Genomic DNA, 144,179 nt, shown 5'->3' with positions numbered 1-144,179 from the left:
ATTAAAATTTCATCAAAAGCACAAAGGCAAAAGAACTCTGAATTAACTGAACCTTTGCCTCCTGCTGCATATCTAGCTGTTGTTAGAGTTGCTAACCTTGATTAGTGTTGACACCAAAGGCTATATGTTATTGTAAATCAACTTGCACAATTACTGCTGCCATCTCTAATCTAGCTTTTTAAGCAGAAAAAGGTATAAGAGTCTAGAAGCAGGAGCTAGATAAATGCAGGACTGAAGTGATGTGCCCATTTTTAACAAGAAGAGTAAATTAACCACTGTAAAAATTTCCTAGAGACCCAGTGGTTTTTCCTTCACTTGAAGTCTTTGTATTAAGACTAGATATCTTTTTAAAAGAGGTTCTGTAGATCAAACAAAAACAATGGGTTTGATGCAGAAATTAATGGTTCTTTTGCCTACGTTACCCAGGAGATCAAATGCAATAATCATAATAGCCTATTTTGGTTGCAACGTCTAGTGTTTCAGTGAGTGAATTATGTATTCAGCAAAAATAGCTATAGACAAATCAATACTGAGATATTTGGCCTTCATTTACTTGCTATTTATATGAGAGATACTATCTCCATCGTTACGTGTGAAGAAAAGCAGTTAGATTTAAAAGAATGAGATTGACAATTTAACGATTGAGATGTAATGTTTCACCTACTTTATTTCAGTAAATAGGAAGGTTTCATGATTATGTTACTATGTGAAGTTTTCCTTAACAAAAAATCTCCCAATTGTAATAAATTATATTACATTATCAAGATTTTCTAACTTCTAAGAACTACCTTAAAATGAGTTCATACTCATAGTGAGATATTTCATTTCCCATTTCACTAGGACAGCTTAACAGGGTGGTTTTATTAATCGACAGATGCAGAATTTGAAAAGAGTATATACACTGAGTGTAAGGGTTTTTTCTTTTGGTTAATTTATTTTTTTTAAGCAGTAAATACAATGACTTAAGTCAATTTGCTTAACAAAGCAGGCTGGGACTTGGTGACTGGAACTCACCTTAATGGGTTTCTGAGATGACTTTTTAATTCATTGCAGTTCTTAAGCTATTGAAAGTAAAAAAAAAAAAAAAAGAATAAATTATGTCTTTTAAAAACACTAACAACAAACTTATGTCTAATGACTTCATGGAATGATTTCAAAGTAACATTACCCCTGGTGGAAAAATGGGAGCTGCCTGCTTTCCAAATGGGCTGCACCTGTGCAGCTCTCATAGAGGTTAAAAACATATCAAAGAGTTTCATCTGTGCAGGGCCTTCTGGGACTCACTAAATGGATTCAGAAGTTGGAGGAGGATCAGCACTCCTGGCATCGTGTGCTGTGTTACTGTTGGTCTTTGTTTCCTGTTAATTGCGATACTGCCAGGGAAAGACTTTTTTTTTTCCGGTCTCATATAAATAAATTTAAAAAAAAAAAAGAGTCTGCCTGCAGGCATGGGATCTGATGCCTTTTCTAGCTGCAGAGATGCAGTCATCTGGTTTTAGTGCTCAACATCTAATAGCTGGCATATGGACAGAGCACAGCATTCTGTGCTGCTCCCCCGGCTTCTCATAATCAGCCGTTGAGATCCATTACTTCAGCAGGTGCACTAATATCTGTGAGCATGCCTGCCTCACTCTGAGAAACTGAGGATGTGTGGCTGTGGCCTCTCACATAAAAATTTCAATAAAATTATTATTGCACAGAACAGGTTACATTCCCATTCTACAAAATGACCAGTGTCCTTGGGGAAACACACGGGGTGAGGATCTATTCTGCAATGTTGTAAAACTAATCAAAGAATGATAAAATTAATGATAAAACCCAAATTATTTAAGTATTACACATGTGTATGCTTTTAAGGACATGTTTGTCTTCAGGACTGCAGCTGTATGCTGAATGCATGTGGCCTTTTCCTAGATTTGTACTTCCTATCATTATCCCATGTGCTCAAATTAACTTAATTGGTAGAAATCAGACATTAGTATTGGCCAGGTTTGTTCGGATTTCTCTTAAAAAATACATTCAGCAAAGGGAAGCTCAGGTACAGCTCCCATCATGTTCCACCTCTACCATTAATAGCAAAGTTTGGACAGGATGTGTCAGAAAAAAGACGTTGGAACTAAAAGATGCTGACAGCAGCAGGAGGCTGGTAACATCCCATGACATAACTATTATGAAAGTGCACATATATTTAAAGATGTATTTAAATTTCAGAGTAGTTCCTTCCCCTACAAACAAGAAATTCCAGTAGTGCATTTAGCACCATTGTCATCACCAGCTGCCATATTTTTAATTAGGAAATCAGAAGAAGCATTTATCTTTGTATATATGTTTTCCTGTCCCAAAACTATGTATCATATGGTATCCAGGGAGGCTGAGTTAGTAACGCCTGTAGAAACTTTAATATTTTTAATTGTATTTCTTTATTTTTAGACAGACCTACTCTTGTTTCATTCTTTGCAATTCTCTTCAAGAGGAAGAGCCTTTCAGTTGTCTAGTTACAGAAGAATACAAGTCTATTTTATGACAGTGTTGGTATGTAATGTTCCTTGCTAGAAGCATGGTCTTATTCGCTGGAAATGGAATAAACCTCCACAGGATGGCTTCATCTTGCAAGGTTAATGAGACTGGGGGCTGGAGAGAATGGAGAACGACCACCTAGACAAGGCTCTCTTTGAGTGGAGACATTTTCCTGCTGTGCTTCTTAAATCTGTAATATCTGAATTGCGATGGCTCTGATGCATGGTTCAGACAGACAAACAGCCAGGCCCCAAAGTACATAATCCTGAAAAGTCCAACTAAAATTAAGGGGCATTAAACACTGCATTCATGACAAATGAATAATCTTGAGCTCAGGGTCAATACTTATTTCAACTAGAAAGTTCACTATGGTTGCTATGTGCTTAAAGAATTTGAATCTCCAATGCATTGTAGATGTTATTGTCTCACCTGGCTTATAAAAACTTTTCACTACCCTCGATATCTTTACCCCTTGTTTATCTACTCCTGTGTCAACTTTCTTCTCAAAAAGAATTAATATAAAGGATTTGTATATAATTTTAGTCTCTTGCTAAGATCACCATTTAAGTCTTTAGATGGGGGGAGGTGTTTCAATTAAAAAGCAAATGCTTGTGCAGGCAGAAAGTTTTTTTTCTAAAAGAGCAGTAATGCTTACTAAAATAGTCAGTCAAATCAACCAGAAATAAAGTAGAAAAATCTTTCTTGTTTTGAGTCCAACTCAGATTTTGATGTTTGCCTAGAAAGAACACAACACATTTATCAGCACCTGGTCAGCAAGATTTTGAAAACTGTTTCTACCTCTGTCTCTCTCTCTGTATTGCCCTAAAATATATTTTGTAGTATTCTGCACACAGACCTATGTGTTAGCCCAACACTTTGTATTGATACACACAATTGTCATGCTGGTAGAACAGTAGTTCTACCAGTAGTACAGGAAGGTGTATGATATAACTAATGACTTTGTGGGATTCACCCTGAAAGGTAAGACATTCCTTATAGAAGAGATGAAATTTTTAAGTCTCCAAGACAGTATATTTCAAAACAACTGGAGCTTTCATGGCCTAAAGTCTTGTTCTCCATTGGAGTAGTATCCTTTATGAAGGAGCTTGAGAAGTGGATGTACTGTGCCTTCTGTAAAAGGATTTTTTTGCAATTTCTGAATATATGCAGCTCAGACAAATTCCCAGTTAACTGCTGGCCATTGATCTAATCTGCAACATCAGGTACATTAAAAAAGTGCCACCCATGATGGATCAGGCAGGGGGACTGAGCTTGAAATCCCATTCCTGAACAGCTTACTTCATTTGTTAAACTTATTTTTATTATTGAAACATGTTCAAAAATTGGCCTTTATAAGGCAAGCTTGTGCAGTGCTGGACAAATTCACAGTTACATTAGCATTTAGAAAGGGATGTAGAGTAAACCCCTCCATTTCTCTTTTTCTTGGCTTTTGTCTTTGGTCCTGAGGATGTGATGTTTCACGCTCCTCCACAGACTCAAACAGGATAAAAAAGAGATTGTTGTTTGGACAAATTCAGGGAAAAAAAGAATATCTAAAATAGCTATATGAAATACTATGGTCCTTATTTTAATAGTGTTTCTTAACTAACATTGTCATACAACAATCATGTACTATCTAGCTTATGAAAAAAATGTGTATTGTGATGCTTCCTCAAGGCACTCGTTTGGCATTAAGACCCTGCTCCTTTTTATCCATCGTTCTTGCCTTTTACAGTCAGCGTGCCACTAGACATGCTGAGATATGTAAAGCATATTTGCACTGTATTTGAACTCTGACTTGGGTGTTTAGAGACTAACTTAAGCTTTGTTCTTCTCACTTCTTACAGAGCTTAAACTGCAGTATGTGATGTTTTAAATATGGTCCCTGAGCCAAGTTGTTTCCTCCCTAGAACATGCGTTAGGCATCAGCTCTCGCCCGTCATTTGCTGGGATTGATAATGTGCCAAGTCTTGAAGTCTTAACTCAGTTCTTACTCCGACAAGACTCCCATGGAAATCAATGGAAGTTTTGCCTGATTAAATACTTCTGGATTCCTCCCCAAAATGCTTGGCTTATTTATATCAGGAATGATTGGAAATATCCAATGTTTTAGCCCCTGTAAAGTAGGATTATCAAAATCTTAACTGATGGAGAACATTCTGAAGGCAAAATACCCAGGGGCCTGTTTTCTGATAGTAGAGCACTGCCTATGTTTGAAAACCAAAGCCAATACATGGTCCAAAAAGCAGTTAAATTTATCTGGATTCAAACTTATAAACTGCATAAGTTAAACTTATAAACTTATCCATTCACACACAGACAGTATGAGCTGACAGTCACTTCTTTCACTGTAAGGTGACTGATTGATGATTTGTGTCATTCAGAGTTGCTTCAAACAATAACCTATGAGACATTCTATATAAAATTTTAATTCATTTTTTGAAAATTAAGAAAATAACCTTGTGATAGATTCATACAGAAAGATGTACTGTAGTTTAGTAAACATTTCATTGCAATCAGTTTCAATGTATACCACAAAGCCACTTCAGGATTAACATAATTACCAGAAATAAACAAAAATTAGCTTTAATGATCAACTTTTAATGTATGATTATCATCCAACTCTTATTTTTTAAACATGCTTAGGTTTTCATGAAACTTGGCATGCTTTATGTCATACAATACGTTTGCTTTGAAAACAATATGTGTTTTGCATCTGGAAAAAGAAGCCATCTGGAGGGTATAGGAAAAAGTATCATCTATACCTTCTCCATCATTCTACCATGGAGTGAATCTAGTTATTTTGAGACACATGCAACTTTCATTTCTTAGTGAAAGCAAAGGAAGTAAAACACAGTGTTCGGACAGAGCGAGAAGTAAGATCATGTGAACCAAAATAAAATGTAATTTTTTTAGTTATTCTATTAAATCTGTGCCACGCTGTGGAGCATGAGAATTCTGTTCTGTATCCCTCAGTCCTGGTGGTACGAGCATCCCAATCAGGCCCTGCAGTTCCATAGGATGGTATGCCTCTGTTGTGTCTTCACTTGGAGCCCGAGTGCATCTTTGTGAGGTGTGTCCTGATCCCACTGCAGAGTGCACTTGTCCTGCCATGTAGACATGGTATATCTACAATAGCTCTGACTATGAGAACCAAGATCAGGTCATGATTCTTTCCATTGTCTGGAGAGATGTGTCAAAGGAGTAAGGCCTTGACTTTTGGAAAGAAAGCACATCATATTTCTCTCCAAAGTCTTTCTCCAGCTGTCCAGGAACTGCACGGTGAGATTGTGGGATTATGTCTACACTGTGACATGAAGTCAGTTGTTAAAGCCTTCTGAACCCTATGACTCTTGCTTTCTTTCCCAGTGACTATTAGCCCAGCTGCACTTTTGACTTAGAGCATTCACATAGTCAGGAAGAGCTGGCTTGTGTTCTCTCTTGGCAGACAGTTTTGTAGCATGCATGGCTTGCGTGTGTCTGGCCCATCCAGACTTATGAACAAGAGCTTGGGCCCACATTAAAATACCAGGCATGCTTCAGCACCTATAAGGCACTGTTTCTTGCTCCAATACCTGCCTTTTATTTTCCTCTCTTTTAATATCAGACAAAGCTTATGATCTTAAAACTGATTTACTGTTGCCGTGTAACCTGCACAGATGTTACTTTTTCTTGTGCCTCTCAAAAGTACAGAGTTTGAGCTGAGACAGATTCTTAACATGGGCATGAGATTTTTCACTATGAACTGGGGGCTGACCAAGTCCTGAAAATGCATCTAAAAAGCAAGGCAGCAAATCTGACTTTTTGGCCATGTGCTGTGACAGAGCATATGAAGAATAAAAGCAAGAAGCTGAGGGGGCAGGGACAGCATTCTTTAGGGTGGGAGCTGCTGAGTTCAAGATGCAACAGGGCTTAGGCTGAAGCCCAACTTGCTGTCTGCAGAATGTTGTTCCCTGTCCCTACAAGAGCAAGTTGAGAGGGAAACTATCTTCAGTCACCTCACAGCTGCACTTGGAACTAGATTGCAGTGCAAGTTACGAATGCTTCTTACTTTAGTTGCTGTATGGTCAATTAGCAAGGGGAAGAGGTATGTCAGAAGGACAGATGCAACAGTAACAATAACTAAATCTAGGAAGTTGTTCTCTGTTCAGCTGTTCTCTAGGCTGTTAACTTTTCTGGACAAAGAGAGTGGTCCTGAGGTCTCTAAAAACATGGCTGTGATTGCACCGTGCGACACAAACAAAGCAACCTTCTTTGAAGTAGTGTGCCATATTTTAATTTTTTTTTCACCTTCCTTTGTCTTTTTACTTTCCTATCTGATACCTCTGTAAATCTTCCTGCTTTCACAGGGCCTATGGATGCTCAGCACAACTTAGCATCACTCTCTTCTAAAACAGAAAAAGTTAAAAAGCTTTATGCTACTTTCATTCTCTGAATCTCTTGGAGTGAGTCTATTTTATCTTCTCTGCCTTTCAGTTTGTATGCTCTTTTGGCAGAAACTGTTGGCCTGATTCTGATCTTATCTGAAGTGTGTAAACCAGAACAAAGCCCAGTGCTTTTGAGTGAAACACGGGAGCAAGCACCCTGGTATGGTGTATGGCATGTGCTGCCAAGAATTCCATTCAGATTCACAGCAAAAGGGAATTCTTAACTAGGTTCAATTTATACAAAGGGCAGTTTGCTACTACAAAGGGAGTCAAATAAAATAACTCAACACTGAAACAAAAGTGGAGGTAGGGATCACAGTAGCGAGTTTTAAAGGCATTTATTGAAAAGTCTACAGAAGGAAAAACTGAAAAAGCAGCTAAGAGACAGTTCAGCACCAGCATGAAAAGTCTGTATAGACTCTTCTCTTCTGGAACATACTAAGCTGGTAAGACACCTGGTATTTCAACCAAAGTCTAAATATTCTTTCACTTGCTGTTCACTATATTCTTTCACTATACTTAAACTCTTGGAAAGGAATGGACAGATGGTGGCATCAGACTGAAAGGAGGGCAACCTTGGTAATTAAAGTCAGCATAAGTAAAAGCATAATTTTAAGGTGAGTGTTTTTCAGTTTTAAGGTTCAGTGTTCTGGTCAACACTGTTTTAGACATAAGTATAGAAGAAACCACAGAGGATTTTTAAAGTGACTAGTGGTGACACCACAGTATTTAATTTTTAGTTTGGGACTGACACAACTATGTTTCTCTTGATAATATCTTTGTAATTTGCCTTTGATCTTAAAAGTGGGTGAGAAGTTGTCTTTGAAGGGAGAAAAATAAAATTCTGTTTCCAAATTTGTTTGCCTTACTGCAGCCAGTCCTTACGTACATGTATAGATTTACCAGTCAATCTATAATATACTAGGATAGCTATATTGCTGTAAATTCTGGGTGAACTGGCCTGTTTTGAATGTCTTCACATGAGAAATTACATTTCCTAGAAGTCTAATGGGAAAGCTTCATTACGATAGTCCTGATGGTAAACTTTATTATGCAGAGAAATTCTCAGAGGGTGTTAACATTTGCTATCTCAACAGTTTCCCTGCACTGTAAAGTTTGAAAACATTCTTGAGATCCATTGTCGCCGAAGTTGCATAAATCATCTAGTGAAGTCGTGCATCTTAGTCTCACTGGCTTCCAATAAAATATTGCTAAAACTGGGAGAGCTCAATTTTTTTCATTTAAAGTAAAGGAAGCCCTTTTTCTTCATTTATAGGTCAACTACAGCACTTACCACCACAGAATTTTGTGGAAACAAAACAGATTCCAGAAAGAGTCAAACCTATGTCTAATTAAGCACCACCACTGGTGGTGTTTAACTCAAGGTGTTCCTAAATTGTCACTTGTTGGAATCAGAAAGGGTGATGGAGTTAATCTGTGCATAACTTGTTCTTCCCTTAACAACTTTTAGTGCTTAGAAATATGATACTGAATCATTAACTTGAAAAAGTGTGGCAGACACTACACTTTCAATACTCATGAGACTCTTCCTGAAGATGCACAGTGAAAGGTTGAGAAGAAGTGGCCACAGGTTGCACCAAGGGAAATTCTGAACAGGGATTTGAGATACAGGAATTTGGATTAGATGACCTCCAGAGTCCCTTCCAATCTAGATTATTATAAAATCGCGTGATTATCAAATAGGAAGGAATGCTGTAGTATGTCCAGATCACTGCTATTGCAGAAACTATCCCCTTTCTGTCTCTTCAGTATCTTTCACAAGTTGATCAGATTCCCTCTTCAAAATAGTTGTTAGGGTAAGTGGAAAAAAGTATCTTGGGAGCTTTCAAGCTTCAGCGTCTGTGCAGTGCTCTGCTCCTCTTCGGGGTTTGATCCAGTCCTCGTAACTGAGATGGTGGTTACATCTCCCTGTCTTCCTCTTTGCACAGGACTAAGGACCAGATAGCATCAATCTAGACAGAGCCTGTGTCATGTGACTCACACATCTGGGGATTCCCTGACTGAGGAGACCTCTCTTCCTTCCAGTAATTTACGAGTAATAACTGTTTATGACAGTGTGTAAACTGAGAGATTTCTAACTGCCTTTATCCACCAAAATTAGACTTCAGAAAGCCTACCAGAAAGGGATTAGGACCTTTTCATTAGTTCCCTTGCTTTGTCTCTTCTTAAATATTGGAAATAAATTCTTTTTCCATTCACTATGCCTTCTGTTCCCCAACTACCAAACTGAGGATCCTGTCCTGCCTACAAATCCTGTCACAGAACTCACTCTTACCTCATTAGACAGCTGGATGAACTCTGCTCTGCTTTGCTGAGAGAGAAGCCCTAAACTACTCAAGGCAAAAGTGCAGACACCAAAACATTAGGGAAAAAAAAAATCAAGTAAACAGTATTTTTTTTTTTTCATTTTTATTCTTAAACCTGGACTATGGTTTGCAAAATCCAAGATGTTCCCTTAGTGTTGTTCACCCCTGAAATATTTTACTTTGGAAAGTTGTTGTTGTTTTGTTTCGTTTTTTTAAACTGTCATTATTCAAGCGTGTATAATCTGGGATTATTATAGACGTGTTTACTTGAAAAGTAAAAGGTTTTTTTTCCTTTTACCTGGCTCATCACCTTCTCGTAGTTCCCAAAATACAGAAATATATTTGTACTACTCTAGTTCATAAACTTTTCATTTTGAAAATCTTAGATACTGCGACCCGTACTTCAAGTCACAGGAACAACACCGTCAGTCTTAACTTTTTACATCTGCCCAGTTCCCCTCTTGCTGATTTCTGATTGATTTAATTCTCATCCAGATGAGCAATTGATCCCTTTGTCTGGTCTCTCTGTTCCTCCATGAAAAGAAGTGACTGTACTAATCCCACCCTCCCTGCAGCCCAGCTCCCTGACTGTGCAAGCAGCACTTCCCTCTCACAGCAATTTGCCTTCACAGGAATTTCTTTCATAACCAAGACTGGTTGCAAGAGAACAGACTGTGGCTCTCCCCTGTGGTTATGGAGCCACTAGTTTTGTTTTGATTTGTTGTTTGGGGTTTTTTTGTGTGTCTGTGTTCTACATATTTGGCCTTGTCAACTATGTTTACTTTAGAGTAGAAAAAGAGAAGCTGGTCAGAAAACAACGTGGAGTTGGGCAGTTGTTGAACTGATGGTTGTATTATTCCTTAACTGGGTTATCAGCTCACAGTCAGAGAGCTGAACCCGATATTGCTGCTTTAGAGACACAAGGAGGGCTTTTGATTTGAAGTGTACGTCTCCATATCTAACTATTTCTTTGTGATATTCATCTTGAGATTTGAAGAGGAAGGTTTTATTTTACAAAGTGTTAGGTTTTACGTGTGCTCTACACACTCACCACGGCATGAGCCTCTCCTGTACCAGGGAAGTTCCAGTTCTCACTGCTCCCTGTCAGAGTGTCCTAGCATTTCTGCCTTCTTTGCCTCTTTGAAGTGTAGAAGTTAGTAACCCAGAGGAAGCCGCCAGAGACTGGGGGACATCAGAATGGAAAAAATACTGCTCTGAAAATATCATCTTAATGTTGTGTCCTAGTGTTAAAATTCATGTAAGTAGCTGTCAGTGTGTGCAAACCCAGAGCTAAAGCTGTTTGTGTGCGGTGTAACATAGCAGGGGAGCCTTTTGATTTACTGAGCAGCTTTGTCTAGATCCATAGCTGCTTCTTTGCATGCTTAATATTATCTTCACAGTTCTAAGAACAGATAAGCTGTTCTGACCCTCAACAGGATAATCAGATAGATCTTCTTAGCAGCTATTATACTGATTATTTTTTAAAATAGGAAATGCAATCCCAATTCTGCTTTAACATTGGGATTATTTTCAAGATACAAACAACCTCAGAAGAGCCTTCAGAGTGAGTAGAGCTATTTTCCAATTTCTTTAACCTAATATCATCAAATATAATCTGGCAATGAGTTTATCTGTTCTGATCATCCTCTCAACATCAGTTATTATCCCCCCCATAGTCTTGGGCTGTCATTGGCTGGGTACACTAGAACTCATCTGGAGTGCTTGGTGGGTTATCAGCATTTTGCATATTTGCTGCATTGCTTTCAAGCTTGGTAAGTGTCCAACAATGATAACTGGATAATTTGTGGTTTTATGAAAACATTTGTATGGTTAACACTTTAGGTAAGCATGACTAACTTATTTCCAATTACCTGTTCAGTGACTTATTTGAGGAGTCAATTCTCTCATATTCTATAGATCTCTTTCTGCTATGAGCTAATATTTTCCATTTGTTCAATAGTCCTACTTTAACATGTGACTCTAATGATAAATATCTGGATTCTAATCAGCATTGCTGCTGTGCATCTTCTCATGTGTTTCAGTCCATGCATGAACCTGAACGCGTTAGTGTCCTAGAAGTGTTCGTTCTAGAATTGGGACTAGCAAATCAGGCACATTTCTACTCCATGCTTCTTTGGAAGTTGGAGGTTCAGAATTGAAATCTGTTCTCCTTTGTGAAAGGACAATGTATCTTATTTTACTGCAGGTCTATCTTTGTTTGGTAGTCACATAATAGGATGAGCAAGCAGCTTCAAAAAAAGATTGCATGACATAATCATTATTGGTCATTTCGAAAACTCATGATCAGGGTTGTCTAAACTAATAGGTGATATGGATGTTTGTCAGCTTGCCAGCTTCACCAGACTCATAACAGCAACAGCTTTAGCCAGAGTATTTCTGTCTCTTAAAAGGCCCAGTAGTAACTTGCACATAGTTCCACACCCTGCACCTTGATTTCAATTTCAAATACCAGGATTTCCTTCTGTGATGGAAAAAGCATTAAGCACGATTATCTGAAGAACTGCATATTGGAGTGCTTCATTCACCATATGATTTCACTGTGGCATTCTGCTCCAACACGACATCCCTCTTAGGTAAGTATTTTAGCACCTTGTATGCTTTTATTGAAAGAACAAATCCATTGTTCCAGTCAATGAAGTGAAAAGTTTTTCAGTTGCGTAAATTCTGGGTGTACTCATGCTTTTTGATGACCCAGTTCATTCAGGTATATTAACAGTAGTTAACAGAGGCCCAAGGAGCCATCTGGTTTTTGTCTTGGGTAGTTCTGTTTGGATGTTTTTGCCTGGTAATTGCTCTGGTTGGGATAGTATTTGTTGCTAATTTTTCAACGTAATAATAATGGACAGAACATTATTGCCATCCTTTTATGTGAACCTGTTTGTGGTTTAAACCTATAAAGCTATAGCAGCAGTATATGGTTTATCCAGATCATAAATCTGTTCTTCTGAGAATTCAAGTAGAAATGCTCTACTGACCTGAAATCTGTTGTCAGGAGGTACAGTACTATGGAACATAAACATTACCTCTTCCAAAACACCACTCTTATTTCATTCACTCTCCAGCACTGGACTCTGGGTTCAATCTGTAAAAACTTGACTCACAGGTAGATAGAAAAGAAACAGTCCTTGTGTGTGCATTTGTATGTATGTGTGCATGGAAGGGATGAATGAACTCTTAAAATTGCCCAGTCACAGTTTGCTGACCACTAAAAGGGTTCCTCTTCCTCATCCAACCTGTGCTGAAGTTTCTACATTATGGAAAACTCACAAATCAACCTCCTATACTCTTCAGACCTATGTGTATCTATGATCATCTGAGGACTTGGCCAGATCTTTTCAGGGGAAATTCTGTCATGCTAGAACATTTAATGACTTAATTTAATGTCTCAGTTGTTCCCATTTGCTCTTTTTTTCCTACCAACAGAAACACCTCAAAATCCCTCAGACTTCTGCTTTCCCAGGATCAGACTCTGAATTGTGCTGTCTCAGCTCACAGCAATCAGTTGGCAGCTCTTTCAGCTCCAGTTGTCTTCCTGTGAAGTGTGCTGCTGAGAAGAAAAGGGAAAGGTTCAAGTTCTATTGGCAAATCCACAATATCTTGGAATGACTGTTGCTTCTTTTCTAGCCTGATCTTGATCTGCAAGTCCAGATGCATCTGAGTGTGTATAAACTGGTTCCTCGCCTGTTTATCCTGGAAGATGTTACAAGAACTTGAATATGCCAGAGATATAATTTTCCTCAAGTCTTTTGGCAGTTCAGGTAGGGTCTCTTCCTTCCCTCCTGACTTTTACATCTTAGTCATGCTGTGGCCATTTATACCCTGAGCTGGCTGGTTCAAGCATATCAAGGGCTGGTCCTGGATTGGAACAATTCCATTTTTTGGAGGCGAAAAATTTTTGGACCATTGTTGCTGCTAGATGAGACTAAGTGACTGCTGAAAAACCTCCTGCCCTTCTGACCAGCTTGTGAGCCATTCGAGTTTGACATTGAATTGAATTGAAAAAATGCTAGAGCTTGCACTTTGGCTGAGCAGGAATAGCAACTGGAAATTTCTGTGCTTATACTTCAGACCTCATTGCTAACACCACTAATCTCTTTTTGACCTAAGGGGCTAGCCAATTTTAACTTGTTTCTTTTAGGATGAGAAGTTGACTAGGGAGTGAAGTGCTTCTCTGGAACAAATCTGTACATCTACAAAGAGTATGCACCAAGTCCTGTTCTCCTGAGCACAGCTGGGATTAAATACAGGATTCACAGATCCAGGCCTTTGTCCACACAGCCTTCTAATCTAAAACTCTTTTTCTTATCTCTTCTCAGATCTTATCACCTCTGTTTGTCTTGGATTTCTTCTTACTGCCTTCATTTGTTCTTTCACTGCTTCTTTCGTGTGCTCAAAAATGCAGTACAAAAATTCAATGCAAACCCCACTGTGACTGCATTTTTTAATTGAACTCAATTCAATTTTTGCCTGCAAGGATCATTCCATTCCAGATTTTTTCCAGGACTTCTTTTCTTTCAGCTGTCATTTAATCAAAGGGAAACTAATGGAAATTATTTCACATTTAGGAGAATTACTTGTTTGTTTTGTGCCAACAGGAGTATTTTGAAACAAGAATTATCTGTTGATGTTCACTAGAGAAAAGAGACAACAAAGTGAGTCACATTTTTGTGGGCATACCGTGGAGGTTGGTGTGTTCACAGAAGCATATCCATTCAGAAATTAACTGTGATTTCAGTCTTACTGTGACAAAAAATTATAGATGAATTTAAGGGGGTGGAAGTAGTATGAATGCATTGCCTTTGTTCATCTACCAGGAGAGAACTTGCCTCACAAATGCACGCCCATGACACCAAGCTGGGAGTGGTTTACCCTTGACTGTATATTTCTTGACTGTCTTTGGGGAAGAAGGTGGAGGAAGATGTTCTTGACAGAGGATGTTGTGCCAAAGACTAAGTCCTGCTTTTTTGTATCAACTGCATTGCAAGTGCAAAGTGAAGATGGGCGATGGATTTTTCAGCTGTAGTGATAACCTCTGAAAAGGGGTAGAAAAGAAAGTCCTATGATTGTTCAGCCTACAAGTTCTGGTCATCTTTAGCTAACTTGCAAACTAATCAAAATGCTTGGTCTGTCTTTATTAATAATTTAAAACAATTTGTGATGGTTTCATCCCAGAGAAAATAGCAGATTATACAGAAGTAGTGGCATTAAGAGCACATAGTATATTAAGAAGTATTTTTAAAAGGTTCTACTGAGAAGGAAAGAATCTGTAGAGATACAATCAGGAAAGTTTCTACGGCACAATACAAATGTACCATTTTAGTGGTTATGATTGTATTTCTTTTGACTCCTCAGTGTGAGCAGTGCTTGTCTTTTCCCCAGTGCAGGGCTGGAAGCTATCAGGTGGCATCTTTGTATCTGACCAAACATAGGCTGTCTCACAATCAAATATTAAATTTTTATTTCATCATATATAACTGGGCCCATTATAAATGCTCTTCCTGGAGAGCTGATAGGAAAGCCAAAATTCTGCTCATGGCAATTTGGAAGTGTTGAGGCCCTTAGTAATTATTAATATAAAAAAAGAGTACTCTAGAAAGGAATATGTTTCATGATCAAAAGAGACAATGAAGGGTCTAACTGTAGAGACAATCAAGAAATAGATTTTTGATCCTCAAATAAAATCGATGGAAGGTGAAAAGTGAAAGAATTCTCAGACAAAATTCCACCTTTTCCAGTTTTGTGCTGGCATTATTTTCTAAGTTCTTGACATTACTATACCACAAAAATTTTATTTCCATTGAAATGTTTTTGGTTTTTACCCCTCAAAAAGATGATTTTTTTCACTAAAAATGTTAATAACAAATTTCACCCAGTCTCATTTAGTATTTTACATACATAGCTGTGACCTAGGTTGGTCAGGTGTTCAGAATACATGATGTTTCTGATGCAACCCTAGAGTTTTCAAGGATGTTAAATTACTCATTAAAAAAAAAAAAAAAAAAAATTAAATCTATTTTCTCCCAGGTATTTTGTTGCTACTTAAAAATCGAGAAGCAGCACATACATTACTTGGGAAGAAGGGAATCTTTCAAATAGTTCAGGGTTTGGAATAGGTTTGCCGTGATGTGCCAAAGAGGTGCTATCTGAAAGTACTATGAATAAAAGTTTTTGTTGGTCCCTATGATTATTACTTTTTGTCTGAACTCTTAGTTCCATTTGTCTCTCAGCACTACTTCCCCCGGACTTTTATGTTCTTGGTAAACATAAAGCCAGCCCTGTTTTGGATAGCAGTCATTGTTCTAAAAAATCTGTCAAATTGGTTGAAGAAAGCCCTTATTTAAATTTAAAATTTGTGGGGCACCTATTAAATGCTTGGTCTGTCCGGTAAGACCAATATACACAACTTTAACCAAGTACTGCTTGGGATGCTTTGAATGAGAATATTCAGATTCCAAATTATAATGAGGCTCATCGTCTTTCACCTTGTCAGTAAAGTGATTTGAATCTACATGAGTAAATAAAAAAAACTACAAGGCAAATATGTTCAAGAACACAATCCTGTCATCTAGAATTCATGTGTCATCCAAACATCAGAAGTACCCATCCCCCTGCTACTCCTGAGAGACAATTCAGACTTTATCACTATTTCAGACCTTCGTGAAAACAACCATAAATACATGCATTTGGGTGACTATCATAAATATGTGAAATGTAGTGCCTACTTTGAAGTCTGTAGTTCAGTCCCTGCGAAAAAAAAAAAAGTTACGTATAAAGAGTATATAGAAATGTAAGAGCAAGGGAAGGAATTTGTGCTGAAAGCAAAATCTCCAACTCTGTAAATGTCTGACCATTTAAAACTAGGGGAATCACTGTAAGTGCTTCTTGCTCCCTAACACATCCATTCTCATATTGGATGGTTTCTGTAGCCCTTTATACCCATTGTGGCGAATTGCCAGAAAAAGGCATACTTTAGCTGCTCCTTATTAAGAAAAGCATCTGAGGAAAATTTCTGAGAACTAGATTTTCAGGTATATTTCTTCTACATTTTCATGTTCTTAAAAAAGATTTTTTGTTGCTACCAAAGGAGCTTCAGCACAAATATCTCCAGGTTTGAAAGCAAGAATGGAAAGCATTGTTTACTGATAATTTGTAAAGTTTTGTATAAATTTTAGAGCATATTTTATGTATAGAGGATGTGCACATCTGCCAGCAGAATAAGGGCTCGTGTCTGAACTGCCAACAGCAATATACTGCGCATGTATCAGGAAGGGTTTGTCAACTGCTCCCTTCTTTTAATTTGCACGGTTAGTGCTGTGAGGTTTATGCAAGGCGGCTCTCAGGGGAGGGGACTGAAAGTTCTTTGAAGTCCTTTGTGGTGGCTGTCTAATCTGGAGAAGAGGATTACTTTCTTTCTGCCAGAAGCACATGACAGTTTGGTAATTAATGAGCATCATAAAGTTCTCTTTTTCTATTAGATACCCATTAGTAAACCTGGGATGGTTGTCATTTTGGACAAAACCATGCATATCCTCATTTTATCCCAACATCAAAGGGGATCTCCTACTGTCTGATGCTGAATGCTCTAATTGTGTTTGCGTTTGGTGGAGTTGGTGCAGAATGCATCTGAAACAAGCCTTGGCATAAACTGTAGGTCCTGTGATTGGACACACAGCCTGAGCCTTCCCAGAGCTAACAGCTTAAATGAGTGGTGGGTTTCTCTATTATTTTAAACATACTGCTCTCTTCCTCTTCTGTCTGTCTGTTTATGCTATTTGTTTTCCTTTGAGAATACAGAAATTAACATACTTTCCACATCCATATCATGCTGGAAAAAGGAAAGCACTGTGTTGGGCTATTTCCCTTTCCCCTTTTGATATAGTATTACAAAAAGTCTTTCTTTAGGATTTAAGAGCATTTCAGGTATTAAAGCTCTCTTGGGTTGTCTTTTTCACATTATTCTGAAAGTACAGAATGGTTTCCTGCTCTTTATATTTGGCTCTTTTATATTGAAACAGTTGAAAAGTCCTAGTCTGTGGACTTTTTCTTTTTGAGAAAATGTCACCCTTTCTTCCAAAGGTTCCAGTTTCTGAATGCAGTGTAGTTTCTTCAACTGCATTTAATCTCCTTTAGAAATAAGAAGAATGGCTAAGCAGCCCATTTTATATATTCTGAATTTAAGATTTTTTTGAAGGTCAGATGCTCATCCTACACTCAAAATCTGTGCCAAATACAGGCAGCAAAGAACTCAAGGATGCAAGAGCCTTTTCTATACATGAGGTTGGACCAGAAAGCTCCACTGTAATGAAATGTGATGGCTTCAGAGGGACTGTTCAGTTGTGAATCCTAAAGAGGAATATACATACTTAAGATTCCTTTTAGGTTTTTTTCCTCTTATATTATTTTATCTTTTTAATAGGATTATGTCTGTACTATTTTGAGTATCTGATGGGCACAGAGTTCTTGTTCAGGGTTAGTCTGGATGCTATATGTTGTGACTGTTAACTCAGTATTAGCAAACAAAATATTATTAATTTTTGCATCTCATCGGTGAAAAAGCCCTGGTGTTCTAACAAAGCAACTGTACAAGTCTTCAGTATAAAAATAAACAAAATAAAGCTAACTGGCTTTAGCTAGCCAAAGTGTTTAACATAATCAGAGGCACCTTGCAGTTTGGGTGGGAGGAAAACTGGAAAAAATAAGATGTTCTTCCTTTATAGTTGAGCTGGAATAGACAGACTGAAATGCTTATAAAATGAAAGTATACCTTCCTCACTAAAATTCCCGGAAAGATGAATTTAGGTAAATAAAGAATCAGATTAAACAGAATTGGAAACTATTTTTTCAGATGATATGTTAAATCTTTAAAATAAGATAAAATAATAAATATAATTATTATATTTGTTATATCTAGGGCCTGAACTTTCAATCATGATTTCTGAGTCATCTTTGCCCTTAAGAGATGAAAGGGATGAGTAATACTATTGAAGATACAAAACCGCGTGTAAATATAATCCCTGTATTCTCTCATGTTTCAAATTGGAACTGGTCAGAAAATTTATTGTGGGACAGCTCTTCACTGCAAAATGGTAAGCCATATAAATGCTACACTTTTGACAATTTTCTATGTATTAAAATAATGGAGCAGAATATTTAAGTAGACTTGAAACAGAAACTATTTTTATTTTTGGAATAGAATATTTTTACCTTGTAAAGTAGCTTTTTAAACCCACTGTTTAAAATTAGGAAGACAAACTGTTTTGTAATAGAAAAAACTAAAAATCAGAAAAATCAGTTTCAACTCAAAAAAAATGAAAAAATTATGAAAATGTGAAGTGTTTTTTCCTCTTTTAGAACAATAAAAAAATCTGTGAAATTTCCTACAAAGCAGAAAATCTACTTTCTGCACAGCTCAGATCCCAGCTGTAAACTTGACAAAGGCTTGGACCATTGCAGCAGTTTTTAAATTCTTATATTTACTTGTAATACTTACTTCGCATTCATTTACTTTAAATGAATGCAGGCAGTCACATCTGGATTATTTTAATTGCTAAAGTGAAAACTATGGATGTCCGGGATATTATGTGGTCCTTGCAAAATCAGTCTCCTGCCAGTTTGTACACAAAAGACTTCTCAGGTTTGTACATTGAGTTTGTAATAGAGTCTGGACACAGCCTTCAGGTGTGTTCCACAGTGTAGACTCCAGCAACCCTTATCAATGTGGGGGTGGGTTGGAAAAGCCAAAGCCCACTTGGACTCAAATTGAGCAAAGAATGGGAGGAGCAACAAGAAGGGCTTCTGCAAGTTTATCAGCAGGTAGAAATGTGGATCTGCTACAAAATGAGGTGTTGGGCTCTTTGACAAAAGACACAGAGAAGGCCAGGGTACTCAGTGACCTCTTCGGTTCTTCCTCTACTGGTAAGACCAACCTTCAGCAATCCCAGGTTCCTGAGTCCCATGAGAAAGTCTGAAGCAATGAAGACTTGCCTTCAGTGGAATAATGTCAGGTTCCCCCAGTGGAATAACATCAGCTTAGGAAGTGTTTAAAGAAGCTGGATGTACACGAGTGAGTGGGAACTGAGGGGATGCACTCACGAGGGAGCTGCCTGATGTCATTGTGATATCTCAATTCTCCTTGAAAGGTCATGGCTATTGGGGGAGGTTTCTGAGGACTGAAGCAAAGCAAATGTGACACATAACTTCATGGAGGGCAAAAAGGAGAATCTGAGAATTACAGGCCAGTCAACTTCACCTTGATCTCAGGGAAGGCTATGGAGAAAATTCTCCTGGAAGCTATTTTCAAGTATGCTAAGGACAGAAGGTGACTGGGAGTACTTGGCATTGATTATGAAGTGGGGAAGTAATCCCTGGGAAACCTGGTAGCCTTCTATAATGAAATGTGGATGTTGCAGTGGATATTGTTTATCTTGACTTTAGTAAAACTTTTGATAGTCTAACATAGTAACATCCTTGCTGACTAACTGATGAATTGTGATCTAGATGAGTGGACAGGGAGCTGAACTGAAACCTGGCTGAACTGCTGGGTTCAGAGTCTTGTGATCAGCAGTATGAAGTCCATCTGGAGGCAACAGCAGTGCTGTGCCCACAGAACCAATACAGGAGCCAAATAATGTTAAAACTCTTTGTCAATGACCAGGAGGAGGTTATGTAATCTTTTAGGTTGTTAGTCCCGTTTGACCTGATTTAAGACTGATAAATTTAAACTCCTAAACTGTTTGCCAGGGGGCCATAATTCTGAGTACATTTCCATTGTGTGAAAGATGAGCTATTAAAATATGAGACTTTATAGTAAAGAGAATATAGAATTTATAAACAAAAGTTCCATTATCCGTCTCATTGGTTTGTGCTACAGAAAAGAATTTGTGGAGAACCATAGGGTATTCAACAATAATCCAACAGCGGGGAAGAGCTGAAGTATATTCTCTTTCCATAGAGATTTATGCTGATTTGTAGAATTTTAAATCCAGTTTTATTAATGCCTTCCCACTCTCAGTAGGAAATACTCAGAACATACGAGGAAACTGTCTTATGAAACAAGATTTTATTTTAATAATGTGGATATTATTGTACAGCTACTCAGACACAAAGAGAATGAATTGTACCTCATGGGTCTCTTGAAATCAGTATGGAGCCTCCAGACCAGCTCAGTGGCTTAGCTGAACTCAGTGCAAGAATTTTCTTCCTCTCTTCCATGGCGACAATACTAATTGAACTTCAATTGGTCTGAAACACTCATGATCCACTTTATGTTTTTGTGGGAGGTAGATTATGAATTGCTGAACCAGGGCAATGATCTCTAACAGTGACCAAAAGCAGATGCCTGGGGAAGAATATAATAGGGTTAATATATCCTGATACTTCCACTCAATCATCTCAGTCTCTCACAAGTTGTTATTCAGGGAATTCTTGAGTTTGAAATGGCTTCTACATATTTAGAAAGTGTCAGTGGATTTCCTTTATGTTGGTTTGCCCATGTTTTCTTGAGCCTATTGTGTAAGGTAGGGTACTCCTACTCTTTAGCTGGTTAGGAACATCAGAGGACTAAAGTTTGCACGGTTCTTTCCTGTGTTTTCTCGGCTTGAGGTTGATGGGAGTGACTGGGCTGGTCACTGGACAGTATCTGTCTGCACAAGGAGGCTGATTAGAGCAGGCCCTGAGACCAGAGCAGTTAGAAACTTTTCATGATGACATTCTTGCTCCTTGCAGAAACAGAAAATACCCCTTGAAACATTCCACAACAGCCACAACTATACATACAGAAATTGGCTTAACACGCATTAACTGTCTTAACTGTCTTAACTTTACACATTGTCTGTCTTCTGTATGGTGACAAAGGTGTGATCTCTCAGGCTTTTGTACATGCTGACTTCAGCCTTGTTCAGTAGCCTAGTAGCAATTTATTCCTTCTGATCTCCTAAATATTTTGCAGTACATATCATCAGGAGAATTATTTTTGTGTTAAAAAAAAATCATCTCTCCCTTCAAGACCAGAGGGAAAAGGAACCTTAAAGTCTTACTCCATGTGCAAAATGGAATGCATCTCACCCAGCTTTAGCTACCTCCAGTATCCTCACTTGATCTAGTTACCTACTCTCAAGCATAGCCAAGTGAGGGGAATAGCCTGTTCATCTGACCTATTTTAAATGTCTATATTAAGAGGAGACAAATCATATCCTAATAGGTACTTTTAGAAGATGATTCACCTCAACTTCATAAAGACATATGAAATAGGTCACATGAATCACCCATTTCTCTCCATTTACTGTAGAGGGAGATGAATTCTACCTAGTGTATTCTCAGGAGTTTGTTTGTATGTTTTAAAATCTACATTTGGTTGAATAAATAATAGACTATTTCTGATCTATTACTGTGTGAAGGCAGTATTAGCCTCAGTGATCCAGCCCACAGTCCTGTATCTGCCTCACAATACTGAAGGAGTCTTACAGGGAAGGATTCTCTTAAGACATTGCAAGAAGCTTCAAAGAGTGAGGGCAGTAGGTAATACTGTGAGGAAGTACAAGGTGTGTGGTTAATGTGCCTGAGGTCTTTCACTTGTCTGACCTTTGGCTGATGGAAGAGAGGTAAAAGGCAAAGCCTGCTAGGATGCACCCTGCCTTTGCAGGATGCTGGCAGAAATGCTGCCCTGGTCAGACGTGGTCTGGCACCAGTTCAAAACCACCATGGCAAAGTTATGAGTGCCAGGAGAAGAATTGAGAGCTTGTTAGTTTTATGCAAATTGCAGAATTCCTGTAGCTTCTGTCATGTATTTGAAAATACACAATGCAAAAGGACACAGAGTGTGGAATAGAGCAGCAAAGTGGATCTCCATGGGTTATCTTCATTCAAACTAGTGCAGCCTGTCTGAATGCAATGATCATGGCATTAATGACATAAGAAAATGTTGCTGTTGTGCAGTGAAGAGACCAGCACACAGATTAATGTGTAATGGATTAGGCAGATGCAAAGTCTTGTAACACTGACAGTTAATGGTAAAAGAAAAGCTGAAAAGTATAAATTAAATGTTGAAAGAGTTTACTTGGTCAGTTCGTATCTGACCATCTGCCGGAAGTTTCCTTGTAAAATTGAAGAAGTCTTTTGTTTTAAGCTCATTTGAGATAGTGTCTTGTCTGCATAAGACAGTGTTGTGGTTCCATTGGATGCATCTTGTAAGAAAAAAATATTGTCAAAAATATTTTGACAACAAAGCTGTTTTTCACAGCAAAGTTTAGAGCATATATGTGAACAGCAAAGATACTTTAGAGCAAGGTGTTTGTGCTGTGCTGGTTGCCTCAATATAGTTGAACTGCATTAGTGGTTTCTGCTTTTCTCGCAAGGAATTCAGTGCACACGGCGTTCTGTCTGTGTCTCATCACCTGGAGTGTGTGTGTGCTGTGCTGGGCAGTGCTAACACGCTCTTCACTTCTGCTCTGTGCCTCCACCTCCCTGGGTCTATACCTGAAACGAGTCTATTGCTGATTCAACAGCTTTGGTAAGCTGCACAAATGCTGAGCACTGAGCCAGGACCACACCTTCTGTGCCCCTTCCATGCAGAATCTGTAGTCAACGGTTGGGATCTTTCTTGTCCTAGTCTTGTGTAATTCATTCCCAGGACTGTCTGTGGGCTACAGGCAGCCCAGATCTGCTCAGTGCCACAGAGTAGAAGCACACACAGTGAAATGGAGAAGGTCTGCTCTCTGTGCCTCTGCTCCTCACCTCTATCACCTGCTGCATCACAGGCTTTGCATCAACACCACTCCTTAATGTGCACAGCATACCTGTGGGGAAAATCGGTAGTAAGCAAAAATTCCACGTGAAAACAGCTTGAAAATAAACCTGAATGTTTATTCTGCTCTATCTCAATGTTCAAAAGAAGGCATTCTTTTATAGGCGAGTTTATTTTAGAATGACAAAATATTTGTGGCAAGTTACTGGTGCCAGATTTGTACAGTAAAATGGTGGTCTAGGCACAGTTTTTAGAGTAAAGTTTTCTTTCCCAGTATGATATGGTTATGAGTGTTTTTGAAAACACTTTGGAATTGTTCTAATTCCTACAGAGCTTAAAAGGTAGTTTTACTAACATTTTTCATCCTTTTCAGATACCTATTAAGTTCAACACTTCTTACACTTACTTATTTGTAAGCACAGCACCAACCCTGTTTACTATAGCAACAGAACTTCAATAAACTTTATGCTTATTTTTAAAAAAACAAGCAAAACTAACATAGAAGTGCTGTGCTGAACCAACACACATTGAATTCAAGCCTTTCACATTTCATGAGAGTTTTGCAAATGCTATCATATTGAAAATCATGCCTGAGTGTCTGTCAAACTCTGTAGTTTCAAATCTGTTGGTTACAGAGGTGGTGCCTAAATACAAAACATAGGTGCAGATCCTGAATGTTACATTTTCTTTCTAAAGTTAGCGAATTTGTCAATATGGGACAATACAAGTAAATGTATAAGACTTTACCAGGCCATAGTTGTAAATAATAGGACAGTGATCAAGTGACTTTCTCCTTCCTCCACCCCTTCCTGTGGGTTGCCACTTTGTCAGAAGTGACTTTGCACTAGCAGTGTGCTCCCTGTGTAAGGTCTGACTGGTCTTACTCTGTTCCCATGCCAATTATTTTTCTAGCAATAATTTTTCCTTTTTAGAAAGAAAAGCCTCAGTGAGTCACAAAATGAAAAATTAAAACACAAATCCAGCGTCTTGTAGATTGAAAAAACCCCAACAGCATTGATCAAGCAGCAGCAGAGTGGAGGAGCTCAGCTGGCTTATCTGACAGGAGCCATTTGCTTTAACGCAAGACACGTTTCTTTTGTCCTTGTGCAGTGAGTATCCTCTAGAATGGCTATGAAAAGTAATAGGGAATTGTATGATTTAATGGTGACCCTCAGTGCCATGCTTTGAACAGACCTATGTTGTTCTATGTTGTCAGCTGTGGAGTGGGGCTCTCTTCAGTCATCAAAGCATTTAGCAGAGTTTACAGTCTGCTGTTTACATTATTGGCCAGTACTTTACTCTCCTGAATACAGTTTAACTATTCCACCGCCCCTGTGATGAGTATTCTTTTCGGCAGCAGCAGTCCTCACAGCCTTGGAACATTGTTTTTGGACACAAACATACACAAGTTATTAGAACACAAGATCAAAGGAGGTGTCCCACTGTCTTCCTTTCAATGCTCCCATTGTGTTTGTATGCTGAAGCCTGCTAGAGAGTTAGAACCAGAGAAGGGGGAGAAGGGGGGAGGAAACCTTTGTACAAAGGTACTTGTCACTGAGAGAAGCCCATAAAAGATGATGTGAGAAAAGACACCAGGTGGAATATAAACCACCCTTATTGTTAAGAAATGCAAATAAAAATCCTCTCCTATATTAAAACTTTCTTACTTGTCATTTCTTAGACGCTAAAGGAAAGGTTCTGATTATTGAAGTCATGGCAGTACTTTTTGCTTTGCTTCTTTTCTTTTTATGTGTAGCACACTATACATGATGTTGGCAAAAGTTATTTTTCCTCTTTCTCTGCATATTGTTACAGTTGTTAGCAAATTTCATCTCAGCAAAATATCCACTGGAAAAAAAAACTCAGAAAAATCACACTTTAAATTATCTCAAAGATTCCATTTTATGAAGGACATTCACAGTTTTGGATTTGTAAATAAACTGCAAGTTCATTTTATTTGGATAGGAACTGTATTTTCCTTAGGGAAACTTTGACAGAAAAATTCCCAGTAATTTTGTATTATCTTTGAATTAATTTTGGTGGATCTGCGGTCAGATTCCAAGCAAATAGATTCTAGATCCAACACCCAGTAAAATATACTGAAAAAGTCAGTTGCTTTTAAGTTGCTGGGAAAGCCCTGGCCCAGCTTCCTCAGCTATAGAGAGATACATGTTAGTAAGAGTCTCTCACCTGTTTTAGGCAGCATCAACTGTTTTTTTCACCTTTCCAGTTTTCTGATGAGCTGAAATCTGGATTATTGAGTTGGCAATGCAAAGTCCTTTGAAAGAGAAGTTGCAGGACACAACAGGTGACAATTAGTAATTCACAGCAACAAAGCACTTCTAAACTGAAGCCTTCACTGAAGGCAGTTGCTGACCTGGACTTTCAGATGGAGAGAACAAAGATTAACCTGGCATGAACCTATATCCTCATCACCATGGATTCTTCCATTTCAAGACTTCTAAGATTCATTTCCCTGAATACAATGAAAAGAAGATGTGATACTACCTGGGAGGGAGTATTTTTGTTGAAGGCAGTACAGAGGACAACTAGCTGTCTCTTGGTGGTTCTTGTAGAAAACATCTAATCTGCTGAATCAGCACTTGTCACCCTGGACTACCAGCCCTTTTAAACCCAAGAACTATCTCTATCTGATGGGTTTTCTTGGCTTGAAGATAGGTAAAAGAGAAAATACTTTGATAATGGAAGCTGTATCCACTGGAGTATGGACACATAGTGGTTTAGCAATCTGAGGCTATGAAGTTTGCCAGGGTTTTCTCCAGCCAATCATCACAGGCTCTCAGAAAATGTATAGGGATAATCTTAAAGAAGGCCTGGAAAAAATTTCTCATGGTACCTGAGCATGTGTAATATCTGGCAAGTGATGTAGTGAATGTGCTCATTTGTGATAGACATCTTTCTGCTGCACAGGCACTGTGTGAACTTGCTGATCAGTCTTCCTTCCCCCTCTAGGGTTAGGGCAGTTGCTGACATCCTAGAAAAACCCAAGGAAAACCTGTGAAGCAAGTATGTTCAGAGTTGAAAGGATGCCATAGTGCAGACTCATGCCAAAGCTTTGAGGCAAGAAGCCAAGGCTGCAAAGTTACTAAAACCAGTAGGTGCTAACATGCCAGATTGCAAAGATGCCTGAGGCAAAAGTGGTGAAAAAACTGCCAAAACCATGGGTACCAAGGACAAAGGCCCAATAGTTAAAACAGTGTCTTGTGACAGACATCCCATTTGTAAGTGTTAGGAATGAGCAATCAAAGCACTATATGGTCACCAAAACAAAATTTAAATGTTCTTAAAAGGATCGGTCATAACTTTGAGAGCAGGATAGTGATTGAGACAATTGTTGAAAGGATATCATGGCTGCAGGCAATTCTTTGTTGATGGAGTAAAAAGGGGTTGGTTGGAAAGTGGTTGAAAGGGAGGTCGTGTGTGGTTTGTGACCATCTGTGATTCTGAGATAGATGAGGATAAAAATTCTGTATCAGCTGGACCCTGAAAATCTTAAGAGCTTAGATATGTTTGACATTGTCCCCAGTAATGGTGCTGAGAGCACCAGAAGCATCTTTAGAAACATGGAATTTTATAAGTTTTTCCTTTCATAACTGAGCAACCTTTTCTTAAAGCACTTCTGTACAGCATGGACTTAGATTACTTAACACAGAGGAGTAGCCATGCAGCTTGCAGGTTACTGCCTCTATGTGTACATTTTATTTTTTTTTTTAGAATTACATGGGTTTTTTTCCACTTTAAAAAACACATGTCAACCCTCACTTCTTCTAGAGGTCGTCCAGCATGACCTGCATGCCACTTCCAGATGGAAGAGAACAGCACCTGACTGTGGCAGGCCAATACCCAACTTCTTTCACCTCCAGCTGGATGGGAGCATGGCAGGAGAAGGGAAGAAAAGGAAAGAGATAAAGCAGAAGAACTGGAAAGCAGTATCCTAGCACTTACCCCATTACCCAGGTAGGAAAACCAGTGTGATGCTTTCATCTATCATATGTATTAGCCCTCCTCTCTCTGCTCCTACATGTGGGAAGCAGCAGCCTGGAGGGAAGAGAGGCTTTGCTGCCATCCTGTCTCAGGCACCAAGCAGAGCCCTATTCTGCCATGGGTGTCAGTGATTCTGGCATGTGGCCTGTGTGCTGTACAGGGCTCCTCCACTGGTCACAGGGACTTTCTGAGTGTGTCAGTGAAGCCTGCAACAGTTTCTTCTTGGTCTAACCAATGATATAACTCTTGCTATTGCAAATATTGCAATTAATTTTGCTATGCTATTGAATATTGAAAATTAATTCCCAGAGTGGTCTTATTCACTTGCTCCTTGGCTAAAATACATTTCCTATCATCAACTATTTTATAGTATAGTGAGGTTCAAAAGGGTTTTCCATCTTCTGAAAAAGTAGAGCATAGTTAGCACTAATGAAAGGGCAATGAATAATACTCTACGTCATAACTTTCTAACTTTAAGAATTCCACTGGGGTCACTGGGTTGAATTAGAGACCCTTTAATCATCAGTACTGTTCTGTGAATGGTCTACTTTACTCTGATATTTTACTAGACGTCACTACTTAACACACTTGTGGCTCCATGGAAGAAAAAACAAAAGGCTTAGTATGCCTCGAGGTCCCTGTAGTTTGAGGATCATTATAATTCTACTGAGTCAAATCTTGACGTCCCTGTTTAGTTACACCATGCTAAATCCTCCTGAAGTCAACTGGAATTTGTCTAAGCAAAACCATGGTAAGAATCGTGAGATTTGACTATTTAAGAATAGCTAAAAGTTTCTCTTTTCCAGGTGGAGGAAAAATTAGTTGCAGTTGAGATTCATACTCAGAGTAATCTAACTTGATTGTAATTTTGTTACTCCTGTGCCCAAGCAGTACAGTTATGAATCCCATTTGTACACAGAGTCAGTTACTGACATTTAGAATTCTTTTGTCACATTTGCTCTCCTGTGGAAACCTTGGTTTTGTGGGGTCTGTAATCGCCTGTAACTAAAAAGGGCTTGCTTTAAACTCTAACAAATGTTGCATATGTGAAAGCAGTACTGCACAAGAGTGACAGTGTTACCAACACATGTCCTTCATCTCCATAACTGGGACACAAGTGGACCTCTGTAATCTGCTGTGAAAGCAAGGACTTCTTCCCCCAGCCACTTGTTCAGACCTGCGGAACTCGTGACATTTCTAAGGCCTCGTTTTGTTCCTAAGAGCTGAATGATGGAGGCATCATTTCACAAGATAAATGGATAAATTTCTTGTAAACAGTGATATTCCAAATAAAATATTTGCTGATGAAGTTTTAAAAGGGTACTTGAGTCTATGCCAAGCTGAGGAGAAAATAAAATTGGTATTACAATTTAAAATTTCTTAATACGCATCAAAGAGTTTTTACAAGTTTTCACAGTCTAGGTGAGGCTTATGCCCCAAGGAGCCTTGCTTCATCTAAATCACTTTCTTCCCCTCTTTCTCCTCCCCAAAACAAGAGGCAATCTTCAAAGGAACAAATATGTCATTTTAAATACACAACAGAAAAAATGGGCCAAATAAATTATTAAAATACGTAAAAAAGAGATTCACAGAAGCATGTTATTAGCTATTTGACAAGTGATTGATGCTGTTGCAATGGCTGCATTTCATAATGCAAGTGTTTCCTCTGCTAGACAGATAAATAGTTGAAATAATGGGAGAAATGACTTTGCAATCATCCAAAGAACGATTTGGCTTTAAATGGTTCATTTAATGGCATTGCATTGGCTGTGCTGTGTAGTTGTTTCATACCAGAACTTCACCACATCCATGTGCTTTGCAATTCCTTCTAAAAATGAGCTCCAAGCCTGACCCTCCTCTCCCGGTCCCAATTCCCTGCAGAAGTGTTACTACATATGCTTTGAATCTTTTTTTCAGATGAGCTCCCAAGTCTAACTCCTTCCTCCCTGTGCTTGAAACGTATGGATTTGAAAGCACAGATGTGGCCTTGAAGTTTTTGGACCAGGCCCATCTGGGTCAAACCCTACATAGTTTGACTAGTAGTTTCTTGACTAAAATTCTCAGAAGTGTTCATTTTTTCTTGTTCTGAATCTACTATGCACTCCCTTTTATCTCTCCTAGTTGAACTACAAGGATCTCAAGGGAGATGTGATTTTCATAAACAGAAAAATAATGACCAGACAGAAGAAGGAAGCAAATTTTTAATGACTGTGAGAATTGTCTTTATGAAGCATCAAGTTTCCTTTTAGTTTATGCTATATGTAAAAAATATACCATTCATAAATTGGAGAAGAAGGGGAGATTCTTTGTAAATCTAATCTGCTTAACTAATAATTAAAAAAAGCTGAGAGAGACTTTGTCCTGTTGCTGCATTTTGAGTCACTGAGAAAGGGTTCCGGATCTGACCCTGCAAACTGCATTTTGGCGTTAACAGTGACTTCACTAGGATCACTTGTGTGCGAAGGGATGCCCGTGAAAAACAGTTTGCAGGACTAAGTCAATAGACTTTTCCAACTGCTTTTCCAGACATGCTGGCTTCCTTCGCAATCCAGATACCGCCAAGTAGGGACACGAGGGGTTCAGCCCCGCGCCCGAGCAGAGGGGAGGCAGCGTGCGGACATCCCGGGGCGCGCTGCGCGCTGTCCGGGTCCCTCGGCATCCCCGGCGAGGAGGCGCGGCCGGGAGGCGACCCCGCGGCCCGTGCGGGGACGCTGGTTTCGGGCGGGCGGGGGCGGCGGGACCCGCGGGGGCCGAGCGGCCCCCAAGAGCGGCCCCGCAGGGAGCGAGCGCTGCCCGCGGGCCCCGCGCACCCGCGGAGGGCGGTGCTGCCCGGCGGGAGGGAGGCCGGGGACAGTTCCGCGCATTGTCCGCCCGGGGCTGCGCGGGGCGCGGAGCGGGGCCGGCCCCGCCGCCCGTGCCTGGCTGGAAGTGAAACGCGCCCCTGCTGCTCCTTTTTCTTTTTTTTTTTTTCCTTTTTTTTTTCTTTCTTCTTCTTTTTTTTTTTTTTTTTTCCTTTCTTCCTTTTTGAGCCTCCAAAAGGCTCACTCGCCCCTTTCATCTGCCGCCGCGGCCCAATGGGAAGGCGGAGGCTGCCTGCAAGTGGTCTAATCTCAATGAGGTGTCAATCATGTTCCCCGGTGGGTGAAGTAAGGTCTTTTGTAACCGCCTCTGTCTTTGGGAAAGAGAGGAGAGAGGAGGAAGGCTGGGGCGGAGAGGGGGACGCCGGACCGTGCTGCAGGAGAGGAGCTGAGATTTGAGCTCGCTTGTGCTTAGCAGGGAGAAGCGGAGCACATGGATTTCTAAACACGCTGGGATTTTATATATCTACAAAAATAACAACAAGCGAACCTGACCCTACTGAACACAGTCAAATGAATCGTAATTGCAGATCAATGCAGAGAGATGGGGAAACTTCACTCGAAACATGGTTAGTTCCTTTCACTTGCTACTTCCTTAGCCCCTTCCCCTTATTCGGATTTTTACTCGGTTTGTTGCTGTGATTTTATACTGGTATCTAACGATCTTCCTTTATTATTTCCCTCACACACTTTCCTCCGGATCTGCCTAGCTGCCGTTTGTAAACCCAGAGAAAGTCCAGAAGGTAGGGATGGCTCCTTACTGCCAGTAACTTTGAACGCCTTCCCGCGGTCCGCCCGGCTGCCCCCGGCCCCCTGCCCTCCTCTTCCCTCAACTTTCCGCCGCGGTTTGCGCTCTCCGTGCCCGCCCCGGCTCCGGCTCCAGCCCCGGCTCCAGCCTCAGCCCGGCCGGGAGCGGGGATTGCCGCGGGGGCCGGCCGGGCTCTGCGGGCGCTCAGCGGCGGCATTGTCTCTTTTCTAGGTGATAGTTTTGCGGTGAACGCCTCTCTGGCTCGCAAAGGGCTGGAGGACTGGATGGTGAAGCAGAAATACTCCGGGGGCAGCAGCAGCGGCGGCAGCAGCTCTGGACTCCAGCAAGGCTGCCAGCACCGGGCCGTTTGCAGGCTCTCCAGCGCCAGGGTATGTCAGCTTCCTCGCTGCCCACCCCCCCCCGCCCCTTCCTTTTGAAATAGTGAAAAGCGAAAGCTCTTTCTACATCCCTCTTTCCCTCCCAAGGGGCGGTTGTGCAAAGGAAGGTTTTCTTTGCCCAAATGTTGCTCCAAGGGGCTGCCCCGTGGGTGGTTTCCTTCTGTCCTTTGATGAAGTTAGGAGCTGCAGAGCAAACTTGGTGAGGGTACAAAAGCCTGAGGAGTAAGGGAACCTGACTGCTGGTGTCTGGGCAGTACGATTAGAACAAAACCCTTTACAAACAGGAACAAACAGAGAATCTCTGGGAAAAGCCCCGCAGCCTGCCAGTGTGTGCAAGCTCGCGAAGCCAGATTAGTGCACAAGTTTGCCTATGATATTTTGGCAGGAAAGGAGAAGTCCCTGAAGAGTGTATAGTAATTTATTTGCTCTTTGCTAATAATGTGTGGCTGACTTTCTCCATAAGAGTTACTGTATATGTCACTTGTCCTGGCTGTTACCATATTGGTCGCTTTCCACCCCTTCTCTTTCCTTCAGCTCTCCATGTAAACCAGGTCTGGAAGAAATATTTTAGTTGCCTTTTTCTTTTATTTATCCTGAATGTTGTCTCTTTAAACAAAAAGGCATGATGGGAGGTAAACATCAATAAGCTCTGGATCACACCCTGAAACACTTTGAGGACCATATCTAAGAATTGTTAAATCTGTTTACCTCCCATCATGCCTTTTTGTTTAAAGAGACAACATTCAGGATAAATAAAAGAAAAAGGCATGATGGGAGGTAAACAGATTTAACAATTCTTAGATATGGTCCTCAAAGTGTTTCAGGGTGTGATCCAGAGCTTATTGATGTTTACTGAAAGACTCCCATTGACTTTAGATCAAGCCCTGAAAGCTTCATCACTGGAAAGGTAACCTGAGAGATGGGGAGATTGGAATCTGTGCTTCCCAGCAAGCAGTGTGGCTCTGAAAGCACAAGCAGAGCAGGGCCACCAAACCTCCTGCAGGCTCTTTGCTTTGTCAGCTACCAGTTGTATTGTCAGAAGCTTGGACTTCTTGTGTCTCAGGAAAAATTAACTCACAAGTGGAGAATACCACATTTCAGATGGGATGTTAAAGTGAGTAGAAGATGTGTAGTACAGTAAAAGATAATGATGACTTTTTAGGTTCCACCAGTATTGTATTTCAAGGAGGATAAATTGTGAGAGTCCCTAGAAGCAGGGCAAAGGGTGTGTTTGTAATTGATGAGTATAATCACCATTGGCTTGCAGGTATGGTTGGTTGAAGTGATTTTTATTGTGCTTTACTTGGAAACAATTACGTCCAAAGAAAGAAGTTCTCATTTCTAATAGAACATAAATGTATGATGCAGATGCAAAGAGTAGAAACACATGCTTTTAATTATTTTTCAATTATCACAGTTTTTGTAAGTCATGCTTTTTAGATGTGTTCTACCTTTCACATGTATATTTCCTAGAAAAGAAGCTCAACTTGCCAAACTAAAACCATAGGTTTAAAATACAAGAATTAAAGGTAAAAAGCTCTGACCTTAGTTTGCGAAATATATTTTCTTCCACAAAGATAATTTGCTTTCTGAAAATAAGGAGAAAATATCTTTTGTCAAAGATACTTTCTATTAATGACACTCTTCAGTTGTCAGCTTCACGAGGTCTGCTCAGCTGGAATGACAGTAGAAAGTATTTTTCTTCTTACTAAAGAGGAAGTCCTCCTCATGATGGCTCAGCAATTAGCAAGCCATTAACTAAATATTAGTCTGCAGTTTTAGTATGTTATAAAACTGTAAATAGGTTTAAGTGTTTTTAAAAGCACTGATCCCATGAGGCTTTTTACTGTCATCCTTATAGAGCTGTTTCTGAATGTCAAAAATATTTGCCATTTACTGCCTAATGTATTTGGTAGTATCTATATGCACATATAGCCTGCTAATTTATGTAGTTTAATTGTCATCCTGTCACAGGCACGCTGGGACAGCTACATTAAAGTTCCTTTAAAATATGAACTTTTGGAATATGGAAGGATGCATTTCTAATCCTACATTGGAACCAGATGTGCCATATGTACAGTCATTTTGACAAGGATTATGAAGTCACAGCTATTGACTCCATAACTGAGATTGTATGATTGCTTCTCTTATGAGATCTCTTTGATCTCTTGTATAATTATTTGAAATTACAAAGTGAATTGTAGCCTAACCTCTTGGTTCTTCATTCACCTCAAGATGTAGAAATAGTAGTTGCTTCTACTAATGGTTTACTCACTGGGGATTGTGTGGGACAGTTGTATAGTCTCAACATCGACCAAAATTCATCATAAAATGTTCATCCTAAAATAAGCTTAAAACTCTCTGTGAAGTGTTACAGTTGAAACTTGGCTTCTCAGTAAAACATTCCTTTGCCTTCAAATATGTCCGAGTTGCTGCATTTGTGACTTACAGCAGAAAAAGTTAGATCAAACTCTGATGAAAACATCTGCATTCACAGAAGCATCCAGCTGAATTAAAAAAAAAAATCCTAGAAATAATTTTCCTACTAGGAATTCTTAACTAGAGCTTTGTTGATGGTGGTTTTGTTAGGAAGTAGGGCATATTTGGTAGAATCCAATTCACTCCAAAGACCTGTTCATGGGAGAGGAGAGCACTTAGTGTCTTCCAAGTCTGAAACTTCAGAGATTTGAATAATTTTTGTCAAAACTTGGGTGTGATAGTGCAATTTGACATATATTACTCTATATAAGCCAAAAATTCTGTCTAGGTTGTAATTGGAAGGCTGTTTCCTTGAAGAGCAGAGGCACTGAGTTGTTTTGGTGAAGTTAGTCGTACAGGGGAGATGACACTGAAGTTCAGGGGATTCATGTAGCGTTTTACAAGAGGAATGAGTGACTAATACAGGAAAACAATAAAGTTTCATTTGTAGTCCTCTCTAGAATGATTGAATTTAAAATAGTTGTGGAGGGGAGGCCTTTACATCAGTTCACTCAAGGGGTGTTTGGCTCAAGCAGAGCTCAATTATACAACAACTTTTCTCCTCCTGAATGGAATTTTTGAGAGTTTCTTGGCTAGAGCAGACTTCCCTCAGCTGATGCGTTGTCCATGTTGTGTCCTGTCCATCTGTGTCTCCCTCCTCCGATTCACTGAAAGAACAGTCATTAGTGTCCAGCTACTACCAAACACACCAGCCATCTGAGAAGGGTCTCCTGGTAAACTGCTGGGTGAAGGCATGAGCCAGAGGAATGGGAGCATGTCCCAGATATGCACTCGAGGTGTGTGTGAAGCTGTCGGTGCTGGGCTGGGAGCTCTGATCTCATTAAACCATTGCCACCCGCCCAGCAGGGGCTGCTCTGCTCTAAACGTTTTAATGACTCTGGAGGCCGAGGGCTGGGCTGCAGCCTTCCACATCATGTAGGATTAAATAAAAAAGGAATTCTGTTCCATCCATGAAAAGTATGAGGTCCAGAGTCAACTTCTAGTTCAAAGCTAATTGAAACCACTGAGGCTGTAAATCTGTTAGAGCAACTGAATACACATCTTTTGCTGCTTCATGACAGAGCTACCTTGTACCCAGAACAGTTTTCTGATGCTGTGGATTATCCTGTATAATTCTTAAGCTTAAGTTTACTCAGTGTGTTTACTTTTGCAAACTATTTTTGGAGATGAACATTGTTTGCAAATATTCAAGTATTTATTTATTTAACTGAGAAGTAGTTCAGTGCTAGAGGGACAAATATTAAATATGACATTTGCTTAGTTCAATTCATTTTTATCTTTAAAGCCATAAGAAATTTTACTGGTTTCTTGTGTGTCTCATTCAGATCTGTGCTTGGGAATGGAAAAAATATTGTGTTTTTAATTAATACTTAAACCAACTCTCAGTGAGTCCCATTGAAGGTAATCATTTTGGGTAAAATAGGAAAGACTTTAGCTTACCGCTTCTACTGGGCTCTTTGGTGCTAGTGATCCGCTTGTTCAACCCTAATTGATATTAATTAGAGTTGAGTATCTGGTTTGGGACTAATACAGTATGAAATGCTGAGGCACATCAGTACTTCAGAGGTGGGGCTTCTTCTCCATTTGTTCTGTGCCTGTAACTGCCAGTGACATTAATGGGCATTCCTTGCATGGCTGAGAGGAGACAACACCAGTGTCAACTTCACTGCTCCTCTAGTATGATCAATCTTAAATTAAAAAAAAAAAATCCTTCCCAGTCCCCCACTGCTAAATAGCATATGTGTGTGTGTGCATATTAAAAATACATCGCCTTCTGGAAGACACAGCTGGGGAGGTCATTCATCCAAAATGAAAATAATAAACAGAAAAGAGACTTCTTTAGTGGTATGTACATACTGTGGCTTAAAGGCTGTTGAAATGGGAGATGTAATTGTAGCACTATTTTGGGGTGATTTCAGGGGTGGAATGACATTTGAAAGATTGCCTTCGTACTGATATGGTGACAAGAGCAATGAAAATTTCCTTGGATGCTATCTTGTGTGACTGCTTGAAGTGATCTTTTTAACCGAAATATTTTCAAGTCCATTAATGTCAGTATTGTATAGATAATTATTTTTATTGACTCTGAGGATTAAAATAAACAACAGACTCAGCAGTGACAGATATTGGTAAGACTAAAAAGTATTTTAATACACACAAATGTTCTGTGTGGCGTTCAAAATAAAATTGCCAAACTTTGTATTGATAGAGAGAAAAGTAGAATCTTATTTAGTGTTGAAATTTGGCGCCAGCAAACCAAGATAATTTAATTAGTGGTGCACACAGTATATCTTGACAACTCTGGTTTGGGAAAATTATAATATGAATATTAACAATCAAAGAGTCTCTGAAAGTATTAGTGCCATGGTGATGAGATTAGTGAATTGGCCAATACTGTAGCAGAAAGCTGGATTCCAAGGGAATTATCCTTGAATGATACCAGTTGGTGCAATTAAAAGCCACAATTCAGTTGCCATATGGAAAGTGTTAGGCATCCTTACATGGTTTCAAAGCTATGTGCCAGAGGTTAAATTGACATATGAAGAAAAGCATAAATTAAATATTTTTTGTTATGACATTAAAAGTTGACTTTGCTTGAGCCATATGGAGGAGGTGGATGGAAGACAGTCTGTATTTCATCAGGGCTCGTTTTATAGGTCTTTCAGATTTACTGTGGTGCACTTTTAATTTGGCATGTTGATTGGAAAGCTGAATGGCCCGTGAAGTTTCTGCAAATAGTCTCATTAAAGTAACTTTTTTTTGATCTCTTAACAACCCTCTCTATCCCACCTCCTCTAAAGTGGAGTTAGTTTGGTGTTTGTAAGAAGAAAGCATATTCTGTGTAGTAGCTGGATGAAGTCCTCATCTATGTCTTTTGGGCTCCTGATAGTCCCTGTTGGCTTAGTGAAACCTTAATTCTTCTGGATAAGAAAGCCTTGGTTATGGAGTACACTTTCTTCTGTAAATTGGGATGAAAAGTAACAACAATATGGTATATTCTTTAATGTCTTAAATGTAAATAATTTAGTCCAGACTTCATGCTAGAACTTTAGTTATAACAAAAATGGGACATTTGCAGCACATGATTGTCGACATATGGGAATGTTCTTTTCAGCAGCATTCATTAATAGAAGGGTTTTCTGTAGGTTTTGAGATCTGTAATAAGACCCAGGAGAAGCTCGGTAAGTGGCTATTTGTAGGCACCCTTCAGAAGAAGATCTTAGTTGACTTTTATGATTTCTTTTGAGTTGGGTTATGAACAGAGGAAAGAGAAGTCTCTTGAGTACTGAAACTTTGTAGGAGTTAGTTTTTCCAAAGCTGGGGAAATAATTGTTCGGTGATGATATTTAAATCAAAATGGAACGTTGTTCCCAGTGCTGCAGATGTTGGCCTTTATAGAAATCCTTGCAGATGGATTTTGCTTCGTGAATGTCAGCATCAAAAGTGGTTGCAAAGTAAATGGTAGATGTTCACATGTACAGAATACTTGAAGTACTTTTTTTTTTTTTGTAATGGAACCGCTTTTCTAGTTGATATACTTGTTACTCTAAATACTTGTGAGTTTTCAAACTATGTGATATTTATGGATATCTTTTCGTGGAAAGTGAGGCATAGTTTTAGCTAAAAAAATAATGTGAAGAAATGGTCAAATATACTTTCTCTGTGAATTTATTTAGTCATATCTGCCAACATTGGCAGCAAAACTAAGCTTGTATTTACTCCTGCAGATTAACTACAGCTATGGGAGACTGAGTTGGCCTGTATTCCATTCAAGAATTATTAACCAAGTTCCAAATGCAAAATCTTCATTGTGTCTGATTTCTGAGCCAGCAAAGCATGTTTGTATTGCAGTATCTCATGACATTTGTCTTGTGGTGGTGGAACGCCAGTGGTGTTGGCTGTGCTGAAAGGGCTGTGCATTTAGTGTAAGCTAAGAGAAAAGGGAAATGATTTGTGCATGTTCAACTACTGCTCTCCTGGTCTCTCTGCAAGGGGTGCAGTTGTACAGTACGTTCACTCTTTGTAAGCTTCTGGATTTATTGTCATCAGAGCAATATGACATATAAATTGTCTTCTAATTTGAAGATGACACTTCCGAACATGTGAGACATCCTTTTTTGAGTTGGAAGAGTCCTGTACAGTTAGTGTCTTCCAAACAGGCTGCTGTCATGTAACCACATGTACACTGTTCAATAAGGACTGATCCGTTGGCTTACTATGGGAGTGGACATTCCCACAGGCTTATATCTGCAAAGAAGTGTTCAGCTAGATTCCTTAATCCCTGTAAGTTTGTGTCTCACATGAACTGATGGGTGCCTATCATATGTCAGAAATACTTCTGGTTTAGTCATACAGAATCCAGTTGTTTGAGGAAGGGAATGCTGCAGTCTCTTGTTGGGAGGTCCTATAACACTTGTGAAATTGAGTAGCACTGGTTTCGTTTGTGTTTGTCAGAGTAAGCAGAAATGAGACAAGGAAGGCCAAGGCCCATCTGGAATTAAATCTGGCCAAGGATGTCAAAGAAAACAAGAAGGGCTTCTTCAAATATATCAGTAACGAAAGGTTAACTAAGGATAATGTGGGCCCATTACTAAAAGGAGGAGGGACCTTGGTAACAGAGGATGCAGAGAAGGTAGAGCTACCAAATGCCTTCTTTGCATTGGCCTACATTGACAAGACCAGCCCTCAGGAATCTCTGGCCCAGGAGAACAGGGTGAAAGAATATTGGAAGGAAGACTTTCCCTGAGAGGAGTAGCCAATACCTCAGAGTGCTGGGCAGCCCTTCAGAAGGACCTTGACAGGTTGGAGAGATGGGCAGAGAAGAACTATCTGAAGTTCAGCAAAGGCAAGGCATGGTCCTGCACCTGGGGAGGAACAACTTCATGCACCAGGAGAGAGTGGGGCTGTCCTGCTGGAGAGCAGCTCTGCCGAGAAGGACCTGGGGGTCCTGGTGGACAACAAGCTGTCCCTGAGCCAGCAGTGTGTCCTGGGGCACAAGAAGCTTGATGAGATCCTGGGATGCATTAGGAAGAGTGTTGACAGCAGGTTGAGGGATGTGATCCTGCCCCTAAGCCCTGGTGAGACACATCTGAAGTGCTCTGTGCAGTTCTGAGCTCCTTAGGACAGGAGAGACATGGAACTCCTGGATTCCAGGGGAGACTGCAAGGATGATCAAGGGACTTGAGCACCTCTCTTATGAGGAAAGACTGAGAGAGCTGGGCCTGTTCAGCCTTGAGAAGAGGCAGCTGAGAGGGGACCTCCTCAATGTCTATCAGTATCTGAAGGGGTGTGTTAAGAGGCTGGAGCCAGGCTTCTCTTGCTGATGCCAAGCAATAGGACAAAAGGCAGTGGGCAGAAACAGATGCACAGCAAGTTCCACTTGCACATCTTTACTGTGTAGTGACCACGAACAGATTGCCCAGAGAGGTTCTGGAGTCTCCATCACCAGAGATATTCAAGAACCATCTGCATGCAAACCTGATCCGTGTGCTCTAGGATGACCCAGTTCATGCAGGGAGTTTGGACCAGATGACCCTGCACCATTGTGATGTCTTCCAACTTGACCATTTTGCGATTCTGTGGTGTGGCCTACTGTATATTATAGGGCAATAAACAATCCTATTGTTTTAGTCTATAAAACTTTTGGTGCAATAAATATTTTTGCTCCTCAGATGACCAGACAGTGGCCACAGGAGACTGAAACAGCATCGGTCAATGGCCAAGAGAGCCCTGCAAAAATATGTGTAAAAGCTCCCACCACACACTAATCTCTCAGCAGGGGTAAGAAAAGACCCTGTGGTTCCCTGGTCCAAACCAAGGTCCCTGCTAAACATATATGAGAAGGAGTTTTCCTTAAACCTGAAGCTGTTAATAAAATTTAATACTTGTGGACAAGACTTACCGGGCCAGCAGTTTTTCTACTTTTTGTCAAAGCTCTGGTAGTTCAGTAATTTTCTCCAATAGCCCTTCTCAATCAGAGAATTCAATGGAACTTTGAAGCTCATCGAGCTGACTGCAAGAGGGTGTCTTGCCTATATCTTGAATAGGGCTATGTATCTGTCTTGTTTAAATGGGTTTGGATTTCAATGCAGCCTCAGTGGCTCTGGTCCCTTGTATCATTTGCAATGAGAAGGCATTGAGAATGTGAGATCCTCCCTTAAATGTGGGAGATCAGTTTTGTTTTGAGGAAAATTTGTAGCAGAGAACTTCTAAAGTGCCTGGAATTTTCAGCCATGTATCCTTGGACTTCTAACTAACAAATACAGGCAGTGTATGTTACTTTAGCTCAGAGGTGGATTGGCATGTGGTCAGAACAGTCTGTGCACTGTCCATCCAGAGAAATACTTTGTATTTTGTGATTAGGGCGGAATTTAATGCATTTGGGGGCATTACTGTGGCAGCTTTAAAGGGATTAAGTATATTGAGGTCCCTATTAAAGTATAACATTGTGATTCAAGATCTGTGAAAGAAAATCATGCATGGGTGTTTGATCTTGGGGTGCAGCCACACATGCTGTGAGGCATAAAATAAGGGGATAGACTCAGTAGGGAAGTGACAGAACAAAGTACTGTCTTGCAGGAGAAATGGGATTTGGGAGCAGCCTCGGATCTTTTGATCCATACTCTGATGCGAATGATGAGTGGTACAGAGGTGACAGATTTGTCTTGGGGGAGGAAGGAGAACGGTGGGTAGTGTGTCGCATTGCCCTCGGAGATAGTTTGCTGTCTGATTCCCCAAAGGTTTGACAGTGATAGATAAGGACTAAGCCTCTTCTTGTCCTACCTTAAAAAATCTTTTATAGTTCCAGGACAGTCAGTTCCAAGAGTTAGGTAAAGAAGGTAGTAGCTGTAAAGCTAAGCCTTATGCGTTAAGTGCATATAAAGAACAAATGCCTTTTTGGGGGAGTGGGAATTTTCTCTGAGCATAGAGTGTCCCGGTCCTGAGCTCACAGAATAACAAGCAGTCTCTGTGTTGCGTAAGATGCTGTGGTTAAGCCTGTATCAGTGTTTCTGTAATAAACTACTCTTTTTGAAACAATAAATAATAATTTTGCTTGTGAACTTTCCAAGTCTCTCTCTGTTCATATAGTGTACGTGTGTGTACACTACAGACACTCATTCCCCTGTAAAGAGAGAACATCAGAGTCTAGCAAACAGAGTATCTGTCATTCCAGCTGAGCAAAGGTCTAAGGCAATAACCCAAAATATCCTGGAAGAAATTCTAAAAAGCATTGAAGAAATCAATCGTCTGATCCTAGAGGAAGGTCTTTGATGTAATCCCAGTAAGTTTATACTGGGAGCCTGCCTATTTCTTTATGGTCAACCCTAGACTTTCTATATGAAAAGTGGATCAAATAATTTCATGAGCTCCTGCTATAAAAAAAGAGGGTTGATAATTTTCTAAAGCGTACACACTGTTTAAATGTAGATTGTGGCTTTTAGCAGAAGCCCAGGTGGGGAGGAAAGGCTATTCAAAACAAGTACTTACAGGAAAATAAATAATACTTTGATATTTTTTCCCATGGAAAAACTGTGCCTCATTTAGCCTTCCTGAATATTTAATTTTATTTTGAGGATAAACTTCATAGGTTATCTCAGTTAAAGCCATTTTTATTTATGCAAAGCTTATGTGCAAGGTCTTGTTCCTGATGTGGATATGTATGCAAAAGTAGTTTTTTTGAATACCATAAATAAATTACATTTAAATGTATATTTTTAACTAATTCAGTGTAGTTAGGTAAGACTGTTTTTATAATTTTACAAATTCTGCATTATTTTTCAGTTATGTTTTGATGCAAAATCCCTGCTCTAGTAGAGGGGAAACTTCTCATTGCTTTTAGTGCTTTTGTATTGGGTTCTCTGCCACATCAGTGAAAGATGAGGGAAGGTTCAAGTGGTGAGACTAATAGTCCTTTTATCTGGCAGCTACATTGCTGATGTAATGGTAAATGTATTTTCCCCTGAAGATGCAGTTTATGACAGGTTCGCAAAAGTTTTTCCCAGTTGTACTGCCACTTAAATTCCTATTTGTAATTAGCAATGTAATTTTGCAGATAGGTTTAAAAAGCATGTTTTGAAAGAGGCTATTCCCACAGTACTGCTTAATACCCATTAAAATGACACATTTTTATTGTATGAAGGTGGTTTTTAATCTGTTTAGGTTGGTTTGTTCAAGTATTGAAACACAATGTCATTCTTTTTTTTTTTTTTAATTTCTACTCTAAGGCTGTTTTCCATCATTTATTTATGACCAATAGGAAGCACACAAAATCATTAACTCTGGACTAATGCACACCATAAAGAAGTAAATGAGATCTCTTTCTACATAAGCTATTGTACAGGGCTTTAATTGGAAAGACAGTTGCTCTTGGATTAGAACATGGTGATGTGTAACAGAAAAGAATGAAAAAACCCAGCATTTGGAAAGGAAGTATTGTATTCACTGATGCTACATAGACTTCATTGGAATTTGGTCATCAGCTTTATTATGGCACTCTTTTCCAAATGTGTTCTTGTTTGGGGCTTTTTTGTTGTTGTTGCTTGTTTGTTTGTTTTAAAATACCATTTAGAAGGAAAAAAAAAGAAAATTTTTGAGAGAAATGTGTGCTGAAAGTCAAAAGTAAGGCATGTTGAAGTAGCTCTGTGTCCTTGGGCATTTGCTGTTACCCAGGAGGGACCAGCTGGGCTGCAGCATGCAGATGTTGCTTGAGCTTATTCATTAAAGTACGTGTGCTGTTTAAATACAGAACAAACCTCTGCTGAAACAATTTATCCTTAATCTATAACCACCTTTGATTTTCCCCATTTTGGAAAGACAGAAACCAAAGGCACTGCAGTGGGAAGCCCCCTGGATTTGCCAGTAATTGAATAACAGACAATGGGTAACGTCCTGTGGGAGAAGCAAAATGACTGTGAGGTCCCTTGTTAGCTCTGCAACAGTAATCTGACCCTCCTCATGTGTTTCTGATGGCAACACTGACAGTCCTGTCTCCTCAAAAATGAGGGGAATTTTGCCACCACTGAGAAAAGTAGGAAAGATCGTCAAACACAGAAGAGTAGAATGGTTGGACAAGAAAAATGCTAATATTGTGCCTTTAGGGGTATGTTTTAAGAAAGGAAAAAGTCCTGGCCTACTGTATGGTCCAACTATCTCCTAATATCAGCAGGATCCCTGTCCAAAGACAGGGTGAGGCTTGCTCCTTCCACAGTATCAACTGACATGGGGTCTAGTCAAAATTGACTTTTGTTAAATATCAATTTCAATATCCGGTAGTATGAGGACTGGATAGGCAGTGCTGCCTTCAGTTAGAGGCTCTTTTCGCAGAGGCATGGCTGTCAGAGAGATATGCCAGATCAGAGGTAGATTTGCTTTAAATTGTGTTGGCACAGCTTACTGATGCCAGCGGGCTGGGTGCTAATAACTGACGGCAGAGCTGGGTGGAGGGAGGTAACTGCTGGAAAAGCAGTCTTCTGATGTTCAGTTTTATCTATCTGTAAATGGAGAGGGGAAAAAAAATGTATTACCTTGACTTAGCTGTCCACAGCCAAGAATCTTTCTTCTCATGATGATGGTGACTAGCAGTGTTTTGTGTCATACCTAGCTGCATGCCAAACTGTATTGTAAGCTTTGTGCAATACTGGTTTGCAGTGTCCCTTCTTGCAGGGTGACGCTTTCCTTCTGTGTCAGCACTGCCTTGTCCGGCACCACCCTTTCTTCTGCTGACCAAGGTCTGCTTACGGCTGGGTTTCCCAAACTTCACGTGTCTGTTGGAACTGCCTGCCTGTGTTGTACAGAGAAATGGTACATGCTTTGACACGCAGTTTTTTGACTGTATGCTGTTGATAGGATAGGTTTTTGGAGTGAGTGATCTTTGTGGAATATAAAGGGTTACGTTGTTGAAGTTACGCAGGCGCCAATCCACTGGCACACCGCAGGTGATCTCGGAGTGAATGTTGTTTAAAGCGCCTGTCCCACGGTTTCACAAATGTGCTCTGACCAGAGGATGTTTTTCTAACTTCAAAGGGCTTCTCAAGCTGGCTTGGTGCCTCACAGACTGAGTCCACAATTCCTCTGCTCGTGATGTGTTCTAACCATGTGTGATTTTTTTTTTTTTGGTATGTGATGTTTTCTTAAAGCGGCATTGACCTGTGTTCAAGTGAAACTTGCTCTTAAGCTTGTAAACACAAACTTGTCGTGTGGGCAGTTTTCATCTTAACTTGATGTGTGTGTTTTTTTTAAGAGCAAGAATAGACATCAAAAGGAGGAGTAATTTATAGGAAAAGAAGAAAAAAAAAAGAAATAAACTTAGAGCAGACTTTTCAGTTGCACCATCTAGGGGCTTTTCCTTGAAGATCAAAGTGTGGGTCCTTTGCTGGCCCTAAGGAGAAGAGCGTGTTTCCACCTTGGCACTGTAAGTGGTACAGTAGGTTACTTTGTCTGAAATGTGCTTCTGCTCAAGGTGTGTGTAAAGGGGGAACATAAGGCAAAAAGGACTGGAGAGTGAAAAGAGCTTAGGATACTCATCAGTGACCTGATCTTTTCTTTTTTTTCTTTTTTTCTCTCCCTCTTTAACCACGTTATACTGAAATAAACTTTTAGGAACATGTCTGTATGTTTTTTAGATATTAAAGGTTTGTTTTTCTTGTATAGTACTCTGTAGTATACTTTTCTGAAGGGGATTACATTTGCTTTTTAATGCTGAGAATTAGAAATGGCTGACACTTTGTGGGCCAAATTCTTTTACTGTTGAAATCCATTAACTCTGTGGAGAGCAGGATTAGGCTCTGAAATATCTCCTGAGGTACACTATGCTACAGTAGCTATGGTTGTGAATCTGGAAGATGTGTTCACTAGATTGAATTGGTGGATACTGGGTTTTTGCAATGTTTTTTGCATTCAGTAAGACTAGAAAAAGTAGGCTAGTTTGAGGCTTCAAAGTAATAATTTTTAGTTTACTGTTATTGCTATTACGGATGGTTTTGACCATATTGCAAAAAAAAAAAAAAAAAAGAAAATATGGAGCAAAACAAACCCTTTCTTCAAAGAAACCAATATCTTACAAGCCAGACCATAATACTCTCTGGCAAGGGATTGAGAAGTATCATCTGCTGTGGGAGTAAAACATCACTGTGAATGGCGTGCCTTGAACAATACATCTCAGCTGTGCAATGAAGTTTCGCGCCTCTTGAGTATCAGTACTGCAAAGTAGCACTTAATAATTAATCCAGCTTTCAGATGCAGCTTGATCCCAAGGTCCTCATCCAGATGAGATCCTGAAGAAGTTAGTGATGTCTAGGACCTAAGCCCTAGCAGCAAACAACCTGTGCTACCCTGCCATCCAATGGTTATCAACAGGAACCATCCCACCACGTTTATTTTGGCTGGTTTTGAAGCAGGTGGCCAGAATGAGTTCCTAGTTTCAAAGTCACAGCTGCTGCTTTGAAACTGTGTAAGAAGGGCTTTGGTTTCTTAACACAAAATAGCTGAGCTGCTGTTTAGTATTAGAGCATCATTATTCTGGGAAATGCACTCTTTGTTTTAAAAATATCTTCTGTATGGAGGTTGAAAGTTTATACCTCATGATTCTAAGGTCAAAGAGCTGAAAAGGTTCCTTGTTTGACTGATGATTGTAAATACTTAAGAATTCCTCAGTGACTTGAAATGAATGGAATCTGGAGCTAGTATTAAAATTGATAGCACTATTAGAAACACAGAGCTACTGCAGGGATTTGTTGTTTGTTGATATTACAAAATTTTGGGGGGATTTTTTTGGGTAACTGTAATTTAAGATTTTATCTTCTTTAACTTGATGACTTTGACAGTTATCCCCAAAATGTTATGTGTTTATCATTAAATCAATTAAAAGACCAAGTGGACTTTATACCATCACAATAATTATTCTGTGATTAAGTAGAAGGAAATGCTCTACTACAAATCCCCATTTCCTCTCCTCGTAAAATTTTATTTTAAAATGAGCCTTCTTGGGTGACTTTTTAAGTAAAGTCAGCAACAGTGTCAGCAGAATGGTGAATTTGTGTCACTGAAAGTATAAAGAGAATTCATGAAGGAGTTTGTGTTAAGCACAGTTTTCTTTTTTATAAAAAAAGATTCTATTCACTGTGGTTTTTTTCTTCTTTTGTATTCTTTGCCACCTTATGATATTATAATGTTTTTTGCCTACTTTCAAAATTTCATAGATATATATTTATAAAAAATACATGTCATGTAAGCCTTTTTCTAGTCTAAGAGAAAGTACATCTTATGCAGGGTACACAGCATGGGGTTTTCTGGGCCTTCAGTCTCATTTGATCCTGTCTCACAAGAAATATATCAAACAGGAATGAGCAAAATGCAATCCCTTCAGACTGGGTGAAAATGCACTCTTAAGAAAGAAGACAAAAGAGGCTGGTTAGAGGAAAGGCTGGACCTTTCCTCTGAAAGGAGGTCTGAAAAAAGCAAGTGGGCAGAGAAGAGAGTGTTTCTTCAGTTTATGTAGACAGGCTCGGTAAAGAATGGAAAGGGCAAAATTAGGGTTCATCTAGTTTTGAGGACATAGTCAAAGAATCCAACTTGCATGCATAGGATATAGCAAATCATTGACTTGGTTGTTAAGGGAAAGAGGTGAGAATGGGCTCCTCTGAAGTACAGGCACCACAGATGGGATACCTGGGCTGTGCCCTTAATCCTTTTGGCTTCAATCATAAAATAATTTTTGCTCATATTTTTATCTTGTGACAGTAGTTACGAGTAGCTCAGTCTTCTGGAAGCTGCGTGTAATAGTGCAGCACTTCTTAGATTTAGCCATTAGCACGTGGTGCTGGACCACCACCTATTTTATATACAGGCGTATATCACAGAATCCTTGCAAAGTTAAAGCTCTCTGTGGTTCAGGCACAGGTTGCCTGCAGTCCTTGCACCTCTGATAACAGGGTGTGTCTTTGCTAACTGGGCTGGCTGGTGTTGCCCCTCGGGTCTCTACTTAGCGGTTGGGATCTCCATGGTAGGATGTCAGCCCTGTTGTACTTAAGGAGATAGGGTAATAGGTTAAATACAGCTTTCTTAAGCTCTGTGGATCACAAGGTAGGTAGTCTTTGAAGTCATCTGGGATTAGAAGACTGGTCTGAGGGCTGTGGTGTGAGGCTGGGAGGTGTTTGTGATGTGGGTGGTCAGAGATGGATAGCCATTGCTGTGGTGCTATCTGGTCTCTGAGACTCTGAATTTATGGCTTAAGTATGAAGTCCAGAAGCCATGTATTTTAGTCCAGATCCTAGCTTCAGCAGTATATCCTTTCTAAAGTTGCTCAGATCTTCACAGAGACCCAAAATAGCTAAACACTTGCCACTCATTTAGTCTCATTTGTCTTCTCTTAGAAACTACTGATTTTATCCGCTTTTTTCCACTTCCCCACCAGAGAAATATTTACAGTTCATGAAGAACTTCAATTTCAGCTGTACACTTAATTAATTGCTATGTTTTTTTGAATAAGCCAGGTATTTCTCACGTAATTCCTGAGCGAAGTAAGAAAATAATGAAAAAAGAATGTTTGAATTGCCCTTGATGTTTATATAATCTCCCCATACAAAATAACCCAACCTCTTAGATTGTTTCTTTTGCTCTACAGTAATCTTCCTAAAATGTTTCATAAAGGAACCTTTCTGAACTGTCCAGCTCTTGTCACAATCCAGTGGCTCAAGAAGTCTAATTCTAAAAAGTTTATATTAATCAAAGTAGTTCTAACATATGGAGAAAAAAGACATTTTAATTCTCACTCATCCAAATGAGGGTCTGTATGAGGCTATAGAAGGTGGTGAGAGGAACACGTCTTTCTTATATGAGCTGGATCTCCTCTTTTGTGGAGCCCTCTCCAAGGACATGTGCATTCAAGCGAGGTAGACTTCCTGCTTATTGGTAATGCGTATAAATTCAGTGCAAGATTAATAGGAATGTAGTAGAGCATATGGCTGGCATATGTATAAATCATAATAGGTATATAATATAGGATGAGGAGAATGCCAGACTTTTATCACTGTTACTGGATGAAGTGACATAACTAAAGGGGGAAGGAAAAGGTTTGTTAAAAGTTCAATTGAAGACTAGCTCTGATGCACCAGTAGACTTGAGGCTTTGCAGGGAGATGAGCTTTCTTTTTCTGGTGTTTGATTGAATAATGAAATTACCCTCTCTTGAAGGTTATTCTTCAGAGCAGCAGAGTTTGTACATGAGTGAAATGCATGTCAAAATGTTTACAAAGAACTGAAGTGGAGTAGTGAGTCAAAGCAGCAGGCTTTTCTTTGCACCGGCTTTGTAATGGAGAGCCTTATAATGAGGGTGAACTATGCCTCCTATTCCGGTGGGCCTTTGTGGTATCTGCAGCACAAAGTGGAGCAGGTTTACAGGTTAATTAACACCTCTTCCCTCCTGCTTTGGTGTTGGCTGTGATGTATCACCCACGGTCATACTTAGAAATGGTGACTGATGGTTAGTGATGGATACTCCCAAACTTTTTAGTTGTTGCCACTAAATTCTCTGCTGCGAATGTCATTTATTCTGTTAAACAATAGAGAGCACAGTTAAATGTATGGTACTGAAGAAGCACTTATTGTCCTCTCAGCCTGGCAGCAGTGAGCACACCCCCACAGCTGCTGTGCTGCAACCAGTCACATCCCAGCCTGTAGCTTCCTTGCTCCCCACTTTTTTAAATATGAGAATTCAGGCAAATTCTACCTAAAGGATTTATAGCATCTCAAACCCTATTATTATGTATTTAAGGTTGATTTTTCTGAATATTGAATTGTAAGGATGATTTTAGTCTAACAGCTCTGTGGTTTTGGGGAGTTTGGTCAGTCTGGCTGGAATCACTGTACTTTGGTGTATGTGCTGGATCAAGGCGTTTGTTGTTGATTCCCTCCCCCAACCCGCCTCCCTTTGGACACTGTTTTCTTTGCCACCTATTGCCCTCAGATCACACTTTCTCAGCAGTTGCCCTGTGCTTCTTTCTTTCCCTCTCAGTTCCTCAATTCTCAACACTGTATGTGTTAGATGCTTCTATTTTAACAGCTCTTGCCTTTCCCTTAGCTTGATTTAAATGCTACATCGTTCAGAAGTTAAATCTTGGGGGATAAACAAAGCTGTGTGGTGGTCTAACTAGCAGGGTACACATTTGAGTGTGGAATGCCAAGAACCCTTTTGCCATCTTGTGTTGGCTAGCACGCCAAACTAACATTTGAGGCAACTATCTACCATATAATTCTATATATGCCTAACTATACCTTACCATAACAGCTGTACAGGTTGCTAACAAAAGACGTGTGTAGCATATAAGTATTTTTGGAGCTTAAAGAATATCTTCTCACATCTCCTACTAATTTACTTGCCTATTTGCGAGTGGTAAGACAGTGGAGCACAGCCCAGCTCATGAGTAGATTCATTTCGGGAAGAGGACAGTGCAGAGGCAGTCCTTGCTGCCTTCCTCGAGGCAGAGTGGAAATTGGAAAGGAAACTGTGATTCAGTGAATCATAGTCATCTCTCAGACAGCTCCAGGGCAGTGCAGCTCTCAGCTGCTGCCTTACTCGCAGTGGATTACAGGGTCATAATACAGCCCACTATGCTGAAGCAGAAAAGCAGTAAATTTATCCTCGGGAGCTGCTTTATGTTGTCTAGAAATGAAGAATTCCTCTGTAAGAATGTAATACTTTTTATCCAACTTCCCAATTCCCATGCTTCAGCAGTATATTTATCTTTGCCATTTTCATGCTGTGAATAGAGGAAGACCAAGAAACATGTATAAAGGACTTCCTTTACAGCCAATGATATGTGCAGTGTAGCATCCCATAAAGTTAACAGGGATTAAGGTGAATGACCATGTGAGCAAGGGAGACATCCCATCAGGAAATACATCTGTTTCTGTGTAGAAACTAAAGCAATACTATCTACAGACTTTGAATCAAAGCCTTGGACAGCTAAACAAAGCTAATCCCCAAAGATGTACTATTAAACTCATTTCCTGTGTATGGAACAAATATTGTAGGAGTTTTGAAAAGCATTTTCCAACCATTGTTAAGAGGAGAGTTGGGGTGTGAGCTATAAAATTCTGATCTGGGTTCAGACTTTCCCCATATTTGTGGTTTTGGTTTGAGCCTGTGTCTAGTTAGCAGGGATATAAATGTTAAAATTCACCCATGTGGCTTGAGAGATGTTCTGTGCTAGTAGTCTAAGTCTCACTTTTTCAGCACGTCTTTGTTTTAGAAAATATTTCTTTCTGCTGGAATCAGATCCTTTCTTTAACTGGGTAAATTCTGAATATTTGGGCAAATAGAGGCAACTTGACTAGGCCTAGTAGAACTGAAAATGTACTGTTAATTGTCTATTAAAAATAATATTTTTGTCATAAATTGTCTCGAAATGAAAACTTGTATGTTCTTACACAGAAGAAAGTAAATGTCCTATCATGCTATCTTTTTAGGAAAGCTTCAATTTCTTTGTTTCCTTGTTTCAGTTTGATAGCTTGTTACATTTCATTGATCAAATAATTGAAGTTAATTGCTAGATGGGAAAGGGTTAAACTAAATAATAAGTATCCTTGGTTTTGGAGAACTGTAAGTGGGAAAGATGAGCACTAAGAATTAGATCCTGGAGTGAAGCAGAACCATTAGAGCAACTCTAACTCTGGGTAAAAGAGTTGTCTGCTCAGATCTGTTAAGCTGGGTCTGACTGGGCAGTATGTTTATGGAGTGGGAGATTAGGGCTCTAAATTTGAATTCTTGTCAGAAGACATGATTTATGAATGGCAGTGAGAATCAATTATCCAAAAGTGAACAGAACAAATTAGCTGGGCATGGAACATGCTTTCCCCTGGGCTGTCACCCATTGTGTCTGTAGACTGGTGTGGGGCACTTAATGTAATTTCAGACTGGCTTCATTCTGAGCAGAGGCTGATAATGTGTGAACATGTGTGATGGTCCTGGGATGATGGCAAGCAAGCCCATCAGACACTGCATGGTGTCTGTTTTCAGAGAGGGTTTTAGTGCTGACTTCCATAGAGTTAGGCTTTGGCAGTTATAATTGTGTGGCAGAGAATATTACAGAAACAGCGATCTCAAATGCTTGGCACTTTGTCGTGAATTTAATCTATTTACATATTTCCTGTACCACTGTACAAACAAACCAGTGGGCAGAGTCCCGAAACCATTTTCTCAGGCAAAGTTCCAGTTGATACCAAAGAGGTCAGAATTGAAAATAATAACTTGTTCAGAAGCATTTGAATGTGACCTTTAGAGAAATCCTTTTCCTTTTGCTGACTTTTAGCACCCCTTGTTAGTGAATTACTGAAAATCAGTAGGAAGTTTCAATGAGTGCAGGCTACAACCCCAGCTGAGTTTTACTTGCTGTTCCTTTAGGATTATTGCAGGTCACGTCACTTCTTCAGAAACTAGCACGGATCTAGAGTATTGTTAATCTGCCCTCTCTCTCATTCCTTGTTGAATTTGCAAGTGCTCCTCTTAGCCCTATTAGATGTGTGAGTACAAGCACCTGTGGTGAATTTACATGTGTTTCAGTGAAGATGCTCAGGCCAGTCCAAGTCTGGTAGTGTTTTACATGTGTGTAGAGATCTTATCACGCAGGTAGGATGGTTCTTTGTCACCATTTCAATACCCTTTTATTCCCAGTAAAACCTCCAAAAAGATAGTGGGTGAGCTTGAAGAACTTCACAGAAGAGCTAAGGGTGGTTGAACTAAGATGACTGAAAGAGCAAATTATTTGCTGCTTATGTATGTAGGGAAGCTGATAAGAAAACTTCTTATCATAGACATAGAATGAAAAAATAAAAGGTACTTTTATTTATCAGTAATTTATGTGCTTACTTGTGCAGACTTCTATTGTGATACAGTGTTTGCACAGCAGCTATTCTGGAATGCCTATTGCAATCAGTTTCTATATGTAAAAATACCAGTAAATACTGAGATAATGACCGAATGAGAATTTAGTCTGGATTACTTGATGTTTAAAAAAAAGATTACTTAGAACTGTGAAGGACTATGATCAGGAATAATAGTGGGGGAACTTGGCAAAAATTGACTGTAAAGACATTGTAATGGAGGTCTGTTTGAATGTGGAATAATTACTGGAAAATGGTACATGTTTTAATTCCACTCAGAATTGCTAAAACTGCAGAGTTTATATTTCTTAACTTTCTTAAGTAATGGAAAAGTAATGTGACAAAGTTGAGTCCATTGAACTCTTGTCCATTTCACTTTCTTCTACTGAAAATCTAGAATAATCATGTGCATCTATGTCAGCAAAATTGAGTTTTACAAGATTTTTCTCCCTTTCAATGAATATATTTTACATGATACCATTCAACATAGAAGTGTTGTTACTTTAGGCATGGGTTTAATGGATTATGCTGACAGCAGTTAGTTATAACTCTGAGATTTGTCCTTTATAAAGATTAATGATCCTTGAAATAATAAATATATTGGAAATGCCAACCCTGGAAGTTGTTTTCCATTCATAAATAGAATTGTTTGTGTAAGAGCACACATCTTCCCCTGCTATTTCCTATAATAGAGCAGTATGGTTTCAGTATCTCAAAGGTGCTATTGGAGAGAAAAGATCCCTTCATGAGGAATATATGTGTTGGGAAGGGCAGGAAGAGGGTGATGACAAGCCATTTTGCAATATCACATTTGCTTATGGCTTATAGGGAGTGCTGCAAAGAGCTTGAAGCTTTTAACACATCTGAGAATTGTTGACTTTTATTCGGGTTGCCATCATTAAGTGGGCAGAAAGCAGCTCAGCAGGCACAGGGACCAACAGCTTGACTTCTGTGGGTGGGCATTGTTTTGGGGGAGAACCAATAACTTAAAAATAAGTTTGTTAGAGTTTTGTCCTAGCAGTAAATTAATCATGACATTAAGAGGGAATGTATGCATAGACATTACTTCACAGAGTTGTCATAAATTCTGCTCTTGCCATATTTTAATTTCCAAGGCTTTTGAATCTTAGACAAGGTGCTATAGATGTAGTTATTAAATTCTGCAGAAATATTTTTATTGGGTAAGACATTGCTTGATGATGTAGTTGTGAAAACCAAATTCAGAGACTAGCAAAAGGTCCTTTATCCATGCATTTAAGAGGAAAAATACCATTTTGTAACACTCATCTATTATTGAAATACTTGTTTTAAAATTACCTTCTTTCTCCTGAATGTATACATGTGTATATATATGTGTGTGTGTGTATACATATATATATGGGGGTTTTTTTTTGGTCACAGTCATGACAATGTGGGGTTTATTCTCTTTGTTACTGGGTCATCAATAACATTGTCATCAATAACACAAAAGTGAAAACACTGCTTTTGAAATAGTGATTCCGACTCTTGTGGCTCAGAGACACTTCCTACTGTAGAGTCACTTGAGGAAATGCTGCTCTTTTTCAGCTTTTTTGGATACTCTTGAGAGAAGACACTGCATAGGATATAAAGGAAAAAGAAATGTTTAAAAGTTTACACAGTGTATTTCTTTCAGTGCAAAAGTTAACGTAGGTGGAGGCTGAGTTAGACTAAATACTGCTGAGAAAACAGTATCTAGTTCCCTGCTTTGCCAACGTTTTTCCTTCATGTGCCTTGAAAGGGAAAGCCATGTTCTCTGCACCTTTCTGTACCAAAACACATGTTGCTAATTATTTGGTTTCTCGTGGGGGCTGTTCTTTTGGATGGTGGTTTGCCTTTCCCTGTAAGCATACATGGACAGCCAATGTCAGAGGAAGCTTAAAATAGATTGTCTGCATGGAGGGTATATTGGCAACCAGGCAAAGAATGGAATGGCAGTGCTGGGAGAGTTAAACCCCACCTCATCCCACCTTATCCATGTAGTACACTGTGCCTGGTTAGGGTGGAGATCTCTTAGGATCAAGAACCTTGAAGGCTGATTGGGGATTTTGGTTGCAGTTTTGGGGCAGATGGCCTCTGGGTAAGTGAGACCAGTAGCTGGCTGCTCCATGGAGTTCTGTCTGCATTCCCTTGTACCCCAGGGTAAATACACGGTAATTTGAGGCAGCTTATGCCTTTATTTACCCCAGTGGAAGTGTTGACACGAGCTATTACTGTGGAATGCCTGCCATGTAGCCATACTCTCAGATGTCCTAATGTTGAAAAACTAGCCTGAAGCACTTCACTGAGGTTCATCCAGTAAAATTTCGTAGCTTAGTCATTTGCTCCATAAACCATGATAGCAGAGCTGTATCAGATGGCAAAGTCCTACAGCTTCTAGCTTCGAACACAATTTAAGAGTTATGTTTCGAGTTTAATTTGATGTAATAATAATTTATATAGTGTAAACATGCTAGATATATATTCTATTTCTGGGATTAATCAGGTGAAAGTCATGTATGTAGAATTTTCCTCTTAATCTTTCTTTTAAACACACAAGCTTACTCCTGGTTCATATTTAACAGCACTGGTTAAATGAAGTCCTTTGCCACAAAACAGGTGTAAGCCACTGTCCTGCCCTGCCAGCACACTTTGGTCATGGGTTGGAGAGCCAGGGCTTGGCCTGTCTGGTGAAACTGCCAGTTGTGTTACAGACACTTACTTAGCAGTAATGGGAAGTGAAATCCCTATTTCATTCAACATTGGCCACCTGTTGGATAATAACTTTCAGCTACCATAAGACCAAGCTGGAACTGGAACCGCAGCCTGTTATTGAAAGACATCGTTTTCCTTTCTGATCTGCTGAGCCAGCTCATCCTTCAGAAGCATTTGAAAAAACATGAGTGACGAATAAGAACATGACATTTCCCTCCTGCTTCAAATGTGTTTGCCTGCGTCTCATTCTCACATACACGATTTAAGCCTTGAGTTTACTGTTCAGTCTATATATCTCAGGTGCTATTTGCCTTCATATTCTGTGCAAGGTATTTGGAAATCAGAGGTGATTTGGCAGGGGACAAGACCCTTCCTGAAGCAGGCAAATGGTTTCCTTTCTTTTAAGGAGCAGACGAGTACTCTGAGCCCTCGAGAGCTGGTTTTGTTCCTTGCTCTTGACACACACAAATCAGGACACTTCTGCCAAGAGTTTTACTTGCACTTATGTTAGTGGAAATATCTCTGATAAGAAGTAGTTGTTGTTGCAGTCTTGTGGCTTCAACTGTGAAGGATTTTAATTTTTTTGCGTGAAGTCTGCTGATCCATTTGTTGTTACATAAAAATGTGAGTGAGGGTTTATCTTTTCCTTTGAGATGTATGGCACTAGCTCTGGAATTGCTTCCAAGTTTACAAAATGAGTCTGTGGTTTAGACTTCTCTGATAAACATTTTTTTGTTGCTGTTGCAGAGTTGGATCAGATTTTTGTTGTCATAATGGTTGGTGCACTTGGCAGCTTGTATTTTAAATAATTAGGAGATAAAATTGGACTGTGCTTGAAATCCAGCATGTCTGGTATTTTCCTGCTTTACTTAGTGATGTTTTTAATCCCCCTTTTAACTTTGAAGACTAATGTAAGGCAGTTAAGAACTGAGGGTTGATAATTTTTTTGTCATTTTTGAAACCTAGATCCAAGACAGCTTCTCTTGCAATATTTCAGCCTCAACCTCCCAGGACACTTTGAGATAAATCAGTGTCTTTATCAAAAGAAGTAGGCCTTTTGTGCTGGTAGCAGTGTAACATTAAATATTCATTCTAATTTGCAGAGTTGAGACAATTATTCTGAGGTTCCTGATAAAGTTTACTTTGGAATTCGAAGATTTAAAAATATACTGTCTGCTTAATTTCAATTATCAGTAGCCAGTAAAGGAGTTTACTGCTCAGATACATCAGAATTGAGAAGTTTTGAAAAGCATTGAGGTGTTGAGGGGTTTCTCTCTTTCCTTTTTTCCTTTTTTTTTTTTTTTTTTTTTTTTAATTCTTCATCTCTTCTTTTTGTTGACCACAGTGCCAACAAAAGGGAGGAGGCAGAGCAATACAGAAGGTTAAACTGGGAAACAATCTTCCCACTTAAGGAATCTTTGCTACATGAAATGTATATGTTGAAAATGTTCTGTATGGAATTTTGAATCTGCTCACATTGAGGAAAAAGATGCTCATTTGCAATATTGTCCTGCACCTCTTAGGAACTTTTGGTTCCAGTTCTGGCCTAGAAGCAGATGCATTTCAGCAACTGGAGAAGTAATTTTCTGTATCATTAGAATCATATTTTTAGAAAAGAAAAAAAGACAAACTTAGCTTGACTGACCATAAATTGGCAATACACTCTGCATTCAACAGAGGATTAACAAGACAAAAGTAGTATGATGTGGCTCAGGCTGTATCTGCTATATCCAGGCTTGAGAAAGGAGGTGTATTTTGGAATTAACAAACAGATTGCAAGCATCAGAATCTAATTAATATGCAGATATCTTTTTTTTTTTAATTATTGTCTTGATTTTACTGAGTTAACTTCTTTAGCCCAGAATCAATCGAGGGGAAGGAGAACTAGAGGTCTTTGGTTCACAGCCATTTATACAGCTACAAATGCCACTTCCAAGGAAACATTTTTCTTCACACTCTACCAAATGTACCACAGAAGGACAGCTGTGGTACCTTCTCTCGCTTCACATTCCCATAGGCATCTTCAAACTGAAAGCATAGAAATTCGGGGACTTTGAATTCAACTTGTTTCCTTTGTACTGATGGTCCCTCAGGTATGGAATTGAATGTGGCACCACGGAAGAACATAACTTTGCTCTCATTTGAGCTGTGTCTGTTCTGAGGATAAATTGACTACTCAATCTGCTTTCTTTCAAAGGATCTAAGTTCACTTTATTGTTTTTACCATTGATTTTCTGTAAAGATTGAGCCTTTCAGTTTTTTCCTCTGGGCAGCACGTGGGAGGACATCCAGATACACAGACAACTGGCAAAGCAATTTTGTTCTGCTGCTGCTGGCCTTAATTAATTTTGTCTAGATTAATTAGCTGATCCATTTGTGGATGCAGTGTTGGGGAAGAAAGTAACTGGGAGTGTTGTGAGCCAAGAGTTAGGGCTCTTGCCCAAATATGAGTAAGAAAACATACATTAGCTGGCGTTCTCAGACCAAGTGTGCTTCCTCTTCATGCTTCCTTTGCATTCATATACACAGTTTTGAACAGAAAAATAGAAGCTTAAAAAAAACCCACTGAAGTTTGAATGGTAAAAGTATATACATAAAATCAAGCTGTTTCCTTGTGGAATGTGACTTATGAAGAGGAACACCCAAGTTTTAAAGTTCCTCCTTCAAAATTTATGGCAGCCTCAGAAACTTTGCTTCCCCCCCCCCCCCCCCGCCTTTTCTTTTAATAAGTCAGAATCTGTTTCAGGGTTTAACTATTTTTTTTAAAACATGTATTACCAAGTAGGTTTCACAACTTGATTTAATGTAGCTTCCATGTGTCTTGAATACAATAGTAACTTCTGAAACCAATATTTCTTTAGAGAGCAGTAAAGTTGTTTCTTCATGACACCAGTAAGTAGTTTTCTTGCCAAGAAGTATATTGTAAGATTTATTAGACTCTCCATTGCCCTCCCCCAAGTAACCCAGATTTTAGCTTCAAGTAAAGCAAACATGTTCAAAAAGTGCTCTTTAACTTTAGGCTAGGCGGATACAAAATAAAATCCTCCAGGGGTACATTACAACTAAAAGATTCACAAGCCCTCCAGGGGGTTTAACTTTTTAAGTAGGCATTTCACAAGTATTTGTTGCATAAACCATTATATGCTCCAGGCTGGGGTTCTTGTCGATTTTTATTTTTTTTAATTTTTTTTTAATATAAGACATTCAGCAATAAATGTATTTTTGAGAAAAATAATATCCCATCTTTGCTTAGAAGTGAAGTTCTGTTCTTCAGAGCATGTGTTTTCTTGGTTTAATATTTAATATCAAATTTCTTTGACTGTCATTTTAGTCCACTCAGTACCTTGAAGCACTGCTCTGTGGAAATGGGGGTCATAATTCCAATTCACTCCTTGTACTCACTTTTCAAAGTCGAGTGCTTTTGGTCTAATACAACTCCATCTTTGGCAGTTGGAAAAACAGATTTTGGAGACTGCAAAAGCAAATGACAACCATTTACACATTGGTCTCACATAACTGAATGGACCAGATGGGAGTAGGAAAATAGAATATCAGAAAGAGGAGATAGGTAGCCTTGCAGATCCGGCAGATCTCTTTAAGAGATCTGGCTTCATTGGCTTTCAGAGACTTCTTTGTGAGCTTGGACAATCTTGTTTCTGCATTTTACATGTTGTTCCTCCTTCCCACAAGGGAAGAATGTTGTTTCTTTCCATTTTTAACTCCTGGGGCAGAACCCCTCTGTTCCAGTGCTGTAACATGCAAACCAGTATCTTCAGTTTCATTGGGACCTCCAAGTGCTACCGAAATACAAATGACAAATAAGTATAAGAAGAATGGGAAAAAAATAATGTAAGACAAAAAAGAGTCCTTTTAGGATTGTAACAGGAAGCAATGAGATGTATAATCCAACCTTACGTCTTCCAGAAGTGAGTGAGGAGCTGTAATTCAAAGAGATTTTGAAATAGAAGCCCTTGAGTATCATAGGCTACCAAGTGACAAGAAAATGTAGGAAAAGGAGTCTTGATTATCTTTTTTGACAACTTGTTAGTTGAAATGTTGCATTTAAATAAAAATGATGATCAGTTCGAAGTTAAAAGAGTAATAGAAACACTTGTAAAAAGGGAAATGATGCATCTGTCAGAACAGTGATATTCAAAGCATCAGACATGAATGATAAAGAGAGAATACCAAAAGCTTCAGAAAAACAGAAAGGGAATATAAATCCCAGTAAATTTCTTTCTTTCTAGATCTGAGGCCCTTACAAAAGAAAAAGGAAAGCCCTGATACCTGTAAGAATGCCTTCTTGAAAGAGGGAGTGAAGCCAATATATTGTGTGCATCAGAGCTGAGAGTCCTGTAGTAGACAGTCTTAGCTCTGTGATAGACTGTCAGAGTCTGTGGACAGACACAGTCATCTTGTATCCAGAGATACTTTGAGATCCAAAGGTAGGAGAAAAACTGATAGATATTACTGAAGTGAAATAGTACTTGTCTTGAGACTTTGGTGTTGGCACTTGGGAACACAAACTCTAAAGTGGTTGCTCCCTACACCTCCACTTCCCAGAAGAGGCAAGTTCTGCCTGGTTTTTGCAGGAGCACCCTTATCTCCAACAGGAGCTCATCAAGCTCTGACAAGAAGATGGCTATGTTTGTTTCTACCAACCATTACTTTCAAAAATGTAATTCAGGTGCAAGCCTTGTTTTAAAACCTCATTTTGCAGGAGAAAGAGGAAGCTCTGCACTATTGTTTCAATACATATTGTATTCAATATTGTTTCAATACATCTACTCCAACTGCATAAACTTCAGTGGTGTATTGTCTGAGCGCCCAAGGACTCTGCTTATGCTTTGCCTCACACAGAAATATGAAAACTGTTCATGAGAGAGCAGATTTGCTCAATTATTGATTCATTCCACATTGCTGCATGATTCATAACTCATATTTTGCATAAAAGCACATGGCTGGCACAACAACAAGAACATCAGTAGTTAAACTTGCTGGCTTGGTAACATGCTAGATTTGTGCACAGCATAAATACAACTGGTTTTGGTGTCTGGACAAGTATGAAATTGTTCCTGGTGTGGACATGTGCTAGTTAGGGAGGAGAGAGGTGGCAGTAGAAGGTTACCATTAATTGGATTTTTGTGTGTGTGTGTGTTATTTGTTTTGTTGTTGGTTTTGTTTTTTTTTTCTGTTAAGCAAAAGCATGCTACTTGTGATAAATCTCTTTTCTTTTTCACATCCCGACTTTTTATTCTGGTTTTTTTTTTTTCCTGAACTGGAGAAGTTAATTATATTAGCAGGCTCATCTTCAATTATTTATCTCCAAGGATGTTTCTCTGTAATTTCTGTAAGCATTTTGATGTCTATTGCAGATCCTCTTTGAGGTTTTAGTGTTCTGTCTCTGTCATTTCCATTTACATTCTTGCATTTGGACCTGACAAATTATATCCATTTCTGTTGTGGTTTTAGCTGATGCTGGTTTTCCGTTTTATGGGCCAAATAAAGTCCTTGGATGCATATGTGCAGTTCCCATTGACTTCAGTCATCTATATATTTTATTTATAACCTTTTTTTTCTCCCATATGCTTATGATTTCAGCATGACAGGCATCCAAATGTTGCCACCTCCTGGTCTCTTATGGCCTAAATGAAGTGAAAATGAGCCAAATTTTTTTCATGTTTACACAAACACTGGGAGTGAATATACGAAAAGGAGAGATTTTTTCGGTGTGCCTGAGGCTTTTATGTCTCGACCCTGCTCAGACAACTTGTGCAATTTTTGCAAAATCTAGCTGCATTAATTACAAAACAAATTTGGCTATTAGGAAGTAGTGCTGTTAGTCACATAATATGCAGGAATGAGAGAGTTGGCAATAAGAGCCGGCATTGTTTCAGCTCTGTCTCATTGAAAATAACTAAAGTGAAAACATAAATTACATAAATTAAATTGCTGGAGGGCCTTTGAGGGCATCATATAGAGCAGCTCACTCATTATTCACCTGGTATGGAAAGAAATACTTGAATTTGAGAGGACACATGGACTCTATAATTCAACCTGTCTTACTTCTCAGGTAGAGATAAAGCATAGTGACTGTTCTACATGTTTAGAAATGCATTTCTAGTGTCTTAATGATCCTCTAAGAGTTTATTGGGGGTTTTGGGGGGAGTTTTTTGGTTTTTTTTACCAGATGTTTACTAGAAATAAAATCCACTAATAAATTTACTTTGCATTTAACTTGGAGAATGTGTTATTCACGACAATCTGCAGAGCAAACAGTTCTACAAACAAACTGGAGATTCAGAGCTCTAGATCAGATTTTCTCAGTCTGGGGGAAAATCGTTGGAAACTTAATATGGAAAGAGGAAAAACATCTTAGATATCTTTCTGGTGAACTTCGTCATTTCTGTGAATTATTTTCTGAAACAGAAGAAAACCAGGATACATTTGTAGCCAGAGAGGTGGTAGGATGCTGCCCCAGCTTTGGCTCCTGAGAGCTCACCAGCTCCTCTGTAGAACACCCTCTTGGTTGGGACAGTCTGCCCAGAGTTGATGGAAAGTCTAAACCAATTTTAGATTGCAGCATCTCTTCTTTGGGGCTAAAGAAGATTAGGAAGGGAGGCAGGATGATAAACCTCATGAGTTTTCTCTCTTCATGGGTTTTTCTTCATGCCAGGGTGATATAAAGCATTTCCTTTCAACTGCAGAACACCAGTCAGTGCTGTGGCTGCAGTTGAAACTAATTTTTGTGTTGCAGATCCAGCTAGTCTCCTTTCTGCATTTAATTACAGGAGAAAAGGGGAAGATTAACCTCATTTTGATGCCCACCTATTACCTTGAACAGGCTGGACCGAAATTTGAATAGTGTGCAATTGAATTCTTGCTGGTTGGTTTCTGTGGCAAGTTTTGTGTCTCATTTTAATTTTTCTTTTCTTTTTTTTTTTTTTTTTAAATTTCTTTTTTTTCCCCCTTCATTCTTCCTTTTTTTTTTTCAACCACTTGAAATAGGGAATGTAACTTGAAACTGGAAGCAAAAAATTTGCTTTGAGAGATCAAGAGTCTTTTAAGCAGCTTACTGGATCAGCAGTTGCAAAGTTATCATGAGGCCTGAACTCTTTCTATGGGTTTAAGGGAGGCAGCAGAGTGCAGGAGCAAACATCACAGCTCTGTGTCCTCAAGGGAAGACTTAGTGCTTTACACATACAAGCAGAACTAAATACTGTACTTTGATGTACTCCTCTCTTTTTTTTTTTTTTTATTTTGATATTAGTTTCAACCTGTTGGGAGTAAGTTTTTCTGTACTCCTGTTTAAGATTTCCCTTGATGTTTTGTGGATCTCATGTACATTATATAAAGCTGAAAAGAAGGACATTTCATGTAGATAGTAACCACCCTAATAGCTATTAGCTGTGGATTTGTGTCAGTGTGAGTTTTATACACTGCTACAAGTAAAACAGTAGCCATCACATGAGAGGATTGTTGCAGTGTGTAATATTTGATGTTTGCCTGGGACTTGTGGCAGTGCTTGGGGCCAGCAGAATGGATGTCCAGCTTCCATGTCACAGGGCTGGGCTGAGGTGTAGTTCCTTGTCTTGAATCAGACTCAAAGGGTCTCTGATCAGACACAGCATCACTGCTCCAGTTATCAGGCTGTGAATGCAGTGAGTAGTTACTACAGCACACTGTACTTTGTCACTTGTCAAAGTTTGCCAGTTTGTATTATCTGGACGTTGACAGGTGGGATACAGTGGACATCACTTCAGTGGAAGTGTATTTTTAAAATTCAGGGTTCTAAGTTCCATGTGCTACCTTGAGGTAAGAGCACAGCGAAGACAAGGTGCTTCAGCTTTACCTGAGGGTTGGCTACACAAGGTCAGTAGCAGCCAAGGGGTGACTTTACCTAGTTTGCCATATATTTAAGTCTTTTTTCTCTATCTTGGATATTGCATGTGCATTAGAAAAAATGAGGCGAAGGGCTGGAGTAATCCTCTGGGTTCTCAAGGTTATCCCCTGTGGTAACAGACAGCCGTGCCTTATAAGCACATTTATAAACTGACCAAGATCCATTAAAATAAAATAACCCAACAATGCTGCAGGGCTTTTGATTGCTTTAGGTGATAGGGAAAGAGAAGATTGTCCCATTTTCCTGTTGAAAACGTGTTCTGTTGCTTAACCTTTGGGTAGCTAACTATATCTAATTTTAGGCTAAGTTAGTTTTATTGAAATAGAGAAACACACCTTTTTAGTAGCAAAAACAAGGCCTCAGAGAAGGAAAACTAATGGATGGTCCATAGAAGCATCAGGTTTCAACCACTGAAATGCCCTGGCACAACAGATCCAAATCCCAGTAATGTCTGTGTTTGTCCTTCAAAGGTAAATAAATTAAGCACAATGGATTCCACTGGCTGGAAGTCTGTCACGGGAGTATAAAATTTCCTTTTGTTCCTTTTCTTTAAGACTGTACTATAGTTTCCTTAATAAATACAAATTACCCCGGTGTCCTTGATTTAAATTTTCTTTCCCGTTCTCCACTGTGTAAGGCATGTTGAAAAACTCCATGATATAATGCTGTGGAAATGGTAACAACTGAAATACATGTGTTTGTGGCAACAAAAAGGTGTTTTGGACCTTTTCCAGGGCTGCTTTGGAAAGGAAAATTTTTACAGTAAAAAAATATTTATGTATTCCTTGTGAGGAGTACCTGAAGTACTTCTTCATATCCTGAAATCTGGACTTAACTGAATTTTCTACTGAAACGGATAATATTGCTTAAATAATGTCACTAAAGATAGTGGGACAACCCAAAGCTGATTTGGAAGCCTACTGTGAATTTTGTTTCCCAGACAATATAATTTGTCAAAATAGACACACTCTGTCATAAAGCTTGACTTCAAGAACTGTCACATTTTATTCAAAATTGCTGAAATATCTGATTTTTATGTGTTTGAAATGAATCTTTATTTCTAATGCTTGAGCAGTTTTTGTTCCCTATTTCATTTATAGCAAGTAAACATGTAGAGAAGATGAAAATTGAAACAGAACTATTTGAAAATTACCTGAACAGATACTGGATGTTTTGTTTGAACTAGGAAGATTTTTAAGGAGAAAAATTAATGTTATCCAGGACTGGTTTTGTCCTTCCTTAGGATGTAATTTTTCTGAAGTTTTCAAAATTATTGTCCTGCTGTCCAAGGTTGTGGCTTCCATTACTGTATATAAGTCATAGAATCATCATAGAATGATAGAATAATTTGGGCTGGAAGGGACTTTAAAGGCCATCTAGTTCCAACCCCTCTACCACAGGCAGGGACACCTTTCACTGGACCAGGTTGCTCAAAGCACAGTTTAAAGTTTGCTTTGATCTTTCCTTGTGTATAGAATTATATTCTATGAACATTTTATAGTTTGTTTGTTACCCAGAGTAATTGGGACCTACAATAACTGTATATGCAACAGCACTGCAGTGAAATAATGCTGAACTTCCCATGTGCAGTGCAAATGTTGCCTCAGATCCAAGGACTCACGTGACAGCCCTTCAAGAAGGTTTAGCTATACTTGGCTTTAAAGGGTGTCTTAGCTAATTAGTGTATTAGAACTCATGGGCCACAGCTTGTGAGTTCAGAGCTTCTGCTAATTAAGTTTTGAATGTAATTTTAGTTAAACTATTAAAGCTTTGTCCCAGGGCTGTTCTCATTAAGCAGAACTCCAGCTCTCCTGGATTTTCTTTGTTCAGAGCTCTCTTGCAAGTGTGTGGAGGCACATCTGGTATTGGCTATGGCATTCACATGGGTCTAAAACTGCTGCAAAAGAAACAATGCAATGAAATTTATCTGGGAAAACAGTGAGATCACAGCACAACATTTCCCTGGAGAAAAGTCTGAACCTTTTTTATGATCTGTCTTAGTACTTAGTACGGTACTCTTAACCATCAAACTTCAGGACGTATGAAATCCCAAAGGATGGAAATGGAAATATTTTTTTGTTTAGTGGAGGCTAGACTACACCAATATAATTATTTCATCTCCTCCTCCAGGAAACATTTAGGGGCACTAAGCCCCACTGAGTAACATGCACAAAAAAAGTACAGTAGGTAGTTACTGCAAAGGGCTACGGGCTCATGGACTATGAACCACCTGTAACTTGAGTTACACCAAAGCCTTGCAAAACTCTGTTATATTTCTGGTGTCATAATATCACTTTGTTTACTAGCTTTGGGATTTTAATTAAATTTTACAGGATACTTTCCCACAATATGGATTAGGCCCATTATATTACTTGGGGGAAAAAAAAATTATCAAACATGCGGCTTTAAATTTGGCAGTTGTTCAAGTTTATTTTTTCTTAAGACTTAATAGGCATGTCCAAATGAACATGGCAATTTCTTTAGAATAGAAATGAATACACTGTTTTGTTGTATTCGAGGTCTGTGTAATAGACTGTGACATTTCCTGCTGTGATACCAGGTGGAAAACCCCTTTCAGAAGGGCCAAGCCCCGGCCGTTGCCAGTGGCCGATAATGCTGCGGTTTGCAGCCGGTCCCTGCAGCACTGCTGTGTGTGGGGGGAGTGCAGGTGGCTGCACTTTCACACCAGTGTTGCTGCCTAGCCCACAGATAGGGGAAAACAAAACCAAGATAGAATGTAGAAGCTGATGCTCTGAGGAGGTGAATGGAAGCAGTTTGTTCTAATTAGAGGCAAACTTTTTCCCTTTGCGTCTCTATGGAGAGCCCTATGTAGCAAAAGATACTTGTTGCTCTTTATCTTCGCATTCAGCTCTTGTGTACCCACTCTGATGCCTTCATCCCTCTCTACTCCTTCCCATCTTGTTTTTTTTCCTTACTGTTGTGCAGTATGTCTTCTTCCTGATTATTTTTCTTTCCCTCCATACCTGCATTTCCCCAGACCTTTCTTTTACCCTCTCTACTTGTCATTTTTCTTTTCTATTGTCTTTTTGCTTATGAGGCAAGAAGCTGCTGGAGTGACAGCACAGAATTTGGGTGGCTCTGCTAGGGCTTAAGCTGCTGGCCATGTGGTGGTTCACCACTTGGAGGGAGCTGGAAGCAGGCTACCAGCCGGGAAGTGGAGAGGGAAGACAAGAATATGTATTTGGTTTGCCACACATGAACACTTTGCAGCAAATGGTGCCCAGCACCTCTACATCCTACTGCAGTCCTACTCTGGGAGATGCTGACACATCATTGCCTTGCCCTGGGTATAGCTTTGCTGGGATGATCAGCTGTGTTTCTGTGTGTATGATGACAGTGAGTTTTCTCTGTTGTGTTGTTTGGCTTGGAGTTCCTGGATTGGGCCAGTCTGAAATGAACTCCAAATGAACTTCAGGAACTGCACTCTTAGGAAACTGTAGCCATGCCCTTGGTTTATCTAAACAGTGGGAAATCGGAGTATTCAGCTCTCAGAAAACGTTTTGGTCGTGTTCAGTGATGGTATTTGCCCTTACATCTGAGTAGTGAACTTGTCTTAACTTCCTTCCATGTCAGTGCTAGTCGTTCCAATTCTTCCTGGGGCAAGAACTCAGCCCAAGCACCAGCATCATTTTAGATTCCAGCTCTTTATTCTTGTTGTTTCTCTGACAGCACTTGTCGAGACTGTGGCATGTTTTACTCAAATTCTGGTTTTCTTTCTTACCAAGGAAAACCCACACCATTCCCTCAGCTGGCTTGGCAGACTACCACAGGGAGTCTGAAGCCCTTTGAGCCTTCTGTTACCGCTCAAATTTTGAACCCTTTTATTTATGTATCAGGGAAGAGTTGTTGCTTCTGAGACTGCAGAAAGATATCTCAGCTCTCATCCTGCGACCTGATGGGCTGGTTTTGTATGCTTGCTTCCTCCAAATCAAGAGTATTGAGAAACAATTTTGCATATAAAGTTTATCTATTTCACCTAGTATTTATTTTTCTTTTCACATAGCCCCAAGCTAAACTTCAAAAAGAAGATAATGTATTATGGGTTTACTGTGTCCTGTAATAAGTCTGATCTTTACTGACATCTTTGCTACTAAATAATATTTGATTCCTTCTTGGGGGGAGAACAAGTTTTAATGACCAACAGAACCTGGTGAATATGAGACCAAACACAAGGACAGCACTCATCCTCCTACAGAGTAGATCTTTGCATAACAGATATATTGGTGTATTATTGGATGTTGCCTTGGGATAAAACCATAGTTCTTGGAGGCAATAAACAATTTAGCTGTCATTTCTTATCAAAGACTAGCACATGTGGTTGATGGGAAAAACAAATGCCTCAGCAGATCTATGTCTTGTGTAAAACCTGGTTATTGTATGCCTAACTTACTCTAATTGTTATTCCGAAGGAGTGTGATGTCCATGTTGAGGCAAAAGCTCACATTAAATTGGTGGTGAGATTGTTGCTAATAACATTAATTGTGCCTAATGTTATTTGACATGATAGCCTGCACCTGAGTGGTGTGGAAGATCAGAATGGTACTGTGCCTGGCAAAGAAAATGTTCTTTGAATGCCTATAATTGTGGCCAGAATCGGCCAGTGTACCCTTGTATGGCACCCAGTCTAAGATGAACAACCATTTTCCATGGAGAAAGAATGAATTGGAGGTGGCCCTGTTTCCCCAGGCTTTTCATCCTCTTATTCCTTCCCTCCACCACAGTAAAACATTACATATAGCAGCATGGCAGCAGGTCTCCATCAGCTCAGTTTCTATGAGACTGCTCATTCCTGACTATGCTCAGGAAAGAGCTGTTTCTTACAGCAACCTGGTGTTATTGGCATGTCACTGATAAATGTGCTACAGAAAAGAAAATGCCTTGCTGAAGTTGATTTGGGAGCATAGTATTAAGAAGAGCCCTCCTAAAGCCATGGAATAATACTTTGTTTAGTCAAATTAGGTTTTTTTTAGCTGATAGTTTCCTTTTGTCTCTCATCACTTTTTCTAATTCTTCTTTTTTCCAACTCAGCCTCTAACCTCAACCTGTCTTGGACATTCCTTTTTCCCTTCCTCTTCTGTGTCTGCTCTTTCTCTCCATGTCCTGGTCTCTGAAAAACAGCAAAATTTCTTCTGTGTCCTAGGGCAAAGTTATTATTACAATGATAAGAGATGTCTACTCCAGCACCACCAAAGCTAGACCTGAGTCTGCCTTTTCTCCCTCTTCCTCGTAGGTATAAAATATCCAATATAGAGATGTGGGCGGAAAAAAATTAACTTTTCTTTGAATGATGCTAAAACTGCCCGGCATTGTGTCTGTGTCTATTCAAGAAGGGTGAGAAAGCAAGTATTACATGGAACATTTTATTATACTTCTGTAATCATGTACAGCCTCAGGGATGTAATTCAGGAGATGGGATGGAGGGACTTCCACACTATTTTCAATTTTCTATTGAACTCTTCTGTGGCTGGGAATAAGTAGTTTCTCTTCCTTTGTATCTTTTTTTCCAGTACTATGTTTATTTATGTCTCCTACCTGCTAAGACTATGTGTGGCAGGATATATCTTTCACTTGTATTTAGAGTGGGAGTACTTGGATTTTTAGACACTTCCAAAGTGCACCTGATAGTTTTAAAGTTTGTCTACTTGTGTAATTAACTGCATTACTATGGTCGTAAAGTTTGCTGTTGTCTTAGCCATGACTGAATTTATCATTTGTTCTGTTCATTCTAGAGGAAGTAGTCTTCCTTTTGTATATATTAGATTTGTTTAGTGGAATTAGCCATCCTCCTTACCAGTTATTTTGATGACTTAATCTCTATGGAATTTGATAGAAAATGTAATCTTGTTCTTGCATGTCGCACTTCGGCTGTGATCTGCACAGCTGTGAACGGAGTTTCCCTTATGCCTGTTTTACTTCCCCTGCCTCTTTTAATACGAATTTGGCCATGTGTGGTTTATAGTTAGATTTCATGCTCATTACAGTGTGACATGAACTGGTAGCTGGCTGAAATGGGCATTCAGAGACTTGAGAGCCGGGAGGCTTTCTAGTGCGTTTGAAAAATAAACACTGTGAGGACGTTTCTTCATTAGATGGAACTGAGAACTATAAACCCTGGGAATTTGAGAATTATCTATGTACATATCTGAGCACTTAGAGCTAAACCAGGGAAGGTGTGAGATTTCAGCTTTAAGTCATACCTGTCAAGGGTTAATGGGAGTTGAAGCTGGTCTACTTCCTTTGCAGCAGTATCCTTTTACACACATGTTTTTAAAAACCTGCTAACCAAATACAATCTGGCCCTCGCTTATAAACCCATTCTCACTTTCCTAAGGTTTAACTGGGTCTGACTGTCCAAATCTGTTCATATACCATTTCCTCTCACATGCAAGATCATAACTACCGGTGTAAAAAGCCACACATCTGTCCATCTCCTACGTGACAACTGATCTGAGAACTCAGGATTATACCTACTTGGAGACATTCCTTTGCAACTTCAGTTTCCCTTAAATTTGGTATTTGTACACAAATGTTTCCAACATTTTATAAATACATAAACACGTGTATTTATAAATATATAAATAAGAAAAATATTTTCTTTGGTGTTTTCCAGAATTTGCCTTTGGCATGTACGTTACTCTGTTTATTAATTTTTAATGAGGATGTCTGATTGCTTGTATGATTGGCATAATAAAAGGAAAACTCAGAACAGAAATGCAAAAGCACACACAAGTTAATAAAAAAGTTGCTACTTTGTGAATTTTTATTTAGGAAGATATTCTGCTAAACAGGGATGCAGATTTGTCTGTTATGGTCTTCTCCTATGGCTATATTTGTTAGAGGAAATTGTTCTCTTTTAAATCAGATCCATGAACAAGTTCATGAATGTTGAGAGGAGCTGTTGCCTAGAAGAAAATTGGCTTGTAAGAGTTCTGCAGGTTGTGTGTGAGGTCACCCTCAAAGTCCATGGTTTGATAATCCTTTCCCTGGGAGTGGTGTAAATGGCTGCTCAAATCAGTTTGAGGGACGGATGTAAAAGCCTGTTTGGTTTTAGTTTTTACAGGGTATGGTGAATGGTGGGCAAGCCTCTGAACTCGGTTATCCTACTGCAAGTCTAGGATATGCCAGAAAACATGCAGTGCCTGAGCACGTCTCTAACCAAATAGGGGTGAGAGTTGTTTTTCCACTTTTTTTTGCTTTAATTAAAGTTTTTTTTTCCTAAATTGTACAACAATTTTTCAATCATCTTGTTAATTCAAAAAAAATTGCTCAGTGTTTGTAAAACAGCAACAGAGTTTGACTCTTGCCTTTCGTTCAACCACAGCAGATGTTGCTAAAGATACGCTGCTTCTCAATGAAGTAATTTACCTTGAAGATGAGAAGTGGAAGCACATTGTTTAAACAGCTGACTTGACTGCTCAGAAATGAGGCTGACCAAAATGAGTTGATGACTTGTATTTTAGGATTAGTCCTATTAAACAGAGCTAAACTTGCAATAATATCAGCAAAAGCTGCCTGGGAGAATCAGACCTCATTGCAATGAGGACGTTATGAGTATTTTTTTAAGCAAATAAGCACACTGAGTCAAGCAGTAATGGAAGTGATGCTGTGATTTGTTTGCAAAACTACCATTAGAGGTCAAGAATGGAAATAAGTGGGACAAGGAGCAGAGCACCAAGAAAGAGGGTGCTGGAGGCATGAATGTTGTCTGTAACAATAAATATGATAAACAAATGTGCTGCATATGATACAATACAGAAAATTATTCTGGATTTATTACTTGAGCTATGAAGAATTTTGTCAATTAGAACTAAGCTGGAAAAGTTGTAAATACTCAGTTCAGTGAAGCTGAGGTCAAAACCTGCAGTTCCTACCTGGATAAATTGCTATAGTTGTCTTTATTCTAAGGCTTTCAGCTTCTACGAATAGGAAGTTCATTACTAATTTGACAATAATTTTTAAATCTTATTTAAATAACATGGGCATAGGAAAATTTCCAGCTTTTATAGTACTCACATGCAGGATCTGTATTTAATTCGTGGTTACCCTTTGTCTTACTAGCACCCCTCATCACAGCTGCTGAGGCACTGCAGTCCTCTGTACTCCTTGTCATGTCTGGAGCTCGGTTCATCTTGGCTAACTTTAGATGTCTACAAGGTAAATGTTGACATCTGAGCCAGTCATGCTGTCTCCTTTCATCAGTGGAAAGAAACAGAAACTTAAGTGAGGTCAGTTTTAGCACTGGGACTGTTTCTGGGAAGCCACGTGAGCAGGAATGTCTGATCTGCCGCGTGTGTTACGCGGAGCAGAATGAGACCTCGTCTCTGGCTGGCTCCTCTGGGTGGAACTGATATATATAGACCAGGGGTGAGAATTTTCTTATAGCATGGAGAACGTTGTTATTTTTGAATATATAGCAGGAGGTAAGTGAGGTAGGATTAGCTGCTCAGTGTCTAGCTGCTTTGAAATTTTACAGTTAGTTGTGCTATTTTAACCAGAGGAGATATATCAGGTTTCCATGGATAGACTCATGTCCACTGTGTGTGCTGCAAGCCACTGCTCAGTCCAAAACTGTCACCCTCTCTCAGGGAAAAAAGGAAACCCAATTGTGTTTAATGGCTGAGAAGGGAGAAACTTAACAAAAGAAATACTGATAAAAACCTGGGAGAGGACATGTATATGGATGTAAGGAGAAGGGCGTATGACAGAAAAAGGAGAAAGGAAAGCTACTGACTGCCCTTTCTTTATTCATTGCTGCTTTAAGGAAGGCCTTTAAGCTGGAGAGCAAATTGGAATGTCAGCAGGGACAGGCAAGCATTAATGTCATCAATCTGGAAAGGGGTAGATTTAGGAACCTTTGACTGCAAAGCTTGGCCTCTGTTGCGCTTTGTTAAGTGTGGGTGTTTAAGGGACAGTGTGTTTGTGTGTTCATGTGACAGAGAGAGAGAAAACAGAGGACCAAGGACTTATCTTTGCAGAACCAGAACATGACAGCCACTATCAACAGCGGGTGCACCTCCTCTACAGATAGAGGGGTTTTGTCCATTGATCATCTTGTTCACTGTGTTTTCAGTGTTTGCCTGTGTGTCATAGAACTGGGTAAGCACTTGTAGTACTTTTCAGCCTTGTGCTAGAATTATGACTTATCCCATATCTCTTTTTATCTGCTTTTTACATTGAACAAGTTGAAAATCCTTGCATTTTCCCCAGCAGCACAGCTCAAAGTAACAGCTCCTCTATGTCAGAAGTGAGATGTGCTCCAGTAGGATGTGTGTTTGTGTAAATAACCTGAACAACTTTAAGTTGTTTGTTTGTTTGTTTTCCTAGAATTAAAATCATTGAAAATACTGAATGTCTTTTTCACCATATGTATAATTAGCATAAGGAACAAGTAATAACCCTAGCAGTGTGCTTTGGAAGGATTATTGGCCAGCAGTTTCAAAGTAGGTGAGGTTATAAGAAATCCTGGGTTCTGTGATTGGCCCTCTTGAACTCTGTAACTTCTGCATGCCTTGCTTTATCTCTCTTGAAGATACTTTATATTTTTTTAATCCCCATTGCATCCTGTGCCATCCTATCACTTGCCATTGCTGCTCACAGCTAGTTGTCATCCTTATTTTACAAGGTTTTGTTAATGTCTGTGAAGGAGTTTGTAGTTACTTTCAGTCATGGATTTCAATACTTTTTTAATATCTTCACAGTGGCATGGTATTTAAGGACAAGATTTTGTCCATTGAATAACTTTTCACTTGAGAGTGAGCAATACCATTGCTTGAGACTTTCTTGAACAAAAGATGATGTCAGCCTCTCGCAGGAAGGAAGAAGCCTTGCCTGTATTTCAGTGGCATAGATAAGAGGAGGGGAAAAAAATTCCTTCCCTGAATAGTTGTGCTTGAAGTAGGAGGAGCTCCTATCACTCAGATCTTGAGCTGCTTTATTGTAGCCTGGTCTTCCTCTTTGATGCCTTTTTTTCCTTTAGAGCCTTGTAGTTAATTAACTCACTTGATTAAAAAGAGAATGTCCAAACTCATGGGTCACCACACTTGGGGAAGTTTAGATGTCTTGTTTAAAAATAGGCATCAGCACCTGATATGCCTTTTGAAGACAGCGGGAGCCAGTCCTGCATGAACCGGCTAAATATAGTGGCAGCCCCACCACTTGCTGGAGAGATTAATAGAGGGAAGAAATTCCATTTGGGCAGGTAGGGTGTAGCAGATCCAGGAGATTTCCCAGCTGTGCTCTCTAGTGGCATGGGCTCTTAGTAAGAGGAGAATTGCTTTGATTTTTATTTTTTCCACATAGCAGTATAGAGAAACTTACTCTGTCAGATGTTGTCACATTGTGAACAAGAAGGATTTTATGTCCCTTTTGCTCAGGTATTACTTGCACAAAGCATAAATACTTTAAAATGGCTCTTTTACTTCACAGTTACTTGCAGAAATCAACCCTGTGTGCAACCTTCACTTAGTGAAATAGAAAATTAAGTAATCCTAATTGCACAGTGCACCTTGACTCCATGCTTCAGGTCTCTTTCATTTTAGCTTTATTTTTATCACCATTCCACACAAACCTATTTTTCATCTCATTTTTATTGTAGCTTATCTGTGTCAGTGGAAAGGGAGGGACAACGAAAGTGAAGTTAGAGGAACTGGACTGGTAAATTACTAAAACTAAAGTTCAATTCTGCAAATTTATTTCTTGTATTCCTCAATTTAGGCACACATTTCAGCTCTGGGAGATTTGGCAGGTTGGGAGGTTTTGATGTATATTGACTTCTATATATAAACACAAGCCACCAACTGTCCAAAAAAGGAGAAGATAATCCAGTGAAAAGGCTGAGATCTGAAATGAGAAATAAAAACAATGGGTAAGAGGAGAAAGCCTGAAAAGTTTAACTTGCACCAGCCAAAAAAAAAAGCTCTGACTGAAGGGGTGGAGGAATCCTACTGAGGAATTTTTGATCTGTGTGATCAATATAAACTTCCTTTGCCTGACTGCACACTTGACATAACCTTCCACATTTGTACAGAGTACTGTTGAGTGTAAGGTCCTACCATCTGCAGGCAACACCAGAGCTTCTTGTTGCTTCCACAGTGCTCTTACATTTCAGAAGTGTGAGCAGTAAGTGTCCAAAATAGTTTAGAACAGCATCAAACAGTCTTCTTCTGCTAAGTAGAAGTTTGTAAATCCTTCATATGTCACTAAAGGTCTAAAGCAAACTTAGTATTGACCAGATTTCAACACACGATGCATTACAATATTTCACTGTAATAACTCAGATTCATCAAAGAGCAATCAAACCCAGCAAATAAATCCAACAGGGGAGGTCCTGAAAAATTGTTAGAGACAGTGCACTTTTGGGAATAATGTTGATATAATGTTGTTTGACCCTATCATTGCATTTGGTGCATAGTGAACAGCATACAGGTACCGTGTTCTCCTTGTAATTATAAGGCAGGTCCCTTGGGAGAGAGCTATATCTGAAAAGAAATTTTTTAACCTTGATTGGTAGGATTAGTATTTGAAGTAAGTGGTATGAATAAATCTTTCACCTTTGTATTTGTAGATTTTTCATCTCCAAAAATCTGATATTTAGAAACACACCCACTTACTACATACAGATGTTCTGATCTGGGGTCCCTCTACAGGTAATAATTTGGCCTCTTTGAACATAAAAGCTTTGATTTTCCCCACAGACTGCTTGAAGCTGAAACAGATGCCTGCCTGACCAGGAGGGCATGCTGATGAACACCAGACTGTCTAAATACTAGCAAAAGAAGGAAAGAACAGTGATATGAAAGGGTGGGAGGAAACATACTTTAACAAACTTGCTATGGCCCCTGTTTATATGGTAAAAATACGCTGAGAATTAATTATTTCAACACCCATAACACAACGGTGGCATTTGTCTAGGTGAGTTCTGTCCTCTGTTTCCTCCCAACAGATGTATGATGCAGGCTGGCAGATCCAACGTTTCAGGTGGGGCTTTGCTTTAATTTCTCAGCTCAGATTAATGAGTATCACTTGCTGAAGGAAAGTGTTTACCAGTATCACAACCTTCTCACTCCACATTGAAATATTGCTGCTGAAATAATGCCTGCCCAGGAATGGGAAAGAAAAAAAGAATAAGCAAACAGGGTTATGGAGCTAATTGTGTTTTGTCAATATTGTTGTTAAAGATATATGGTTTCAGCAGTTGCAAAGAGAGGTTAGGATCCAGATGAGTACTGCAACTGATTGGAGAAGAGACTGATAGAAGTATATATTCCATGGGGACCCTCAAATAATTCGTACCCCTTTCTTAACAAGGAAAACAAGAGTTTATTCCTCAGCTCTGCTGCCATTCTGTTCATTCTCTATTTATTCCTTTAGCATGGAAAAGATGGAGAAGCTCTTTCTAAAAACCTGTCTGCATTAGGCAAAAAATAAATGTACTTTTAGTGCTTGAGCTGCGCCAGCAGTGAGCCTCATCTTGAGCTGCTCCCTCTGTGATTATCTGGTGCAGTTGGGACAGGGTGGTACTGATTCCTGGGGGAATCAGCTTTTCGTGTGGGATGACAAGGAGTCATTTGCACACAGGACAACCAGGAGCCTGGGCAACACTCAGGCTCAGTTAAATGGTAGTTTAGTGCTTAGTGTGAGAGGGTTCCAGCTCATCTCCAGGGCATGTAGGCATGGCTGCAGTGCAAATAGTTATTGGTGCTGGCCTGTCATGTTTCAAGAGTAAAGACACATGGAAGCTAAAATGCCATATTGAGTGAAGTTAGAAAGTGAGGCAGCAAGGAAGAGCTTTACAGACGGTGCTGCATTGGGAGTACATAAAGGCTGTCAGGCTCATCTACTTTCAGGAGGTCTTCCTTTGTGCAATATGTTTATATAAAGGTTACTTCTTTCTATAAAAATCTACTTGCATTTAAACCTCCTGGACTCTTTTCTTAGAAGTTTTACTCTTGGGAAGCTTGAATAGGAGAAACCTCCCTTTCTTTTCAGAGTATGTGCTGGTAGCATCTTCTGGATACTCAGTTGCTTAATTATTTCTTTGTGGTTACATCCCTTACCCTTTTGTGGAAGAGAGTTAAGTATTTTAAGTTTTATATCAATTTTTTCTTAAAGAAAAGAACATATAGTTGAAAGTATGCAAATTTCATGTTGACCTGGGTGGTGGTTATTATTCTTCCGAGATGTTGACAAAATTTCTAATGATAGTTTCATTTTTATACAGATATTATTGAAACATAACCCCTCCAAACTTCTGGTTTCTTCAAAACCATATTGTTCTTCTGCCTGTATTTCTCTTAAAGCTAGTCACCCAACTCTAACATCTCATGAAATTTCAGAAAGTAATTTTTTTTCAAAAGACATTAGATCTCAAGAAGATATTTTCTATTGTCTGTGTTCCTGAAAACAGTAATTCCCTTTCTGAACTCTTGAGCTGCTTTTGTTTCTTTTGAAAAACTTGGCCAAATTAGATTTAAGAGAAAGAGGGTAAAAGGTCAAGAGAGACAGAAAGCATTTAGTGGCATCTTTTTAAGAGTGTTGAACAAAGATAGAGTTGGATCAGTCTGTGCATAATCTGTGCTCCTGTGTAGTTTTAAATGTGTATATCTCATGAGTTTACAGTAAGAAAATTACTTCTTTTAGCAGGAGTTATTTCTTTGGAGTCTTTCCCAACTTTTCTTTAGGTCCCAAAGAAGGGACCAAAGCTTTTGAAAATTCACAACATTTCACTGTGCTAACTGTGGGACAGATAGATAAATCGTGATAGACCAAGACAAATTACATGCACTTGCCTGTCTGTAAGAGACACTAATATGCTGAAAAAAATATTTCTTTGCCAGCACCTTTCCCACATTGATTCATCTCATTCCAGCAGCTTAATCATGGCCATTTAAATGTGCTATTGCAGATATTAATTCAGTTTGATATGTCCATTTTCCATACACTTGGGAAGGAAATTTCTTTCTACTGGTTCCCTACTTCAAGACACAAAACAAAACAAAATACAAAGGAATGTTGTGATTGGTACCAGCACTGGTTGCTCTATTTGTTTGTAAGTTCTTGTTCTTTTTGCAATAAGCTTTAGTGGCAAAATAGGCCTTTAGACAAACTGGAGGGGATATAAAGAACGTACTTTGTTTATACTGAGATAAAATAATTGAGCTTTTCTATTGCTTTTCTATTGTTGTCTCCAGTTTCTGGGACCTGTTTACTGTCTGCTGTACAGAGCCTGCAGCCTTTCTGCAGCAGATCGGGACTCCCCTGCCTGTCTACCATTTCCTTTTTTATGGCTGGGTTTTTGAGCAGCACTGGTATGCCCCAAACACCTGCCAGATTTGCATATCATTCTTGCTTGGCTTGAGCATCCACTGCAAAGTTGGCACATGAACTGTGGAGAAGCAGGGCTAGTGTTTTGATTGTACGCCAGAGCCTGATACTGAAATAGGCAGTGGGAAGGAATCCAGTAATTGTTGGCCTCTGATCAATGAAAACTGTCGTTAGGCCAGTAAATCGTCGGTATGTGGGCTTAGTTCTATATATCATCTTTGGGCTGGTGTCACCCTGACTCCAGGACGAGAACATTATCAACATGTCATCAAGTCTGCCGGGAGCTTTTTATTACTTTTTCTCCCTTTGATTTATATCCATTCTCAAATTTCACACAGGTCAGGTTCGACAACACACTGGAGGGACGTTGAGGGGATTGTTTCTTTGGTGCAGAAATAGATTTGCCAGCCCAATCTAGCAGGGAGCCCCTCTCCCTCTTCCCTCTACACTCCAAATTGGTCTTCCTCTGGACTGGCAGAGCCTCCCTCCCTCGTTGCTAATTGCTGTGGCAGGAAGCAGAGCCTTCCATTATCTCCACTCATACTGTTCACTGGGATTGTGGTGAGACAACACTTGATTAGCTTTGGCCTAGTTCACGCACAACAACTTTAGTTTAAATAAACTGCTACTTTAATTTGGATTGAATGGTGAAGACTCTATTGTGGGCATTAAGGATACTGGCTATCTTTTTTGTTTGGCTTAAAATGATTTGGAATCAACTAAGCCAAATGAAAATAAACCACAGGAAATAAATGTCCGCACAGCTTTTTTGCACTTGAACTCCATTTAAAACTAAGCCTCCAGTTTAAGTCCAGCAGAGCTTCCTTTTGCAGACAAGCCTGTGTCACTGGTAGTGCTGTGGGAATAATGCTGGAGCAGCCCCTCTGAGGAGTGCAGATGTACCAGGTCAGGCAAAACTCCCCTCTTCCCAATGGGAAATTTAAATCCGTACTGGCTGCCAAAGCTGCAGCTTCTATGGTTTTGCTTATATTTTTCTAAACAGGTAAATGAATGGCCATTGCTATGTGTGGATGTGGTATAACGTAATTTTTTCTTTTGGGAAACTTACTGTGAAATAAACATTTTTTCTGCAGTAACATGTGCACAAGGGTATGGCTAAAGTGGCAGCAGATTAATCATAATTGTGACAAAGACCTAAACCTACTTTAAAGGAACTTGTGAATGTTCTCAGTGTAAAATACTGGCCTTCTCTTTGAGTTGGAGAGGGAGAAATACATGGTACTTCTTCAGTAGTTACTAACTGTATCCTGTATTTTCAAGGCCAATAAGGTTATTTCTCAGATGCTGCTCTTGACAATGATTAGTGTTTAAAAGTATGTGGTATATGCAAATAAAGCCTGTTGTAGCATAAAGGTTTGAATTCAATTCATTTTGCATGAAAGTAACAACTGAAGTCTGGAAAAAATCATAACTGAAAAGAGCTTGGCCAGAAAATATGGAAGTTGCTTGTTGGATTACAAAAGCAAGACAGCACATCCAGAGTTAAGGCTGAATGCCCAAGTGGCTGTGGTGCACCAAGGGATTATATGCTGCTGTCTTCTACATATAGGCACAGCAAGTCCAGATATGGTTAACAGTCCAGGCCCTGATTTTTCCCAGATTTAGCTGAACTTGAAATGTTCTATTCAAAACAACTCTTTGTGGATTCCACCCTTGTATGTAGGATAGCTTTATTTAAAAGCCAAATTAGATAAAAAGTTGCTGGTTAAGGTGAATGGCTGGCTTTTAACAGGCTGAATGGCTTTTCTGGAGACCTTTTATTCTAATGAGTAAATCCTCATTTAGGGACACTGTTTAAATCTGATCATGGCCCCATTTCAGCAAAGCACTTAGCGTGTGCTGAAGTATGGGAGAAGTCAGTGAGATTACTTACTTGCTTGAAGTTAAGCAAGTGCAGTACCAAATTGGGATGTGCATGAGCACAAGATTAGTTGCTACACAAGTACAGACCTTATTACTCAAAGTTAAATATTTTGAATTCTTTTTTAATCTGCTTAATGGGAAAGTGAGTAGGCTGCCTTGAAACTCCTTTCTTGCCAAATTCCATTTCTTAAATCAAAGCTCACATTTGAGTTACATGACCACAAAAAGCATTATAAACTAATAAACCTCTGAATTTGTTTACAGTTGTGTAAATTGAAAAACAGACAAACCAGCTTAAGATTTCTTTGTTCTTATTTTTACTTTTTTTTTTTTTTTTTTAATTTTTTTCTTTAGCATTTGTTTTCAGGCTCAGGCCTTTGAACTGTGTTCTTTCCTTGGCTGTGTTGCACTCTTCCCTGGGTCGAGCAGGCAAGGAGGGCTGTGACAGCTGCCTGTACTGAAGTACACAGCTATCCTTGTTACCCTGTGTACCTAAAGTCGATGCAAAAGAGCTACAGTTTTCTGTCAGTGCGATTTAATAATGTTCAGAGTGACTTACCTACCTGCCCCAGTCTGTTTTTTAAGTGCAGTCCTGACTGGTTCTGAATGTCCTGGTGTGGTGACTTGTTCTATGTACAGTTTGGAAACCTGTGTTCTCCTTGATTCCCCTCCTCATGCGGTGAGATGAGCAGAATGTACATTGTAAGCAGAGAGCTAAGGCTCTGTGTGCAAGGGCATAACAAAAATAAACACAGTGATAGTATGTTAGGGGGAAAAGAAGAGAGCAGAGGTGTCTAAACAAGCTTTTGTGTGTAATCTCCAGCAAATTTATAAGAGAATTCACAGTGTGAATTTGTGTATGTGTGTGATCATTGGCTTGAGTGTGTAGGCTTTAAAGTCTGGTACAAATTGTATTTGTTAGCATTGTCCCTTGTCCTAAATTCTATCCAGAAAGTGAGATTTTGAAGCTATGATAGTTTCCTGTTCCATTTATTTATTTATTTTTAAACTTTTAAATTTGTTACTCTTTAATGGAAGAGACACCGAAGCAGAGAAGAAGGAGCTTTGCCCATCAAAACAGGCCTATGGAAATATCCCTAGTTAAAATAAACGGAGCTTTATTGGGCACATTTAGGATTCAGTCAGGATGCAAAGGAGTACCCAACCCATAACAAGTTCAGCAGCTGCAAATTTTTCCTTGCAGGCGTTGTGTAAGAGATTCACAAAATTGAGCTGTTAACAGGGATTCTGCTGCCACATTACAATTGGTAAATATTGGGTATGCAGAGTTGTTTGCCATAAAAGCAGAAAAACTAAAATGGTCTTAGTACTGTGTGAGCAAATGGCAAATACCTTGGACTTCAGTCCAAAATCCATATACTGCCAGCCTCTGTGAAAAACCTCAGTCCATCCTAGGGCAGAGAATTTTTGAATTGATGTGCCAAAGCTATCCCAGCCACTGTGTTTTGTGATCTGAGACAGGCTGCGTTCCTGTTTCCTGATCAAACACTTGTCACATGTTAACAGACACTCTCCTAATAGGCTTCCCTGCAGTATTTGAGTCTACAATATCCATCAATTCAAATGGACCAGAAAATTACTTAAAGTTTTGTTCCTGTGCACTGAAAATTCTTCTGTATCTTGTTTGCAGAACCTTTAAGCCTGCAGCAGGTGAGTGTTTAGGGACACTGTCCCCTAGCTCAAGCTGCTGAGGCTTCTGCTTTGGCGCTGGAGATCCTGGAAAGACTGTACAAAAAAGCCTTACAATGAACATCTGAGCATTTAATTTTTCCATCACCTTGGTGTAACTTTCAGACCCTATACTGCTATAATGATACATGCTTTTGTAGCCTACCTCTATTGCCCTCTTGCCACTCCTCAGGTATTTGTTTTATTGTTTTCTAGCATACCTCTTGTGAATTATTGCCTTTGAGCTGTGTCAATGGGGATGGTTACTCCTTTCTGCTTTATGCAACACATCTGAGTGTGATGTCTGTACTATAAACGCTGATGTAAGAACAGCTTACGTAGGAACTTTGGGGATTACTTTGAAATGGTTGCTCAGGTAGTACAGACAGTGCCTGGCAGCACAGAGGGAGCCTGGTGGTGGGTGAGGTACTGCACTGTCAGCTGACCACGCTGCTTCAGCAGAGTGACACTGTTTGCAGAAACTTAAGATGGACAGAGAATCCATCTGCTTCTTTTTTCCACAGCACATAGAATTGCAGAAGAGCTTTACTGAAAGACATCATCCATAGAACTATTTTCTTCATATCCAGTTTTCTTTTGAATTCTTGATAGTTTGTGGGGGTTTTTTAAAGCAGTTCCATGTATATATTAGGTGTTGATACCTAACTTTATTTTCATATACATGATCTGAGGAAAGTTCATCTAAATGCTAAAGAATTTTTTCTCACTGGGGCAGTGTTCTCAGTGCTTTCTGGTTTCAGCCAGCAGCCCATCTCATTTCTGTCAGATAAGCAGTAGAATTTGTCCATACTTTCTCATAAATACCAGTCTCCACTGGCTGTCTGCATTGCACCACATTTTGTCACACTCTCAGCAGTTCATTCTCACTTGGATAAGGCTGTGGCTGTTGGAAAAGTATTGTAAGAAAAATGCGCCTCAGAGAGGGCTGTGAGCTAATGACCAAATCCTGCAGATGCACATATGTGTGCTCCTTTAGCAGGGAAGCCCCTGCAACTCTAAACCTAGGAATATCTTTAAGAGTTAGACCCAGGTCATTGAAACTCACAGTAATGGCCATGGCTTTAGTCTTTTCATCAGGTGTTAAATGTTTGCAGGCTGTGACCCCGAACACATAGGGAATAAAACATCTGGGAGTGTTCTTTGTCTGCATACATCCCATTTTCTTTCTTGCTGTAGACCTTGTGCTTTGCCTTTTTGCTTCAGTCTTTCTGATTACTTCGTTTTCATTGCATGTGCTATTATATACCTTAGCCTCATTTCTATCATCAGTTTAAATCTTGCCTATATTACCATTCAGGTTTCTTGTACTGCTTTGAAGTTTTTTTAATGAGGGATGATTAACATTAGTATTAGTGTGATACGATATTTCATGTACTGTTATTCTGATATCTTCTATCTTCATTTATTTTAGGCATTCATTTGAGATGATTGATCCTGAAAACTGTTAAATTTATTAATTTGAGGAGTCAAGTTGGTTTAAAAAAACCTATTCATTTGAATAAGGTTTAGTGCCTGTGCAAAGGTTTCCATGACTGAGTGCCTTTAATTTCTTTTCTGCATCTGTTTCCCAGTGTTCTTGTGTCATTAAGCCTTGTCTCTAACTTCTCCCAACTTCAATGTTTTTTGTGTGTTTAAAAATAGCAATAATAAAAAGTATATATGTAACTTCTCCTAGATTTCTTACTTTATCTTCTTCTGTTCTCTTCATCCTGGTTCTGTGTGAAACTGCCTTGCTTCTTAAAAGCAGTCAGTTGGTACTTTCTAGTAATAACTGTAAGGTAATAGCTGAACTGTATAAAGGCAGATTGATAGCACTTTGTTTGAGATGAAAGACAATTGTAGTCTAAAGTGAACCCTGAAAGGCATGGCATATAGTTTAGGATGTTAATCTGCAGCTGACCTATGCTATGCACTGGAAATAAGGTCTCTTTCCACAAAAATCAATGACAAAACTTCATTTACTTAAATGAGAGATGTAAATCCACAATGTGTATTTTGTATAATTGCACACATTAGAGTGACTCATACATTCAAACTTCTGCTCTAACCTTTTGAGGAAGGTATGTATTTTCCAGTGCAGTGCATAGGTTAGTATGATGAGATTCTTGGTGTCTCAACTGGGAGAACATGGAGGTGAGCTGCGAGGTTCTAAGCTCTGCTCTTCCTTTTCTAAAGTCCCCAAATGCCCTCTTGCTCCACTCAGTCATTCCACTTTCTCCCTCTTATAGCTTTCTCTTTTAGAAGAGGAAGAGCAAGGCAGGTTTTTATACAGAGCAGGTAAATAGAGCCAAGTCTGTAGAATGCTTAAGGCTGGCCACGGTGAACACTAGCTTTGACAGATAGTTCAGCTGTTGTTCTTGTTTTTGAGGACCTGAAAGCGGAATAGATCTAAGAAATTAAGCAGTTGATTAGGGATAATTGTTGGTGAGAAGATGTGCTGGAGCTATGCCTACCTTGCTTCAGTTATGTCTGTCAGCTCCAGAATAATTCTTCGCACTTTGTGTAACCACTTGCCCTCAAACTGAATTGTGCAATAGAAAACTTGATTGAAATTGATAATGAGATAAAAGAAAGTCTTTCAGGCAATCAAAGGTTCTTCAGACTGTGTGGGGAGAATTAACCAATTCTTGTTCTGCTTTTCCCATAGAACACTGAAGGCTACGCATTTGCAGTGTTGAATCTTAAAGTCCGTGTCCCTCTAAATCAATTCTGAAGTTAGTTGAAAATGCCAGTCTATCTTTTATTGGAGAGCAATAACCTTTCAATAACCTTTGTTGAGATTTATGAGTGAATTTTTATCTTAAGGCAATACTTTATTTAGCTATTGTACATGCTTACAACCTTGGGCTGGAATGCTGGTAGCACTAGTGCCTGGGACAACTGGACTAAATCTTAGTAGCATCAGGAGAAAGGACTGATCAAAGTTACAGGTCATTTGTAGCCTTGTGCTTCCTTCTTGTGTATCAGAAATTTCTTATTCACTGACCTCTTTCTTCTTTGTTTGCAATATTTTTCTTTGTGGTCAAAGAGGAAATGTATCCTCCCAAAGGTAAAGGAAAAAATGAGGAAACTCTTCAGTGACTAGCATGAGTAGACAACTGATTAGGTAATGAGGTTCATTAAATATGGTGCAAATAGTGGTGCAAATGCCTTTGTCAGCCATATGGTCCTTTAGAAGACTTTGGAGGCAGGATATTTTCTTTCATCATCAAGACTTTGTCAAGGTGCACTGTTGATTAGGAGCACGAATGTCAGGCTGTCAGTGCTCTGAGTTGGAAAAGCGTGTCTGAACAGATTCCCAGCAGGAAAATCACTGAGCTACACTTAACAGGTGAAATAAGGTAGGAACTGAGAGAGAAAACCACTGTTAATGGAATGCAGATGACTAGGGAAGAATAGATGGAAAAATCCTCATTATTATTATTTGTTTCATGATAGATGTCATCTTTTCTCACTGTATAGTGTTTTCTGAGAAAAGACAGTGATGGCAAACCGAAGGTTCTTTTTTGCACTGTCACTGAGACTCTGCACCAGTCGCTTTTCCCCATTATATGTGTAACAGGTGTTAAGACGGGGTGATTGTCCTTGAAGACTATGGACACTGCTGTACTCGCTGGCTACTCACTAAACATAGTCATGAGGATGGGTCCAGAACAGTACAAGGTAGTAGGACTTAAGAGTCTTTTAATCATAGAAGCATAGAATATACTGAGTTGTACAACGATCATCTAGTCCAACTCCTGGTTCTGCACAGGACACCCCAACAATCCCACCACATGCCTGAGAGTATTGTCCAAATGCTTCTTGAGCTTAGGTTTGGTGCTGAGACCACTTCCCTGGGGAACCTCTCCCAATATTCAACCACACTCCAGGTGAAAAACCTTTTCCTGATATCCAAGCTAAACCTCCCCTGACACAGCTTCATGCTCTTTCCTTGAGTCATATCACTGATCACGAGAGTCAAGAGATCAGTACTTGACTTAAGGTCAAGTCCAGTAATTTAAAACCAAACCCCTGTTGTATGGCTTTGTGATTTTCACTGTGTGTCAAAAAAGAATGACCTGCTAGCTGTAATTATTTCTTAAAAGGAAAAACAGGTGACATAATTCTTCTAACACAGGATCTTCAAAACACAAACCTTGGTACAGAGGCAGGGTGATGTGTCTGGTTGTCTTATGGTGCACTTAAAGATTGTGAGGCTTATCTGCCCATGGCTGGCAGGACGGAGATTCCCAGTCTAAAGCTCACCTGTGCTGTCACATCCATGGGTTACTATGTCATTTGGAAGTGTTGGCTTATGCCTAAAAGCGTTTCTGTTCTCTGTAATATAGTTAGAACTAAAATGTGTCCTTAAGGGCTCAAAAATGAGCTATTGCAGATCAGACCTTGGACAAGTGTTGCTTATCCTGGTATCCTTTTACTGAATTTTTAATACAGATGTCTTGATCTCTGCCTGTTACTTCTGACTTATTTGGTTGTGTTGGTCCCTGTGGGCACTTCTGGCCTTGTCAGTTATTAGATTTCTAAAGGATGAAACCTCAGATGCAGGCAGCAATTGGGACCATTAGACCACGTGCCTGGTAAGATAATGGCTGTGGTGCACTTGGGGGTGACTTTTTGGTCTTCATAAGATACTGAAAACTTGATGGCTGAAAAATCCTTCTTATTAAATCACCCTCCACCATCTATGACAAGCATGGCAGCTGAGATGCTTTCCAATGGCTTCCTACACCTTCCCAGTGTGTGTTCCTGATTGCACAGAACCAGTAGACTGTGTAGCAGAGCTCCCTGTGGCTGTTTGCTGTGCTGTGACCGTGGCACTGACAGCCATGGCAGTACTGGTAACGTGGGCTGCTCCAGGGATGAGGGATTGTACAGCAGCTTGGTTTGAGAGCAACACAGTGGTGTTGGCTTTGTGCATGATTAATGGAACTGCTTCTTCAAATGGCTCCTAGTCCTTAATGATTTTTAAATAAAAGCTTTCCTTTTAAAAAAGGATGTTGCTGATTCTTTTTAGTGCACCTATTTGCAGAAATGGTTTTCATTCTCATATGTTTTCCCTACCCTTTTCTGTTGTATGGTTTGTTTCTTTAGGTTTTTTTTGTTTGTTTGTTTGTTTGTTTGTGCTGAGACCTTTTTTTCCTTTGCAATTTGATTGATCTTCCTTCTTTCAATTCCACATTGGCTGGCTGCATATGGAACCCCGCCTGGCTTTAGCTGAGACAAAATCGAGTGCACACAATTTCCCTCTGACAGCTTGTACAAGAGCAAACATTTCCGAAGAGCTGAAAGTCTAGAAATTCAATCAGCGGAAAACCTACTGTGTGGAACAGCTTTGCTAGTGCTACAGCTCCCTGCTGGGTAGAAAAGCAATCCAGTTACAATAAATCCTTAAGAGTGGAGTCATTTGGGTAAAAGGAAAAACAAAAGCTGGTTTATACAAACTGATTGGAGTCAGACGTTTTGACTTCCCATTGAAAAAGGAGTCAAAGCCCAGGCTTGCTTGGTAATTTAAAGGGGAGATTGGCTCCTTTTATCTTTCTCTAGGGCAGAGTTCTTAATATTTTGCTTGTGGAAGAAATATAAAGAGTTTTCAACCTAAGTTAAAATATTTACTTTGATATTGATATTGATGCTATAGCTGACTAGAAAATGAGTTGGTCTTGAATGCTTCAGCAAGAGGTGAAGGCGCAATTTTGTTTCCAGCCACTCTGATTTTGTTCTACTGCAGTTACAGAAATGTGAAACTAGGGTAAAACTGGGATCAAAATCAAGGCTTGCATGTCCTGCCAGGACAGCTTGGGCAACAGTTTGTGCTATGTTGCTGGTGTGTCATGAGCTTATGAAGCTGTTGATGCAATCTGGGCTGCCTGACAGACTTCTCTGACTGAAGTTAAGAGTTGTGCCTAGCAAGAGAGAAGAGATCTGTTTGTGCTAATTTTCTTTCATTCTTTAAATACAAGCTATTAAAAATTAGCAGTATTAAATAGCATTTGACACTAAAATAATAATGTTAACTGAGATGCCAGTAATGACTGGGATGAAATATTTCCCCTAGTTTATATTTAAAAATTTAAATGAAAGTAATTTGAGGTAATAAAGTCTACTTGTCGTTTTCCTTTATTTTCATAATTATATGCACCACTCCTCTTTGTGACTTTCATACTGGAGCATATTAAAAGGACCAACAGGTTTGAATTGAGACATTAAAGAAACAGTCTTTGTAAAGTCAAAGTGAACTGTCTGGAAATGCTGAGATTTCCTTCTTCCTTTAATGCCTTTCCAGTGTTTACATAAGACTAGGTAAAACTTTTCTGGGCAAATGTGAATTTTAAAATGCTACTGTCCTTTTAATAGCTGCATGGGGTCAGTCAAGCCTCCTATTCTCCATATAATCTGCACTGGGCTGTCATCCCTTCTCCTTCCCCTCCCAAATGTGTCTGGTCCTCATGGAAAACATTAAAGATTGTATAAACACTGTAAAGGATTTCCACTAGCCCTTATGCTTAAATAAGACGTTATAAATCATAGCAAATGAGAACAACACCTTGCCATAAAGATGGAGTTAAACTGGTTTAAAAAAGAAAGTAAGGCAGGATGGTAACCTGATAAGACACTTAAAAACTCCAGTTTGTGTCGCTAGTCACAGCCACATGATGAGGGCTTCGTGGACCTATGCTGAAACTGAAGTACCCTAAGTTTGTCTTTCATCTTTCTCCCACCCTCTATGGGAAGAGAAAGTGTCTGATGCCACTTTTGTCCAAGTGTTTTGTGCCAGTCACTGAGTTGTGTTTCCTATGCCAACTGTTTAAAGGGGGGGCAGTACCTTCCCAAGGGGAGCACACTGAGGACTTGCTAGTGGTGTGCTCAGAACATGGAAACAGTATTCTTATGGCTTTTGACAGCATCCAATATCCTTGGTTAAGCTGACTTCTCTGAGTGCTGGTTTTGACCTCTCCCATTTCGTGTGAAGTCTGATGCCAAGGCCAGCTTTTGTCAGATATGCGTCCATGTTCTGTGAGACTACATTATGTTTTTCAATCAGTGTTTCTTCAGAGGAAGCTTGGTGTTTGGTCTTTTCCCCTTAGCCTTTCTGTTCTTGTTGCAGTGTAACAAAAAGAACATATACAACAAGCAATCAGAAGACCAAACATTTTCCCTGAAGTGATGAAAAACAGCCACAAAAGCCTTTCCAACATCTCTGGATGTCTCTGGGCATCATTCTGCGCCGTTCAGGAAGTAAAACCATAGCAATGGCCCCATGTTTAGGGTTATGTCCACAGTGTCAGAGTTGCATCAAAATCATTATCTGCTCCATCATGGTAGGCTGAAGTAGGGATTTTTTTCTCTCTTATATAACACAGTTCCTGTATGGATCACCAGAAGTTCTATTGGAGGAAGATATACACACCTAAAAGATTTCTGTCTAGACCTTTACTCTTCAGGGCAGGAAAGCTGAAAATCTATTGATGGTGTCTTTGAAAGTTTAAAAAGAAACCAAAAGAGTTTGGGAAAATGAAAGAATTTTAATTCTATTTAATTTGTCTGCTTGAGATTGGAAAGGAATTACAAGTTTCTGAGAACATTCAATATTGCTCTTCTCCTACTACTAAGACCATTTGAAGGAGATGCACTTGAAAGGTTTTGTGCTCTGGCTTGTCTATAAATTGGGTTTTTTCTTTGACAAACTCCAGCAAAGGTAACCTAGCCTATTGAACATAAATTTTCAATATATAGAAACAGCTGAGAGAGTCCAGCAAGATTATTAATAAGCTAGATGTATCAGTTCCTCTGTAGTTAATGTTTTGAATATAGAAGGCAAAATCATGGTATAAAGTCAGAATACTGTTATAGGTGCAGATTTCTAAGGTAAAGCATCACCAGCTTTATGAGGAACCTTAGACTGCCATTCAGTTACTTATTAATGTAAAACCTCAGTCATGCTGCTGCTGTTGTGCTTCATCTTACGCTGAGGAAACTCCAGCTCATGCTACTAATAGCCTCTGTAAGCAACAGTTACTAAATTTTTAACTGCTTTTTTTTTCTTCTAAATATTGTTTGCTATTTTTCATCCTAAAGGCCAAATTATTTTGCTGTCACAAAATAGTCACAATAGGGCTCAGCTGAAACTAATATCAGGCCTGACCAGGACACTGAAAATATAACATTTATATTATATCATGTATTTTGTGATTCTTGGTTGGTTTCTCTCACTGTATGCTGGTATATGTGAGACAGAAGGAGCATGTCATTAGCCCACACTGGAATATGCTATTTGACAGTGGTAAAACATGCGGGTAAAACACACAAAGGCAGTTCCTGGCCGAGTGCTGCCTCCTGGTAGCTCAGAACCTGCTGTCTGGTGGGGACTGGATGCCACCACTGAAGCCACCACAGGCAAGTGGTACTGGTAGGGCTGCCCAGCCTTCCCATGTGCTGAATAGTCCCCGTAGTCTAGAGACACTGGGGAGTTTTGAGGAAACTTTTAGAACCCAGATTCTACAGGTGCACTATTTTGAGAGTTTAGTGAGCTTTTGAATTTATGGAATAGAATTTCAAATCTTGTGATTCCATGTGCTTAGCCCTAAGGTTTCAGTAGTGTTTGGTACTTTTGTGGCATCCCCTCTCTTCTGACATTTCCCACCTTGGCCCCACTCGATTTGAGTTGCCTGAGCAACTCTGCTCTCTGCTCTCCTGCTGAAGCTTCCTGGTGCTCTGAAATGTGGTGGATGATGACCTCAGTGATATGTTATTTTACTTATAAAGTCCCAAAGCTTGAGGATGCCTTCATTGTTATTGGCTAGTGGAAAAGACCTATCCTCAAACAGTGAGGCAGGAGAGATAAGAAATCATTTTGCAAGGAAACACATTTTATCCTCAACAAATCTGATGGAAGATTTTAGTTCTGGTTTTCCTAAGCTGTTTACAGGTGTGTTTGAGGGAAAAGTATTCTGCAAAGAAGGTGTGTATGGGAGTAGAGGCAACTAAAGTGGGGAGACTATTGAGTTGCTACAAGAAAAATTTTCATGCAGATTTAAGTGGATACAAAGTGTGGTGCTTGCACATGAGCAGCAATGAAAAACTAATAATTCCACATATTGTGTTACTGTACTGTGACTTGTATTGGAACGACTCAGAAAAAAGAGACTGTGCATTGTTGTTGCTGCAGTAGAAATGACTGTCATTGTTTCTTCTCTTCCATCTAAACCCCTGGGAAAAAAAAACCAAGCAGAACACACCTGCTTGTTTAAAACCCTTAAAACTCTTTACTTTCTAGTTGTTAGATGAGAGAAGCCTACATATATGTAGTAGGATAGATTCCTGCTGCCCCCTAATATTTTCTTTCTTATTGTTACTTGCTTTGTGTGAAATCTGCAGTACACTGGCAGGAACTTTATACAGACTTTAATACAGTAACTGCAGTTGTGGATTTTTAGGAGTTTGTGTATGAGGGGGAGAAGGGATTTAACAGCATTGTTATATTTTCATTTGTTGTGATTTGTTATCCATCTCGATGGAGGGCACAGCAGCACTGAGAGAGGTGCTGCCAGGTGTGACTTCCTACTGCTTTCTAATTCTGTGATCACAGAACACCCGATTCTGCAGTCCTTGCACAGACGAGTCTCCCACTGATTTCAATGGGAAATTTGCCTGCATCAGGGATAAAAGAGCGGGCCCCAAGTTGTGTACAATGATGCAATCTGATCCTCCTGCTGTGGAAATTGATGTAATCGCATTCTTGCCCTCCCCCCTTTTCTCAACCCTTCTCTCTACCAACCCCTGGTGACTCCTGGGGGGCTGCTCACCAAACGAAGAGGAGGATGCAGCTGTGTGCTGAAGCAGCAGAGGAGGGGAGGAGACCTACTGGAAAAATTTATGAAGGGTTATATCCTAGATGTAACCCTAGAAAACAGCTAAGAACACAGACCTGCCTGCCTCAAAAAATACAGTCACCTGCTTTTGCTAAATGAGGGAGTGTTTCTTCCCTTTGTGACTTTCATCACACGTCCTCCTCCAATGTCGTAAGGCTGAATTACAGTGCTCCATGAATTGAGCAATCTCGTTGCCATCTGCATTCATTTCGTGCAGAGGGACAGGGTTAGCTTTTTCTAGGGCTCTCTGTATTGTTATTGCTGACAGTCTCTGCTTTTCAGCAGTGCTTTTGTGCCCTGGCACAGTGCAGGTTGCTTGGGAATGGTGAACCTTGAGAATGCTGCACTTTGTTGCTGGGCAAGCCAGGCGACCTCTCAGATGCTTTCCTTTGCTTTGCCATTTATGTGGAGTTTGGTTTTATTTTTTTCCTTTGGGAATTCTAGGCTCAGCTGAATTTGTTCTGTGTTTTGCGGAAGAAAGAGCTTGTTAAAGAATTCCCTGATGACTTTGAAGTGAACTATTTATTTTCTCTCAAGGCTTACTCAGTGTAGCCATTTGCCCCCTCTCCTCTGTTTTTTCACCCCAGTGTTTCCTGAGCTACAAGCATTCTTGGAATATATTAGTTGTAATGAGTTATGTGGGCATCAAAAGTTTTCTTTGAAACTATATGGCATCAACATCTGTTAGCTCTTAGAGAACAGAGACACAGACAAAGGGGCTGATGGGGGGAGGGAGGAAAAAGATATTAAATTCTGGAGTATGAAGTCTCCGTCTCAAAGACTCAGGGGGAGGGGAAGGGGAAATCTGCTAAACTCCCTGCTTTGATGTGGGCCGCTGGCCCTCCGATTCCATTTATGGGAATGTGCGTGGCAGACGGGCCTGCACAGCTGCCTGCCCTGCCTGCTGCTCTGCCTGCTGTCCTGCCCTGCCCTGCCTGCTGCTCTGCCTGCTGTTCTGCCCACCCTGCCTGCTGCCTTGCCTTGCCCTCCCTGCCTGCCCAGCCCACCTAAGCCCTCCCTGCCAGCCGCCTGCCCAGCCTGCAGCATAAATCCTGCCCCAGCCCTTGTCGCTACAGTAACATTCTCAAGGAAAATGTCGGGTACTCAGTTTTCAGATATTGAGATGGGGAATCGGAATTTCTAATAATAGAGGTAACTCTTATGTAAAAAAAATAAATGTTTAGAAGGGAAGTTTTTATTTGCTTGTAATCCTCCTGACCCTGTGAATCAACATGCAACTGTTCATTTAAATAGGTTTTTAAATGGTGTGTCTGCGACTTTTTACTGCCTGTAATTAAAAAACATGTGTCTTGTTTCCATGTATGCAGCACCAGTCAGCAGTCAGGCATGGTCACTGATGCTGGAGTACTTACAGGAATGTGTGGAGACTGGTTCTGCTTTTTTTTTAATCTTTTTCTGCAGAGCCTCACAGTGCTTGTCCTACATGCCAGGAGGCAGGGGAGAAGAGTACAAGAAACCTCTAGGTCTGTCTTTTCCTCTTGTTGGCTCTGTTTGTAGCCATAATGCTGGTGGTATTGTGCTTCTCTCTGACTTCCTGGCCCATTAAAACCCCGACCAGTTATAAAATGATTAGTTGACATACCTGGGCTCTGGGGACAAAGAGGTGGTTTAAAAAGGAATGTGAACCATCTGTTTTGCCAGCACCTCCTGTTGACAGATTTATGGCTCAACATTAGCATATGTGTCCAGGGTCACACACCTGTGCTTCCTAACAAGGTAATATTATTTAGTGGGGTATGTTTTCATCTTGAGGATTCAGAGCTCTTTGCAAAGGTGGGCACCAAGAATTCCGTTTTACAGTTGAAAAATGAAGGCACAGAGAGACTTAAGTGACTTACCCTACACCACACAGTGAGTCTGTGGTGGAGCAGTTATTGAATCCAGGTTTCCTCCAGCTGCATAAATATACGTCATCCATTAGCAGGAAAAGACTTAGAGCTATAAACATAATAGAGGAGCATTGATTATCATTCTAGGGGAGCTTTAAGCCCTTGTGCTGTATGAAAACCCGAGCCATGTAGGAAGACAGACTGTTCTCACAAGAAAGGTTCAGAATGCAGTATGTTAAAGCTGTAATGATCACTGAAGTCAGTGATCGCATCTTAAGTGAGCAAGTTATTCTGTAGTCAAGCTCTGTAGCTGTTTTCTGCAAGCTTATTTCCCAGTGCATGCCTGGATACAATCACCTCAGTGCACTTAAATCTGTCTGTTAAATTGTTTCTTGGTAACCAAATCTATCACAAAAGGAAGTTGAACAGAAAATCAGATTTATTACAAAGCTACACCCATCTGTCTGCTGTGGCGAAGAAACCCCAAATAAGCAATTTGGAGGTTACTGAGCTTCTCCAGGCTTGAGGGAAGATGAAGATTTGTCCTCTTTCATTCATGTTCTTAGACTTGTTCATCAGTATAATCTATGTTGAAGATAAGGTCCTGGGGGACATGGGACAACTGATTTTCCAATCAGCAAAGAGATTAGAGTATAGTTAGAACAAAGTAAGGTAAATAGCTGAATCTGTAGAGTGAGTTCCTTTATTCTTCTGAAGTAGCTTCAAAGTGAATTTAAATATAGCAAAAAGCAGTCATTTCTTGTTTCAGTCTTATTTAATCTCAAAGACTGATGATCTTTTTTAGTTGAAGATGGCTGGACCCTTCAGTTGAAAAGTAACTGCTGATTTCATACATCTGTTCTTACAGTTGCTTCCAATTATACGATCTCTTATCTGGCAGAAGTCCTTGAAAAACTGTGTTTTACCCTATCACCTTAAGAATTAGAAGTCATAATACTTCCAGAATTCCAGTAATACTGTTAATGAAAGATGTCACTTTGCAACGCCTAGCAACGGTTAATAAATATCCATGAAATATAGGGTTAAAACATCATAGAAACTGTAATGTTCTGTCTTGAAACGGAAATAATGTAAGTTAAACTGTCCACATGAATCTTCTGAGTATCTACAGGTCTTAACATACATTGGATTAAGGTACTTAGTGTTTTAAGCTATTATTACTGGGTTTATTTTCCTCTATAGATTTTTCAATATATATATATACAGGATATAAATTGATTTATATTTACAAGCATGCTTATGTTCCACAGCATGTGTGAATCATGATTCAAGTTAAATGAGCAGGCAGGTAGCCTTTTTTGAATGTGGGTTGCAATGACTGACCAATGAAAGAGGATGCTCACTTGCCCACTGCAGCAGAGATGACAAAGCCACTTGAAAAGAGCATGTTTCATTATTGTCATTACCTGCTTTTCATAGGCTGGAGAAAATAAAACACATCATAAAATTGAAGAAAGGATTTATGGTTTATCCTGTGGTATAGCCTGGTGCATGTGTTTGTCTGGGGCAAAAGAGGTTCAGCTGCATGTTGCAAGCAACATGGAACAAAAAGTTGTTTCTTTTCTTGTTTATTCAGACATCTTCCATGAAGGCTTTTCTGTAAGCATCCCTCTGCTTTGCACTTTCACTTCCTCAACACCTTCATGTTCATGTTCCTATGAATGGGATATCCTTAAAAGCTCATCATACAACAACTGTTCCTTGTACCCATTTGAGGATATGTAATAGGAAAATAAAGATTGGGGATATTTTCTGCCTCATAAACCTCTAATTGTCCAGCTGGAGATTAACATGGGGTTGTTGTTTTGAGGTTTTCTTTGGCTGTCCTGTCTTTATCATCACAGTATTTACCAGCAGCTGGAATTGCTCTACGGTCACCAGAGATGAGATTGCAGGGGCACCAATTCTGTCAGATTGGTAGATACAGATGCAGTGATTTCAAACACTGTTACCACATTATTATGTCTGGGAGTTACTGCTCCTAGAGCAGAGGCAGCTGAGCAGAATGGGTTTGTGTGTCACCATTATATTTTTGGAGCTGGTAGATTACTGTGGTCTTTGTGCTAAGGTACCAAAAGATGAATTTTGGTATGTACTCTGCTAGATTTTTCGTGTCCTGCTGTCTCTGTTAGGAAGACCATAACTTTGGGCATAGAGGCCAACATGGCAGATAAAGCCAGTAAAATCCTAAACCACAGCAGTGAAACCCATCCAGGATCATTTATCAGAGATCTTAGAGGAAAAGTCTGTTTTCTTAACAACTCTACCTGCTGTGATTATATTATGACAAAATTTTATCTGAGAGAAGCTTTGATGCATAGTAGAGGAGGAAAAACCCTTCTGTAATGGCAGAACACAGGTTCTTATATCAGAGAAAGAAACCATTATAGAAGTTGAGCTTGCCGCTTCTGCTGACCAATCTACATTATTTCAGTTGCAATATGTATTATAATGTTGGTCTAAGAATTAAAGTCCCTTTGATTTCTTCAAGTGTTAGCTGCTTTATGTGTTCTTTACAGAAAGTTGCATCCTAGTGAATTATTTTTGTTAATAAATTATCCAGAATGGTCAACTTGAAAAAGTAAAACCTCATGATTGCAGAAGAAAAGGGGAAATATACTGTAGAAGAAGAATAGGCTTAAAACAAGGTATAAATGTGTATTGCTCTATAGTGTTTTTCTGTGTGGTATATGCTTTAATTCTTAAATGTATTTGGTTTCAATTTTCATTATAGTGAGGTTTGGCATATATGCTTTTATCTGTGTAAGGCCCTGGATTTATAGACTACTTATGAACAGGGAAGGAAAGGAAACTTTTGTCCTAAATAGGACAATGTAATACAGGAGTGCATCGTTTATTTGAAAAAGCTTATGAGGGGGATCTTCAAGCATTTTTGAAAGAGAATATGAGTATGAAGTCTTCACTTCCAAGTGTAGAGAGAGCCAAATGCATGCCCAAAGCACATTCTTACCTTTTGCCCGTAAGTAGTGACTGCACAAAACTGTGTGCATAAATGTCTACTTTTCTGTATGTTTGACTGCATGGGTTTGTCTGCACGAAAGCTGCTAACCTGGCACAATGTCATCTCCATGTTCGTCTGGCCACCAGCAGTTAATTTATTTATTTGCTTATTTATTTTATTTTTAAGTTTTAAGCCAGTCTGTAAACCCATATTTAAAAAATTATGACCCCCTCAGATAAATGAATATCTACTTAGACCTACATTATCCTAAAAGAAATAATACCGTTTTTTGAGGTGTGAGTAGGCTTCCTAGTAGTGAAGCCTAGGCTTGAGCTAGTCCATGGGAAATTTCAGATACCCAAAGGGGAACAAGGTTTCTTTCATCAACTGGTTTTCTAAAAAGTCTTTTTCCCATTTCTCTTCAAGTCTGAACAAGATTGAAAATGAAGTAAAACAATGATAATGACTGCTTAGGGGTTTGGATGGGTTTCCTGAAGCATCTTTAATAGACGATGTTCTCGCAATCTGCAAAGGACTTGCTGTGTGAATTTCAAATTTATTTTGGAAATATGTTTCCTGCGAGTGAGACTGAAGGATTCAGTGTGGCCACTTGGCACCTGACAGGGCCCTCAGTCATTCAGGTGAAAGGCCAAAGGGCATCCAATTTCTTGAACCTCCTTTTCTTGGGGTTGTTTTTTCTGCATCAAGAACTGAAGTTTGTGCATAGGTAGTACAACATTCTTGTTGGCAGTAACTTTAAAACCTTTGTAAAATCTACAGAAGACGTAAAAAACCTTTGTAAAATCTACGGTTGCCACATGTCCTGTCCCTTGCAGTCCTGTTGTGAAATGTGTTTCTTCAACTTTGCTTGTTCCAAATGTGCTGGAACTTTATTGCATCAATATGAGAATAAAGAAAGAAAAATCCACATGTTTTAGTCATATAGTTAAAAATAGGGAGGAAAGTTTTCTTGGTTGACAATTTGTCATTTTGCATGTTGTGCAAAAAAAAAAAAAATATATGATTCCTTCATAAAAAATTCACTAAAACAGGAAATGTGTGCATATTTTCTGCCAAAAATGTGGAAAATTGAGTATCTTAAGGCTAAATCAAAGGATTTTAATGAGATGTTTGAAGGAGAAGTAAAGTAACTTGTTTCTACTTGAAAAGAGCAACACCTTTTTGAAAAATGTTAATTAACACAATATTGACTTGAGATGTAATACAGAGAGTAGGGGGGCCCAAACTTTAAAAATGTCCTTGTTATCATGATAACCTACTTAAATCAAAGGTTATCCTTTGCTACATCTAATACATCTATGGATGTAGCTGTCTCTACTTACACTGGAGCAAAACTGCATTGAAGACCATGTTAGTCCAGGCTCAGGCTGCTCAAATACACACTCTGGCTGCAATCTGTAGCTTTGACTCTTCCAGGCTGGGTATCATGGGGAGCTGCATGGAAGGGCAGAGCCAGGACAGGTAGATGGAGTCATACTGTTGAGCAAGATAAAAGGAACTGGTAGGCGTAAAGACTAGGAGATGTGACCACAAACACAACTGTGAGGAGCCTGGACGGTAAAGTCAAGGAGTTTTCCTTCAACGTAGAAGCAGAAAGGGAGCCAGCAAAGGCATCAGAGGAATAAAGTGATGGAGGTAGAATGATGGATGAGGATTTGGATTGCAGCTTTTTCAGATGGATGGTGAGAAGGAAGCCCCAGAGTGAGTGCCTGGCATTTGGCTCCAGAGACTGGTATCAGTAAGAAAACTGCACAGGGTGGTTAGGGCTGATGTTGAGGTTAAAAAAAACCCCTAAAATTCCCAGTGAGTTAGAATTAATCGGAGTCTGATTGTGCAATGAAGGTGGAAAGTGAGTGACGATTGCTGGACTTGTACCCAGCTGAATAGAAGCCCTGGGGTGTGGGAGCTTTTAAATATTGTTTTTCTCCTTGTGTGTATACTCAGCAACATTTCTGAGAGAGTTGCACTAATTAATTCTCTCCACCCCCACCCTCTGAGGTCTGAGCTGAGTACAGAGGCACCTCTCAGAATGGGATATATGGGACACGAGATCCTTTCTACCCAGGGCAGGCAGCAGCTGGTTTGAGATTTGAAGCAGATGTTTGGGCCTGAATCTTAGTCATTCAGTGTGATTTGTGTTAGTAGCTAACAGAGGCCAACTTATTTATCTGGGAAACTCCTGGTGAGGTAGAGACACTTAGTGTAGATGGGTTCCTGTTTAGCAACCCACAGCAGTGGCATGCTGGAATAATCCTTCTATGTAAATGTTTCTTTTCTTTATTCTTTCAAGTGCTTGCTGACCTCATTTCTATAGTATTTCACAGGGTACATCTGGTTTTGGTTGCTTCATGACTCAGTGTTCCAGTTTGAAAATGCAGTGTTGTGATTTAAAACATCGTGTCAGGACAGTGATGTACAACTGCCCATGACCTAAATGTTGTTGCTTTTGCTCTTGGGCACTGGTCCTGCCACAGGCCGGGCTCCTGCCATGGCACAGGCACTGAGGACCTCACAGCAGGGCCAGGTTGAGCACAGAGCCACTGCTGGCTTTTCCATCCCCTCCAGCCCGTGCTTGCTTTGTGCCCTAACAAGCTTCTCCACAGTGTCAGATATTCCTACCTGGCTATAACATTTGCTTCCGGCTAGAATTACTTGAACTGTGAGTTTTGTTTTACACATTTTACTCTTTTCCTTTGCTCTAGTCCCCTTTGTGAATTTGGGTTGCTGTGGGTAGATGCACCGTTTCATTCACTTCAAAGCCATTTGTGCAGGTTAATTTTCATTATACAGTATGAGCTGCAGAGAGAATTGTTTTCTCTGATGCTTTCTCAGATTTTGTATTCTTCTGTTGACTGTGAGTTTACATTCACTGCCCAGAGACTTTTTCTCAAGTAGATACATTTTGGTGTTTATCCAGATTGTGGCATCTATCTTGGTGGTGCTAAAAATATTCAGGTAACTCTCTTGCAGTTTTTCTGGTAGAAGAGTTAATGATGATAAGATGAATGAGAGAGTATTTTCTTTTTCCCCCCACATTTTTTTCCTGTGAAAGCCCACACCTTTTGCAGATACATGTCTATCAAAGATAATACATGTCATAATCTTACACACAGAGGGGAACACATTTGAATGAGAGCTCAGGAATTCTGCTTAAATGTGTCACTAAATGTTCAAACGATACTCTCATCAGTTTCTGGATGGATTGTCAATTTATGTGCTGTCTAACAGGTATATTATGGTTCAACAGCATAAAAACACTTTTTAGGTTGTGTTAATTTATAATAATTTGGTTTAAGGCAGAAACACTTAATGGAAATTTGCTTGCATTAAGTTACTACTTTAACTTAAATAACTAGGAGCTAGAGAAGGAATGAAACGACTAGAATATAAAACATATTTACTTAAGACCCATGTAATGATTAAAAGTGAGGAAATAAGGAAGCTAGCATCATGAATATTAATGTTTCACTCTGCTGTTTTACACTTTGTCTTCCACTGTTTTCCTCTGAGTTACTTGATAGTGCATTTTACATCAAATGCTCATTTTTAAGTGATGTCTTTTGAAAACGCACAAAAATTAATGACTTGTGAGCTTTGTAGAGGATGAGACAAATGACATTATTTTAGCAGGCAATATTTGATACTCAGAGGCAGTACTTGCTTTGCTAAAATTTTAGGAGATGAAGGCTACCACCTAGATAGTATTATCCTCAGAGATACACCACAAGTAAGATCATACCTACTCATTGTATATTTGCTGACCAGGTTAATGGAATTTTTTGTTTTGTTTTGTTTTTGTTTTTGTTTTTTTTTCAAAGGGAGTGGGACTCCTGCTTTTAGTTAAAAAAAACCCCACAAACAAACCAAAACAAAAATAACAAAAACCCCACAAACAAACAAAACCCCAAACCAAAGCAAAAACCTGAACAAAACAGTTATTCAATATTTAGCATTGTGGGAGAGCAGAGTCACTTCAATATATTATTATGTATGAAAGCAGTCAGAGCTGTGCTCTCAGAGCTTCATGGAAAATGATGACATGGGAGAATTTGATCAAACAAAAGTAAACTAATCTTTAGATGGACCTGGAAAGACTGTCATCTTGCAAAAATATGATAAGTTGTGCCAACATTTTATTTTGTCTTCTTTTAATTCTCTGTCAATTTCTTCCATAATTTTTAAGGTAATGATTGGTATTATTTAGCACATGCCCTGGAAAAGAGACCTTTTTAACTGGAATAAAAATAGGTTTTTGTGATTTGCTACCTGGAAAGCTAAATCCAGAATGTCAACTTTTAAAAAAAGCATTGTGCTGTGTAGTATCCCAGCATTCCAGGCCAGATTGCCATCATTTCTCAGAACCATTTGTCCTGTGAGTTCTAACTTTACTTCGGGAGACCTGCTCATGAACAGACAGCATTTTCAGGATTTCTGGCCTATCTATCCAGTAGTGTTTGTGAAATCTAATATTTAACATGCTGTTACAGAAATTGATACTGGAGAATTCCAAAGACATGCTTTTGTGGCTTAGTTACTTTGGTATGACTAATCTCAAAGAATAACATATGGGCATATGGAAGGCAAAGAACCTCTGTCAGCTTTTTCAAGAAAGGGAGGTGAACTGCTTTATCTTGATCACATTCCTTAACAATAAAGCTAATGAATGCAACCAGACATTAATTTTCACAGATTATTTATTACCTTATTCTTGTCTTGTACAAAAAAGCTCTGAGCTGTCAACTTCCAGCTCACAGACTGATGCTGAGGATGCTGGCTCTGTGTTCCTGGTGTGTGTGTCTGAAGGTGAACTGACCAGGAGTGTAGCATGCCAACTTTTTAGGCCCGTGTTCTTCTTTGTCACCACAACTGTTTATCAGTGGCAGATAATGTTTGTGGAGAATTTAGGGAGCAAGACTAAAATGTAAGGTCAGTGATGTTATGGGGATGCTAAAGCCTCTGGAATGAATGAGAGAAGGTAGGACATGAGGATAGCTGGCATTGCTTATGGTTTAGCTGGGGTGGGGAGCTGAAGCTGGGAGGGTCTGCTATTAAGAGAGTAAGAATGTTCTTCAGGGTCTTTGTAAGTGGGATTAGCTCCAAATCCCACTGATACCCTTCATTACTATGTCAGCACCATTGGAGAAATGTTTTTTGGCTCTGAGATAAGTTCATCTGCATATCTATGGCATCTACTTCTGTGTTGTTCTAGATGTGCTGGGGCTGACAATATTTCATTAATTTTGGGACTGAAGGATTAGGCAGCTCATCGGAATCTCATATCTGCTTTTCTTGGGTGACCTCTGGCATATGAAAGTTTTCTGTTTGTTGGTGGAACCAAGCAATAACATTCCTCTGTAGGTAGTGAGGGGCTTATTTCTCCTTTATCATTTCCATTTGGAATTTTTTTAACTTGCTTAATTGACAGAATGTTGAAATGCTAAATATCAATCTACTTTGTAAAATTATTTGAACATGAACATTTCTTCTTCTTTCCCCTCTATGGTCAATTCATCTCCATTAAATTTTTGTCCAAAAGTATGTCCACAGCACTGTAAAATAGCATCAAGTGCATTGACTACCACAAGTAAAGTGATTGACTTCTTTCCTGGAAAACAACTCCTGTGCTCTCATCACTGTTTTAAATTAATTCTGGCAATATTAAATACATATTGTTAACACCTCAACACTTAGTATATAGTATATTTTCATTAATTTTGGTTATTTTTTTTTGTTTTAAACAGGATTTATCTGGGGAAGGCTACAGAGACACTATTGGTGATGAACACTTCCACCTAGAAGGTATTTAAAGAACAAAATTTTTTGGTTAATATTAAGGGACTTTCGAGTAAGTCAGTGAACAAATCATTGTGAGAATGCCCATATTGAGAATGCAATTCTTGAACTGCTGATGTGTTTTTTGCTTGAAAAAACTGTTAGGATGGAAATGGGTATTATTTCTCTGTCTGCTACCATTGGTATTGAAAAAGGTCACCCACTTGAATCACAGGGACCAAGTGTTTTAATTCAAGGTCTCACAGTTTTTTCTAGGTAGTGCTGTTGACATTGGTAGCAGTTGTGAATAGTTCTGTCCTGAGCAGAAGTGGCAAAGGCAGTCACTGACAATGTCAACACTGTGTTATGTGATGTGCTGCACTCCCTTCTGTGTTACACAGACCAGCCTTGGAAACTCCTACATTGATTTCTAATAAAGACTAGAGACTCTTACTCAACACGTTGTTCTTGAGTGTGAATGGAATCGTTACTGCTTTGGACACCTCTTTCCATCTCATCTCCTCGTTTGTGAGGCAACTGAGGTGGAATCACTGTTGTGGTGGGAATGGCCTTTGGGGACCTTGAGTATGGATGCTGTATCCTGCATCCCAGAGAACACATCCGACGTACCTTGAATTTCAGTTGGGCAAGTGGGAGTTGATGAATGGAGGACAATAATTAGCTGCTCATTCCTTTCAAGGAAAACAGACTTCAGATACTGTCTAGTATTACAAGTGATTACAAGAACTGTGTGCTAGATTTATATTATAGGGTAGTGGAAACAATATGTCAAATTTAGTTAGAGTAATGAACCATATCAAGCTTAACCTGGAAATTTCTGTCCTTTTATAATCCAGGCATTTGTTTCTGGTGTTAGAGGCTTCTGTCTAAACAGAACTTAAAAGATTCTCTATGTTAATAATGTCTACCTTCCAGTTCCTTACCTGTGAAATGTGTTAATATATCATGTTTCTTGGGTTCCACATTTCTATTATGTAGTTAACAGAGAACATTCCCTTGTATGTGCTGTAACACAGGAGCTCAATTTCAGCTGATGCTTGTGGGCTACTCTTAATCACAATAGCAAAGTCTGCTTGCCATGATGGAGTTTTTTGAGCGTTTCAGTTTTCCTATCTGCCCACAGTGGACCATAATGCTAATAAAGGGTAGGTTTTTAATTTTAGAATTATAGGAGAAACTACTTCACACAGGATATTAAATGTCAGCAAGGTGAATAATTTAATTTTCTTTGTCTCATTCTATATTTTCTTGCCTCTAATTATTTCTTTCTTTGTTGTGTAGAATTGTCTTGCATAGCAAACATAATATTCAATATATAATGTTTCCAAATTAGTCAGCAGCAGGATTTTTTTTATTAGGGTGTAAAACCTTTTAGATTACTGCAGTTTCAGTCTTTCAGCAGTTTCATGTTATTACTTCCGATGCATCTCATCTGTTATGAAGTAGCTGAGTAGTGAAGACCAGATTTAGATACCAGCTGGTGGTCCATGCTTTGTGTGCTGTCACTGGGGAAGAGCTGTTCTGTGGCATCTTTCCATTTGGGAGGAAGATGATTGTTCCCACCCAGTGCTCAGGCAAATGCATGCAGATTGTCAAGGCTTGGTCCTCATCCCTTCTGCTCTCAGATCTCCAGGCTATGCTTGCCATCCTGGGGACAGTGTTAGTCACTTCCTATTTGAATGGGATATTGAAACTCCTATAATTTGTCAGACACTACTACAAGCATTGTGTTAAAGCACTCTTATTATATAAGGTTGTAGATTTTACTGGCATCATATTTTTAATGATTGTGCTTTGTACTGGCATGAAATTGTGATATTAGCATAAACTGAAGCTGAAGCTTGAGTTGAGATCTCTGTTTGGGCACAGCTTGAATTCTGTGTGACTTAGGTACAAGATGACCACTGCCATAACTCTTCTCTGTGTAGAAATGTTTCTGTGGGAAAAAGTAATTAAAATTCTAGAACATTTCCATCTAAAATAGTTGTTATGCCTTTATTTTGCTGCCTCATTATCTTTACATATGTGCTGGTTTAATGTGTGTGTTGCATGATTATATGTTCATGTGTCATAGGAACATCAAAATCATTGATGGCTGGTTTCAGAGACAAGGAGCTGTAACCCAGAAAATGGTTGGTTGGACTGAGCTGACAGAGGACATGAATGGCATAACAAAGACTTAAACCCAGGTCTATCAAATGCCATGTATCAAAGAGCTATATTCTGCCTTCATAAATACATGGTGGGGATGCAAAAAAAAAAAAAAAAAGAAAAAGAAACACTTCTCAGATTTGCAAAAGGGCACAGCAGGTGCCACAGTTCTGTTTTGGGGGAAAGGTATAGCCTTTGCACTCAGAAACTTTACTGGAGAATAAATCTGAATTCTTTAGAAGACTCTCACTGAAAAGACAAAGTGGCAATAAGAGAAATAATTGAATTCCTTATTTTGTTTTACATAGCCAAGTTCATTACCTTTTTTTTTTTCTTCCCTCTCTTTTTTTCCCCCTCTTAGCTGTCTGAGCAGTACAGATAAAAAGAACTCTCTTTGCTGGATTTAACTTCTGTGTTGTTATGTAAAGCTTGATCAAATCCTTTCGTCTTAACAGACTTAACTGGCCAACAGCAAAAGGCTCGGGATTCTGGGATTAAGATTGTATTTGGTAAGAGGACTGGTGCATTACTGCTTTCTTTTGAACTATACAAAGAACAAAGTAAACATCAAAAGCATTAAGCCATGAGAGCGGATTGTTGACTCAATGTTGCTGCATGACAAGAGGTTAGAACTCAATAGCTGCGATTCTGTTTACGGAGTGCTGTGCAGAAAGAAACAGTTTGACCAGTATTGTCTAATATATCCACCACCTGCCTTTGATTTTGCTGCTGGGCAAGTCACTAAATTGAAATTTTTTGGATTTTCTTTTATGTGGTCAGTGATTTCCTTAGATAAGAGACACCAATGGAAACCTCAGTCTCATATTACTCTGACTGTGTTTTTCTTCTTCCCCTTTCATTAACAACTCAACAATTGGGCATGGTGGATATAAGTTCTATAGTGGATTCATTTGCAGCTTTCATTCCAAGTGATTCCTCACTCCATTTCAGAGACTCCCATTTGCCAAACCTAGAGTACTTGTGCAATCTGCTGTGGCTGTGAACAAATGTACCATGCTTCAACTTTCTTGCCCCACAGTTCCTGCACAGAAAACACGTGCTTCATTGCTCTTCTTGTGTAGGATAAAAGAGCTCACATTTTATCTTCCTTGACCGGAACAAGAGGTCACCAGAACTGAATGACTGGAGGTGGCCGTGGAAGAAGTCACAAAAACTAGCACAGACATTGGCAGATATTTTTCATTTCATGTCAGCAGAGCAGCTAAAATGTCAGGCAGGAATTGAATGCGGCATCAAACAGCAAGTCACTCTTCCGTCATGGAGATACTCAGGCAGCTCAGAAAGACATCTGCTGTTTGTGTGTTCAATAAAGACACCTAAGTTCTCACTCAACTCTTCAAGGTATAAGTAAGCTTCTAATGCATTGTTAGAGAGTCCTACTCTTGTTTTCCAGAACTTTTTTCACCTCCTTTCCCTGGACTGTTTGGGAAATTTTTGCAGCTAAAGCTTGTAGACCAGAAGAACTTTCTTGTCTTGACCACTGCATGCCTTTCTGAAGGGAACTGGGATTTCTCCATATTATTGCTTGAATATTTAAAAACTTTTCAGAAAGATCAATTCAGAAAGGAAAATCTCCCTCTGATGCATTCTGACTGCATAAAGGGATGATTTCCTCCTTGTCTCAATACAAACTCTTTAGAGCCCAGTGGGACACGCATCCGTCTACTTGAGCTGCCTTTTGGAGTTCACAGTGAAGTCTTGAGCTCAAGGTGAGATATGTAACCTATCAGGAGACACCTAACCTATCATCCCAGATAGTTATGCGATAATGTGATTTCTCATGTCATTGTTCTCTCGAAAAGTATGACTCAGGTGTTTCTACTAATCAGAAATCTTGCATCTCTGGAGATCAATCTAGTCCTGTACCCGTCAGAAGAGCTGCCTCTTACACTGATAGCAATCTGTTCCCTGTTTCATTTGTCAGCCAAGGGTGATGTCTTGATTATTATTCTCTCAACAGAAGACTGGAGAAGATCCAAGCCTTCCTGGTGCCTTATCCGAACATGATATCCAAAGTCCTCTTAAAAGCAGTGACGGAGCTTGGCTTGAATCAACAAACCCAATTTTTTATGTTTCCCAACCCGGTTGTATCCAAGTCCCTAGATGGAAGATGTTCCCTGTTCTGGTACCAGAAAGGACAAATTATTCAGGTCATCTTCTTGCCTATAAATATTAGAGAGCCCTCCAGCAGAGTTCAAAGCACATGTTGTTGCTGGAAAAAAATCTAGCATATCTGCAAAAGAGCTACTTGTTGCACTTTTCACATATTTGCAAGATATGATGGAATTTTTAAACCTGCAAGTAAAGCATTTTATATTCAGCAAAGCACAAAAAAGATCCTTATATTCTTAATATTACTATATTAAGTATTATAATTATAGTAATATTACAATATTACTATATGTTTTTCAGGTTGGTACTGGTGTGTCCAGTCAGTCCTTCATCTAGGGCTGCAGGGGAGGGCATGAGGGGAGTATCCTTCCCCACTGCACCCCACAGTAGGGCTGCTTTCTCCATTCAGGAAAAATTCAGTGAAGGCTTTAGTTCCTGGACTTGTTCCTAAAATTGGTAACTGGAAGAATATTTGTTGGGTTGTCAGGTCAGAGGAAGGGTGGCAAAGTGTGGTACTTGGGCCCAAATTGTTTATAAACTTGTCAGCAAAGGAGAACTTGAAGAAGCATTTTGACTAGTTTTAGCTAACGTTCTGTTTGCATGGGAGACACTTTTTCCCATACTTTGCTAATCTCTTAGCTCTAATAATTAATGTATTGTTCTAGGCTGAGCTATGAATGGGTAATAAAAAGCAGTTATTTCAAACTGCATGATTCTCTCTAGTTAATGCCCTCACTTATGATGCTTATTTAATTTATTTTATTTATTTAATTTATTTTCTAAAGCTTAAATAATTTTTATATATTATATATATGAAATTTCAATGTATTTATAGAAAAGGATAGATTACATCTTGCACACAGGCAAATTTGCTTTATGTCAGCACCATTGTTATTACCTACCTAGTACTGTTGATGCAGGCTTGGTGCATTGCAGAAAGTCCCTTGTCTCTCAGGTTCTTAAACCAAATACCTGTTTATCACTAACACCGTAAACAGAGTGCTAATAATTCCACCTTAAAAGTGCTCTTGTGGTCAGCCTGCTTGAATGTTATATGGGAACTCTGCATTTTAATGACTTGTTGCTAATCCTATGCACTTACCATAGATTTGCTATGCATGACTGTATGCTATGTGATCACCTCAGAACTGGTGATCACTTGCTCACTGCCTGCATTTTTTCAGCTCTCGAGAGGTTTCTGCTTTATCCTTTCCTACTACTCAATGGGACATGAAACAACTCTGAAAAATATCTTCAGCTTCAGGGTGACCCACGGGCACCAGCCACCAGCATCTGACAAGCAGCGGGTCCCTGCTGAGGCTGGCAGCTGATAAGCTGGTTACTGTGGCTTGGAAGGAAGACCGAAGGACGTGGGGGTATGGGGAGGAAGGAGCAGTGCAGAGTGCCAGGAGAAAACTGCTTAGTTTGGCAGTTAGAATAAAAGTCACCAAAGAACATGAGACTGGTAGGATTAGCAGAAGTTTTCCTGTGGTTGTGCACAGATCCAGGAAATTATAAGAAGCAGGTAGGCTGCTTGCCATGAGTGGGAGGAAAATCTTACGGCATAAGGCATTTAAAAAAAAAAAAAATAAAATTGTACAAGTGTTTCTTAACATTAGCTGTTCCAGTTGAGGGGGGTTGGTATTTGGATCAGAAGCTTTTACTTCTAGAGCTGCTGTTTCAAGTGCAGCCAGGTCAGTAGTGATGAAAGACTGTTGCCATCCAACGGTTGCCCATGGCCTGTGTGTAACAAGTTAGTGGTCTCCAGGTGTTTCCAAATGAACCTTTACAGTGTCTAACAGCTCCCACCCATGTTGGCAAGCAGAGTACAGAAAGGCAGTGAAAAGTGGGCTGTTATGACACCTTGGAGGGTGAGCTTTCCTGCTCACACTGAGCTGCTGCTGTGCGGAGGGTTTGTGCTCCCCTCCCTGCATCCTGCTTGTTCTCTGCATGTAGGATATTGCTCCCTTTAGCTGACACCCCACCAGCTCCTACTAATGCTGCCTAACAGGTTTTGATAGATGATGTGTTTTGTCTCTGGTTTGAGAGTGTTCTGGGTTATAATCCTCTGCATTAGACTGGGAAGTTCATACATGGTGTTAGTAATAGTTTCATATTGATGTCTGTGTTCAGATCATTCTACATATCTGAAAAGTTGTTATATTGAACACCAACAAGTTACATGTTTGCTTCAGGAACATGATAGCAAGGCTGAAAATGCAGCCTGGGATTTTCTGCATCCATATCTGTCCCTTAGAATATGACAGAGAGATGGTGTCAACACAAGAAAGCCTTCCAAACTTACAAGTGGCCTATATTATTTATGGTGACCAAAAAAACCAAATGTTAATATTAATTTAATTGCATGTAATGCGTAAAAAATACCTCAGTAAAAAACCAAGATAATGAAAAGGGAAGTGAAAAAGCACCTCAAAAAAAAAAGCAAGGAGTTGATCCTTAATGAACGTTTTAAACATGGAAAGCTTTAAAATAATATTATATACATGGTATTTATAATAATATTGGTTTTCCATGCTCTTTCCATCTACCTAAGATTGGCAACTTTTCCTACTTCCACAGAGAAGCTAATGTTCCTTCTGAGGGGTCATTAAAAAAAGGATCAATTAAGAATAAGAATATTCATTTACTCTCAGCTCTGGAGTAGTTGTGAACCGTGGGTATAGCTGTTGAAAAATCTGTGTCTGTGGATCTCTCAAGCAGCTTCTGTTGTAGCATGGGAGAGCCAGACCACCATGGTGCATGTGGGAAGCAGAAGAATTAAAGGACAAAAGGATGATCAGGGAGATCTCATCAAAGGCAGGAGGGCTTTTGCATTTGCTTTCAGCACCCCAAAGGTGAACAAAGCATCACAGCAGAGCTCAGGCAACAGTGTTGGTACCCAGCTGATTGTCCATATCAGTGAGTGAAGCTCAAAGGAAGCTGCCCTGTAGCACAACTGAGACAGGGCTGAGAAATGGGTGCCAGAGATATGAGGGTCATGGTCTGTGCATGTGGTTTGAAGGGGCTGGGCCTCAGTAAGCTGGACTCACCAAGTCTGTCTTGGTCATTGGTGTTTCCCCTTGGACTGTCAGCGATGTGATTCAGAGGAGGAAGGAGCTGTAGCACACACAGGCATATCCAGGTGAGTTGTTCCTTTGGCCTTGGCTGGGTGACAGTCACACCGAGTGCAGAGGAAGGCAGGTTGGGTCACAGCCCTGCACAGTGTGGGTGCACCTGCCCAACCCTTCCCAGGGGTGGTTGGGTCACAACTACCTGTGTCTGTCTGCACGTCCTGCTCTCCTACCTGGGCAGTGGTGCCTGACCAGGGAGACAAGTCTACCATCAGATGTACCTTGGCAAACTGATGGACTTGGGTGTATCTGTGAGGGATAGATGATCTAGTGGGTATGGTACAGAGATAAACCTGCATTACTGTACATGTACATCAGTATAAAAATGTACTTGAACTTTGCCCCAGGACATCCACCACCAAGAACAAAGAATGAAATAGGGGAACAAGTCAGGAGTTTGAAAACAATCTCTCTGGAAACATGATGAATACCAGTGGTTTCATTTATTCTACTTGAACAAAGGTTCTTTTCTACTTTTAATTTCCCAGCAATGATTATTACCAGTTATTTTTCTTGTAGCTTTGACCACAGTTCATGGAGGTTTTATTAAACATGTTTTTGAAAAGTGAGTCAAAATGCCATTCTTCTCTGATTCTCTTGTGACTCTCTTTTCTTTTCCTTTTTAAATTTTTGTGAAGCTATTGCATATTTCCAGGGAAAGATTTTGGACCAGATAATACTCTCATGCTGGTGTTCATGGAATTATTCCCATTTTGTGCCCTTGTAATTGAAAATTTTGGCCTTTGATATTTCAGAAGACAACATATTTGTTTCAGATCCCTTGCCTTTACAAGAAACATTACACTCATTTTTAGAAACCTTGAATACTGCATTTAATAGGCAATATGTCCTGCTGCAACTCCCAAATATTCCTAGAGTTGCAAGGTTTCTTGTGCTTAACTGAACCATGACAAGGCCAGATAAGTGAGTTTGAGTGCTGCCTTGGCTGGGTTTTTGGTACCTTTCTGCAGCAGGTTTTTGTTTAGGTCCCATGTGCATGCTCCTGTTAAGGTCCTTCTCTCCTGCCCGTAGGGATTTCATATTCCCCAGTGTCTCATGTGAGGGTACACATTACGACAGGATAAAACAATTCTTGCATTTCTAGGACTGAATTTAGGAGCCATTGTTTTATGTAGACAGCTTGATGGAAGCCTGACCCTTGGAGCCGGATAGTTTAGCCACAGCAACCTGTCATCCTGCTGAACCTTCCAAACACAAGTGTGTAGATGCAGACCTACGGAGGCAATTTCCATGACAAACATATTGCTTTGCCAGTTGCTGTTCCAAATTCAAAGTGTGTATCAGTCAGGGTGCTTTTGCGTGTTTCAACTCCACTTCTGCTGCAGTAGCTACAGAAACCCAAAGTTTTACCTCACCAGGCAGAACAAGTGCCCTTTGTTACCTAGACAGATTACAGCTTTTTCTAAAGTCTGCTCTTCATAAAAGCCCAGCTTGAACAGTGGAAATTCTGACTTGCCTCAGATACTAAGGAGACTTTTATAGTTTCAAGTAGCTCCAGGGTTATATTTTAAAAGTTGAATTTCATCACATGTTTCAAGTTTGGTGGAAAAAAAAAAGGCATGATATTTTTAGCAGAAAAAAGTCCCCCCACACCTTTTTTCTTAACAGATGTTTCATCTCAATCATATCCAAACCTCAAAGCACAAGTAGCAGTCAACCTTATTCTCCTGTGGAGAAAGAGATAAAATGTCATTTGTTTGGAAGACAAGCTTGTTTTTTGTAACCTCAACTAGTTTGTGAGTAAAAGCAAATAATAAATGCAGCACTATGGGGTTGTGGAAATGATCCTGAAGCAACATTTCTACTCTTGAAAGAGCTTGGAGTCCAACTGCTCTTGTTAGATGGAAAGTCCCAACCCCCCAGCCTACCAAAAAAATAAAAATACCAGCAATCAGTATTTTTCTTGCTTTATAAATCTGATCCAGCAACCCAGGTCCTTTCACCAATAAAATACGTCATCCAAAGGGCTCAACTTTGTACCAAAAAGGGTTTAAAACTGTAAAGGTAACAGAAAGAGAGGAAGGGAATATTAGTTGTAAAACAAAATATCCAGAAGTAAAAGAGCTGCTACCCAAGGAGTTTTCACAGGGCTCTGGAGGAGTGGAGAGCATTGCTGTGCCTTGCAGACAGGGCTGCACACGGGGCTCAGCACTGGCAGGGCAGCTGCCAAGGAGAGCCAAGGCATCCTTGGACTGTGCAAAAGGTGTATTTAGGAGGGAGTTATAGTCCAGCCTAAGGATTTGGAGGCACAAAGCCGAAGTGTGGGGCTGTACCCTTGTTTTGTTGTTTGAAGGAGCCTTTACAGAAAGTGGAGCCCGCCAGGTGTGTTCTTGGCAAAGCGAGGTTCGGATGAACCTGCTCACTGTGTTGCTGCAGGACCCTCTGGGAGCTGTACAGAGCACCCAGCTGCCCTGTCCCAGGTGCCTGTGCCCTGCAGGGACAGGCTGGCACCCAGCTGCCCAGGACACACTGGCATGTGGTGATTGCTGCCCAGAGGCTACATTTGAAGGCAAATCCACAGTGATGGTGTCTAGGACAATATTACAGGATCTTCCCCCAAAGGGGTAGCTCAAAATGGAAATCTGAATTTTGAGTTGCAAAATGCGTGGGCTCTCTAGAGCAACAGGACGGGCTGGCTTGTCCTGTAAGTGTGCACCAAGTCATGCTCCAAACCATCTCCTCTGCTGCGCTCTTAGCAGTATATAGCACAGTGAGCTTCCATCTCTGGTTGAGGTCTTTAGGCTGCAAGCAGATACCTGCCTTTGCTCTGTGGGAATAATTTCTTGTGGTGAGATCCTGTGTGCTCTCTAGAATTTAGGTGGTTGGGTCAAGCACTGATGAATTTTATTTCTCTGCATGTTTTGTGGTGTGTGGCGTATCACCTCAGTACCATTCATGACCCATGCATAAGTATTGAAAGGGAAAGAAATGTATGCTTGTATGTGCACATGTATATGCTGGTCTATTTATATTAATATTTATTTATATTAATCACGGTAATGCTTTTCAATTGTGTTGTCTCCATCCTCCCCCACCTCTCAGGGTAATATAGGGTTCTGAGGATGGGAACACTGAACTACTACTGAATATTAACTATGAAAGAGTTGTCAGATGTGCAACTGATTCATCACAGCCAAAATAATGTTGCAGTATAGGTCGACAATACTGCTCTCTGTAAAAGGTTAGCTTTGTGAGGGTCAGAGTGACATTCTTCCTCATGGGAAGCAATTCCCATGAAATGAATATTAGAGTTCAGATACCTTTAGAGGCCCTGTTATCATAGCAAAGGTGGCAGAAACACAGCTTTCCCATTGAACATCTAACTTAGATGGGAGCGAGTTGATATCAAAGCCTACATTATTAATAACATTACCTACTCAGCCTTCATTTGAATAAAGGGTTATGTAGTGGCTGGGTTTCTTTCTTCTTTTTCTTCCCTTGTGAATCTCAGGGGGAAAAATACCCAAAGAGACAAAGGAAATTCAAGATAGAAAATTCTATGTGAACATGCATATGTGCAACTTACACTGAGAAGGGATTTTTAAAATGCAAAATTTTAACCAGCTACTAACCAAGATCAGTGAATGGCCATCTTTAGAAAAGAAAAGTCTTTCTTCTTTTGCTTTAAGTCAGTCACAAGTAGTCAGTTGATATCCCCGTCTGTCACTGTTCAGCAACAGAATTTAATGCTTCACAGGCCCCTTCAGAGCTCCAGGGACATATAATACTGTTAAAAAGTGGTAAGTGGTCAATGTGACAGGGACAGTTTTCACTTAAGAAGTACTTACCCATGTTAAATGGTACAGAGAGTAACAGCAGATTGCATTCTGTTCATGTGGCTTTTGATATGTCCACTGATCAAACACAAATCTTTACTGCTACAGGTATCATCCTGAACTATTCTGACCAAAGCTCATGGAGATTCTTCCCTGTAGTCGTGTTCTCCTCTCTCCCCTTTTTTTTTTTTTCCTTAAGATATGGGAGGGGAGGGAGAAATGATCTTCTTTGATCTCCAATGAGGAAGGGGAAAAAAAAAAAAAGACTGTTCTGTTCAGGCTTTTGGCTAACACAACAAACAGTGTTTAAAATTTAACTTTGCTTAATTAATTAGTAATTCTGTTTAGTGCTGTCTGATCTTCATCCAAAAGGTATTTTGAAGCTTGAGAACTGAACATCAAAGTGTATTGGGTGAAGATGGTCAAGTAAGGCATTTAATCTGGCAGTTTCTGTTGATGAAATACAGCCAGTTGGGGAACTAATTGGAAAAGGGAATCATAATCTGGCAGAATTCAGCAAACTCCCTCCCTTTAGCAAACTCATGCCAGAAAGAGTGTGAGAAATCTAGGTTTAATGTTTAAGCATGTATGAGTTACACCCTAGCTAGCAGAGAGAGATCATATTGTCCTTTGTATCTGCATCTTTAGTACAAAAATTTTTTTTTGTAAGGAAATAGTAAAAAAATCCACCCCACCCACCTCTCCCACCCAACATAAAAGGCAAAAAAGAAAAAAGGAAAGGCAGACCTAGACAGAAACCTGTGATTCTGTATCAAGGCTTGAAAATACTTCTGCTTAACAATGGCAAGTTATTGGGGTTGGCAAAAGGAATTGAACCTTTAAGAGAAGAGGTGTTGCACCAACCTGTGAGTCTGACTAAATTTTAGTCACAAGAGAAAGTATTTTCTGAATATTTGAGTGAATTTCAGTTTAGCCATTCCTCAGTGTCCTAGTGATGTCCTGTCATTTAGAATCATTGATGCCTGAATGATTAAAACATGTTTTGGTTGTCTATTTTTGTTCTTTTGTTTTGTTTTGTAATTTGTTTTTTTGCAAGCTGTCACAAGGTCTTGAGTCACTACCCCTCTGCTCTGCCTCCCCCTGGTCGGGTGTTGGCAGTAGATCTTGTGACAATCTTTTTTTTTTTTCACTCTATGGTGTGCAATAGAACCTTTAATTTGTGTTGTGGCTGTCAACAGGAAACCATGAAACAGAAGAACACGATTTCTCTCCCTATTTTTGGGTTGAAACACCCATCCCAGGCTGGTACAAGGCACTACTTCTGCTAAATTGGTTTTGACTTGTCCCACTGGACTTAAAATGGACAATTAATTTCCTTATAGTAAGCTTCAGAGAAGGCAGCTTTATCTTTGTTGTTTTGAAGGGTGTGTCTAATTCATCAGCTTCAGCTTTTAGACAGGGAAAGTTGAATACATGCTTTTGGCACTGACCCAGGACAAGCCTGTTTTTCTGTGCACTTGCTCTGGTGGCTGTGGAACAGGAATGTTACTCCCTTCCTGGTTCCATTCTCCCTATGTTCATTTGCCACTGGAGAAGAGGGAGATCTTTCAATTAACTCGGTGGAATAAAACAAAATGGGACCTTAATGGGGGTGATATTTCTTAATCCATGGCCTCCAGGATAACTTGAAAGTGAAATCTGAATGTGAATGTGATTGTTAATTAAAGAACTTCTCCTCAATTTAGACTTTCAAACGTGGTTGTTATTGCTCTGGGTGTTGTGCAGTCACTGAAGAGTGTCAGTTATGTTTGTCAAACCTGATTTGCAATGAAAAAAATGTTGACAGAACCAGATAATTTAGACATCAGAGACTTCCTTAAAAAAAAAAAGAAATTAATTCTCTTTCTATCCCTTTGGTCCTCATAGTCTCTGAGTTCTGCATCTGCTAGATCTGTAAATTGGAAGGGAAACTCTATTGCCATCAGTAGGAATTTTACTGCTGAGCTCAGTTGGGCCACCTCTTTGCTCAATTCCACCAGTCAAATACTGCTACTGAAGTTCAATTTGAGCTGTTACAGAAGGGCTTGTGACTTCATCTCTGTGTCTTGATATGTCACTTTAAAATTTTCCTTTTATCCTACTTCCCCACAAGTCTCAGGTTCAAGGTTTGTTGTTTTTTTTTTCCCCATGTACAGATAATTCTGTCCCTTTGCTTCTGGTAGTAGTTTTAAAAAATTACTGTGGAATCCAGTCTGTCTATCATGAGAGGAGGGCTAATAATATTCCACTTCAAAGGTTTGTTTTCATGTATGCCAGATGCTTACTTTCATGGGTGGCATTTTTGTCAATTCTCCAATTTTACCTTTACTCTGCTTTCTCCTAAAAATTGCACAGTGATGACCCTGACATTAACATAGGGTTAAGACATCACTGGTAATGTCCGGTCATAATTTATCATTGTGGGATTGCACAGCTTCTCGCACAGTTCTGCTTTTTGAATTAAGGAGATGCAATAATCACGTATGCTTTGGAGCTCTGAAGCAGTTTGTCTTTAGCCTGAGTTCTCCCAACTGCTGTGCAGATTTGGAGTTGGTAGTTGTGACTTAGACATGAACATTCATCAGAGTTGCATCCTTCTTTGATTCCACAGGAATCCTGTTAATGGCCACAGGATCCTGTTAATGGTAAGTACAGTTGAAAAATAGAGTGAAACTGTTCTTACTTTGAGAAGGAAGATCATTTGATAAAGAGCATCGTGCTTTGCTGGAATGAGGCTTTGAGAAATGTGGAATGACAAGCCACCTGAGTGAGGGTGAAAGTTTAAACAGTCACTTTTCCACCTCAGTGCAGCTTTATTTTGGCACTCCTCTTTTCTCCCTTATTCTCAGATGTAGATGGAGACGAGGGAAGAATGATTTGGCTGCCTGAAGCTTACTATTCTATGCTCATTCAACACACACAGCACAGCAGTTTATCTCATTTCTGGGATATTTTGGTGATTCCTAAGGAGCATTTTGAATTATTACCCCCTTCCCATAGGAATGCAAAGACCCTGAAAAAAAAAAAAGGACCTAATTCTTCTGAGATGAGTCTTAATATCTTTAAACTGGTGTTCATTCTCTCTCTCTCTTCCTCCCCCACTTCAATTAGGAGCAATTGGGTGGTAGTAATTAACAATCAGAGAGAGAAACATCTGCTAGTACATTTAAGCCAGTCAGTTTGTTTTTCATGAAAGAATGGTATTTCACAATTTTTCCGAGTTAATATTTTTCCTTTTTTGTCTTTCCAATTTCAAATATTGTCCAGACGCATTTTTATAGTGTCTGAGGGTTATAGAAGTGAATACAAGACCGTTAATAATGAACAAGGAAAGAGCATAATAAAGAAAACATATGCAGTATTTCAATTCATGAAACATTCTGTTAGAGAACATTGTTTTTGAGAGCTTATGGTTATTCCCATGAGAAGCAATATATATACCTTTTTTTTCCCCTCCAGTTGTGGATTCCCACAACAAGGGTAGGTTTCTATATGTATTTGTCCATGTAGCATGTTTTCTTTGTCAGGGCTTGTTATCTGAGTGGGGAGGTAAGTAAGTATTTTTGCACAGATGATATATTGTACGTGGACCTATTTCTGATGGCCTAGACTTTGGAAACACAAGTCTATTAATTCTCCACACTCCTTTGCGATAGCTATCTTGTCTGGTCTAGTTTAATATCATTGGCAGAGCTGAAAGGAAGCTCACATTGTGAATATATCTGAACCTTGGCATGCAGCTCACTGGTGGATCTCTGTTTACAGGCTGCCAGTTTTAACTGCCCCAAGCAGACATTCTCATTTTATTTATAAGTAGGTTCAGCATGTGTTTATATCCCTCATGAAATTGAGCACATGTCAATAGTCAAAACTAAGTATAGAAGCAAGATACCAAACACTTATCCTTCTTCTCAGACAAAACAGTATTTTTAAATGTTCATTGGGTTTGGATAAGACACATGAGGATATATGTACAGACACATTATTTGATCACTTGTAAATACTATTTTAATATCCCCATATTCCCCTTTAAAGTTTCCTCGTTTAGATAACATTTTTCTTTGCTGAATGAAACTTGACATCAGGATGAGATCACCAGATTTCCCCATTCCATTTGAGCTCCAAAATGAGTAACTGATTTCAAAGGATAATTCCCTGGAGCAGCAAGGCCAATGAGTTCTTCAGATCAAAGGTCAGCAAAGCTCAAAGAGGATAATTTCTGGCATACAGTATTTAAACTCTCTCAAGGAGTGTACTGCAAGATGTATCCCCTCCTTCCCCAATAGCTGAACCCTTGTTTTTCTGAGAAGACTAATTTGTCAGTGCACATTTTTTCCTCTGTTACATAAATTATACATGAAAAGGAAAGCTTCCTATCTGAATACACAAATTGTACATCCAGACAGGTTATTAAACGTGTCAGTGGAAGGGCTGTTCCTGAAACCAGAAGGTACCACTGTCAATATAACCGTCTTTTTTATGAAGGTCCATGTTACCTTTTAATTTCTTGTTGATTTTTGAAGGAAGCAACAGAGCTGGACTAAGGTAGACAAACAAATATTTTCTTTTGTTCCATGGGGATCTCTTTGTGGCCTTAGCTTTGAACTTCCAAGAAGGTTGAGTTGTATTTATGGACCAAGTGAATATAAAGCAAATGGTGGTTCTTCAGATATACTTTAAAGTTATGTATTGTAAGTAATATTTATTTTAATAAGTGCCTTAAATGTGATAAACACTATACAAAAACCTCCTAAGAAACAGTCCCTGCTTGTCCAGTAACACCAAATTAAAAGGATCATGGAAGAAACTGCTGTGAAGCCAGCTTTGTCTTCCTTTGTCTGACCTTCCTACTTAGTTTATATTTGGTGTAGGGAACCCTAACATGACTTGGAGCAGAAATCAAAGGGTATCAGCATGTCAGTATGTGTATAATAAATACTATGTCTGCTTGCATTTGTACAATGCAAATTACATGTGCATGTTGGGAAGCTGGTGTTAGTATAACATCAAAACTGCAAATAAGTATCAAAGTCAGGAAATTCCAAGGGTTAGGATTTCTACTTCATTCCCCCTTTCTTTACTGCACATCCATCTTGTATACCACAGTTTTAAGAACAAATAAACAAACAAAAGTAAAACAACAATGTTAAATTTAAACAAAGAAATGAGACTAGAAAATGTGATATGTGTTACAGGGTGGCAATGTGAATGTTGTGGCAAAAATCTTAGCTTCTGGAATTTCTTAGAGTATGAAGACATGGTAATGGGAGCTGGGGTTTCCGTTTTTTATTTTGAAGCTAATTGTTCTATTTTAAACATGAAAGAAAGTGCTGGAAAATGCCTAAGAGGGTATCTTAATTTCTAGCATGTTAATGACTTGCTTTCCTAGAAGAATGCTTGGGAGGCAGCTCAGCAGTGTGGAACACCAGGAGAGCCACAGAGTAAACCCAGTTTGAAATGGCTCGCCCTGACTAGAGGGGGTCATGTCTCCCTTTTTGTAAGGAATCTAACTTGACTGAACTGGCACTTAAATGAGATCCTACTTACAAAGGCATCTCCAAGAAACAGTTCCTACGTAGATGCAGCACAAGAGAAAAAAAATGCTGACTTTAGGACTCATATTCTCCCAATATCTGCTAATTTTTGGGGAGTAGGCAGGATTGCTGCTATACATAGTGGAGCATGGACATAACATTGTTGGCAGAGGTATATGGATGTGTAACAAATCATATCTAAAAAGTCTGAGAGTAGGGTTAAAAACTCATGTATATTTTTATAATGCTAATGAATATAGAATATAGTTTTCTTCGGATATAGGCTTTCATCATGTGCAAGGCTATGTGCCTCTGCAGGAGCCAAAGGCACAGCTATTAAGTTCCTAGGCATTTGTCTTCTAATCCACGTGAGAAGCATATATCTTTCTGTTATATATTTGGTATATGTTATGATAGATGTTGATACTGATGCTCTTTATGAGTGTTATTGATTTATGCAAGTACATGATGTTTTAACTTGAAACTTTGGTGAAATATACTTTTTCATACATACTTGAAAAAATGCAGCTTAACCTTTTTGTCAGGTAGTGCTACCTTCTTGGAAGGTAGTAAGGTTAGTGTGTATTTGAAGAGGAAAATTGAAACAGAATGAGGACTTTATTTCAGCTCCATTACTTCATTCACTGCCAGTGAATGTGATGTGTTTTTGCAATGTGTCACCAACTTTCAATATTTTGCAAATTATTCAACTTATTTGCAGTAACAGTTCTGCTGATTTATATTCTCATAATATTGTGTTTGAACTTCCTGTGACTCTAGTGATGTTTGTGGAAGAGGCTGTGTACCAAAAGCTGTTGGTAGATTGTCTGCTGAAATTATCCCAGATGTGTAGTGAACACAAAAGCAAATCAAGTATAATGATCGTCTCATACAAGTTTGCTGAAATCAATTTCACCCTAAATATAAAGACAGATTTGCAAATATAAGTCTGCTTTGACATTTCCTTATAAGCGTTTTTTTTTAAATATTCTTTTCGCAGTGGCTTTGCCTCCAGAGAAGACAGATGGAGTTTGCAGTGGAGATGAAAAGAAAGCAGAAAAAGAAAGTGACACACGCACAAGTTCCAAGAAGCAACTGAAATTTGAAGTAAGTCCTCTGTATTTTAAAGTTTCACTGTACTGACATAATTATGGTAGAAAAATAACCTGTGGACCAAATAATGTCATCTGATGCATGTTTATTGCTCCCAACGATTGTGATGGGCACAGGAGGCAGCAGAATTGGCACAAGTCAGTGCCTTACTATTGGTGCTCCTTACAAGGTGACTAATGACATATATTTCCAGGTTTGGACAGAATAAAATGATGATCATTCCTCTGTAGGATCTGAAATGTATAGTAAGAAGAGGCTTTAGGTTTAACCCTTAATGCCAGTTATCGTGTTATCAAATCTTTAGATTGACTTTCATGGACTAGTGCACTTGGTTAAATCTGCCTACTGTAAAAGATGCTTGTGAAAACTTCCATAATGATTGGTCTTTTGTACCCAGGTCTCCAAATTGAAATAACTCTGACTTCCTGCAGGGGAAATTCGTCTGATCACATGGCAAGAGGAAAAGGAGGGCACTGAGTCCAGTAGTCTATCTCCTTCTAGATTTGCAAACATCATACAGCTGCCAGACATTGTGTGTAGTTGGTGGATTTTGTTTATACAGGGAGTGATTTAATAAATATGAGTATTAAAACACGCTGTCATCCAGCTGGTGGGTTTTCTGTCTTGGTGAGGAGGAAGATATTCTGGTGCCAGCAAGAGACAGCATGAATTTTCATCTCTGCACTCTAGCAGACATGGCAAACTTGTGCCTTTCAGTACTGTCAGCCTGTCACAGTAATGAGCTTTGCGTTTCCTCAACTGCTGTTTAAAAGACCATGCAGCCACCTTGCAGCATGGCTCGAGTGTTCATTTCCTTCTCTAGGACAGACTGAGTAGTCTGGCATGATTTATTTTTTACTGTTTTAAGGTTGATTAAGAGGAGGTGGGTTTCCCATGGGTGGTTCAGATGTTGCTAGGTGCTTGTGGGCCTTCTGGGGGGAGGTGACTTTTCCTGCCCATTTTTCCCCATAGTGATAACTCTTCTTCTAGGCACATTTTATATTCTACCTTGAGCAGCAGACATTTGCAGACAGGAAAGGCATGATAAATTGCAATTAACAGTGCCTTGATATTTGAACGTTGGAGGACACCTGTCAACATGGTTGGTGCCAGAGTAGCTGTAACTCCACTGTGCCGGCAAAGTCTGTGTTTGTTCCCGAGTAGTTCTTGGCATGCCATAAAGGTTAGCACTTGGTACCAGGCACCGTGACTAATGCAGGGAAGGTTTCCATGGCTCTTAGCTAAGCAGAGCACATCCTCACATAAAGATGTTATGTTAGGCAGTGTGGGACAGGGAAGTATTAATATGTGGCAAGAAACCAAGTATTGATATTTTTCCCCTTGTTCTACAAATGAAAGTTTTCCAGCTCTGTAAACTGGGAGCCAAGAGATTGGTAAATGTTTCAAAGGTATAAAAGAATCAGAAACACAAGTGTTGCGACAAGAGGTCTAAATCTGAGGTGGATGTGATTTGGCTTTTAAAGGTGCCGGTAATGTTTATGTAATACGAAACTGTGTTTCCACAGTGGAGTGTGGGGCACTTGGCAGCTCTCAGCCGGGCTTGTTACAACTGAGAGAAGACTGCCTTTGAACTCGGCAGGGGACAGGGGGTACCCGTTACTGCTGTAGGGAATTGGTTTCAAGTCAGAAGATCAACCCGGTATTTTGAAGTCTATCAGGCTGAATTTATTTGGAGCTGTTTATTTTACTTGCATACAGTGACTTTCATTTTAATTGCACTGTAACTTCTTTGTTTTGCCTTTTTGTGGCTCTGGATAATTCTGATTGCACAGACTGATTGAGAGACAGCAAATGATTTTCACTCAGGTGACTGGAGTCAGTCAAAGTGCATCCTTTGTTCTTGACCGAAGTCTTGGTTGTGGTTTGAGGATTTTTTTTTCCCACTTTAACAAATTGATTCTTTCAGGCTTTCCACAAATCACACTCTCACTAACAGAAGCAGTTAAAACGAGGAGCAGGCACCACTCCAGGTCATTCTTACTTGCCAGTTCCTAGGTAGGCTCCATTTCAGGAGCTCCAGTGGCATGATGCTGTACTGCACTAACTCTGACAGTCTTTGCCTATCAAATATCTGTGCCAAGGACAGGTCTCTCTGGTGGGGATTTGTGTCCATGTTGTATTAACTCCTGCTCCTGGTCCTGTAGTGTGCTGCCTCTTTCTCTGAGTCTGTTATCTTCTTGAGTTAAGCAGAGTTTCCCTTCTCACTTTTTAGTGGAAAAACTGTATTTCAAGAGCTTCAGGGAGTAGTTTTCTTGTACCTTTTTCTGTTTTCTACAATGAAGTAGAAAGCATGTTGTGAATTCCCTGAAGTGTAGCCCAGAGAGTTAGGATGGTTATGTGATTGTGATGAGACCTCTTCACTGTGGTGGACAGAGGCCTCTCCAGGACATATCCCGAAAGTTTCCTCCCACAAGGGAGGGAGGAAGGAAGAAAGCAAGCAGCCTCCTTCTGTGGAGAGTCTCCTCTGCAAACAGGCCTTTTGCTTTAGGTAATCAGCTGCTCTTTGCATGTTTCTTAGGAATTGCAATGTGATGTGTCTGTAGAGGAAGATAACAGGCAAGAATGGACCTTCACACTGTATGACTTTGATAACAACGGAAGAGTCACACGTGAGGTAAGCAAAGTACAGCTGCCCCTTTATGTGCAGCGTTTGCTAATAAGAGAAGTGTTTTATAACAGGAACATTTTTTCTTCTATGAAGCAGAGGTGTCCTGCCAACTTAAACAGCAGTTTCCACAGACCCTTCCCTCCTAGAAACAATCCCACCAGTAGTTTACTGTTTTCACATGTACTGTACCATTTTTTAAGCTGGTTGTTTTTTAATACCTGAGATTAGCCTTTAAAAAATAGTACCAGCATTTGAGGAGGAAAAATATCTGAAACAACTGAACAGCTAAACACACTGTCAAAATAAACCCTTGCAAATGTATATTGTTCTGGCTTCTCTCCTGCTTTTCAGAGTTAAGCTAACCAAATAGCAAGGTTGCTTGCTGACATTCTTTCCAATAGTACTAACTATACTGTTCTATTGTTTTCATGAATATTGGGCTGATCTCTGCCTTATCCTTTCACATATAGATAACATTGATGATGTTTGCTGAAGGACCATAATGAATGGCTGTCACAGCATACCTGATTTTTTATTATCAGAATATTTCAAGTCGTATTTCCTGTGCAAATGAGAAGTTAAATAAGAGGATAGATACAGATTAGAACTAGATACAGTTTCAGAACTATTTGTACCCAAATTGGATAACACCTTCTAGAAGAATATCTTTTACTTGAGGTTTACTGCCATGTGCTGTCATTGATTTTTTTTTTGTGAGGTGATTTTTCACTCTCTTCCATGCTTTTAGACAATCAACTGGAAAGCAAAAGTTTTTTGCTCTCTTAGCTCTTATGCTGGTGTCTGTGACAATTGCTAAAAACTGACTGAAAGGAATAGGGTAAACACTGAAAGTGTAGTGGTCTTAGACACCAACTGAGGGCAGAATTCTTTCCTGTAAGACTGAAGTAAATCTCTTTCGACATTTATGAACCAATTGTCAAATGTTGTGGTTGTTCAGGGGGGTTTAACATGCATTTGAACATCATTACTAGACTATTTTTATTGTCTCTACTCTGATAGTGCTTTGAACAGTCAAGTGAAATCTGTGCCCCTCATGCAAGAGGACAAGCAGATGAAAAGTTGCAGGCCAAGTCTAGAGTTTCAAATGGGAAGATGTGACACAGGGGCAAGAGGGCGCAAGGAGGGGTGGGGTGAGGAAGTAGTATATGTGTTAATGTATGGGAAACAGAGACTAGAAAATTGAAATAACTTGCTCAAAGTCTTACAAGAACATAGTGGCAGATTGAACCCAGGTCTTTCGAGACCCAAGGCTAAGTCTTCATTACAAGATTATCATGACTCAAAAATAGGGGAAAAACACATAAACCCAAACCCACACACATGGGTGTCTTTTACATTCAGGCATGGAATTCCCATTAATGTCAGTGGGAGTTCCATCTGCTGAACATAATGCCAATATGCTTTCAAGTATGTATACAATAATTATTTGTGATTATGTGGTACACCAAAGAGCTTAATTTGACTATACTTAGAGAATATGTTACAGCCAAATTCTACCTCTCCCTGCTACAAAAGCAGACTGCAGCTTAACTGAAACCAAATCTGTGCAGGGATTGAAAATCATACTACTCTGAGGTCTGGAGGTTGCTACATTCAGGTTTGAACCTGTGCCAAAAAAATTTCTTTTAACCAAGGGACCAAATTTTCAGCTCTTTACATGTGACCAAAGATAGAAACAAATAGTATGCACCATTGCAGATCTTCCCATTTATGTTACACATTTCTTTTGTAAACTCTTCCAAGGCCATTTGTATAATCCATCTTGTTGTCTTCTGTTGAATCCAGGTGCTATTTAAGAGGATTTTTTTTTTTTTTGCAAAAATGACCAACAATAGCAGCTCATAGATAGTCTTGGCCACAGAAAAGTAATTTTTGTCCCTTCATATGACATAGAATTTCTTGTTCTCTTGGCCCCTGGCACACTGGTAGACATAGCCTCATACTGTCCTTTGCTAAGCTACTCTGCTCCTGTTCCAGCAAATGACTGAACAATGGTGAATGTTAAACCTTTGAATAGTTTCAATTAAAATGAATAAGACACATACTTTGAGTTAAAAGTATGTGAAGTACATTGCTGGACCAGGGACAGAATAGGCAGTCTGAGGAAGAGCGCTGATCTCTACCACTGCCCTTTAGTGAGCTGATGAAAATGCTTTCAGAACCAGTCAGCTTTTTTTGACAAAGGTCCATTATTTTGGTGGGAAAAGCTTAGTATGGACCTTTTCTGCTTCTTGGAAAATTTTCCTTTAATGTCTCCTGGATTTATAGCTGGATTTAACAGAGAGGTGAAATTTCTTAAGTCAGTTTTCTACCTGTAGAACTTGAGGTGCTTTACAAAAAGAAATTGGTCTTATTATTCTTATTTTATTCTTATTATTATGTTGGAAAAGTGGGACACTGGAAACAGCGGTGGCTTACCCACCCTCATCCATTTCATTTGATTCAAAGTCATTGTGTTTAAAACATCGGGTTTCATGTCCAGAAAGCTTAAAAGGAATCCACAGTGTTAAATTATGTTTATAAGAGTCACGTAGGTGGGGTGCAATTTTACAGGTGGACTTAATATTTTTTTCATTAAAATGTTTAAAAATTGTAAACAAGTTACTTATTTAGTTGATAAAATTTCCCTTTGGGTTTTACACGATGACAGATCACCACAAGTGCATTCAAATTCCATCTTAGTGAAATTTCTTCTGGATCTTAACAACATCGTCAGAACTTGATATTGCTTTGATTTCCTCCTAGAGTCTGTATGACTTATTCTGTAGTCCTTATAATTAGAAATTCACATCTAGTCATGCTTCTTGAAGAGATACACCCATTATGAAAGCTTAATTATTGGGATGGCAAATTATAAATTAGCATTACTGTATGTTACTAAACCACTGCTTTTTCTGTCAGAAGACAACCATTTTTCAGTCCGTTTGGTTTAGTGGGAGATAACTTTTCCTGCTCTAATATGTATATTACAAAACTTGGCTAATAATGTTTCCTTTCATTCCTTAAGCCATAAGAGGACAATTCATTATGTACAGCAGGCCTTTTTAGAACTGACAGCTGCACTGTAATTATCTTCACACGAATATTTGTAATCGGACTTGAAACTTGGATAATTGAACTAATGTGTTTTGATCCATGAGGTTTTATGTTGAGCTCTCTGAATGTAATTATACTTCATAAACACTGGCTTTTTTTTTTTTTTTCCTCCAATCAGTTCTTCCTTGGAAAATTGAGTTTCTTTGGTGAGTGGCTGCACAGGAATAAGCACACAAGAAAGTTACTTGTCAGGACTAAAAAAAACCAATTTCTTCCAGAGTAGTTTTTGACTAGATTGCAAGTGAAGCTCCTTTCTCATTCCAAATAGGAATGATCCAAAAATGTATGTGATCAAACAGAGCTGATGTTGCAATAAAAACATCCTGCTGTATGTAAAAATCAGACTACAAACAAAGTACAAATGAGACATTTGTATTTATCTTTTTCCAAGGGAAAGGTAATGAACTGATATAGATGTTTCTCTTCATGTATTTTTAATGCTAAAAATGTTCTTTGTATCTTACATTAAATACCCAATTTTTTCTCTTATGTTTCCTTTGTGTCTTGTTCTTTCCCTTTCTAGTTTTTTTTGCTCATATCCTCCGATGAATGAAAAGGTTTGAGGTTACATCTGCATTCAGAACTCAGCACCAAATTGTTGACTCAAAAAAGGATATTGGGTTTTTTGGGGCTACCATTTATCAGCCTGACCTTTATCTTGAAAGTTGTTGGTTTTCACTGTGTTTGTCAACATCATATTAACTCAGGATATAGAAAGAGCAATGGAACCAACAGACAGAGGAGTAGTGCCTGTCTGTATCCGAGTAGCCATCATTTCAGCTATCAGATTTGATGGATTTGTGCCAGATAGAAAAATTAAAAGAAAATATGATGTTCTCTTTTGGTTTTAATGGGAGCCAAAGACTTCTCTCCCAGACAAGTTGCAAGGAGTCGAACTGAATGTTTTCTTTCAGTGTTTCTAAACTCATGGGGGGTTTTAGGGTGTTTTGTGTTTTTGGGGGAGCCTGGTGGTTTGAGGGGTTTTTTAGGGCTTTTTTTTTTTGTGCAAATACCTCATTCTGTTAAATTAATTCTACTAGAAAAGCCTATTAGTTTTTTCACAGAATCTCCAGTTTGCTAGCTAGTCCTACGATGATAAACTTTGTTAATATGGGAAAAATAAGGTTGTCACTGTACCACTAATATTCCTTAGAAATGCAAATTAATACCTAGAATAGGGACTTTCTCAGTCACATAACTTCTGTAAGGAATGAGGAATACTTCAGTGCTCTTGTTCTTTTTGCAAACCCATTGATTCCTCTAAATATTCTAAATTACTGCTAATCTCCTACTAGAGATCTGTAAAGTATTCTGTGGATACATGTGTGAGTGTAGCACACGTGTGGCCTTAACTGTTCATTTTTTAATATTTCTAATGGAAATATTTCTGACAATCTATTAAAATTGCTCTTTTTAATATACTTTGTTGTACTATCTGCTTGAAAAATAGGATGGGAAAAACATGCAGATTAACACTGCTTAAATACTTCATCCTGGTAAAACCAACTGTGGTGTTCAATAAGCAAAACACAAATAAATCTGGGTATGGCATGTGCTGGCTGTTTGCTACCCAGCAAGCATTTGTTTTCTCCTTTGTGGATAAATATAATAGTTTCAGTTTTCTTACTTGATTAAACTAGCTATCCCAGCAGAAATTCTGCATCCTAGAAGCCCTTCAGAAGTTAGTCATGCAGCATATTTCCCCTCTAAATATAATCCATTTGCTATGAAGGAGAGAAATCTTTGTTCATTCTTGTTTCTCTTTACCCCTGTAATACAGTATTTTTAAAATCCACAATGATTTGTAAGTAAAAATAGTTTAAAGTACATTTCATTTAAAAGAAAGCAATTTTTTCTACATGGACAACACTGAAGAATCTGTTCTTGTTTATTTTTCATGTAAAAAGTGAGCAAGTTTGAGAAACGTGGGATGAACTTTTTTGTGTGGGAAGTGCCAAGCAGTATTAAGCAAAGCAGTTGCAAAATCACATGACTAGTGAAACTCATAACCCACTTTTCTCTAAAGTTAAATTCTTTGGTAGGTGGGTTCTGAGACACGCTGGTGGGTGTTTCAGAAGAGAGGAAAATTTAACTAACTTTTATTCTTGATCTTTGCCAAATTTCTTGTGGACAGTGAAATGCACAAACTGGTGTGTAGAAGGTAAACTCAATGGATTTGGGCAATTTTTAAGGAATTTAATTACAGATAATGTTCAGTGTGGGACAGCTTTCAAGGGAAACATTAATTACCTCAGTCTCCTGGCAGGCTACTGGAAAATGAAAATACTTTGGGGGGTAAATATACATGTAATTGTAAAATAAAAAGTTTGCAACATATACTTTAATGGTTTATTGCTACTAATTTGACAAGAAACCATGACCATATTAGCTGCCAAAACAGGGCTGTGAGAAGGTAGTTTTAGTCACAGTTCAAATCTCATTGATGAAGACCATTCCCAGTAGGTCAGTGCCTCAGAAACTTGTATTTTACAACTGAGAAGCAATAATGGGGAAGAAAAAGGAGGTTCAAGCTGCCCTGTAGTTGGTACCTGCTGAGCCAGGACCTTGGCAGATGACACAGAGCAGAGAATGACCCAAGAAGCCTTGTTTGACCAAATCAGAACTGTCAGTTGGCTGAAATTCCCAACCCCAAATCAGGACCCACAAGTAAATGAATCCTGTAATAAATATGTTGTTGTCAGTATTTAAAAGATCAGCATGAGCATTAAGTGGTTACTTATGAATATCCCTAACCTCGATCTTGGTGCATATCCAGTCTGACCACCATGTTCCTCCAGTGCCAGAATGCAGAGCAGTTCAGATCCTTTTAGAGGAAGCTGTTATTAAACATGTAACAAAATGCAAAGGCAGCAGTGTGTAAGTCCACAAGGTGTCCTGATTCCTCTGTGCAGTCTCTTCAACAGCCTGGGCATTCATTTACATTCATTTGGGCCTGTTTGGCTGAGAGATGTAAATTGTCCTGATGTTATATATGTGTGCACATATTTCTGACTTGCCAACTATGTGTCACACAAATGCTGCATCTGGCCTTCCATGACAGCCTTTGGGAGTACTTTTTAAACTGCTGAGTCAAGCAGCTTGTTGGGAAAGACCCTCACAGAGCACAAGGGTCAGATTTAAGCCAGTTAGCAAGTTAGACCTCAACTCTGGGGAAAAAAACCATGTAAAATGACAGTGGGAGACTTTTTGTCTTTGCCTATTGAAGTTAAAATTGACTAGATGTACATCTGCTTAAAAAATATCTGTCGTAGCTGAAAAAGGAGGAAGGCTGGATTATTGTGAATGAAAGAGTTGATAAACTCTTGATAGCAGTCCTGTATGGAAAGATGACATGTTGGCTAACCAACATTTGCTAAGGAATGTATGAAAAAAGCTCCATTCACCCAAGTGCTGAGTGCATGAAGCCCTGTTAAGAATAAACATGGTGCTTAAGTATTCTGCTGGAGGAGAAGGTTTGCCTTATCAAAGTGTAGGATTATAGCACAATGCTCCTAAAACATGATTTATGGAGGGTGAATAAAACAGCAGATATGATTTGTTTGTCTGTTAATGTGCTTGCTTGGGGTTTTCCTCATAGACAAAATAAAAATCCAACCCTCCAAGCTGGCTGTCAGGTATGGCTGTGTGTATTTAGAGGTCTGGCTATGTTTCAAATTAGGGTGGAAGTGGGAGAAGTGAGATGTGTTAAAGAGCTGTGAGGTGTCCACCAGATTTTCATGGAGCTGTCTTTCCTTCTTTCAAGCTTTAGAAGGTGGTTCTCAAGAGTATGGAAAGCAGCTACTGACATGATAGTAACAGTCCATATAGAGAGATTCTGGCAGTCATGGTAGAAAAATATATCAGTGGAGAAATAAGTGAGAGACTGTAAACTCTTCTCTCTTTTTATGAACATACTGTCTTGAGGTCTCCAGACTCCCCTGAATGCAGAAAGTTAGACAGAGTACATGCTAAGACAAAATCTGGACCCTCTAGGATTTAGTTACTCATTCTGCCCACTGAGCTGGAAAATCATCTACTGTAAAATCATTTGTCCTGGTCAGAAGGTCAGTATTTCCCTAAATTCTGTATGAGCAGAAATTAATATTTCTGTGTCACCTTTAAATCTAGTTACATAAAGAGGGCTGTGTAGTATATTGACTACTAAAATGTTGTGACCCATTAGGGCATACTAAACTTTGAGCTGCCATTGTTAACAGGTGTGACCCCTGGGCAAAGGAAAAGTGGTAGAGGCTTTTATAGACCTGACTCTTAATGCTCAGAACCAGCTATACTTAACAAAAGATTATTTAAATATTTCTTTTGTGCTCACAGGCATCTGGAAAGAGCCTAGGTCCAAGGATAGATCAAGGTAAAGGAAGACCAGCGTGGAGAAATTCTTAGATATGTATTGAATGGGCTCTTTATAATATACAATGATCAGAATGCTCTGGCCTTAGGTTGGTGCCCAAGATCAATTTGGGTAAAATTTCTTTGAGGAAAAGCAGTGAGCCAAGAGATCTCCTTTTCATTTTGGAAATTTAAGGTAATACTCTATTTGAACCTGGCTAGATTAGATCAACCTGAGAGACCTTTGAGCATCACCAGCTACTAAACAGCGTTTTTCCTGTTTGAAACAATTAGCTTGTTAAAATTGGCTGGTGTTTTTTCTGATATAGCCAGACACGTAAGTGTTTGTTCACATCCCATTGCCTTCAAAGGGATCTGTGAAGAATGTTCTGTCACAGGCCCAATTGGATAATATTTGCAGCTCAAAAATATAGGTTTATAACTGGTTTGGATTTTGCAAAATAAGCTAGACCCCTAAACACATATGGTAGGGTGACATTCAGACATCGTTTATTTCCAAACATAAGATTTAGAGTTTTGAAACTTCTCTTAGTGGTTTTCTTCTAGATAATGAACCATTTAACTATCCCAAGTGGAAAAAAAAAGAAGTGGGAAGACTGCAATGCCCAAGATTTCCTTCAATTTCTGTATTTGTTTTGGCCATGTGTACTAAATTTTTAATGGAGTGTGAGTGGTTAGTTCTGGCTTCTGCTGAAATCAAAGAAAAGGCAGAACACCATTTTGCTGATTCACAGGTTGGGAAACCTGAATATCTTCTGTTGCTGTTATTGTTTTGATTTGCCCTAATTCATAAGTCTATGTGATACGGATTGTAAGGTTCTGTGAGGTTGAACTCTTTTAAATTAAGTGACTTCTGAGGATATTTCAGCATTTATTATTCCCAAGCCCAAAATAGATGAGAACTGTGGGTTTCATACCATTTTCACAGTACTGTGTTTTTTTGTGTTTCAATCCAACTATAGGATATTACCAGCTTGCTTCACACCATCTATGAGGTAGTTGATGCATCAGTAAACCATTCTCCCAGTTCCAGCAAAACTCTGCGAGTGAAACTTACTGTGGCACCAGATGGCAGCCAGAAGAAAAAGAGCATCTTGTTAAATCATACTGGTAAGGATGTGCAATCAGCCATTGGAAAAATTAAAAAAGACTTCTGGAGTGCCTTGAAAATCCATCTCTTTATTTTGTTAATACAAATAAAGACATGAATAAAGGCAAATAATTGTGCAGTATTTTAAACCCCATGAACCTGCTTTATGATCTTGGTTGTAAAATTGCCTCATTCCTTTGAGTGTCAGTTTAGCAAATTAGGGTTCCCTCTCCTGATTGATTGCTTCTTGTAACCCCTATGTTGTGTAATTGTCTTTGTGTACTGCAAGGCAGATTTAAGGCCTTTTTCACTGGTACCACTCTAATTCTGCTGATATTACAGTGCTTGGTTTGTATGGAAGCAGGTGTAGCAGTATAAAATGTTTTTTGCTATCCCTGCTCTTGGGTAAAAATAAAAAATTAAGCATAAGTAACATATATGAATCTATGCATAAAAATTGCACATTTTTTGTGCTGGCATTATAAAAATGCTTATACCCTGATGGCTTATCCAACTTATATTCACTGTAATAATAGTTGTATCAGCATAATTACTTCAGTAGGTAAAGTAGTACTAAGTTGAAATACTTCAAAGTATTTAAAGTAATACTTCAGTAGAAAATGTGGGCATCTCATCTAAAAGGAGAGCCTTGTTACCTCAGTTTTAATAATACATCCACTCTATCAAGTGCAGACATAAGCAGATCTGCACTGCTGGGGAACTATGTGATGAGTTAGTACAGCATTGAGTTGCAAACTGCTGAGCCCTCCTGAGGGACAAGCATTTCAGAGTGAATGTGGCTCCATTTGGGCTGCCACATGGTGTGCAGCCTAACCCTGACTGATGTCCTGCAGTCAAGGTTATATCTGCTTAAAATCTGTCGTGCAGACAAGAGCACATTTGGTAAGGTTACATGACATGATAACGTTACATCTTGATCTACCGACAGGAAAGGATGTGTTTGCAGTGTAGCACGTTAGTTATGCTGATCAGCAGGAACAGTAATGTGAGAATAATATACATTCTCTTGGCAGATTTGCAGAGTGCCAGGCATAGAGCTGAAAACAAAGCTAATGAAGAAGCAAGAAGCTCTGAGAAGAAGCAACGGGCTTCGCTCAGGTAAGGGGAGAGAACCCTGACTCCTGACAGGCACTGGGCACGTCCGAGGAAACCTCAGCCACTGCTTTCTTGCTTGTTTGTTTTATTTTTTAAAATTATGTTAAAATAGAGGAATATCAGGAGTTTTCACTGTGGAACCATGAGCAGATTTCATGGGTGGATACTTTGTATATTAAAACAAAACAAAAAAACCCAAAAAATACTGACATTTTCTTCCTCTGTGAGCTCTTTGGAGGATGTGTATTGCCTTTTTAGATGCTATCTGCAAATAAGTGAGGTTTATAGCACAGCACGGGTCTATCTTGGTTGCCAGGTCATAACCAGAACAGAGAGCTAACAAGTCATCTTGGTGTATAGCTTTGATATGTTTTAAGATTTTATGTTTCACACTAAGGCGGAGGGAAGTGTTTGCTGAAATGTTACAGAAATGACATTGACTCATTCATTACATTCGTTTCTTCAGCTGCAAGTTAATAAAAAACAAACAAACAAAAGTAAACCAAAACCCAAACTCCACACATTTTTGGCTTTCGTTGGTTTTAGGGATATTTGTCTGAATACATAACAAACTTATCAGGAGAAGAAGTATTCAGTCTTATTAAAAATGACAAGAGAACAGTACCTCCCTTTTTTGGATAGAGAAAAAATGCTAGTAAATTATCCCAGTACAATCAGATTTGAGATTAAAAGAAGAGTTAAATTACTGTTAATCTTCTGTCAGCAGCTCTGTACAAAATCTTCTGTGCAACTGAATGATTTTACTTGCTGGCCCAACTGTAGTGTTCAGATTCCCTCTGCCCATTAGCAAAGCTTTGCCCTGTGTGAATTCAATAGACTGTTTTTGTTTGATAATTTAGTGCAAAAATCCCCTTTCAGTTTGAAGTCTCCCTCTCATTCACCTTAAAATCCTGGTTCTGCAAATGTAGTGTTTCTATGAAGGGCAGGCACTTCCAAATAAATCCACAGTCAGAGAAGCATCCAATGCTGGAAAAAAATGTTTGTCCTTCTCATCCCTTTACTTGAAGGCTTCATAGACAGAACAAATCTGTATCTTGGCCTGAGCAGATCAGCATCAGACAATGGTCAGCATCTGACAGTTTTTATTACATCCCATTAAATGTGGACAGAGCAAAGAGTGTGCTGTTCACATGTGTATGTTCCAGGGATATTTGTGCAGCCTGGCCAAGTTGATAACCCTCAGGAAAGCTGCTGAGACTCACATCAGAATCTCACAATATTAATACAGAGGCTTCCCCTTTGAAAGCAGCAATGAGGACTTGTGAGAAGTGCACACATTTCACAAATTCAGTCACTTAGGAATTCTAGGCGAGGTGTGATTAATATTCAAGATAAAATGGATAGAAATGTTTTTATCCTGAAGGTTGGGAGATAGATGGGTTAGATTTTTCATCTGCTGGAAGCTACAGGCAGGAGTTTTCACCTGTAGGGCTAATACAAGTATCAAGATAAGTAGCTAGATTCATGACTAGATAGCCTAGTTCTCCCTGACTGACTTAAACTCTATGTTCTGGGTAAGTGAGGCTTTCAGAAAATGTCCCTGAGTTTTTCTGCCCTCTGCTCTGTCACTGCTCTATTCCCCTTTCCTGATACATTGTTATGTGCTTATTACCATCAGGATGACACTCCAGCGTGGGAATTTTAGAAAGGGCTTTCATACACTCCACAAACACTTCAGCAGATGCCATTTTTTATTAAAACCAAAACTGAACCAAAGCAAAAAACCAGTAACAAGACTGTGTATTTTTACACAGTTCTTGATGCATGGTTGATGCATGCCTGAGTCTTCCCATGTGTGTGCAAGAGAGCACTGTGGGGCTGGATGCCAGACACTTCAGTTCTCAGAAGTACTTGAAGTCATCTTTGACACTGGAGCACATCTCTCATCAGTGTATAATTGTGTATAATTGCTTCACTGCGTATATTTGCATGGATATTGTTGAACGTCATCTTGCATGTACGAAAGCTATTAAAATGTAGGGTTGAGGCAGTACTGACATAGTTCTTCTTCGCTGTCTTGATGAGAGATTGAATTTATTACAGTAACAAAAAACCAGGTTCCCAGTTAACTTTGTTTCCAACAGACAGTGCTGTATACAGTGTTGCTTAATTGTGTTGGATCAAATTCAAGGATGTTTTTTCTGGGTGAACTGTGCATTGTCTTCAGCACATGTGTGCAAGTCCCAATGGTTTCTGTAGGTGAAGTTGCCTGGTAACTTCAATTAGACAGGTTCTAGCCCCAAACACCTTTTAAGTTGACCTGCTAAAGCGTAACAACCTGTAAAGGTGTGTCTGAGGCAGGAAAGGTACTGTGTTGGCTGTGTATCCAAAAAATAAAGAATATCTGGACATTCCTTCTTTTTTTTGACAGTACCCCATGTCACTAGAGTTCAAAGCTGACTCAGAGTCTTTAAAGCTTACCTGCTTTCCAGGCAGACTCTCCTCCATTCAGGAGACTCTATCTCTATCAAAGTAGAACAAAATGATCTTCCAGGTAGGTCAAGTCTTGCGACTTTTATCAAAGAAACTGTAGACCTGTGTCTGACAGAGACACGGGGGGACTCAGTTCTGTAAGTCCCTGAACAGTACTATGCTACCAGGAAAACTGTCTGTGCCAAAGCTCTGTGGGATCAGCAGCCTCTGGAAACTTGGAAATGTGTTAATAGACTCAAAGCAGAGCACTGGGCACCATACAGTAAAGAGCCCATATTTAGCAACTGGTGTAGGATAGAAGGCCAAATTCTGGTCTTAGGTTGACATCAGCGCAATTGCACAGAAAAAGAGCAAAGTCAATCTTGTGGTCTTGGAGACTGAACTGTCTGAATGACAGGCAGGAACTTAACCAAGAGTCTTCTGCTTATCCTCTTCTTTATATTGAAAATATTTTCATATTTGCAGACATCCATTTAAATTACTGAATTAAGTTGTTTGGCATTATGGGCTACAATACTGTAAACCTCTGCCTCATTTTTTCTGCCTCATAAATGAATGGTATTTCAGATATTCATTCTCAGGAAATAGTTCTGCTATAAATAAATTGCAAAGCTGAGCAGGAAAAGGAGTTGAGATTCTAAAGCCAGTGTCTGATCTAACCTTATTAATCATACTTTGGAAAGGAGTTTACCTTTGGGTGTCTTACCAACACCTTCTCTTCTCAGACTCTCTCTAGTTCCTACATCTGTGCTGTTGCCTGTCTTTCTGAAGCAGATACACATGAACATTTATCTGACATGAGTCTTAGCCCAGTGCTTCCTGACAGCGGTGGGAATGGTTGTGAATCAAACAGCAGATTTTCTTTGGCATGCCCAAATTGGAGAATCAGTTGAATGGTTTGGCCCCAAGACAAAGTGTAATAAACCCCAGGAGCATTTTTATTTTTTTTTGCACACATGATGCAATTTGAAAGCCTCCTTTGCTTTGCAACATCGAGGATGATTTATGTGAGGGAAAGGAACAGCCAGTTCAGGCCTATCGATTTAGCAAATCTGGTCATCCAGAATTTCAAGCGTTTGTTTTTTTCTTTGTGAGCAACTCCTGTCACTTCAAAGGGGTCATTAGTTGTTGGTTTGCAGATGGTGATAACAACTTTAAAGAAGTTCTGCTGAATAGTAATTTTGCTTCCTGCTGACAGATACCACCAGAGTGAGAACAATCCAGAGCAAAGTGGGTGCTATCGTCACTGTGTTGATGAGAACATTGAAAGGAGAAACCACTATTTGGATCTTGCAGGAATAGAAAACTACACATCAAAGTTTGGGCCAGGTAATTGATGTTACAACTTCATCATCTTTTCTTTGTTCAGTTGCATGTTCCATATCAGGGACAGAGAATTGTGAACCTGTGTGATTTGTCTGTGGTGACTTACTGGGAGGAATAGTGAATACTGCAAGATAACTGCTGGTGAAGGTGGTATCACAACGGATGGCTAATGTGCTGCAAGACTGCTTTGATGTACTTGTTTGTGTAGCTAAACTTGGAGGTGAGCCTAGAAGAACAATCTTTACATCTAAATTATTTAGTCTATGGGTGAGGGAAGGATTGACTTTTGGATGTTGGAGCTTGTTGCTGAGATGATGCCAGCACATATTTTGTACTCACTATTGACCCAAAAATAGAAGAATGTGGGTTCACACCTGGAATTTTGGCTTCTGTCCCCAAATTAAAGAGATTTGGATTTCCTTCCTTTCCCTACCCTCTGCCAGGATTTTACTGTTCCACTCGCAGTTATTTTGGTGACCAAGAGAAGGTGATGTAAAGATGCTTATACACACACACACACACACACGTTCATTCTTCTGTTGATAGGTATATATATTTGTATGTGTATTATTTACTGGTCAGAATAATTAAATGTAATTAATCTAGACAGCTATAATTGCGTTCACTTCCTTAGGAAAAATTTGTTCTGCCGATAATGCTGTCCCTGCCAACTGCATGCTACTAATTAAAACTTTGAAATACTAGATGACTAACTCAGCTTGTTATTTCCTAGGATCTCCTCCAGCAGCCCAAAAACATGACCCACCAGGCAGAATTGTGAATCAAACTAGATCCCGTTCTCACGAGCCTGAAACCTTCCATGCTCATCATAGGAAATCTCAAGTGGTGGATCCAAACCACATCAATCTGGCTGAAAGTTCATATGCCAAGATTGCAGAAATCCAGCAGAGGCTCCGGAACCAGGACTCAAACAAGCACTTTGTGAGGTCTCCCAAAACCCAGGGCAAAAATGTCGCCCCCTTGCATCCTGGAAGGGCAGTTAGAAATAAACCTTTTCAAGGGGTACCTATGCCCATGGCTTCCCCAAGTGCACGGGTGGGCCAGAATCTACCTTACCTTCCCTTGCAATCTCAACAGATTCACAAGAAGCATAAGCAGAGGGCAAAGGAGAATCACCAAATGTGCAAAACCTTCCAGTCTCCAGGGACAGTTGTGGAAAAGGAACATGTGAGAGACCTGCCCACAGTCATTTTATATGAAGGCCAAGTTGGACAAATGATACAAAGACATGAACACCACCACCACCACGAGCACCACCACCACTACCACCACTTCTACCAGACATAGAAGAGATCCCACCAACATCCTCCAAGAATCATCCCACATGAAGGAAATGCATTCTTGTGATACCAGAACTAAGGCATTACTATGATTAATATTATTATTACTCCATTAATATTCAGCTTGCATATATTTTAGAGGTTATATGGAACTCTTGAAACTTACCCTATTTATGTGTTGTGGAACCGCATAGCTTACTCAAACACCTTGTGGATTTTTTTTGTTTGTTTTTGTTTGTAAGTGGCTTGTAAAACAGCAAACAGCCATAGCTTTTTGAGCTGTGATTTCATACAGGTCGTCAACGCACTTCTTTACAAGTACTACTTCCATTGTAATAGGAAAGATACTTCAAACACTCTTGCAGACATCTAGCTTACCACTCTGCTGTATGTCGGCTGATCGCACACAAGCCTTTTATCAGGGGAGCAATGTTCGAAGAGTTGGACTCCAGAGATACTCAGATAATGGAAAATACAAACAGCTGCTACCTCTAGTATTATTCAGATTTTATTTTCTTTTTATTGATTGTAATGTACTACAGGGGGGAAATTTAATATACTGCCTTCATGTAGCCTGTTTGTGTTCACATCCTTTCAAATTACCTTAATTGCGAGGAAATATTGGCTAAACTTGTCAACAGGGCTACGTTTGTATGACTCACACTTTATTTTCTTGGAGATTCTTCATTGACACAAGTACAGTCTGTTATATACTGGGTAATATTTAAATATACTTCTTTTATTTTTTTTTTTTCTCTTGCTTATTCTCCACTCTGTTTGGGGTAACCATATGAAAAGAGAAGGATGTGAAACGGGGTTTTCCAAAGCATCACTAGACTTTAGTGCTTGGGCCATAAGTATCATTCATAGAGGTTTGAGAAGGAGAGGGGTTGACTGGGGGGTTTGTTTTGTTTAAATCCACAGTTCTTTGTTTTGAGAAAGAATTGAGGAAAATATACTTTCTCACTTTAAATGTTGGCAAATATATATAAAATATAAATATAAATATATATATATAAATATGCACACTCTCAGGTACATTTTGTTGTGTTTTAGAAATCTGTGGTTTGAATATTAACTTTTTTTTTTCCCCACAACAGTGACCTTTCGGAAACATATCCCATGGCATTTTCTTGGTGCCTCCAATTTAAATTTCCCAAGCACCTACCAGTTTGTGCTTCTCCCATTTTAGAGACGATTCAACATGTACAAAAGGTGTCATTCACAATCATTCTGGCCTCTTCTGCTTTTTCCATATCAAAGGGCTTCCATTCCATGAAGGAGAATGAGACCACACTCACAAGACCTTAATGGCTGCTGAGAAATTTGAAGGTCAAAAGCAAATTGGAAAAGTGAAAAAAAAAAAGGGTCAGTACATTCAAATTTTGCTTTCTTTGGAGCCCGGATTTATAATAGATTCAGTTGGGTTTTGTACAGATCACCATTTTACAGGCAGAAACTGACTGAAAACACCTACATTTCTTTTGAAACATTCAAGTAGAGAACTCTTACATGGAAACATAATTGTTCTATAAACGTATTTTCTTTCGGTTTTAATTATTTTTAATGTTGTGGTATTTTGTCAATAGTATATATTGTAAAATGTAACTATCCAACATTGATATAAGCCCTTTATGATTAGGGTATCTTTTTTTCTGACTAGAGTTTTGATCAGTCCAAAATGGGGTATTACCTTATTGCTGACCAGTTTTAGAGGAATGCTGTCCTTTCTAAGAACATGGAGACATCACCTTTTAAAGAACAGTGGAAAACCTTGCCTTTTCATGAAATTTGAATAGAATCACTGCTTCCTGGTAATTAGGTCCATCTCTTGTCTCCCTGGATCAGCAGATGTTTAGACTTATTGTCCTCTTTAAAAAATCTGGTTTATTTTATTTTTTTTAGCTGTCAACAGCATGTTCTGTTAAATTTAAAAAAATGTTTTTAAAATGTGTTTGATCTGTGTGACAACTATACTGTTCTGTTTATTTTAAAATTCCTAAAGTCCAAAAATATTTATATGCAGAATTTTCTGTGTTGAAAATATGAAAAGGCCACAAATTTGGTTAGTTACCACTGAGTTGTTCTAGTCTAAGCCTTTTTTGCTGCTTGTGTATCATTCTTTTTCAGTGTATATATAATTATGGACTGCAAAAAAAAAAAAAAAAAGGCATTTATATGTCTAGTAGAAGGAATAAGCTTATTTATATTATAGTGTTAACAAAGTCTGATGTATTCAAGTGACTTACATTATACCGCATGCAAACACACAGTGTACATTCCATCCAAGAAGGGATGCCATGCTATTTGTTTTGAAGGAGTAACTAAAGCTGTTCTCTTTTCAGTAGAGCATATACCAGAAAGACTGAGAGGTGGAAATTGTAGTCAATTTTTTAAATGTAGATTATTGCTGAAAACCAGAAAATATTCTGGACAACTTGAGTGCTTTCAGAACTGTGAGGTTTTCTAAGAAAGGGAAGCAAAGGAGTATAAATGCTCTTTCACCCAAAGATATTTTGCCGGAAAAGATAACAGCACCAATAACAAAACCCCATCTGATTGAGAGGTGTGCAGTACTTGCTGTGCCAAGCAAACTCTGAAATAGAACACAACTGACTATTGCATTGATTTGTTTAGGTTTATTATATTTGGAGATTCAAAAGACAAATTCTGCCTTGCTCAGATTCTGTGAAACACAAATACATTTTAATAACGTGGCATCCCCATACTAAACCTTTACACCAGCCATGTATGAATATACAGTATCTAAATACTGTGTTGCAGTTGTGTTATGTGCATTAAGTGTGAATAACATGTAGCACAGATTCTTTTCACAGAACCTTAAATTTCCGTATCTTTTAAATATGTTTGCTTTTCAGTATTTTGTATAGTAAATATAGATGGTTTTGACTAAATGCTTTATTTATTTAACAGCAAAAACTGTGCCAAGAGAACCCCCTGTTAATTAAAGTTTTAATAGTTCAGAAAGTATATTTCCTTCTTCTTGTTGTGGACTTCAGGGGCTTATTGCAATTGCTCTCAGTGCTTGCAGATCCCACTGATGAAAGAGTTTGCATTAATGTTTTTGGGAACAGGATCAGGAAATTACGTATGGACTGGGTGTGCTTTGGTTTTATATTTAAGCTATCAAGTTTCAAAGTTAAATTTCTTGTCCCCTGCTGTTAGACCTGTGTTGAATAACTGATTTTTCACCTTGTTATTAATTCTAAGAAACCTTTTTTTAAAAAAAAAATATTATTTTAAGTTGTTCAAAACTATAGCTGAATCAAGATTTAAAATAAATTTGTTTCTGGTTAAACAAAACATTTTATTTCCAAGGGAAAAAATATCAGAGTTGAGTATATTGTTACTATTTAAAAGCAAAATGGAGGAGCATCAAGTCATTTCAGATGAAAACTCCAGCCTTTTCACTGACTTTTTCAGTTTTTACACAAGGCAGTTCAGCAAAACAAAACCGATCCCAAAATTTGCACTATTTGCTGAAAAAATTCAATGGAAAAATTTTGCTCACCTCTACCAGCTGCAATTCTGGGAAAGACAGTTTTTTGAAAAGAAGGATTGATAAGATCTTCTCGCAACTTCATGACCACCTAATATGGAGTAAACTAAGCTAAGGCTGTGTAGTAAAATCTCTGTCCCAGAGAAATCTCTGGCAAGACTGCCAGATTCCCACTGGCTGCAGGGAGCCTATAATTTCATTCCAGGAAGGTGGGTTTGAAGTCTACATAATGTGCAGCCAGTAATTTCAGTATTTATTTTTTATGCATCTTACTGCTGATGGGTTTGTAGTAGCTAATATTAAATGGAAGTTTTACTGTAAGATATCAAGCTGGTAAATTAACTAAGATTGGCAGCAAATACTGTGCTTTATACTGATATCACTGGAGGACTTCAAGACACTTTCAAATGTGTTTGAAACATCCACATGTCATTTAATCATTGCTAGAAATGAAGACCCAGTTCTGCCCTTGGATGATGAGGTACAGATGCTCCTGGCATATTGGCAGACCAGCCCCTTAGGGCCATATCAAATTAAAAAGCCAAGTATATGACCTCTGTAATCATGAGGACAGAGTAGCAAGGTTTAGCTGGAGAAGTACCTTAAAGATATAAGTGTGTGTGTGTATATATATATATATGTCTGTGTGTGTGTGTCCTCTGGCAGAAGTTAGTGAGTGGAACAAGATGGATTTTGACAGAGGTGTTTTTTTAAAAAGGGATCAGTACTGTGTATGCTTGACTGTCTACAAGTTGCCACATAAATATACAGATACGATGAATGCATACTGTTCTCCATATGTCATTGTGTACCTCAATTATTGAATGACAGATTTCATTTGTATTCCAATTAACAGGAAAGTTGGGCCCCCTGGGGCCTAGATTATACTTGAGAAAAATTCATCATGCTAGAAAATTTGCAAAAACATTCACCATAATTTTTGCCTGGAGTACAGGCAAGAATGTTCATGTTTGGAAACATGTCAGCTAATCACATCTCACCTTTAATTACCTTGATGCAATTCATCAAGATCTGAAAATATGTTTTCAAACATGACTTATTCATGGCTTTGCTGGGAACCAAGTCTTATTCAGCATCCTGTTAGTTATCAGACTTCTTTTTTTAAAATGTACCAAGCAGAAACATGTTTGGAAATCCATGAAATAAAAATTAAACTTAATGTGTTTTCTAAATAGCTTCTGGAAGAAGATTTCTTTCCTAATGCACTTAGCAGCAAAACCAGCCTCAAATTATGACATAATAATTTATTTTCTTTGCATATTTGACAGATGTTGAGTTGATTTGATTTTGAAGGGGCTGTTTTGGGATCTTTTTGTGTTGTTGTGTGTACCTGTAAAATTCGTTCAAAACAGTCTAAAAGGAACAGACATAGAAAAGCAAATAACTTTATACTGAAATTATTCAATAGACATTGAACTGCATATTACTTGAAGCTTGGATTATAATTACTAAATAACAAGGTTTTCAATGATGTTTTAATTTACTTTTATATTTCTATGTAATTCAAGACAATTCAATTCTAAATGCCATAAAATTACAGGAATCATATGGATGAGGTCTTCTAATTTCTTTTTTTTTTTTTAAATAGCAGGACAAGGACTATTCAGGTAGATTACTGTGAGGGTTAGAGCTGTGAAGAAAGACTGGAAAGAGAAGGACAGAAAGATTTGAGAAATGTAGGGATAGCATAGAAATGTCCAACAGAGGGACTGGGGCAGACACACAAGAGGCAGGAAAATGCTGTATGGAGGAGCTATATTCATATTACTTTTTTGAATCTCTTATGGTACATTTATTGCTTATAAAATAGCAACAGTAGTTCATAAAAAGCTTTTCACTGGGAAAACTTGAAAGACTTTCTACAAGAGGTTGATCTCCAGTGTGCGGGGGGAGGCACAAGGAAGGAAAGTTGCAGATAATCACCACTGGGGCTGTGGCAGAATAAGGAATGATGCCCCGGTTTCCTGAGTCCCTGTCCGAGCCGAGGGAAAATTTTTTATAAGCAGAGGTGTTTCTACAGATGCTTTGAATATTCTTTAGAACATATTTTGAATAGTGGCATCATTTCTTTTTCTCTTTGATTACAAACACACATAAGTTGGTCAAATGTTACCCAAAGCTTTGCTGTTTGTCCTGATTTTTCTAAACACTAAGCACTAACTAAAATATGCCTGTGAAATCTACTGACACAACAGATAATTTTTATATCACAAGGAATGGCAGACTGGGCCTATTGGCTGTCTCATTAGGCTTGTCTCGTTTTGGGGCATGAGAGTAGGAAGTTCCAGAATTTTTTTTTAAGAATGTTGAAGATATAATATTTAAGGGGCTTCATAAATTTGGCAATGGGCAAATGTTAACAATATCAGGCATGCTGGCAATGAAGTGCACTGCGCTTTCTGGTTTTTAGGACATGTCTATGAAGTGGGATTTGTGTCTTCCTTCGAGTGCCTAGTCCACAGAGACAAAGCAGATGTAATTACTACCAGCTAAGAGATGTACTCTTTTGGTATTTTATTGTGTGGATGAAGATATGGGGTTCAGATCCTTCTGGTGCTGAGTGCTTATTCTTACACTTGTTCCTTCCTGTTCTGTTCTATTCACGAAGTATAGCACGCTGAGGCTTTGTGAATTTTCTAAAGAAACACCTAACAAACTGGGCCAAATTTGTCTTCAGCTTCATAAATGGAAGCCAGGAGAGCCCCATGCATGTCTTGGAATTTGGACCTTACAAATGCAGTTTGCTATATGAGTCATCATTTTTTCTTGTACTAATTTCAGATATTTGATAAGCTCTTTTTATGGTTTACAAGTTTAAAAAGACAAATAAAACTTTGTAGATTAAAACCTTGGTTTGGAGGTTGTATTTTGTCTGTTCTCACTGACAGTCTGTGAATAGCCTTTTTCTGTGGGCTTCAGGCTTAAACCTACAAAGTGACTTTGGAGTGGGTGTTTATAGTTCTTTGCTTGCTTGTTCACAGGATAAGACTGTTGATAGATGAATAAAGTGCCACTTGAGGTTGTTAACAACCATGACTGGTAACTCTAGTTCAACTAAGATAAACAGTGAAATGCTATGGCAATTAGCATTAAGGTCTCACTTGGCCAGTGCTGATTTTTAAAGCTGTAGATACAGTGCTTTATAGATATCCATGGCTGGGAGGTCTGAAGCTATTCTCATCCTTGCTCTAGTGCTGTATGGACTCCTCTGTGGTGTGTGCACACAACATTTCTGCATGTTCATTCCATTTCTGCATTGCCATTAGGAAGTAGGAGTACAAAAATTGGAATGTCTTGGTCCAAAGCAATTAACCCTCTCACCCTGCAAGGAGTGGAAGGGAGGAAAAGCTCAATTAAAGAGACTTGGAGTTTCCAGTAAGAGCGAAAGTATGAAGTGGAGCAATATGCAGCACTGTGGGCCTCACATTCCTCCTGTCTCTTTACAGCCTTCTCAGGGAATATTTTTTACTTTTGATGTCTGTAGTCACAACTTGCTGTTTGAATGAGGTCAGACCCTCAGTGAATCTGTGGATGTGACTTCCATTGGTTTCAATGGCAAATTTGTAACTTTGTGCAGCTTTAGTGGATCAACAGATGTAAACAGAGGTACTTCAATTTACACTCTCTTGGAATCAGGGTCCTGGAACACTCCTAGATTGCACTGATCAGGGACAGGTTTTTATAAGAACTTTCCTGGTCTAATAAATGGATGCTAAAATCAATTAATTTAAAGACTACAATCTTGACATCTTATGAGTCTGAAACATGGAGTCATTTTTGCTAGTAACTATGAATTAAAGGAGCAAGTCATTGTGTTTTCGGGAGCAGGGCAAGACTGTCATACCTTCCTCTGCTATAAACATCACCACTGCAGCCCCTTTTCCTATAGCTGAATCAGGAATTCAGCATTCACAGGATATTATGTGTCTGCTGATCTCTCTAACAATAGTTAATGAAGTTTGTTTTACTTGGAGCCTTTGTTCATATAGATACTTCTTCTATAGCCCACAACTGTAAAGGAAATCCTCTGAACAGGAGACCTCACCACGAGCATCCGGTGTGCCCTGTTACTCATCTCCCCTAGGATGTGCAGGATGGAATTACTCCAAAGAAATGGTCCAAAATTTCTTCTTCCCAGCACTCAAGAGGTATGTTCACTATGTCTGTGACACCAACAGAGAAAACCTAGGAGGAAAAATGATTCTGAGACAGGTAACTGTCCTTTTTCCTCAAGAGGGGCATCAGTGTCTCACAGTGTCTAATCATTCCCCTTCAACCCCAGTACATTGGGTTTCTGTGGAATATCTGAGATGTGTGACAAGCAGGTGCTTGTACTTAGTAAGGCCTTAGATTCTAGAATGCTCTTCCATCCCTTTAGTCAGTTTGGAAAGATGTCACCGTGAAAATAACTTGAACAAGACAATTTTTTCGCTGCTGACTTTCTGTTGTACCCTTTCATGGGCTTAAAATCCACTTATCTGAAAGTGAGCAGTTACGTTTTGTCCTTTTTCATCATTTAAATGCATCTTCTTGATCTGAAGAAATAAAAGCAATTTAAAAAATTAGAGATTTTGTTTTCATATGTGCTGCCAAGTCTGATACTGCAAAGTAACTGCTGAATTGGCACAAGCAGTCTGAGAGAGCCAGCAGATTTAGGAAGGGAGAAGATAAACCTTATTATGTTTCTTTGCCAAAGGAGAAAAGAAACGATATTGACTTAAATGTGGGAAATTTAAAAGGGGCCATATGTTCTCACTTTGTGCTTTGTTTCTAATAGATAGACAGAAATCTTTGAAGTGTGGATTGGCACAGTAGGGTGCATGCTTCTGTAGAGAAAAGATGCTAAATGGGGAGGATGTGAGGGGGCACATGAAACTCTATTAGCCATGC

At 39.2% G+C, this 144,179-nt stretch overlaps 1 protein-coding gene across 2 annotated transcripts; it reads left to right on the top strand.

The window, feature by feature from the left end:
- The first annotated feature begins 30,170 nt into the window (after positions 1-30,170).
- NKD1 (NKD1, WNT signaling pathway inhibitor) lies at positions 30,171-142,136 on the top strand. Of its 2 annotated transcripts, XM_027646787.1 has the most exons (10): positions 30,174-30,465; positions 30,607-30,639; positions 30,876-31,033; positions 100,437-100,494; positions 118,235-118,341; positions 120,887-120,982; positions 129,424-129,571; positions 130,586-130,670; positions 134,320-134,450; positions 135,181-142,136. In XM_027646787.1, exons 1-10 carry the CDS (start codon positions 30,441-30,443, stop codon positions 135,753-135,755), a joined length of 1,416 nt encoding a protein of 471 aa, XP_027502588.1. In that variant the 5' UTR covers positions 30,174-30,440; the 3' UTR covers positions 135,756-142,136. The 2 variants fall into 2 exon arrangements, with proteins under 2 accessions (XP_027502589.1, XP_027502588.1); XM_027646788.1 differs by lacking the exon at positions 120,887-120,982 and having other exon boundaries at positions 30,171-30,465.
- The last annotated feature ends 2,043 nt before the right edge of the window (positions 142,137-144,179 follow it).

This window comes from Corapipo altera, unplaced genomic scaffold, assembly GCF_003945725.1.
Source record: "Corapipo altera isolate COAL_440 unplaced genomic scaffold, ASM394572v1 62, whole genome shotgun sequence".
In the NCBI taxonomy this organism is placed as follows: Eukaryota; Metazoa; Chordata; class Aves; order Passeriformes; family Pipridae; genus Corapipo; species Corapipo altera.
The sequence above is the reverse complement of the archived record's forward strand: the minus strand, read 5'-3'. Positions and strand labels throughout refer to the sequence as shown.

Coding starts and splice junctions, on each gene's coding strand:
- NKD1 (XM_027646787.1), top strand. CDS start 30,441: ATGGGGAAACTTCACTCGAAACATG. Junction 120,983..129,423: donor ACGGAAGAGTCACACGTGAG/GTAAGCAAAGTA, acceptor ATCCAACTATAG/GATATTACCAGCTTGCTTCA. Junction 130,671..134,319: donor AAGCAACGGGCTTCGCTCAG/GTAAGGGGAGAG, acceptor TCCTGCTGACAG/ATACCACCAGAGTGAGAACA.